A 144179-nucleotide genomic window follows, 5' to 3' on the forward strand; every position below is an offset into this window, starting at 1 on the left:
GCCTCCAGGACCAGGCTTCCACGTCACCAGCACTGCCTGTGTGGACTGCCAGGGTAGGGGCACGTGGCATGTGGACGCAGCTTCACCTTGGGAACCTCCGAAGGGGCAAAACCAAACTCAACAGGATCAGCCTCGTACATAGCACTTAGAGATGGCTCAGAGCACTGGTTTCAGGTGAACCCTTATTTCTGCTTCAGCCAAGCACGTTGTCCACACCTCAAACAGCTTTCCCCTCCTACCTGCTACCGCCAAGCCTGCCTACCCCTCCAGGAGAGCCGTCCGCATTGGTCTGTCACTCTTTGACCTCATGCAGTATCATCAGGTTAGCATCAGAGTTTAGCACCTGATTGTGAGCTTTGTCCACTGTTTTTTGACTGTTTTGTGTGCAGATGAGTCTCCTTTGCACCAACAGGCTCCTTGGAGACACTGAGGCATAGTTCTATAGTTCTGCCATAGCCCCTGGGTCAGCAAGGTACTGAGCACATGGTTCTCTTCCTACCAGCAAAATATTTGCTGAACTGGATTGAAAAGAAAAAACGCACACAGGGACCATCTTGTGAAAAGTCTTTGGAATCAAGAAGTCTTTGTGGGAATGAGAACCCTCGGCCACAGTTTGTCTGGGGCTCCCGTGCATCTAGCCCACACTCAGCATGGCCAACACTGACAGTTCTTCAGCTTGTGAACGTCAACAAAGGCTTCTAGAAAACGAGTGCCATGTGAGTAGGGCCGTGTTCCTGCCAGCCATCGCTAGCCCAATTCCGATGGGGCTGGTAGGAAACCAAGCACAAAGTTACGTTCCCCTGTGAGCCCCCTCAGGAATGGAGAAGGTCAAGTCTGAGGACAGCGAGTCAGCCCTGGACAACAACACAGAAGGGGAGGAGGGCAGGCAAGCGCAAATTCCTCCCCCGCTCAAAAGTAAGGGAGCCGGTGGAAAATGCTGTGCTACGCGAGGCCAGCCCCTGGGAATGCCTCTTGAGGACACTTCTGGGACGACATGTGCCTCGTTACATTCAAGACATTGCACTTCCCCAGGTAGGAGACACCACACAAGGGCATCTTACTGGTTTACGGTTAAAGGAGGCTGGGCTCTCCTTCCTTCACCTGGGTCCGATCAGGTATACTGGGACCCAACGGCACAGCGATGTCTTACTTTGAAGAAACTGCTTTTCGGTCCCCCATCTCTTTCTGCAGAGGACTTGCTGGGTTAAAGAGACCTCTGAGCATCAGTCCTTGAGGAAGTTTCCTCTGGTGGATGCTGAAACATCGTATCTGCCCAGCCGAGTGCTTGTGCGTGCCGGGTCTCTCTGAAGTGTGCGCGTGCTCGGGTCGCGGTGGGCAGGGGAGAGAGCGGTTGATTGCTTCCATTCGCGGATGTGTGAGGGCGACCGTGAAGCACACGCAGGCAGCTCTGGGCCAAATGTCCATCGCCGTCCAAGACATCTGCAACCCCGTTTGCGTTTGGCCTCGATGGGAAGGGGTTGGCTCCCTCTGTCCTGTCTTCCTTTACTGCCCTGACCCTCTGCGCCGGAGGAAGGTGCTTCCCCGGATGCCCCTCCCAAGCATGGTGTGCTGTTTTTCTCTGCAGGTTTTCTGCATTGGCAGACAGAAGCCTGTGTGAGGAAATGCTCATTTAAGAACAAAAGAGCTCTTTTGTGTGTGACATTCAGGACATCAGGCAGAGTGGCCTTTCCAGATAACGTTGGCTGGCGGTGGGCAGACTGGTGTCTGTGGCTCATAAAGCGCTGTACTCGCACATATTTCCTGATGACAGGCACTTACTCTGCGTGCCAGTCCCACGTGCTCATGTCAGGACTTCCTTCTTCCAGGGGGTTCGGGTCTTTCTGCTGAATGTGTCTGCCCATGGCCGGGCCTTTGGTAGAGCGAGGAAGAAAGAGCGCACTGCACTCAACACCCTCTCGAATAATTTTACTTTTACTGGGCTATTTTTTAATGCTTATATCTTTCTACAAAGCAAGACGAGAAGATAGAACAAAAGGAATTAAACAGCAGCTAATGTGTTTTACTGGATTCAGAACTTGGAACTTGACTGGGTATTGTATCTCGCCTTACTGCACATCTATGACAAACGTTGTGGAATACAAAATAGAGCCGAGAGAGTCCCAAGACCCCTGCGGTGGCAGAAGTGTCACAGAATAAGTGAGCACAAATCCTGGCCAAGTCCTGGAAGAGGGGCGTATAGTCGGTGTGGATGGAGACCTCTGGCCCTTTCTGCTGGCCCCGTCCTATCTCCCAAACTGTGTTTCCTCCTAGGGCATCGCTATGGTCTTTCATGGCACGAGAAATACACACATGAGTCGTCTTTTTAAGGCCAAACTGGAATCACCTCCCAGGGATCTGGAAAAAGAAATACTCTGATTTTTGATAGGTGGGAGCAGGGTTCAAAGGAAGAAGGGGTGTTTTTTTTTCTACCTTTCATTGTCTTCTTTCCTAAGGGGGGAAGAAAGCTACAGAAAGATGGGAGGAACCGTGAGCCTGTCTGACCAACCTTTTCCAGCCGAGATAATGGGCAGCTATAAATCTTGTTTGAGCAATGGGGAAAAGAAGCCCAACCCTTTCACTGATTTGCATAAGTAGTATATCACGATGATCAGGGACTTACAATTGCTCGTTTCCATTTATATGCTTTATAACTTTAGGTTAGGTGGGTTTTGAATAAAATGTAGGGCAAAACAAGAGGAAGTGGGAAATGTGTGTTTCCATTCTTCAGTGAAATCAGTGGGAATCTTAAATAATATTTATTCAAAATATGTCGCATTAGGGGGAAAAAACCGTATCTCCGGAGCTTCTCTGTGATGCTGTCCTCAGGGCCCACAACGCAGAGCTGCCTCGGTCTAAAAATACTTCGTATTCTGATGCCAAGAGTCTTCCATCTGAGGGGGAGGATTCTGAAGAAAGACATCAGAGCCGCTTTCAATTACAGGGACTGTTACTACAGCAGGAATGGCGATCCTATGTTCTCTATTCCCAGTGACAAAATGAAAGGAAAAAAAAAAACAGCGAAGAAGAAAAGTTCTAGTTAGGCACAAGGAAGAAACGGCCAACGGTAAGGCTTGTTAAAAATGACAGAGAATGAGGGGCATTTTCTCGTCTTCCTCTGGGAGCGGCTTTTTGGATTAGAAGGCACTGGTAGACTAGAAGGTACACAGGGGAGGGCTACCTCTGCGTAACTTAACGCTCAGACCAGGTCTTCTACCACACAACGTCCGAGTGACCAAAATAAAAACATCCGCGTGTTCACAGACTTTGGCGTCAGGAAACGTTACAGGGGGCGTTTGATAGGTGAATGTGGGCTGGTAGCTGGAAGTCTGTGTTGGTTCTGAAGCCTGTTGAGGCTTGAGACGCGCAGACACGGTGTTAAGGCCTCTGACTTAGGCCCCCGCAGCCGGGTCCGGCCCCAGCCGGCCGCCGATTCATTGAATGATGCTGTCAAGTGGTGGCTTCCTCGCCTGAGAAATCCATACTTCATTTGGCCCTTCCAGCCTAGGAGATACGAGCTGCAGAAGGTTTTGTAAGGTAGAAAAATCACTTTACACACCTGATGGCATATCCCCTTTATCAAATTTAGCATCCCTCATTAATCACTCTCCCAGATTAATCAGAGAAGGCCTCTCTTCTCCCAGTTAATTCTGCACATGGAATTTTAAATCCAGGCGTACGAATTCGAAGCTTGCCCTGCGGCCGACCTGTGGGGCCCAGGTCAGTTGCTTCCCACCTCTGTGATCTCGGGCAAATTACCCAAATCATCTGAGTGTCTATATCCTCGTTTGTGAGACGGGGATGCTTTTTCCTGCCTCCTTGGCTGTCATGAGGATACACTCTGTAAAGTCCCTGCTCCCTCATAGGAGCCCGGTTCTTGCACCTACAAATCCTTTTCCTCCTTTTTTACCAAGTCCTTCCACGTTTGAAAACAACTGTCTTGTGACAGAGACTCAAGCCTCCATTTGGAAAAAATAAGGTCAGTAGAAAGCTCCCCAGATCTGAAATAAGCTCCTTCCTTCCTTCCTTCCTTCCTTCCGTCCCTCCCTCCGTACATCCCTCCCTTTCTGGATTTATGTATTTTGATCCTCACCTAGGAAATGCTCACTGAATTAGGGAGAGGGGAAGGCGGGGGGAGAGAGAGTGAGAGAAACATGGATGTGAGAGAGAAACATTGCCTCTTGCACATGTCCCGACTGGGAACCGAACCCATAGCCAAGGTATGTGCCCTGACTGGGAATCAACCGTTTAGTTTACAGGGCAACGTTCCAACCACCTGAGCCACACTCAGTAGGGCCAAAATAAGCTTTTTCCTTTCTCCAGAAGCCCAACAGAGTTCTCGTTTAAGAAGGTTCACACACATAAACACACATATATTTATCCAGAAATGAGACAGCGGTGTGTGTCCCTGGGTGGTAGTCAGGGACGCAGACTTCCCTTGGGGCTTCCGCAGACACAGCTTTATTGAGAACTCAAGGCCCTTCGGCAAACAGAACACGTGGAATTTCCCGAGGCTCCTGTAATGATGTTCAAAACAAACGAAGATCTATTCAGTGGGGTCTTTCCCGGCTGCGGCTCTGGGATGTGTTCTGCACTCGTTCTGCTGAGAAGGGACTTGGGGAGGAGATGGCTTGTTGGAGCCACAGTGTCAGATGGAGAGGAACTGAGCCACATTTTCGGTGGGACTTTAAGAAATAAAGGTACAGAACATTTCATCCATTAAAATCTCCGATGTCAATAGAGAGAATATATGGTGGGTGCCTTTGAGAACAGAGAGGGGTGTTTTTTTTTGGAAAGTCCTTGTTGTTTAAAATATGCTGGTGGATTTGTAGCCTGCTGCCGGCATTGGCATTACTGCAGTTCTCAGAGGGAAGGTGACGCCCGACCAGAAACTGCCTGCTCTTTTGTTTCAGCGCAGACAAGCTCCACATGAAGGGAACAGTGTCCTTGCAGGTTCAGCCCGAGACCGTCTTTGTAGGAGGTGGTGGCATCACCTTCGGGCAATCAGCAGAGGCAACCCCTCCATCTACCCTTCCCTCCTGCCCCGCTCCACCATGCGCACTGCGCCCCTCGCTCACCAGCGCTGCTCTGTGTGCTCACAGTCGGGCACGCTGCCGTCCCCATGCCCGCGCTCAGCCAACGCTTGCTTCTAACCTAAACTTTTCCCTCACTGTCTCCCCGACACCCTCCCTAAGCACCCGCTTCCCGTGCCTCGCACCGCGGGCGGGGGGGAGCCTCTGCTCTCTGCTCCACCATACAATTCACTCAGTACTTCTTTACACTCGTGACTTTCTCCCCACAAAGCTGGCAGCGCCCGAAGGCAGAGTCTATGCTTTATTCATCTCTGTTCCTAGAACTGGCGCTTGTTCCAAAGGGCTCGATAAATGTTGACCAACTGATGGATGAATGAATGAATGAATGAATGAACCCTTCCAAGCAGCTTCTTAAAAGGAAAGATCCCACCCTCCCCGGCCCCTATAACTCACAACTCTACAGTTTGGGAGACAGAGCTGTAGTACTTTACATTTTCCTAGAACCAAGGGATATTTGGGTTTCTACTTCCTAGAACCAGGCACCCCGGTGACAGAGGGCCCTCTGAGTCTATCTGAGCTAAATATGTTATGCAATCCCCCACCACAGATACGGGGTACAACAGACTGAATGTTCGCATCCCTCCCCTCAAATTCATAGGCTGAGCTCCGACCCACAACGTGATGGTGTTGGAGGTAAGGCTCATGGGAGAACCATTAGTGTCAGGTCACGAGAGTGGGACCCTCACGACACAAGAAATGCCATCACAAATGAGGAAGAGACCCGGATCTTGTCCGCAGCGTGAAGATACAGCAGGAAGGCAGCCATCTGGAAAGGAGCCAGCACCAAACAGAATCAGCCTACCCTTGATCTTGGACTCCCCAGCCAAAGAGCTGCGAGACATAAATTTCTGTTATTTAAGCCACCCAGTCTACGGTACTCTGTGGTAGCAGCCTGAGCTGACAGAGACAGACTTCGGGGCTGATGGTGGGGTGCTGCCATAACAAGCACTGAAAACAAGGAAGCAGCTTTGGGACTGGGGGATGCACAGGGGAGGCTGGAAGAGGTCCGCAGTGCATGCTAAGAAGAGCGCTATTGCTGTGGATGGACGGGTAAGGCGGTCCACCGAGGGCTCGGGCAGCGACGGCTGTGAGACCTGCTCACCGTGCCGTCTCTCTCCCTCGGGGCCCTCTGTCCACCCATGGAGGGGACACAGGGAAGGGCAGGGGGACTGGATCCTTCTGTGCTGGTGGCAAAGCCTGGCCTTTAGGTTCCAGCTTTGAGAGGGGGGATGGGTTCTGGAAAGCCAAGTCGGCCTCTGGGTGTAGTTTGGAAAACAGAAAATGAAATGGAGAGAGAAATTTCGTGGGGAAAACAGTCCCGTAAAGGTGGGGAAAAGAAGAGAGAGGGCACATAAGGGAGCTTGTTGGACATTTAAAGGGGCCGTTTTATTGCATGGCGTTTTTAAGAGCTGTCACAGAAAGTGGCTCAGGCCCTCGGCCACTAGATGAGGGCCTGGGGCCCGCTTTGCTAGTCTTTCCTGCCACCAAACCCCACACCCCAACTTGTCATTACACTTGCAGAACTGCACCCAGCAGATGCTGTCTCTCCACGGTGCCTTCAGCCTTGTGCTGAGCCTTACGGGCCACATGGAGACTGTAGGCGACACCGTTATGCATCAGGCCTCGGAAAGGAAACACGGTTCGTCCGCGTGCAAACAAGCACGAAGACAGAACGCAACACTGCACAGGACGGTTTCCGAGGAGCCCGAGGTGCTGCTTCGTTGCCGCACGTTCGAATCACGTGGGGGAACGCCTCAAAATCTGGAGCCCAGGACGTGGCCCATCTAAATGAAGTCGGAATCTCTGGGAGTGGGACCCGGACATCGGTCCCTTTCTGTTTCCCGGATGGGCCTCCTGTACGGCGGGTTTGAGAGACCCGCTGAAGAAAGAGCAGGAGCCCTATCTGGGCAACGCCGAGCTGCCCGCTCATTCGCTTGCAACCGTGGGCTAGTCCAGCGATGCCGCTAAGCCTCACGAAGCGCACGTTATATCCCCAACCACTAGCACGATGACACACGGAAGGTACCAAACAGAGCTGTGTTTATTTGTGTGAATAATATATGTGGGGTTATTTAATACGTTTATAAGTGTAGATGGTAATATTAGCTAATTACTAAGTATAGCGATGCTTAATAATACAAATTAATAACTAACATAGCTATTAATAATATTATGGTAATATCGTTTCGTGATAATACCAGTAATAATGGTGTGGTAAGAATTCAGGTTCCAATGGCAGAGAGAGCCCCGTGTCTAACATGGCGGCACCACAGACGGCGCCCTCCGCGGGCTTGTTAAATGGGTAAGTGCCTTGGGTGCAGTGGGAGGATCAAGTGCAAAGCTTTTTAATTCACCTTGAGAAACTGCCTACTTCACAGCTCTGGTCTCTGTCCATCTGTCCATAGACCACTGAGATGCCAAGGCAGTAAGCCATATGGCAGAGGGTCAGAAGAGTACAGAATGGGGGGAGGAACGAAGGAGGGGAGTGGGGGAGAGAAGGAGAGAGAGAGAGAGAATGGGAAGAAAAGGCGAGGAGGAGGTAAGCAGTCTCGGGAAAGGAGGAAGAGGAGGCCTGTGACACACGACAGCGCCGACGGGAAGGGAGGTAGAAGATGCTCGGAGGGTGGAGAGTGACGGAAGGGACAGCGAACCGCAGGATGGGCCCGATACTTCCAGGAGAAGAGACGAGAAGAGAGGCTTTGGTTTTTGAGGATTTGAAGGTCTCAGGAGGTGGGAGCAGGGGAGAGGGGAGGTTGGACTTGCAGACAGAGCTGAGGAACCTTAAGAACTCAGAGATCAGGACTACGGAGCCCACCAAGAGCATGCCAGCCTTTTCTGACCCTTGGAGAGTCTGGGGGTTGTTAAATGGCCTCTATCCCTGCAAAAGCCAGGCAGGCAGCTCCCCCAGGGACTCGCATTAGCCCTGATGTTTCACCGCCAGGACTGCAAGCTCATTCCCCTCGTCAGTCTGCTAGCCTAGGAAGCACGGCCCAACTTTATGAGGCTTGTTACAAGCCAATTACATGGGAAGCTGCAAAGGGCTGGAGGGAGGGGATAGCGACGGGGGGCCAAGCATACTGCTGGGAAAGGGGTGAGGGGCAGGAACGCTGCGCACAGTCTGGACTTGGACGGTGGTAGAGCCCATCACCAAGCAGCTGGCGGCTCCTGCCCCCGGGGCCCAATTTTGAATGTTCACACCTGCATTGGCTGGGACAGGGGCCCTCCCTCCACGGAGTTAATGGAGCAAGCAGAACCCAGAAATGCTTTTGGCCACAACAATCCCTCTCCTCCTCGGCCCCACCTTCTCTACTGGCAGAGTAGGTTCCTCTGCAGCCCCAGGTCAGCTTCTCCTTCCAGGCCCTTCTGCTGCTGAGCTGTGCAGGTGGCCCGGCAAGACGGCCTCGGAGAGGCCTGCTCCAGATACAAAAACCCCGGCACTCTGGCCCCTTCCTGACGTACAGAGCCAAAATTGTCCACCGGATGACTTTTTGTTTCTTCTTAACACAACCTTGGACAACTCTCCTTATTGTTATTGGCTTCCCCTGGTGCATTCTGTGGGAGACAGCCTGGGGACGGAATAACGGACCGTCCCCAGAGCTGGCATTCCTGGGGCTTAGTATCATTCCTACGGAGAGAAGCACAAAACTTGTGCAGATAATTTTGCTTGAACTCTTTCCCAAAGCAGTGCTGCTGGAAGTCTCCATGACCAGGGCTCCTCTCTCTGCAGTGCTACACATTTGTGTACATGCACACAGACACATGCACGCACACATATGCATGCACATGCACACACATGAACATGCATGTGTCCAGGTGAACACATGCGCCCTCAGAATCTTGCTGGAACAGATACAATCAAATCACGCAAACAGGCTTTATGGTTTGTGGACAGTTTAGGAGATGGATGCCAGTAGCTCCAACCCATGCGGAGGTTTGGATGGATTCCTGAGACCAGTCTGAATGCCGGAACCCAGGGAAGCGAAGGGAAGATGCTCTGTGAACGCCCTCATGGGTACAGCCCGAGGCGGTTCGGCGCCTCGTCCATCTAAGCAGAGCTCCTCCAGCTCTCCCACTCACGCTGGAAAAACATTGACTTCACAGGCTTGTCCGAACAATTCCCTTTTAAATTCAGACCTGACTGGCCGCAGCGGGAGGCAGAGCCCCAGGGGGAGGCAGAGCCCCAGGGCTGCCTGCCTGGGTGCCAGCTGGCGCTCCTGACCGGCCGGAGCCACGTGCTCACTCCGCAGTGCGTTAGAAAGCCGCATGGGGGAACTGGGTCTGGGGTCAGGCTGCAGAAACGGGAGGGAAGCGACTCACGCCTTTCCCATGGTTCCCATCTTCTGTGTTCTCTCCTTCCCAGCATCCACACAACACACACACACAGACCCAAAGGCACCCCCTGCCTTCACTGAAATGCCCCCCACAAGCTGTCTCGGACACCGACCCGCCTTCTCCCACACTCCCTCACACGTGGCTCCGTCGGAGTGAGCCGGGCAGGAGACCCCGAGTTCCCGTGCCAACACGCACCATCCTCCCTCCAAGCCCACAGCTACCCGTGGACTCTTTCTTCTTTCCATCCATGTTCTTCCCAAATGCACCCTTTTGCCGTTTTGTCTCTCTGACCTTGAACCTGCTTCTATCTTCCCTTCTCTCAGCCTCTCAGAAAAACAACTCTGCCTTTCCCCCTTTGCCCACCCCACCCTCCACCACTGTCTCCCTCCACTTATCAGCGGCAGAACCAGGCCCCGCCCCTCCCGGCACTCAGGAATCGTCTACACCGGGCAGCCTTACACCTGCTTCCTCTGTTCCCTGGTCTCACTGCAGCCCTCTCCTTCCAACTGAACTAGGTCCCCCTGCGAAAACCTTGGCTTTGGATTATGTAACAAGTTCCTTGGGGATTATTAAACTGGAAAAAAAAAACCCTTTTAAAAAATGGCTCGTTTACACAGGAACCTAATTAAAGAACTAGTTGGGAGAAAGTTGCTGGAATGAAGGCAGTTCTATGCTGGGTAATATGCGTTTCTTCTCCGAGAGCCACTTCGCAAGTGCCGAGGGGATAGGAAGCGCCACCCGGGGAAACCTGCATCTGTGAATACCTACGAGGTGCTTCGCCACGTGCAGTGAGTGTGTCGAATACAGCAGCCCTCAGGGCAGCCGTGCAAAAGACAAGCCACGGGTGTGATTAATTAGGCAACGGTTGTCTATACATATGATAGGAAACAGTATTGTGACATTTAATAACATTGCATATCACGCCGTGATTAATACACATCCGATGATTTAAATACGGCTGTGCTGCGCTTAAAGTCTGGAAGAGATGGGAAGCATTGTAACATATTTCACACACATTTCCATATGTAGCTCTTCTTGTTCTGTGATATTGTGAAGAGCTGGACGGAGTCCCCATGCGACTGCCCGAATGAAAATCTCCAGGAGCCCCAGTTCCGCGGGCAGGCGGCTCCCAAACGCAGGAGCACCAGAGCTGCGCCGGGATTCTGCGGCCGGGGGCTGGGGGGCAGCGCAGAGCTGGGGCGGGGCGGGGCTAGGAACACAGCTCTCCATGGGCCTTTGCAGCAGGGCCTCGGTTCACCAGAAAAGACGCCCCATTATCAATAACCGCTCCGCGCTTCTTTTCGGGAACGTTTAAACGAATCGACCAGCCAAAGTTTAAGGCTCTAGCTAGAACAGGGGTTAGCCGAGAGTAAATCTACCAGGCAGTAAATTTTTTCGCTTTGGGGGCCGTGAGGTCTCTGTCACAGTGCCCAGCCCTGCCCAGTCAAGCTCGGAAGCACGGTAGGCGGTAACCAAAGGTGGAGCTGGGCTCCAATAAAACTTTCTTCATGGACGCTGATATTTGAAATCCACGTACTGTAATTTCCATATGGCACAGAGCACTGCCCTTTCTTTTTGTTCAGCCATTGGCATGGAAACCACTCACAGTTGCTGGGCTGTATGGAAGGCAGCAGGCTGGCCTTGGCCAGGGGCTGGAGTTAGCAGAGCCGGCTGTCCAGGGTCTCACCGCAGGGTTCCTGAGTTCCGCCCGACCACTCGCCTCCTCTCGGACCCTCTCCACCTCCCGCCCCTCTGCCCTCTCTCCACCTCCCAGCTTCTGCCCCCCCCACCCCCACTAGTTGCCCAGGGCTTAGTGATGGGCCACACACATTCTCTGATTCAACGGGGGCCTCTTTCTGTTTGTATGACTGCTGTCACTTAGTGTGGGGCTTTCTGGCATTTCTTGTCGAAAGCTTCCAGGCACCCTCATCAAAGAAGCTGCTGCTTCTCACCTACAGAGGACGGGAGCTTTGGGTTCCCGTTTGGGAGCAAAAGCCTTCATGCTCCCAGTGCCTCAGCACTGGCGATGTCCCTTTCCCTGTCCCTACCACCCAGCCAGGCCCACCCTTCGTGGGGTGGGTGGAGGGGGAGGGGGACTCATTCAGTCCCCCTGGTCAGTCATTCGAGCTCCTGGACCGGAACTCACACAGCACAGGTACGACCTGCCACCCCCCCATACCCTTTCCCTGTTGGGATCTCCAGAGTCCAATCTGACATCCGCCCTGCACTTGCGAGCAGGGGGCGAAGGGAGACATTCGGAGTCCGCCGCACCGCTGTCGCCGAGTTCCTCCGCCGCGAGCACTCAGCGGGGAGTGGAAGGGGACCTCCAACGGTGCCGCCTGTGAACGCTGCGTGGGGCACGATTTTGCCTCAGGCCTGCCCTGACTTCCACGGGCACGAAGCACTTACCAGGACTAAACGATGTGTGAGGGGCCAAGCAAAGTGCTAGTTTACCCCCCATTTACAGAGAGCGACTCCGCGGGTTCAAGTCCGGAAGTCGGACGCCCACAGCTGGAACATGAAATCCAGCCGCCGCAGAAAATCAAAGAGGCTTCTTTTTATTCCCAGTCTCTCCTCTCCGTTGCAGGAGTCCTGTGCGAGCGTGTGTTACCCTGTTCATCCTTAGTGGGTATTCTTGGGTTTCTACAGCCATAACATTTGCCGAAATGCGACAACACCGGCTCAATTAATGTCATAATCTGGGTGCACCCCCACCCCCACCCCCACCCCCAGCTTCTGGGGTGGGAGAAATTAGACTGGACCTAACACAAGCAAAACTAGAGACGGATACACGTTGTAAATGGAAATGGGAAGTCTTGGTCCCACCTCTGCTGCTGTCCTTCCCCCTGTGACCCATGCTCCCTGCTGAGCCCTACCTGCCCGCAAAGAAACCAATCAGCAAGGGAGACTTCCAAGGGCTGGTGAGAGTGTGAAGCTGTCCATTGCATTTTAAATCTCTCTGCATGGTCGGACACTGCTGCGAGCCCACGCTCTCCCTCCAAATAGTTATTTTTAACCACAGCAGACCGGCAGCAGCATAGCTCCAGGGATGGGCAGCCGAGCAGGGCTGCACCAATCACCAACCATCACCCCTTCCCCCTGCAAGCAGACAAGCAAAGCCTCCTTCCTCTGCACGGAGAGCGCATCCCTCCAGAGGCCCGGAGTCCGTATCAGTGTTAAACAATCAACCGAGTCTCCTAGAACTGTTGGAACAACAACGCCTGCCTACTCTGCATTGCAGCTGCAGCCAGGTCAGGGCGGATGTAATAAAAGCTCGCATGATGTGGGCTAAGGCAGCAGTCAATATATACATTAAAAAATTGATATGTGGAAAGGGAGCACCATCAGCCAGCATCTAGATACTTTGAATCAAAATGCGCGATCAGAAGAAGCACAGCCAGGACTGCCAGGGCACAGGCGAGGGGACCCCAGTCAGGGCTCGTAACTATATTCCTCTGCAGTATGAGTCACGTTAGGCAAAGGTCCTCGAATGGTTCACGAACCAGGCTATCAAAAGCCAGCTCTTGACCTGTGTGTTCCTCAGGAAGAGCCGGGACGTGGGATGGGTTTGGAAGGCCCCGCATCTGGGCCATGGGGACGGCGAGATGGACATGCCCAAGTCACAACTTAAAACACGGGCCTTGCAAGGTCAGCTGAACAGCACTGCGCCCAAGCAACTCTTCAAAGAAATGGTGCTAACATTTAAGACCCAAATGAGATTGCTTCGTGAGCTCCTCATGAAAACCATTTCAATTGAGTCCAACTTTTAAGAGCAAGAAATGAAGAAAATGTTGGCACGGACGGCCAGGTGGTGAGTGCTATCCAGGGCCATGACCCTGGAGGAGTGTATTACTGCTTATTGCAGATACACCCGCTCTCATCAATTCATGTATGTCTTCATTCAGCAACCATTTATGTGAACACCTACTCTGTGCCAGGCTCTGTCGTAGGGGCCGGGGGGCCAAAGAAAGGAAGAAAGACATGACCTCTGTCACCAACTAGCTTATAATCTAGTAAGAAAACTGACATTAAGAGCAATGATAATACAACACAATTACGTAGTTTGTATAATAAGATGTACAGCAGAAATCATTAGTACTTGTTTCGAGCTCAATGGGTGACCTAGGACCAGATTATTTATAGCATTTAATAACATTAAAAAAGGTCAGGTGCCTTCATCCTCCAAGAAGCTCAGGGAAGGCTTTTCAGAGGAGAGAAAATGTAAGTTCCAAGCCCACAAAGGCACACAGGGCTGCGAGCATCCCAGACAGAACAGGCAATGCCCACCAGGCGTGGAGACGGGAGAAATGCAATTACCAGAAAATTCTGAGGCTTCTCAAGGAACTCAGCCAAAAACAAAAGTGAGACTCTCCCCTAACCGGCCCCTCCCACAAAGGAGATAAGTTTGATTCTTAAAGCCCCGACGGCTGCGTTCCAGTAGGGAGGCGTGGGCACCCCAGCCCATCCCCTGCAGATCCAGGGGCTACCTCTCCACACCCTCTTTGCTTACCTGTTCTACCTCCTACCACACCCACTGACGATCTGTCCAGATGGCAGGGACAGATCGCTCTCTGGTTTTCCAGCCAGTCGCCAGGCACCAGCCAAGCAAAGGTGCCACGAGACTGGCCTCTCCTCAGAGCCTGGGTCACAGCTCTGTGAACACTCTCCGAGGTCCCAGGGTCCAAGCGTATTCCGCTGCTGCTCTGCCCAACCCTCACCCCTAGAAAACGGATACTCCTGCTGGCCAGAAAAGCAGCGCTTGGAGACACAGTGTGACGCGGGGGGTCGGGAGAGAGGCGGCCCAGGGATCTCTGTGGACCTGCTTCTGATTAGCCCTGGTTCTTCCGCCACGTCTCCTCGCTTCTCTGGACCTTGGTTTCCACATTGTTAGGAGGGACAGTGGGGAGTAGGCGACTCCCAGGGTCCTTTCCAGCTCTAAGATTCTGTGTTCAATTGCTACTCGGGGGCATAATGGATCGAAGCTGTCGCCATGCTCTCAGTTTAACCAGCCTGTCTCATGGAAGGCTCTTCTTCATGGGCCATAGCTGGCCTATAGCCTATTTTTGTACAGCCCATGAGCTAAGATGGTTGGTACATTTTTCTTAAAGAATTCAATTAAAATGAAGACGAGTATGTAATACACTCTATGTGGCTCATAGAGCCTAACATGAGGTCTCTCCACAAAGTATCCAGCCATGTAATACGAAAAATAGAGACATTTATTGAAGAAGATATAAGATACAAGAAGCATTGTACAGAGGAAGATGACACCTTGGTCCTGTTCAAATTAGGCACCTTGGGACCTCACACAGTTCTCCCAGCTGCCATCAGTTGTCCCATCATATTTTCCTGAATCTCATCGAGGGTCTGAAATCGCTTCCCTTTCAAAGGTGATTTTAGTTTGGGGAAAAGCCAGAAGTCACAGGGTGTCAAATCTGGGCTGTAGGGGGGCTGAGTCACCTGGGTGATTTGATGTTTCACCAAAAAATTCTGCACGAGACATGATGCATGAGTGGGCGCACTGTCGTGACGAAGCTGCCCATCACCAGGTGCCCATTGCTGTGACCTTCTGAATCATCCAGATAGTTTCCATGGAGGAATGTTCAATCTTAACACAAAGTCTGATGCCGATTTGTTGCTCTACTTGTCAGGCATTTTGAATGCAATGGCCACACAGTACACATGTTCACTCAATGGCATCTAACATCCCCTCTAACTAGTACAGTGAAGTTGCCATTGTTCACACATGCGCATTCCAGTCCACTCTCCTTGGCTGCCAGGTTACACTGATGTCATGCAAACTGTTCTTGTTAATGGCTTGACTTTTTCTAGACAGACCTCGTATATTTATTATTTGGCCCTTTATGGAAAAAAATTTGCTGACCTCTGTTCTAGAACATCCAGAAACATCTATATTGAAGGCCTGTGCCATTTAACATTTTGGTAAAACAGTTTTCTGACTCTGCTTAGGCTATGTGGCAGATTTGCTGTGGCTACAATTTTTTCCACATCCTTCCCATTGAGAGGTTGGTCTGTGTCCCACCCCCTCGGCACCGGCTGGGCTCTGTGACTGCTTCATCCAATAGAATGCTGGGGGCGTGCACTGAATAAATGCTGGGGCTCAGGCCTTGAGAAATTGGCAGCTTCCTCTTCTCATCTCTTGGGACACTCTGGAAGCCTTGCATTACATCCCCAGAAAGGTGACAGACCTCTAAACTGAAGCCACCTTGGGCCATCTGAACCAGCTCATCTGCTCGCCGACCACCATGGAGGGACCTCAGTCAGCACCACCTGGAACAGAACTGTCCAGACAAGCCCTGCCAAAATGCCTAGCCCCCAAAATGTGCACATGTAATAACACGGTTGTTGTTTCGACCCTCTGAATTTTGGGGTAGTTTGTTGCACAGAAATGGATACTGGAAAGGATGAGTGTGGTGTGCCTATGAAATTACTCACCAGACACCTCAGGCTAGGTCTCTAATTTAATAAGGCCCTCAGGTGATTCACATTCTCAAACAAGTTTGAGAATTAATCTTCATACCAGCTCTGTTCTGGTAGCATGATTTTCTAGGCCATGCCGTGGATTGTGAAAAAAAGCACCTAGATTTCTCTGTCATACTTTTTTTAAATCCTCACCCAAGGACACTGCATTGATTTTAGAAAGGATGAGAGAGAGTGGGAAAGGGGGAGGGAGAGGGGGAGGGAGAGAAAGAAAAACAGATTGATCGGTGGCCTCCCATACGTGCCCTGAGAAGGGATCAAACACACAACCTAGGTATGTGCCATGACCAGGGATTGAACCCACAACCTGCTGGTATATAGGACGATGCTCTAAACTGCTGATCCACCTGACCAGGGCTGTCATGCTCTTTCAGGGTCTTCAGGTACGGTCTGGATCTGCTCACAGCCCCACTCCGTGATGCCAGTCACCTCCAAGACACTGAGTGCCTTCTTTGGACATAGTACTGCCCAAGACACTGTGGGTACTAGACAGGTTGTAAATCCTCAAAGGCCAGGACTCGGCACAGCGCCTACCTGGGCACAAACTAGCTGCTTAATCTATGTTTATGAATCGAAAGCAAGTAATAACAGTTGCCATGAACTTATTGATCATTTACTCCAGGCCAGCGTGATATTAAATGTGTACGGACTGCCTTATTTATCCTTCCCAGTCCCAAGAAGTCAATGTCATTAGGCTGAAGATGGGGGGATGAGTTTTCCCAGGCTTGCTGGGAGAACAGCTATTGAAATAGGGTCCCTCTGGCTTCAGTGCCCTTAACCTCCCACGACACTCACTCTCGCAGGCGAGGCACCACGGGCCCCGCCTTGGAGGCCTTCATGCCTGGGAGACCGGAGCAGGTCCGCTGACCTGGAAACGGCTCTCGGCGTGGATGGAGTAAGTGGTCCAGCTCTGTCGGCTGAGTGTCAATGGATCCGTGAGAGCAGTATTTGTTGACTGTTGCCACAGAGCAAACAACGACAAACTTAATGGCTTATAAGACACCCATGTGTTAGGTCACAGTTCTGTAGGCCAGAGGTCCCAGCACAGCATGGCTGGCTTCTCAGCTCAGGGTCACCCAAGGCTAAAATCAAGGTGTCAGCCAGGATGCTTTCTCATCTGGGGTTCGGGGTCCTCTTCTAAGCTCACACGGTGTGGCCGAATTCGGTTCAGTGTGGTTACAGGACTGACCGAGACCCCCCATGTCCCTGTTGGCTATCAGCCAGGGGCTGCCCCCCCAGCTCCTGGAGGTCACACAGATTCCTCATCCCTGGCCTCTCCGTCTTTAAAGCCAGACCTGGACAAGCTCCCTGGTGTTCAATCTCTCTCACGCTCCAAACCCTTTCGGAAGAGCCTATTACCTTGGAAGCGTTTCTCTGATGAGGCAGATTTATCCAGGATCCTCTCCTTCTCCTACAGTCTACTGATTTGGGACCTTAATTTCCTCTGCAGGTTCCTCCACGGGAGCACTCAGGCTAGGGTTTGCTTGAACACGTGGGAGGAGGCGTGTGTCCACCTGAGGATGGGGCCCTGGGGGCCCTCTCGGAATGCTGACCGCACAAGCGCAGAGCGTGAGCAGCCTCACAGGGGAAGCCGCGTCCCCGGGGGTCCCCTTGCAGAGAGAGACTCCATCCCGCTCTGTACTCAGAGGCCCCGGGGGATGGGGTTCCACTCTGGACCCCCAGGCCCGTGACTATATGGTGGCTTCTTAATGTAACAGTGGGGTTTGGAGAGGGGGACGTGCTGGCCCGTGACTCTGTATGTTCATGCGCTGTACAAAGGTACAGAGGCGGCCAAGGATGAACCCCATCTTTCTCCTCACCTGGTTCCCCGTCTTTGCCCTTCAGCAAGTCTCTGTGGAGAGCACGGGCCCCGGAGATGCAAGCGGGGCAGGGTCTGGGGTGGCCTTTCCTCCCAGCCCTACGTTTCTGCAGAATCCGCTGCTTTGGGGAGAAGAGTTGGTTAGCGAACCGTGGGTTGTCCTTTTTCCACTCGCCAGCCCTCTTCAGAAACACGCTGCCGCTCTCCTTCAAACGGACACTCAAACGTGGGAAGAAGAAAAGAAGACTCTTTTTTCATCCCCGGAAAGGAAAAAAGACACGTCTTACCTAATACCCTGTCTCATCCCTGGGGATGATGGTAGTAATTGTTTAAATTAATTCAATTTCTGACAGAGAAGTCATTTCATTTCTTTCTTGACTGGACAATGTCTGCAGTGAAGCAAAGCGTCACTGGATAATAGCATGCAGGGCCGCTGGGGCGGACCGAGGAAGGTCGCCCCCACCTGGGGGCCCGCTGGCTCCCTGCTGGGCTGGGAGGAGCCTGCCGAGGGACCCCGGGAAGGCGTGTGCTGCCCAAGGAGAGCAGAGCAGTTCCCGTGACAGAGCCCAGGGCCTGCCCAGGCCCTCGCTCCCACGACCACGAAGGAGGGCTGCCCCCATCACAGGCTGGGGGAGCACCGTGCAGCCCGGAGGAAGGCTGGGTGCAGGGACGTCACCGTGAGAGGGGAGGTCAGGGACGCAGGGCAGGGGGCCGCAGGCGAGGGAGGGGTGATGTCGCCCATGCACATTTTCAGGAGGGAGGCCAGGGTTCAGGTACTGCAGGGGAAGCAGACAAAGCCTGAAGGAGGCTTCAAGGAAGCTGAACTGTGACCCAAAATGGGTCCTTAAGTTCCTTCATTCCAGAGTGAGTGCCAAGGGAGGGAATGGTTACAAGTGGTACGTTATGTTATATGAATGTTTCAGAGGCTGTTAAGTGAGGTTCTACTGCAGGGGACTCAGTGTGTGTGTGTGTGTGTGTGTGTGTGTGAGAGAGAGAGAGAGAGAGAGAGAGAGCAGGGGAGGCGAGAGAGAATTTGGGGATTGTATGCATGATGCTGGCAGGAAAGATGCCATAAGCCAGGTCACTCGTGACCTCTACCCCTTTACAACAGATTCATGCCCAGGAGGAGGCAGGTAAAGTCCCCTGCAATGAGGAGGTTCTGGGGCTTCATGTGGGAGGGAGAGAGGGAAGGAAAAGCCTGCAGCCCCAGACGTGGAAAGAAACACACCTCTCTATCCACATGCTCCCATTCGGACAGAGGCTGCAAGGCTCCAACAGGGCAGTCAGTCTACAACGCCGGTTCTTCCATGTAAACACCTGCTGAGACCTGCCACTCACAGTCCGGGACACTGCTCGGGCCCTGTCACTCCAGGGCCGAAGCCTGACCGTGTTCGCACTAACGTGCAGTATGTACACATCTTGCTTTCTCTTACATGGACTCATCATAAGTGCGTTCCTCTTTTTTGCCGGACAGGGGACGGCTCATTCATTGACCAAACATTCCCTCCCGATCCTTGGGCTCGGCTTCTGTTCTCTCCTTGCGCCTATCACCATAAATCGTTCGGGCTTTACTTTTCCTCCTAATTCCGTCCAGGCTACTCGGCCACCGTATAAGCTCCCTGAGGGCGGACAGTTCTCCAGCGCCTGACACACGGCGGATGATTTGGAAACATCTGTTCAGTGGTGAGTACATTTAAGGAAGGCTTGATACGAGGAAGATAAATGAGACCTCCACCCTTTTGCCAGCCCAGGGCGGGGGCAGGATCCGAACTGTCTGTGAACAGCGTGCAGGTCACTGGGAACCAACAGGAGTCTCTGCAGAGCAAAGCGGTGCCCTCTGTGAACCCTGACGTGAGGAGGAAGGCGGAGGCAGCCGTGCATGGAGCCAAGCAGCAAGCAACTCAGGGGAGACGTCCCAGAAGAGGGGATGTTGCAGCGGGTCTCTAGGGCCACCTGACATCTCCAGGCATGCACAGAGCCTGCCGGTTCAGGAGCAAAGGAAAGGGCACCCCCGGACAGGGCACGGCGGTGTGACGGCACCGGTGGGGACAGGATGACGTGGTCTAGGGTGTACGAAAGCTTGACGGCGGATCAAGGGGCAGAGGAGCTGAGGCCAGAACGTTGGACCTGGGTGGCAGCTGAAAATGGGGATTTTGTTCTGTAGAAGCCTGGGTTTTTGTTGTTATTGTTTTAAAGATTTCAGGCAGATTAGCAACGTGATCAAATGGGCAGCTGCGCAGGATAAAGGAGAAGGAAAAAGACGAGACGGCATGGGGAGGCCCTGCAGCAGACCCGACAGGGAGACGGAGGGGAGAGGTGGGACGGGTCCAACACTTAGAAAACGGGACCACCGAATCGGGTGGCGGGGAGGTGAGGGAGTGGAAAGAGAGTGGGCGTCTGAGGACCCCTGAGCTCCTGGCGCGGGCAGCTGGCAGAACAGTGGCGCCGTCAACACAGAGAACAGGGGGAGAGGGAAGCCAGGCTGACAGGACGTCGGCTCACGGGAGGACAGGCTGCTGAGAGACCCACGCGGGTCTTCGAGAGGGACTTCCTGCCCTCCGAGTCCGCAGAAGCCTCAGGCCGGCCCCTGCCCGCGCACGGAACTGCAGGGAACACGACCTTCCTGCCTCTCATCTGCCCGCCTCTGTGTCCACCAAACGTTTTCTCCTGAGCCGCTTTTCAAGCTTTGCTGCTTCTCTCTGCTGAGCTCAGGCACCCTTTCTCTGGGGCCAGCCCATCTCCACGTTTTGCGGGCTCAAAACCAACACGAGCGCACCCAAAGCACCGAGGAGATACCCCAGCTGCCTCTTGTCCCGCGCTGTACACAACGAAACCACAAAGAGTCCAAAGGGAGTCAGCTGTTCTGCAGTTTCTGTGTTATTTAAAACCCCTGGAGCTTGATACTCCCAAGGAAATTCAGGAACAGCAAAAACAAGACATCGAAATTAAAATAAAAGCCAAGGCTGCTTCTGCTTCTGAGAGGTCGGGCCTGATTCCATCATCAGCTCAGTCAGCTAACCACCATCCGTAGAACTCAAGCCCTGGCAGCCCTGGTGGTGGTGGAAAAGAAAGATTGTTGGGTATGGGCGGGAGATGAGGAGGCATCACTCTCCAGCTGGAGTGAGGGACTTCTGGAAAGTAGCCGCGAGGCTTTGAGGCAGCGGAACAAGGGCGGGCAGTGTCCCTGCAAGGTCCGGGCAGGCTCGGCCCTGCCAACAGGGCCTGTGACTCCTTCCTAAGTCGCAAGAGCCTCCAACAGAGAGAGAATCTGTCTTTTCAGATGGTCCATTACCGGAGGATTACAATTTTAAAAATTAACCAGACCCCTTGTGAGAAGAACCAGATTAGACAATATGCTGCTTTGTTTTCCTGGTTCTCTTCCACTGCAAACAAGGCTCTAAAAATGCTTTGCGGGACTAAGTCGTGAATCATGCAGGAGAGAGCAGGAAAGCCCAGGCGAGGGAGAGGCAGCGTAACAAGCTCCCCCAAAGCACAGGGAGGGTATTCACCGGCAGGAGCTGAAGGATAAAGGCCTTTCAGCAGGATCCGTGGAAAAGTATAAAAAGATGAGGGAAAGAGACCCGAGGGCTAAGACAGTTGGGAGGGGGGAGGACCTGGTTATAATGAGCGAGGAGAGGGGCCAAGCCCCTCGCACTGTGAAATGTGAAGTAGACCGCTGGCAGGTTCAGGACATGCGGGACTGGTGGGTCCAGAAGGGCCCGAGGAGAGCTTGCATGCAGACACAGGTCACACATGACCTCGCTTTCCGGCCCCTAGATCATCCATGTCACAGAGACGAGAGGTGGTGTCAGTCTCCTGACTCAGTTATCGCAGAAGCAAAACTCCAGAGGACCCAGGCAGGCCGTGGGAGTGAGTGAGCTCAGCGAGGTGTAGGGGAAACTGTTGGTCTGGATCTCATGACAGATGGGAATGTGGGTACGGACAACATTTCTCCACCCTCAGGAAGTCTGCAGTGCGAGAGGACGACAAAATGCCACAGGTGCTCGGTCTCAGTGTCAGAAGCCAACGGGGTGCGGGGGCGGCTCACCGTAACCATGGGGCCACGCTGCCTGTCACCCCCGTCAGCAAAGGAGACCGAATGCCTGTGGCAGCCACATCTGATTTCCTCAATAGCTGTATGACTTTCAGATGATGTCTGCCCATTTTTAAGTATTCAAATGTTTTAAAGACACAAATAAAACCTCTGGACAGGTTGCATGCAGTCAGTTTAAGATCTGATCTCGTCCAACATTCTTCCATTTTATAGATGAGGAAGCTGAGGCCCGTGCAGAAGTGTCCTGCCCTCAGCTACATTGGGAGTGGGGGGTTAGGTTGCACCTAGAGCCTGGCTCTCCTCAGGTCCAGGCCTCCCAAGACATCTGTCCTGGTTCTGGGCTGTGGGACCTCCTCCCCGCTCAGAAACTGTTTCAGCCACTCACGCCGCCCTCTGGCTGTCAGCAGCGGCACTGCATCACCCCACCCAGGAAGCATTCTGAACGCCACACATTCTGTGCGTGTGACCCGAGACAACAAAATGCCTTACCCATTCCTCCAGCACCTGTAGTGAGTTGAATGGCGCCCACCCACCCCAGAGGTGTTCAAGTCCCCACCCCTAGAACCCACAAATACTCTGAATGATATCTTATTTGGAAAATAGATCTTCGCAGCTGTCATTAAGGTAAAGATCATGAGATGAGAACATTTTGGATTATGCGGGTTACTCTGAACCCAGTGACCAGCGTTCTGATAGGACGAGGCAGGGGAAGGCTACAAAGCAGAGGAGGCGGCCATGTGGCCACGGAGGCAGGGTGGGAAGTGGTGGGTCCGCAGGTTAAGGGATGCCGGCCGCCTCCCGGAGCTGGGGGAGGCTCCCCTGCAGCCTGCAGGGGAAGTGCGGCCCTGCCGACACCCCGGCGTCAGGCTTCTGGCCTCCAGAATGGGGACGGAATAAATTATATCGTTTAAGCCGCCTAGTTGATGGTCACTTATTACAGCAGCCACAGGCAACAGATACAGGCCCCTCCCTCCTGCTGGGGAATCGGAATGTTCTGTGAGACACACAACAATAATGGCCACCACTGGCCGAATACTTCATCCACAACAGGTCCAGGTGTTCCTTCCAGTCCTCACTCCACTCTTTAAAATACCTGTTCTCGCCTCTTCTGCCCCTCCCCCACCCATTCCCCCTGCGGGGAAACTGAGGCCCCGGGAAGCCACACAGCTCCAAGGCAACAGAGCCAAGACTTGAAGCCCATGCCCTTCGCCCTCGCCAGCGGCCTCCTTGGCGTAAGCTCCCGTGAAACACCAGTGAGCGTCCCCCACTCCGGGGCACGGCGCTGAAGGCGGGAGCGGCCATCGTTGAAACAGGTCAGTGCAAACTTTCTCTTTCGTTTTGGACGATGGCCAAGTTCCTGAGATTTAACATTTTAGGCTAAATGATGCCAACACAGACACACAACACAAAGGGTTGTGCCGGGCGCGCAGACCTGCGGGCAGACGCCCACCCCTTCCGACGCGGGCACGGCTGAGCTGTGTCCGAAGATGGATGCAAGGCCATGAGGAAAACCCTGACTGTTCAGGCATCGATAACTTCATTTTTGTTCAGGCCTCTGGGAATAACCACCACGTGAATGGGTAAAGTCATGAAAAAATGACTTCTCGCTAACAGAGCAGAGGGCTGACCTGGAAGGGAACAGGCCTCCTACTGTCCAGGGAAGCACCCGGACTCGTGATGTTGAACTAGACCTACTTTGAGGAGTGGGTTCTGACCCAGAGAAAGAGAACCTCGGTGTGGGTTTTAAATAGTAACACTGAGTTCTTAGACAACCCAAGTAATCCCTTGGGGCCTTGATTTGAAAATCTGTGAAATGTAAGGACAGAAAGAATGTATACATCTCCCATAAAACAGGATGCAGCACATACCTGGCTCTCGATAAATAATAGTTATTCAGTTATTGCTCCTGTTGTGTTAATTGTCCTTGACTCACCCCCTGCTTCATTATACAAAATTTTAACTCAACTGTTCTGCACGAGAACATCACAAAAATTATCCAGTCACCAGTTTAATTTCTCTTTTTATAGTTTGATAGGGAATTGCAATTGCACACCAGAAATAGGCACCCTTCTAAATTATCCCTTAAAATAACTTGTTGTGAGCGTACAGAAATTCCCTACACATATAATATTCTTTCCATTGACTTAGAGATGCTAAGGCAGACTTGTTAGAGGGAAAAAATCCATAAAGGCTGCCCTCATTCATCCACCGGATATTTATGGAGGGATATCTCCAGAATCAATGCGAAGTACAGTAATGGCCCTAAGAGCTATGGGGGGAAAGCTGTGGGCTCATACACATAAAAACACAGTAAAGGTTGTTAATTTAAAAAACTATAAATTTGGTAAGAGGAAGCATTCCCTTCTAACATGACGTGGGGCTGGAGGAGGGGGCGGCGGGTGATGGGGAAGAGAGCCTGGTCTAGGAGGGGCCGCGCGAGGGAGGCAGCCTGCTGGTTCAGTCTTACAGGAGAAGTCAGATCCCAGCCCGGGGAGCAGAGGTCTTCCAGATGGAGTCTGAAAACGTCTTTGTGCCTGCGGGAAGCAGAGGATGCGTTCTGATGGGGGCAGAGGGTGTATGAAAGTGAATATTTGATTTACGAGTGGGAAGGTAAATAGTAGAGACCTGCAACAGGACCTGAGCGTTTGGAACTTTATTTGTCAGACGGCAGATGTTTTTATCCTCCTTAGGAGAGAAGAGAAGTGATTGGAAGTGGGCATTTCATGACTTGGTTGTGTAGACAGTGTTAATGGAAATGGAGACAGACCCATTAAATCGCCTGGGTGAGAGGGGGTGGCCAAGTAACTAGCACAGACAGGCTGGGATGGGGAGGGGGTAAAATTAACTAGTGCAGAGGGGGGCGGGGTGGGGAGGGACTGAAAAACAAGAAGGAGAGAGCTGAAGAACAATGAACTGATTGGGGGGGCGGGTGGGGGGGAGCCAAGGCTCCCGGGAGAAGTCAAAGATGACTCTGAAGTTTTAGATCTAAATGCCTAAGAAAATTTTGTAGTTACCTGAATAAAGAACAGAACAAAGGACAGACCTCCCTGGAGGAGTGGGTTTGCTGAGTTTGAGATGTGTGGCTATGCACAGCGTGCGTGCAAGGGAAATAGAAAATAAGACCTTTATTTAGTTTGGAAGAAAGCTTGGTGCTAAAGATTGAGAAGGATAGAGTTCTACCTACCTGAGGGCACGGTTGTTAACCTTGAGAAAACTTCAGATTACTGAGAGAGCACATAAAGAAAAGGAGACAAGAACAGGCTTTCGAGGACAGTAGTTTCACGGGGGTAGGAGTCACACTGACACCCAGAGAAAGGGCAGCCCAAGAAATAAGAAGAAAATTGGTCCACTGTCTCCGGAGTCTTCGAAAATGAGAAAAGTAGAGCTCCTTGATAAACAAGACCTTGGAGAAAGCGGTGCTTTGGCCAAAGCTGTTTCTCTGTCTGCAATGCCAAGCCCTCCCCCACCCTCCCCCACCTAGCGGATTCCGGCTCATCTTCAAGGCTCCGCATAGACGCCACCTACTCTGTGAAGCCATCCTCAGCCGTGTCCTAACAAAACTTAGTCCTGCCCTCTCTCTCTCAGAGAAATTCTCACGCTACATTATTAGTGCTCCCAGTCATGTGCTTACACGGTAGGCGTTCTCTCCGTGCTTGCTGATGGGAGCCAGGGCTAGTACTGACGGCAGGGGGAAGGGGCTGGGCTTGGGCAGCAGCAGTGACATGTTTCTTCTAAGACAGCGAAAAAGGGAAGACCTTTTGGCTCCGTGCGTAGGATCTACAGGCTTTTACAAGATATTGGAGACCAAAAAAATTAAAGAACGAAAAGCCCTCCCAAATGTGTAAAGAAACATAAAAATAGTGAATGTTTAAATATCTTTAAAGTTACGATATCAAGTATTCAACTATAATTCAAGACAAGTCTTCTGTAATCGTGTGTAAATGTGATTTACTGTGGGACGTGGGCGCATTAAATACACACATAATATACAAACGCGTTTGAAACGGTTTGAGGCGAGGAGCGCAACGGGAAGTGGAGAGGAGGGAACTGATGGTGGCACCTACTTCGCAGGCCCTCCAGGCTGGCCGCTTCCTCTGCCTAAAGGTGTCAGGTTACTACCGTAATGACTGAGGCACTAGTCCCGTAAAAACGTGCTCTTCCTGGGGCCTGGTGAGTGCCTGCAGTTCATCCTTGTTTCACAACGACTGACCCAATGTACGTCTGCCATTCACGTCCTTGACCTTCAGGAACAGGGGTCAGTCATCTATCTATCACCCTCGCAGGCTAGTGACCTCAGCCCCAAACTCACAGATGAGTATTTAATTATTATACAAGTGTAAGCTGTTAACAAAGACGAAACGAGCTCTCAACATCCCACAAAGAAAAATTATGATGATTTTAGGAGCAAGCTGACTGGCCAGGCAACTGCCAGCCTATAGCAAACCTGCGCACTGCATCCTGTCGTCTGTAGAAAATGCATGAACGAAGTAACGGCAACATGACTGCCGAAAAGACGCGCTGCGTGGATGAGGCCCAAAGGGGAGTTCAGCGAGTGAGGCGACGAGATGAAGGTAAGAGGCACCTTCTCCTTAAAAAAAAATGTCAGTGGAGTTTCTTTTCATTAATTTCAAATGTAAAATGATTAAAAATGGGCCTATATGCACAAAATGTAATTTCATTGATGAAAAGGACAGTCCCAAATCCTATTTTAAACCCCATTTTCAATACATCGGAGTTGCTCGTGAGCATGAGTCATATTTGGATATTCTTGTTAGAATTACCACCGTCTGTGAAGAAAATTAACTTTCTGAAGTATCCCATAGGTGCAAAAATTATAGGCTTTTTTAGAATTAACATTCAATTTTCTAAAATATATCGCTGAGTATTTAAATAAAACAGGCATCCCATATCGTCAATGTCTGTAAATGTACAGTATACGTAGTTTTTAATATTAACTATGGTAGGATAATTCTGTAGTACGTATCTGACATCAGACCACTGTCTCTACAGGTGCACCTTCCCCTCTGGCTCTCTAAAATGATTTTTTATGAACGTGTCTTGGAGAAGAAGGCAGAGGCGGCCGTGTTTCCTGGCAATCAGCCTCTGCCGTGTAGTTTTCCAGTTTTCATCCTGAAAGGGCATTGATGAAGAGCAGCCGCCGTGGGGAAGGGTGGGGTAAACACCACAAGAAACCGAAGAGGCAAAGGTACAGTCAGAACCCAGTGGTCCCTTGGAGGGGCAACTTTGTGGAGTAATCAAGCATTACTGCAACTTCTCGTTGAGTTTTTCGGAATCTAAAGATGCCCCTTGGAAAATCTCCCTTCTCTGAAGCCACACCGTAGAATCGAGACCATATGTCAGCCTCCTCTGACTGCTGTGGAGTTGGCAAGGGGACACTGGCCACGCCGAGGCAGAGCGACAGGGACAGTTAGGCTGGCTGGCAGGCCGTAATTGCCCTATTTGCACTTTAATGGTTCTCTCTGCTGACTTCCATTTCGTGGAGCTCCTATTAATAATCAACAAGCTATGTACAAGGTACTTACTGTGCTTTTAAAACTTTTTAAACTACTTAGAACCACTTACACATTTGGGAGGAATTCCACTTGCAGAAACAAAGCTATTACATTAATTGGGTGAACATGCTTTCTGAGAATTACATGTTAATGAGACCAAGTGAAATATGGTCCTTTGAACAACTAACTGACCAGGCATTTGAATGCTGGGACTCTATGTACAAAAGGAAGTTCTTAATTGGGTCGTTGATTTGCATAATTGAAGTAATTCTCTTGATGCTCTCCTTCACTCTGACTATAAAAACTCAGCAGACCACGGAGGAGGGCCTGCATGTCAATTGGACTGATGACACAGCTTGACCCTTCCTCTGTCCTAATTGTACTTCCAGGTTATCTGGTTATCTGCTCTGTAGTGGAAAGGGTGGCTGGTATTTTAGATCGCTGAGAATTTTTCTCTGGTGTCCAGTTCGTGGACAGGTAGAGTCAGAATCGCGATTTTTCACAGTCTTCATTTCTGGAATGTGGTCACTTAGCTCTCGCCCCCTGCCCAGCCCTCCTGAGACCCCAGGCGGAATGACCGGAGGAACTAGGGTGAGGGCCAAGGGAAAGGAGTCTGGGCCAGATTAGGGAAAACTACTTCCTAAATCTCAAATGTGGCCCAGCTCATCGGGGTGGGTTTGGGGAACCACGCTCAGGTCATCAGGGATGACTCATAGGAGAAGAGCGTGTTCCCATGACAAAGTAAGTGGCCCTCTCACTGGCTCAACGTTGTTGTGGAGCGTTTGTTTCGCTGGAGTGTCCTCCGTGGGTCTCGTCTACGGCAGCCGGGTCCGCTTGTGTTGGGAGATTAGATAGTTCTGGGAGGTTCTAACGCTGATCCCTTTCAATGCATTCCATTTCCTCATCAAAGGGCGGTTTAAATAACAGTGTTATAAGTAAAAACAAGGATAGCATTTGATAGCTTATGAACTGTTTCAACATGTTTAACCTAACCGAGTTCTTACAGCCCTGTCAGAAGAAAACCCATTATCATTCCTGGGCTTCGAACACATGGCATGATCCTATTTATTCTCCCGTGCCCCGTCCCTTCTCTTTCTAACTACTCACCTAACTTTTCTGTGTCGGCCCTTGGTTTAAAGGTGAGGGTCGCTTAAGGTTCAAGGCTCATTCTTCTTCTCAACCCCAGAGACGTCCTCTAGTTTTATACACATGACCTCCACATTTTCCTCTCACTTCTTGACCTTTTCCCTAAAGTCCACTTCCACCATTCAAACTGCCCACCGGACGCTTGGTCCTTAATGTTCCAGCATCCCCTGGAACTCAACAACTTTGTAGCCGAATCCATCATTCCCTGTCCCCGCTCCATGCATCCCCTGCGGCTCCTCCTTCCGACTTTTCTGCCTCAGTTCACAGCATCATCACTCTGCCAGCAACCTGAGTCCGACATGTTCCCATCACCACGGACTCCTCTCTCCCCCGTGTCTTCCGCATTTCATCAGTCATCAAGGCCTTCTCATTATTCCTTCGTTATTTCTCTCCACCAACAGTATCAGAGAGTGAAGGCAGGAACTGGACAATTTACCCAGTATCACCTGGATACACTATTTCTTCTCTAGCCCAAGGAGCACTCAGGTAATTTCCTCCATGTTTCATGTCATTTGTGCCCCAGACCTTCCCCTTTGAGTGGTAAAAAAAATAGTAAATTCAAGAGTATCAGGTTAAAAAAAAAACACATAAGTGAAAGCTTCCCTGGGGCTGTTTGGCCTGAGGTTGCTAGGCTGGGGAGAGGAGGTACAGAGGCTCTTTGTACAGTTTATTTGGGGGAATCCAGACCTTATATTTGAGACATTAAATAAATAGGAAACCCCAAGGACTTCCAAGGAAGAGTAGAAAACTCTACCAAGGAAGATAGATTTGGCCCTGAGATCCCAATTTGCTGCAATTTCAAACATTATTTTAGCCCTCCAGACAAAGAAAGTGATACATTGCAACTGTCAAAAACTAAAAATTAAAAAAAAAAATCGACTCTATTTTTCTCTTGTATTTCTTCTATCTGAGAAGAGGTAGAGGTACAAATTGCTAATTTCAGACTGGGTGAAGGAGGAAAAGGAACATAAAATTTTAAATAAGGAAACCCAATTAATTAGATGACTGGGAACACAGTGCAGATGTGACTGACCACGGACACACTGGAGAAGAGTGGTCACCATGGAGATGTCCGGCATCCTCAGGTTTCAGCAATTTGTTCCAAAATTGTTATAATGATCAAGTACACCTACACTGCATGTGGAGATCACGAGGAAGGAGTCCATCAGCGTAGATAAGGGCCCAGCACCAATGGCATGTCAGTTAGCAAAACCTTGTACGTCCAAGCAGCGACTGCAGACCTCCTACCCTGTCATGTAACTCTCGAGGGGGCAATGAAGGACAGCGGTTCATGGAAGGGAAATTCATACCAAACAGGCTTGAAGTTGAGATTTTCTTCCTCTGCCAATGACCATGTTCCTTAATTTGGGGGCTTCAATTTCTTTATCTCTATACAATGAGAACTAATGGCCATGGTTACCTCAGAGGTTGTGAGCGTTTTGTGAAAAAATGCACGGAAAACGCTCAGCGTTAGTAAATGCGGGTAAGAGCTCCATGAGTCCTGGTTTTGTCCGGTCACTACTTCGTTTTCATGGAAACAGGCCCCAGGAAATCAAGTCAAGCCGTGGACAGCGCCACGGGTTCAGCCAAGCACTGTTTACCCTGGACTCAGGGACACGTAGGTGGAATACAGACGCGTGCTGGCCACATTGTGAATGGACCATCGTTTCAGGAGATGAGTTCAGAGCTCTTTTGTGCCGACGCACAATAATTCGGTGTGTGCGAACGACCTGCGACAAATGTTAGCAAATCATCTTCCATCTGCGCCTACTGCATCGCTAAATGCCCTAATGGAAACATGAGGCTTGTCCGTCCTAAGCCTCGGGGCGAGTGTCGTCTGAGACAGGCAGCCGCGGTTGGTGTCCAGACGGAGGCAGCCCGCCCCAGCGTCTGGACGGATGCCCATGGCCCTCACGGAGCACAAAGGAAGGAGTGCTGGTGCCTCGGTGCGACCTGCTTGAACTGCTGCAAAAGACGCAGAGGGCAGCCCCATAGGAAACACGTAATCCAGGAGAGAGGGGGGGAGGGCCTTCTCCTGGGCGCACTTCTAGTGGGGTGGGAGGAAGAAAGGAGTCTCTTCTCAACGACGGCGTTTTGACACCGAGCTCTGAATCAGCGAACGCTGGGAGCAAAGTGTCGGAGGGGAGGCCACGAAACCTCAGCGTTTCATAGGCAGAAGGCTTACAAGAGGTTAAAGAACTTTCTGCAAATTATAGGAACATTTATAGTATTATTATTTATTTCAGAGATCAGAATTCATTAAAGGTAAATGAGCAGTTAATGGGCTACTTCGTGGTTTATTTTTGTATCGCCATTAAATTTGCGAGCGGGTACATACGTTCCCTTAAGTGTGCTGGAAGGCAAGATGGGTTTAGGGTTTTTTTTGTATTCATTGTTATCGTTCTTTCATTAGTGCCAATGAATTATTCCTAATGAATGATCAAAGGTACTAATGGGTGTCCGGGTTCTGCTTTTCCACTAAGTGGCTCAAGAGTAGAAAACTTCTTCCTTTTTTTGGGAAAGCTTTTTTTTTTACTTATTTCTTTTGATCTCAGCTGACCTCACATAGGCCCCTCCCACCCTCCAATGAAACTTAGAAGGAGCAGCGAGGAGGAGTCTGGGAAAGTGCAGGAGTAGCACCGGCACCCCACGCCGGAGCCCCCGTGTGTAAACCAAGGCACCACCAAACCTCCCGTCCCTTTGTCCTTGCACACACAGCCACGTACATGAGCTTTCACGGTCCCGGGGGGTGGGAATAAGGTCTGTGTTCAAGCTGTGTTCAGGATCTAGCACCTTGCTTAATCAATGTTAAATAGGAACAGTGCATTTAATTGGCCTACTTTCAGAGCATCGGATGAAATTATTCTGCTAATTAATTGGTTGATCTCATATTTCACTTATATTGTCAGGTTATTATTTTTCCCTTTAGGGCTCGAGACACTACTGACAGCTCAAATACTGCTTCATTAATTACGGTGGCTGAGATTCCGCATAATCTTACTATAATTATTTTGATATCGTATTTATTGAGGACCAGCCTGTATTGGGAGTGACGAACGGCAGAATTCGTCTCTAACTCCTCTCGCTCACACGCCCATCAGGTCACGGGTCCCGATCCATCGGAAGGCGAGCGTCCCTGGCGTGGCGGAGGGCAGCCTTCTGTCAGGAGTGATTGGTCCGACGTGAAACGAGTCTCATGTAAGCGATCAAATAGCATTTTACAACACTGGACCAAGTTCCTTTTTCACCAGCCAAACCTTTCCAGGTAATTGGCTCATCCCATCTTTCTTGGCTAGCAGTGCTGTACGATTAAACCAATCACTACACCTTCCCAGGGAACTAGGCAAACTGGTAGTTTTCAAGAGAAAAAGGAAGCGAGAAAGAAAGGTTGGAAAATCAGCACAGGTCAAATGGTTCAAGGCACTGTATTTAGCCTGGAAAACAGAAAGGAAGTGACAGCTAACAGCTACCCGGACCCTGACGGGTGCGGCTCACCAGGTGGGTGTCAGCCCATGAAGCGGGAGTCACCGGTTTCATTCCAAGCTGGGGCACGTGCCTGGGTTGTGGGCCTAGTCCCTGGTTCGGGGTGAATGACAGGCAACCAATCGATGTTTCTCTCCCTCTTTCTCCCTCTCTTCCCCTTCTCTAAAAATAAATAAATAAATAAAATCTTTTAAAAATAAATTAATTATAAAGTTACAGGTAATGCTTAAAGAGCTTACAGATATATGAAATGGATTAATTTCACGTAACAGAACGAGGTCCGGTGGGTTACAGGGAAAGAAAATTTTGCATTATATAGAAAAAAAAAATAAAGGAAATGTTAGAGTAATGTATACATGGGGGACCCTTATACGGATGCTCCTTTGTCACTCAAAAAGGTATTAAAGAGGCCAGGTTGTTTAAAACTCAACAGATAATGATGGATGTGTATTGTGGGAGGCACATGTATAATTGGAAGCGAGCAACTCAGAGCACGGGCTGCCAAGGGGCTTGGCGTTCAGTGCGCGTCGAGGGGTGTGGAGCGTTCGGGGACAGTGCCGGGAGAAGGCAGGGAAGCCCCCGCGCCTCAGGTGGCGGACAGTGCTGCTTGGGGATGGCAGGGGAGTGGGGTCGGGAGGCGCGTGGGCCTGGGCGCGCCCCGCAGATTTATGGGACGGGCCGGAGAGTCACGATGGAACCCTCGGTGCGGAGAGAGCCTCTGAGGGCTTTAGAGAGAGAAGACACCATCTCATTTGCATTTTTAAAAGATCACTCTCTCGGTGGGGTGGAGAATGGGCGACGGAGGAGGGGAAGGCCAGGAGCAGGGAGACCTGCCGGAAGACCGCGGGAGGGAGACAGGGGAGGGGGTGGGGACAGATTTGGGAGACAATGTCCTGGAGGGGAAGCTGTGGCCGGATGAGAAATGACAGATGAGGGACCGGGTGGAAGGTGGGCGCAGCTCCAAGGGGTGCTCAAACCAGGAGTTCTCGCTCGGGGAGAATGGCCTCAGAAGGCCCTTTCAACCCTAAGGCTGTGCCGTTTCACGGTAAGCCCTGGCGTGGCAAGTCCTTGTTCCCCACTTGTTGGTCTGCAGAAACGGGAGCACTCGTGTGAGCCCCAGCGCTGACAGTGGGACGGAGAGGACACGGCGTCTGTGGAGCCAAGACGTTCCCTTCACTACTAACCCCGGGCCTGGAAAACCGTCCAAGTGCACTACTTACTGGTGAAGAAATAAAAGGATGAAAACTCTGCGAACGGACATTTTTAAACCTGTCTAGTTGACCTTCAAATGAATGCCCCCCCCCCACGAAGCCCACCTGGCCCTTATGGTGATGCAAGAGTTGCATTTGATGACGGCACAAAGAATGGACCGTCTCGCACACAGGGTCTGAAGCTCAACAGCTGAAACGGGTCAGAACGCGGCTGTCTCCCACACTCGCACGTCTTGAACGTTGCCTTTTGGGGCACCACTGTGCCAAGTCTCCCGAACAAAGGAAAATTAAAAATGAAAGCAGCGATGAATAACCAGCGAATGCTAAGTCTCAGCACTTGAACTGTGTGTCTGTGCTCTGGGGACGCGGGAGCTCTGAGGCAGGTCCTGCGGACTCTGGCCTGCGGACCGTGAGCCTGGCTCTGAGCAGGCCCTGGGGGAACGCCAGCGGGTGCCCAAAGCCCAGGCTCGCGGTGGGTGAGGAACACGCCGGGGGTGTGGCTCCCCCGGCTACCCCGAACAGATCCACGGATCCGTGGCCCTGCTGTGGGGTTCCCGGTTCTTCCCGATTCTCGTAGTGATCGGTCTGCCATGCCAAGGCCCCGACGCGCCTCCCTTCAATCATCCAGATAACTGCTCTCTGGTTTTGAGTCTTTGTTAAGTGGATCAGGCCTGGTAGGTTGCAAAGCCCAAGAGTGGCCTTTCTGGAGGTTTTTGTGCCAGCTCGTCCCCTTCCTCCAGCCCTTTGTCGGACAGCTTCCTTTGCTCTGCCTGTTTGGCACAGTGTATTTACCCTTCAGGTACCAGGAGGCAGAGGGGAAAACAATGACTACTCAACACTAATCTCAACCCACAACAAACAGAAGTTGTTGCCAAGGCAACCAAATGGAGAGTCCTGCACCAGCCTTCACAGGATGCGGGGAGTTTCCTGATGAGATCGCCGGAGGCACCGGGGACCCCCATCTGCAGGAAGAGAGCTGACCTGATACAGGAACAAAGGGGTTGCCATTGCAACTGATGTCTTGTTCCCCTTCTCGATAAAGACCCGAGCTTGCCGGAAGCCCTGGAACACAGGCCAGCTGTGGAAGCTAGATGGCATTTCAAAGGCTCCTGCTCACTCAATCTGACTGCAGGTGGATCAGAACAGACTTCAGGACAAGGAGACAGGAGGAGAGGGGACAGGGCATTAAACACACTTCCGAACCCCTGTGTACACTAACGTAGGCGGGGCTGCCTTTGTTTAGACAAAGCCTCTGCCCAGGTTCCTGCAAGCGGCACAGGCTCCGCCCCCGAGGGCTTCCAACCCCCCGGGGAGCTGGGATCTAGGACAGAGGGAGAGCCGGCCCTCAGAAGCCGCCTCTGTGCCATGGCCGCTCCACGAGGCCATGGCACAGCCGAGAGAGGATGCAGGTAAAAATAACAACAACACATTTATTTCTGGGGTTTTTTTCTGTTGTTGTTGCTGCTTCTTAACATGTTCCCTGCTGGACTGAGATCTATTTTACACAACAAGTGAAAGAGCCAAAGTCTCCCTTTCTCCCTGACCGGGGGGCGCGGATGGTGCTCGTGGGCCCTGAAAGCAGCTGTTTAAGCCCCTGACACTGCAAAGTGACAGCGGCCGAGGATGAACTGCAGACGACAGCCATCGCATTGGGGCGCTCTGGACCTCGCCGCGGACGCTCGGGAGTGCACCCTCGTGGTTCAAAGTCAGTCCTTTCAGGGGATTCGTTTTGGTTTCTCTCACCAGGTGGATTCTCAACCTGGAAATCTTAATCAACCCAAATGCTTCCCTGATTGCCTCCCATGTTCAGACCCAGGGCTCTGACTGAATAACGAATGTTCCTCCTGGTACTCGGAAGCGAACCCACCGTGCATACCGCAGAGCCTCCTGCAGAAGGGGCGCTGAAAACATGCAGTGAGCAGGAAACACACAAGCAGAAAATGAAAATTAGGACACTGTAAGCCAAATGGCAGTAGCAGAGCGGGCGGCAGGGTTTTGAGAAGTGTGGAGTTTGCAGACTTGAATCAGGGGAGCCTTGACTGGCAGGTGTGGGGGTCGGTCCTTGAGCCATGTGTCAGAGGTACGTTTTCTGCGTGGAATGGGATGGCGCCAGCCACACACGAACCAGACATATACACACACACATTCATAGAACCCTCCGCATGTGCCTCGGTGAGAGGACCTACACTCTGGGCTGAAAATGTTTACTCATCTTCACGAGACGGGGTCCTTCTGAGCACGGACCATGCTCCGTTCTTCACTGTATCCCCAGTGCCTGGCTCTCCACCTGACATGTGGCCGCTGACCAGTTATCGTGATGAAGGGGTGGATGGGTTCATACCAGTGGGGAACAAGTGTCCTGAGATGGTGCTGCTGCTGCTATCCAAAGCCGCTTCCACGCAGTAAGAATTCACAGCTGATATTCACTCAGTAAGTGAGACCCCTACGCTCCCACTCAGTATAGACGGTCAAGATTCGGGGATTTAAGTCTTGGCTCTGTCACTCACTACCCTTATGGCCTTAGGACAAGACTCCAAGCATGTGTTTCCTCATTTATAAAATATGAATGAAGTTATTGTATTTACCTCAGTGGTTTTTCATAAGAATGAAGTTAAATAGTGTATGCAAAAATGCTTTGTAAAGTGTGAAGCAGTGTACAAATCTCAGTCACATTATGCCATCAGTAGTATAATTTAGCATATCATTAATTCCCATCATCCATTACCTACTTTCCCCACTAAAGTACTGCTATAAATCATAGACCATTTAAGTCTGAAATGGCCTCACCTTAAGATAAATAAGTTAAAGTTGACGTGAAATGATTTCTTCCAAGGCCCAAAAGCCAGGAGGAATAGAACCAGGTTTCAAACTCCACAGAGCAACCCACAGGAGGCCCCCTGAGCAGATTCGTCTTGTAAGGCTGGGAACGCTGTGCTTGCTTTCCCCTCCCTGTTCTCATCACTCAGCGTCACCACGTCGAAGCAGAACTGAGAACATTGCTGCGGTCATTTCTTACCTCTAGGTTCACTCAAGGCCAGATGCCGTCCCTCTTTCTTGAAAACTGTGGCCAGCCTCTGAGGTCAATCCTCGCCCCGCCACACCCCGCCCCAATCCAATCTGGATTTTGATGTTAAATCATCTTCCTCAAACACCAGGTGAGCAGGGGACCGCCCTTCTCGGACACCTCCAGCAGCTCCCGATTGCTCCCTTTCCTGAAAGCCCCCTTCCTGGAGCTTGAACCTCTTTACCTGCCCCCTCTGCCTCCCGCTCTCACAGAACCCCACTGTCACAGCGTCTGCCAGCTCTTTGCTTAGCCCCAGGCCCCACAGGACCCTCAATGAGAACTTACTAAGTTAGAGGGATTGCATGGATCCCTGTGAGGTAACCACCCTTCGAGTTCCCTTCTTGTCCGCACAAGTTCACAGCCGAGCCTCACGGCCGCAGACTCCGTGGGATTGTTTCTATGACACTCGACACAGGCAGCCCTTCTGTGGGGTGGTCATTCATGGTATTGCTCCTTCCCTGTTCCTGTCCACCGGCCATGGTCCTCGTTCGCCACCTCCCCCCCTTCTCTGGCTTGGTAGCAGGAACCTCCACCTACCAACCCTGTATAATGCACTCGCCATCACCCCTCCAGAACCATGCTCCCCAGTTTTCTTCAGCAAACCAGGCCCTTCTCCCATTTAGATCTGCACCCTGAGTCCCCCTTGGCAGGAGCCCTGCTAGACACCCTCGCCGCATCTTCTTGTACGTGGTCTACTTCCAAATGTGGCTCCCTTCTGCAGCAGCCCACAGGTCCTGAGCATCTGTGGTAGGCAGGTCTTAGTTGCCAAGGAGCTCCGTGGTGTGTGTGGTGGCCCCTGCCTTTGAGGACCTCACGAAGCAGTTGGTAATACGAAAAACATGCATAAGATAGTTACAGCCTACGAAGTCTTTCCATCTGCGGGCCTTCTCTCCCGCCTTCCATGTGATCTATTTATACAGCTAGAGCCAGCTGTCCACTGGTGGTTTTCTCGTCTGTGTCGTTTTTGCAACGTGCGTGTTTGTGAAGGTTTCTCCGAGTGTGCCACTTATGCTCAGAGGTGTTTCTGTATTTATTCTGTAACCTGTGCCCGAGCTCTCCCCCAGGACGTGAGCTGGAGGGGGCTCTGGTCATGAGGCTCCTTCTATCACATCACTGACCACTACATGCAGTGCATTCTGGGAAGTGCCCCTGACATACATTCTGTCTGGGGAGGGGTGGGGGAGGGAGAGAGAGAGGGAGAGAAGAGAGAGAAAGAGAGAGAGAGAAAGAAGGAAGGGGAGAGGGACCCAGGGTGGTGAGCTCAGAATCACAATGCCACCTCTTCCAGAGGAATATTAATCAACTGCCCGTGATCAAGGGGCTCCATAACTCAACATGACACCAGATGAGAAGGGACTGCCCATGCGTGCCTGGGGTCACAAAAGCTGCCAGATCCCACTACGGCATCAGCTCCACAATTTCCCTACAGCCCCTCGAGGGATGGCTCGCTCCATTCCCTCCTCGTTTGTGTAGAAGCTGCTGTCTCTTCTACGCCTTTCACACATGCTACGTCTTACTATTGATTCAGTCACTCATTAAAAATATTTGTAGAGCCTCTCTCTATACTGTATGCTTGTCCTACAATAGTGTGGGAGTCAGTCTCTGCTTTTAAAGAACTTACTGTCTAAAGAGGAAAATAGGCAGAAACACAGGAAATTGCCAAAGTAAAGGTCAGACGAGACCTATCCCAGGACAGGCTGATTTCCCCAAGAAAGCAACCTTGAAGTTTGACCTGAGAACGAGGAGGGAGGTCCTCGGTGAGATGTAGGGAGAAAAAGGGACCTTGTAAGCCACGTAACTAGTTGATGCCTATTTCCTGTACCACAGACATCGTACGGTTCCTGGAGGCAGGGCTAGTCCTCACACACCACGCTGCTGACACTCAGCACTTACTGACTCCGGCTGAAGAGAAGCCCACTTTGATGTGCTGTGGTTGCCAAACTCCGCGAAGGGCTGGTCCTCGGATGGAATATCCCAGTAGTCCACTTGGCTTAGCTGACAAGCAGGTTGTTGTAAGAAGCAGGTAATAGGGAACTCCTCCATCCCTTCGTCCTCAGTGAGTCCTAGTAGAGAATTAGGTGCCTGGACTCTTAACTATTCATTCTCCTGTGCACCGTGGGTGTCCTGAGTCTGGGAGGCGGTGAGGGCTGGGAACTCGGAGGAGCCGTCGCCGGTGCCCTCTGGTGAGTGGTCTGCGGCCCAGCGCAGGGCCTGTGGTTTGAAAGGAGTGTCTGGCAGGGCCACACCTGCCCCATCAAGAAAGCCTGCTTGTGATCACCACTGCCACAGGCAGCGCCTCCTTCCCGTGATGAAGGGACGAGGGCAGGACCAGGGAGCTGCTTTCAGATGGACTCCTCCTGTGGTCCAGCCCACCCAGGGCAGAGCAACAGCTCAGTAACGCGCAGAAGTGCCCGGGTGGCATCCGAGTCCCGTCCTCCTTCCCTCTCCTCAGCCCCACCCGACTCCTGACCCTGTCAGGCCGCGGGGGGGGGGGGGCGGGGGGCTGGCGGGGAGCCGCGCTCTGCTCCCCTGCCCACCTATCCAGGGCGGACTGCTCGCATGGTTCACTCACACACTGATGACGTAAACTTTGGACGACACAGGCTGTCAAACACCGGACTTTTCTGAAAATGCCTGGACAGCGTGAGCTGTAAACGACCAATACTCCACAAGTAAAACATATTCTCTGAGCAGTGGGATTTTCGCTCTTAGGAGATTCTCTACCCGTAAGCCTCTCAAGTCTCCCTAGGCCACGTCTCCTTGCAAAGTCGTTTTCAGCTAAGCTAGGAAATCTATCAAGAGGGATCAGAAAGGCGTACACCGAGGCGGCTGGGAGTAACTGGGATAAAAACACTTCTCAGTTCTCTTTCGGTAACGTGGGCTCCCCATACCGCCCAGCCCTCGTGGCTGGGATTTTGTGGCTTCATTACAGAACATGGCCAACAGCCAGAAAGTTAAATGAAAATGAAAGGAAAAAAGAGAGCAAAGAGAGTCTAAAAAAAACAGGTAAAGGATAGACTAGGACATGAAATAAAATCCTAGAAACTGTAAAAGGAATTCCAGACCACAGGAGAGCAACAAGGAAAAGGAAAGAGTTAACATTTAGGTGAAACGTTAGAAACGACTGAGTTGAAAAGTAAGAAAGGGCAAAATCACTGGTGGGAAAACAAAGAGGCGCTCAGAGCTATTAAGGTAAGAGATTAAAAGGTGGAGGTTCAAAGATAGAAGATTATGATAAAGCTAAAATGCAAAGATAAACAGAGCTTTTGGGAAACTAAGAATCAATAGCGAGAAAGAACAAAAGTGTCTGTGGAGTGGAGGGGGTGGGGCAGATGAGAGAAAAGGGGGTGTTGGTGGAAAAAAGGAGGAAGAGAAGGTCTCATGGGAGGGTCTCGAACCCTCGGCTTCTGAACACTGCGGGCAGCTCTGTCCACAGGGTCCCAGATGTAGGGTGGAGACAAATCCCTCCGGAGTCACGTGCAGCCATTTCTGTCGAGACCCTTCAGAGTGTGTCTAGGGGCGCCTGCCCCAATTCCAGCCTCCATTTTCACTCGGCCGAAGGGGGAGGGGGTTCCCCAGCACTGGGAAATACAGAATGGGCCTCCTCAGATTCCACACACATCCAGAGCTTTGATGACGCTACCTTTTTCTGAAGGAAAGCTCTATTCTGCTCCCCCGCCCCAGTTTGCCCTGCAGCAGAACACGGGACTGAGAGTCAGGAATGTAGCGTTCCCGACCCACACCGCCAGGGAAGACTCTTGATCCCAGTCCCCTAACCGCACCGGTTTTGGCTGTCCAGTCTGACGTAGAAACATTTTCAGTAGCGAAATTATACCCAGCCCATCAAAAACTGAGAGCCAGGCCAAGGAGATGCTGTCAGGTAGAACCTCGGGGACCCCCCTACGTCCTGTCTCCCAGAGTCCCAGCTGTTTCCCCCCATGTGCTCCCCATTTCTTGCTCTTGTTACCTCTGGAGAATGATTTGGTTGGTCTCATCATCGGCCACTGCGCTCCTAGCATCTGACCCTGCCTTCTGGATTATTCACTGAACTCAGCATCCTTCTCGTTCTCGTGAGCAAACCTGGACACCCCCATGATGTTGATGTTAGTTCTTCGTAATGCCGGGCACGGTGGCTTCTGTTTCTTCTCCTGGTAACACTCTCTGCTCCTAACTCCAGCCAGCTGGTTTAGAGCACTGGTCGCAGCGGAGATTGGGAGAGAGCGTGGGCTCGGTGGCCCACAACTCACCCTGCCGGCTGGAAACACAAGCCCAACACACCTACAGACAGTGAGTCAGGGGCACCGTGCTCCTGTGTGAGGGGCTGCTCAAGTCATTTTCTCAAAGGAAGACACTTGGCGGGGGGCAAACCCCTATGTTTCTCTTGTTCTTCACCCTCAATGAGTTCTTTGAAGTGTAAAGACAACACCATGCAAGGAATATATCCTGGTTTTACTAACACAGAGACATCCTGGGGAACACGGGGACATCTCTGTTAGCACTGAGCTGATGTCCATCCACTCAGGGCTGTTACCTCTGACGCTGTCTCCTGTCTCTGACACCGTCTCCTGTCTCTTCACCTGAGTAACGTGTTTCCAGATAGCAAGAGACGGCTCCCTGCGTAATGCTCCGGGAGAGGCATGCGGCTGTGATGCTGCAAGTGGCAACACCGTCCGAGTTTCCTGCTGCTTCAAGCGCACGGCACGCCACCCTTGCACCCCAGAACCTCACGAGCCCCGCGTGTGGCAAGGGTGCTGGCGGAGCCTATCAATCCGACCAAGTGTTCCTTTTCTTTAGTATCTTTAAACTAAACTTAAAGATACAGCAATTAATTAAAACTGCTTTTTTTTAATGGGTGACCTGAGGCTGGAGAAAAGAAAGTGCAATTTATACAGATGACTGTGAAGTCCTGTCTCAGCAAGGAATCCGTGGAGGGAGGGATCCCAGTGTGTGTTAGAGCAGGAAGTGGGCCCAATGCTCCAGAGTGGGCCAGGCGGGTCCTGTGACCTCTGACCTAGGTCTAGGCAGTACACCACGCACTGGCTTGATAAAGGCTGACCTCCTTTGCAGATCTAGGTCAAGGGAAGGTGGGGGTGGAGAGAGGCAGGATGGGTATCTTTTGTTCCCTGATCCCAGTGCTATATTTATGAGCTATTTATTTCCCCTGGGGCTGGATTAGTATCCTTTCAAAGAAAGAACCAGTAATCAGAGTGTCAGGTTATCAATTGAGGGCTCACAGCTTTACAATTGAACAGAAGAGCAGCCACCCGAGGGAGGGGGTAGGTAGGAAGTAGCCTCATGCAAAGCCCCCAGACTGGTCCTTTTTCCGGAAGTGCCCACTCTTGCTTTCCGGTCAGCACACTCAGACCCTCAGGGGCACATGCCACTGCCCGTGGGGCAGGTTTTATTTGAGGAACAACTACACCCAAGTCTAAAATGACAAGAGATGAGTGTTATCATTCATGTGGGTTTGGCACACACGAAAGTAACACCTGTCAGGTTTTTGACGACACCTCCCTTTCTCCTCTCAGGTTTTCTCCAGGTACAACCTCGAGCGATGTCTCAGCGTCTCAGTGATTGAGGGATCGAACTACATTCTGGCTCGGTTTTATAAAACCAGTGCTAAGTGGCACTCAGAATGACTCGCTTTCATCCTCTCAAAGCTCACTGGGACACATCCCTACAGTCTGTCGACAGAATTTCCCTGATCCTCCTCGTTTGTGGGTGTGCGAACCGTTGATGGTTCTTCAGCATCGTGGTTTCCCCCCGCCCCAGCTTTTGTGAACACACTCTCAATCTTTTGCATCATCTTCTGTTCTGAATGACTTCAGACGTTGTGACTCAAGAGTCTCTCGGAGACAGCGCCTGAATTCGTTTTCCTTGTGACTCTCCTCTTCGTGGGAAATGCGAGCTGAGATTTGCGCCTCTCACAGGTCCATGCGCATGTTCCTTCCGTGCACAGGGCTTCTGTACCGGCGGAAATACATCTGCTGGTACCGTCTCCACACAAACATTTTAATAATTCAGTGTCTGCCTTTACACCTACTGACCCAGGGCAGTGAGGTGGCGAGCGGGGAGGCCTAACTCACACAGGTAATTAGGAACTGGGGAGAGTCACTGAAGGGGACAAAAGGATACAAACCAAACACGGACCACACCAATTTGTAAACACAGAGATAAAGGCTCTCTGACTGTGCGAGCGCAGACGCTCCTTCTGAACTCTCGGTGTCTTTGGGAAGTCACCCTCATGCGGAGTGAAAGGAAGAAGGGAAGGCTGCTCTGAGGACCGCAGGAAGAAGTCCGGGTTCCCGCCGCGAGGAGCCAGCGGAACAAGAGCTGGTCGTCGTGGGGAGCCACCTATCGAAACACATTGACTGAGCATATTGTCTTAAGAAAATACACAAAAGGAAATGTCAACAACTCAATTTTCTTTTCCTAGTAGGAACTCGGCTGGAATGCTGTGCAGAACGGGGACGTTCATTTCCTTTCCCGACACACGTACCGTGGAAAGAGTCCCCATGAGAGCCGTGAACGTGACCATCATTCTCGAAGGAGCCATTAGAAGGAATGGGCTATGGAGCTGGGTCGGATATTTTGTCCTTCAGGCGGCGTCACTTAAGAACGCTGTGACGAGGACCAAGCGCTGCATGAAGCTGGCCTACCCAGCTGTCTGCGTACCAAACGTCTCTGTGCTCCCCGATGGCCTGCCCGCCCGAGTCATCGTCTCCCGGGGGCACCCACCCACCAGGCTTACCTGCTCCTGCTGACCCTCCTAATGAGCATTCAAGTGAACGTGACCCATTCAGACTCCCAGAGCTGCAGAGCTGAAGGAAGCCTGGGCACCTCTCTTGAAACCCAGTTCTCATTCAGTAATATTGTTTTTTCCCTCAAACTATACATTGACATGTGATCATTTTAAGACATATAAAAACAACATAAAAATGATATAACCTATAATTCAATGATCAGAGTTCTGTATTTCTTTTCAGTATTTTTTGGGGAGGGAGATGGTATACATGTTTATAAATATTTGTAAATATATGTGCATACAGGCATGTCTGTGCATTTGTGGGCACATATATCTACATATACATATTCACACATTCACACACACTTTAAGGCTTATAAGATTGAGCTTATACTGTAAATCTACTTTTTAACATTACATGCATGATGCTGAATTTCCTTGTGTCAGAAAATATCCTCCAAAACCACAATTTTAGAAAGTAATTTATTGAGGTGAAATTCACATAACATAAAATTAAACCGCTCTAAAATAGGATTCAGTAGATTCAACAGTATTCCGTAAATTCGCAATATGGTGCAGCCACCACTCCTGTCTAGCCCCACAGCATCTCCAGCGTTCCGAGGGGTGACCCCAGGCACGTTCCGTGGTCGCCCCGGTCTTCGCTCCCTCCAGTGCCTGGAAATCACCGATCTCCACTCTGTGTCCATGGATTCCCCTATTCTGGATCGGCCACGTATATGCAATCACCCAATACATGACTTTTTGTGTCTGGCTTCCTTCGTTCAGCATTATTTTTTGAGAGTCACCCATGTTGTGGCATGTATCAGTATTTCATTCTTTTTTATGGCTGAAAAATATCCCATTGTCTGTCTAGGCCTCAATTTGTTTACCCATCACCCACTAATGAACGGACATGTCGGCTGTTTCCACTTTTCGGCTGTTGTGAACAGTGCCACTGTGAACACGCGTGGACATCTGCTTCTTTGAATGCCTGTTGTGGATGCTCTGGAGTGCACACCTGGGAGTGGAGTTACAGGATCGTGTGGTCATTCTGCTGCACCTTGAAGGGACCGCCGCACTGCTTTCCACAGCTGGTGGGTCATCCCCCGTCCCTGCCAGCAAAACCCCGGGGTTCTAGTTTCTCCGCACTCACAGGAGCATTTGTTATTTTCTGACTTTTTTGTTCATTTGAGCCAACCATCTGTGACAGTGGGTGTACATGGCACCTCGTTCTGGTAAAACCACAACTCGTTGGTGCTGTGTGAGCCATCTGGTTTTTCCGTATCATGTTCACCGGTCCCCACCCTGTTGTTCACATTTAGGTGGTTTTGAAATTGCCCTGCCGTCAATAGCCATGTGATAAAATCCTTATACCATACATAAATCCTTAATTAAATCTCATTATTTCTTTAGCAAAGTTTGTGGGGGTAATCATCTGCTTTTGCAGGGGGAGAAACTGAGTTAACAAGAGTTGAGCCCAGAACTCAGGTGGCCTATACATCAGCCAGAGCTCTCCTGAGACTTTTGATGAGGCCAGGTCGGTGTTTTACAGGTCGGATATACAGCAGATTAGGTGAAGCTCCGCTACAACCAGTGAATTCTTCCATGGTAGGTCTGATGATCTTCGGAACAGATGACTCCAATGCCACGTCTAGTCCAATTTTCATTCATTCTGTTTTGCCCTAAAAGGAGAAGGGCTACAAACACAGCAAAGCTCTGCATGCACAGCACACACATCACTGTGTGTTGTGTACTGCAGACAACTTCATATGCTTTGCCTTCAAGAAAGCCCATAACGACTCCATCAAATGCTACGAGTTCTGCAGACTGCTAGTGGAGTGGGGTCAGCTCAATCACACTGGGTCAGCTGCCCTTCCGTGACCTTGTTTTCCCACCTTGATGGTGTTCCGTGGGGAGGTGAAAGGATGGCAGAGAGATCTGTGCTGTCGCTGGTAGACCTCTATTTAAATGGCATTTTCAATGAGGTTCGAGTTGGTGAGAGACTGAGGTCTAATGATACACGTTGAAGGTTTTAGTGAGATCCCGAAAAGAAATATATCCAGCCACATACAGTGCATAAAACTACAGTCTGTTTCCCCTCTAATTGGTAATAAATGTAAATGTTTAGTTACGCCTGACTGGGGAGCTATGAACAACACATCTGTCGGGCTGCTTTCTCAATCTTCACAAGGACCGCAGCGCGCACGCCATCTGCAGCGCGCGGAGCAAGAAAGAGACGGGGAGAAAGGGAAACTGAAATTGAGAGAATGGATATCACTACAAGCGCACGGTGGCGGCTGGGGGTGGAAATTGACTCATTCAACAAATATTTATTGAGCGTCTTCGATGGCCTGGGCGCCAGGCAGGAAAAAGAGGATGCTGTTGATTTGAGGGAGATAATGAATACCTTCCCTTCCTAAATTCTACGTCAACGGATGGGGTGGAGGGGGCGTTCCAGTCGATGGAGAAATAAATAACAAATTCATTACTGAAAGCACATACTAGAGGGTGGGGCTTAGGTTGAGGTGAGAACGGGCTTCCTAGTAGTGAACGTGAGAATGAGACAGGCCCACCTTCCCAGACCCAGGCCGCTCTAGAGGTCTGCCCACGCGAGCAGAGCACTGAGTATTTATTCCAAGGCCCGGCCAGGGGCACAGAAGGCAGGCTGTCGGCAGGTCAGCGAGGCCCAGATAGGAAAAGGAGGAAGGGCTGGCACAGCCTTCCTCTGAAACTCAGCGGAGTGAGGGAGCGACAGAGAGAGGCCAGGGCGTACACTGTGTCCCTCAGCCCATCAGTACCATAGGGTCCCCCGTGCGCTGTAGCAGTACCGAGACTGAGTCCCCACCCCAGGGATTCTGATTCCATTGAACTTGGGTTGGATGTGGGCACGGATTCTTTTTAAAACTCTCCTGATAACTGTAAAGTGCAGCCAGGGTTGAGAAGCACTGCCCCGGTAGGAAGTGAGGTCAACGAGCCCCCCCACCCCACACAGCCCAGTGGACCAATGACACATGAGGGGCAGTGTGCCCTTCCAGGGTCTCTCATTCCCCTGAGAGAAAAGCCATAAAAGTGACCACACGCTGTTTGCTGAGTGCCACGGGCACTCAGAAGGTGGCAAGACCGAAGGCCCGGGGTTCCAGAGACCTCCCCAGGACCATGGTGGCCTGGAGGTCGTCCTGGCAGCTGTGGAGCAGGCAGTGAGAGGGAGGCAGATGCCCGAGGGGCCCCTGTGTGGCTGTAATAAAGCAAGAGAGAGAATAAAGTAACACGGAAGCGAGGTAGCTAAGGACGAGACTGCTTATTACTTAGCATCCTTCGGGGTTCAGACTGGGGACCAACCACCCTTTTTTCGAGGAAAGCGGGCTGCCTGTGGTCTGCCGAGTCCTGCGTGTGGCCTGCCCTGGGAGCCGGCGGCTGCGCGCTGCACCACGGCCCGGGCCCGCAAGCACCGAGTGCGCCCTCGCTAGACGCTGGGCGCTGCTGCCACTGCAGCTGCTGCTGCTGCTGCTGCTTTCAGAAGCCCTGGCCGCGGCCGCAGCCCAGGCCTGGCCTGGCCTGGTTCCCCGGAGCTCTGCTGCCCTGTGGGGAAGGAGGGTTTACATAGCTCACCCCGGACTAACAGTCTGGCAGAAATTCCACAGATGCTTTCCTCCACCAACAATGGTAACTGGCAAACCACGAAAACAGCGCTGTGGGTACCTGAGAGCTGCACTTGGATGAGTTTTATTGTTAAATAGGTCAAACTGGGATTCAGCACCAAACGAGTGTTTTTTCATTTCATTGAATCCCCATAGCTACACCGTGAGGTACGTTTTATAATCCCATTTTACAGATGAGAAACTGAGGTTAGACGTGAAACCATATTCCTAATGTCAGGGTGGTGTTTTTCCCCTAAATCTTCATCCAAGGACATGTTTATTCATTTTAGAGAGACGGAAAGGGAGGGAGAGAAACATTGATGTGAGAGAGAATGGGTCGGTTGCCTCCTGTACACGCCCTGACCTGGGACTAAACCTGCCACCCAGCGTGTGTCCTGACCAGGAAGTGAACCAGCGACCGTTGTGTTTATAGGATGACACTCCAACCCACTGCACCACGCCGGCCGGGGCCTGATGCCGGGTGTCAAGTAACCGAGGGTGAAAATCGGGGCTTCCAGCCCCGCACCTGGCTGCGTTTCAGCCGCAGGACGGCAAGGCAGCGGTGCTTTCTGCCTTCAGAGACAGGTAGGAAAAGAAAGTCCTATTTCATTTTCTTTTTTACCTTTTCTCAAGTACAGTTTACACTCAGTATCATTTTGTATGAGTTTCAGGTGTACAGCACAGTGGTTAGACAATCACAGACTTTATAAAGTGTCCCCACGGTCCCCAGCGGGCGCCATACATAGTTATTACAATTCACCGACCATGTTCCCCATGCTGTGCTTTACATCCCCCGGACTGTTCTGTAACTACCAATTTGGACTTCTCATTCCTTTCACCTTTTTTACCCAGACCCCCAACCCTCTTCGCCTCTGGCAAACATCAGTCTGATCTCCGTGTCTGTGAGTCTGTTTCTGTGTTGTTTCTTCGTTTATATTGTTCCTTAGATTCCACAGGTAGAAAGGCATGGTTCTCTCGCCCCCCAGAAGCACTGCCTACGCGTTACCTCCGTGGTGTACAGAGAGAGGATGTTACTGGTTGGCAAGTTCTTGCTCTGCTCTCGTATCCAGAAGAGGCACGTTTCCTTCTACCTATGCAGAAACATTCCGTACCTGAAGGTCAGAGTAAATTAATACTCCTATTCTCTACAAATTTATTTTTTAAGGGGTCTATAAAATACCCCGTACACTACAGAAAAATGAGAACTCTCTGAACCGGGACCCACTTCTTCCCGCAATTTAACTGCGTGCCGTGCCCCTGAGACTAGTGTCTTTATCCATGTTTTAGGTGCCTGTACAGCAGGGGTGTCGAACTCATTTTCACCGGGGGCCACATCAGCTTTGTTGGTTGCCTTTGAAGGCCCAAATGTAATTTCAACTCCTTAACAGTTAAGGAATAGTTACATTTACACAGTCCTAAAATTATGTTGGCCCTTTGAAGGCAACCACGAGGCTGATGTGGCCCCCGGTGAAAATGAGTTTGACACCCCTGCTGTAGAGAGACAGCCCACGGGAAACATCTGGCCATAAACCCCTTCCTTTGCACTTGCGGCTTGCCTGGGGTGGGTGACTTCTGACCGAATGAATGAATGCATGAATGTTGGAGAAGGTTGGCAGGGTTGAATTTGCAGACAGCGGAGATGCTAAGCTTTAAGCTAGGGATTACTTTTAGAGGATGACGGTCTTAGAGGCTGAGCATTTGAGGGTCCAACCAGCTGGAGTTTAACAGGGCCAACGAGGCTGAGAAGGGAAGAAAGGCGTCATCTCTCCCAGGGACCAGTGACAAAGCCCTCCACTGTGACTGAAAGAGCTTGATGTCGTTACTCATCTGAGTTTCTGGAGCGTCCTTTACTCCGACTCGGTCAGACACGGCACGTTAGCCGGACCGCACAATACCACGTCTCTTCTAGGCTTTCCCGGAGCTCACACCCCGGCAGCACCTCCAGCTGACTCGCAATTCACTTCACCTGCCTTGGAAAGAGGGCTTTGACAAGGAAATTCACTATACAGAGAAAGACATGGTCACTACGTATCTTCCCGTGACTATGGCAAACAGAAGTGCTGTTTCCGGGTAGCTTTGTTGCATTTCAGCCGCCTCGGTTCAATTCAATACAGGTCATTCTGCGCGTGGGACACTGTGACAGAGACTCTCTGAGTGCCAGGGCAAAACGAGTCCTGAGTCCTGTCTTCCAGTGGAAATGCTGCTGCTGGGACTGAGACAAGCACAGAAATAACAACGGCACACTGGCGTTTCCACTGTTTAATAACTACCTGCTGTTGGGCAACAAGCAGTCTCCCTGCCTGGGCCTTGGGCACCTCTCTCGCCATCCCTGCTCCTCATCTGGACTCGGCCGCAGATACAGAGGCAGAAGAGGGTGTGCAGTCACAGCACTAAGCACCGTCAGCCCCAGATTCTGCCGCTGTGGCAGGTGAGCGATCCTACTGGAAGTGTTTTTGAAAACGGGGGTAGAGACACCAGGAACTGGGAAGGCCGGAGAACCCCAAACACTTCCAATTTGTAACTCAGGGGTACTCTGATGTGATTTTCGGTCTAAGAGTCCATGTTTAGAAGTCCTAATGCTTCAGCCTGTGAAAGGGTCTTTGGGATCGGCGAACACTTGTGGAATAGGTACTATGTGCTTCCCACTTGGCTGGGTCCTAGGGAGTGGGCACCAAGGCAATTAAGAAATATTGCCAGACTTTAAGGAGCTTTCAGCCTTGTGAAAAGTGCAAAAACAGATCATTTCCATAACTAACGACGGGTGCCCAGGCAGAGAATCACCCAGGGTGCGATGCTGGAGGAAAAGGGCAGCCCGGCGAAGGGTTCAGAAAGGCTCCCTGGACAAGGTCAGTGTCATCAGGAGAAGGAAGGTGTGAACGGGAGTCCAGGTAGAGGGCAAGGCAAAGCATAGAGGGTAGAAGTGCATAGTACCTTCGGGGGATTCTTAGTTTAGGATTTTTAGAATGAAGAGCAAGTCAGGGAGCGGTGGATGCTGCTGGAAAGGTAGGCAGGTCACGTCTAAGGAGGCTCCAGGCGCGACGTGGGGCAGTTTGGGCTCCATCGGGAGAGAGCTGCAGGGGAAGCCGTGACTGTAGCGCGGGGAATGCGGGTTCAGTGGAGCGCGGCCGGGGGCGGGACAACAGGGAGCCCAGGTCAGCAGGCCACAACTCGGACACTGTAAAGGCCTGAGCCAGGGCCGCGAGAACAAAGGGAAAGCAAATGGTGCATTTTCAGAGTTGGAAACCGTTTAGGTGCGAATGCTGAGGAAGGAGGAGTCTAAAGTGACTCTGGAGCTTGGGGTCTGGATGACAAGCTGGGCAGAGGCATCACTTCCGGTTACTGCAGACGAAAGAGAGAAGGGAAGGGGCAGAGGGGAGAAAAGGCCAGACAGGGGTACATGTTGAATTTGAGACGCCCGGGGAAGAACTGGGGGAGGTGCCAGACAGGGTATTGGATAACCAAGTCTGAAGTTCAGGGGTGAGGCCGGGGCTAGAAACACAAGCAGAGAACCTGTCTTCCAGTTCTCCTTTCGCAGGTGCAAACTCTGGAAACAGGAAGCAAGGAGGTCAATAATACATGCTTAAGGCTGATTGCTTAGGGGCCACGGGGGAGAGCTCTTTGCTACAGAAAAGTAAAGGAAATCTTTTATGAGTTTCTTTACCTGAAATTCTGCATTACAGAAAAAAAAATGCTTTAGACCAAGACAAGAGTTGCCTGCTCATTTTAGCCTGAAAGCATTTTCCCCTACTACCTACTTCTGGTGCCCTTCAGTTTATTTTTAGACACCACTGGAATGAACTCGAGAGAATCTTCTCTTGGAGTTGTGCCAGGGCGGGGTGCCTGGGACAGTGAAGCTGAATTAAATGCCTTCAGATATATACCCAGGAAAAACACAGACAAACACACACCCATAGATATTGACACATAACAAAGACTTCCTCCAACCATTGATTTACAGGGCCTCACATAGAAGAAACCGTAGGTTTCTTAAACATCCCTCCAGCAGCCCAGGGAGTGGAAGCCACGTGCAGGTTGAGTTCACATTCACTCAGTAAACAGTTATGGAGGGTCCGTGTCTCATAGGCACAGGCACCTCATGCGGAGCGAGATGTCGTTCTCACGTTCCCCCGAAGTTCATGTTCTAGGGCCGGGGAGACAGATGTTCAACATGGTAAGTGACTTCAGATGCTGATGAGGACAGTGAGGAAGTGAGGGACAGAGTGTAACCAAGGGGGAGGAACTTATCAGATTGGATCCTGGGAGAGATTTTCGAGGGAGGGGACATTTTGTGATCAGAATGAAGAGAAGCCAGTCTTAGAATTTTCTGAGAGGAATGAAAAGTAAAGAGGCCATAACTCAGGGTTGAAGCTGGGCTGCCAAGGGCAAGAAAGTAGGCTGGCGTGGCCGAAGGGAGATGCACCGGGGGATGAATTTTATTCCACGTGTGACAGAAGACCACTGTGCGTATTTCGGATAGGATTTTCCGAGGCAGTGAAATGATCTAACTGATACTTTAAAAGATGTCTCTGGCCTTTGGGCACAGAATAGAGTGTGGAGGGGTTAATGCTAGCACAGAATTCCAAAGGACAGGAGCTTGGGGCAGAGTGGGGAGCTGTGGAGAGAGAGAGAAATGGATGCTTCCAGAAACATTCCATGAAGAGAAAGGGCAAGAGTTGCAAATGAGTTGAATGTTGGGGAGGGGGGATGTCAGAGAGGATAAGGGAAAGTTAGGGTGACTCTTGGGGCTTCGCTGTTCCATCGGGTGGTGCTGCCACTTAGTACCATGGAGAAACTCAGAGTGGGGCAGGTTGTGGACCGCAGACCGGATTCAGAGTCACGTTTTGGGTATCTTATGCCGACAGCCTATTTTGACTGATTTTGACTGGCAGTGGGTATGTCATGTAGAAAGTCAGATACGTGACTCTGGAGCTCAGGGAAGAGGTCAAAAGTTGGCAGTCGTCAACACACAGATGGGACACGAGCCACGGGACTAGAGAGGGAAGGAAATGAGACCTTGAAACTGAGCCTTGGAAGCTTTAAATATCTGGAGGTGTTATAAAGGGTAGAGTCAACAAGTGGATGGCTAATGAGATAAGATAAAAACCAGGAGAAGGTGGGATACTAAAAATCAAAAGTAGAAAGTACTTAAAGGGGAAGTCACTCTGCTTTTAAAAATTTCATAAAAATTAGTTTTTTCCCTCCCATGGAAGGAAGCTCACAGTCCCCTGGGAAGGCCTCGCTGCCCCTGTCCAGCTCCTGCTCTGGATGACGAAAACAACTTGCCGCACCAGCAGGCAAAGACCGCCCGGGCCAGCACTGATGCTGGAGAAGGGACAGAGAGATGTTTATTGGTTGTTCAAGACATGGCTTCTGGACCCTTGTTAAGCTATTACTGTGCTCCTGGGTCACTGGCTTGTTCTCCGCTGGTCAGGAATGTTCTTTCCTTGCTTAACGTAGGTTTCTTTCCTCTGACCAGATTCTGATTCTTGCTGTGACACTGCACAACCAGCACCCCCTTGGTCCTCTGCTGATGGCCTCATCTCTTGCGCCCTTTCACCCATTGATAGGACTGTGGTTGCTTCCTGATTACAGACCAACTCGCAGACTTACGTCCATGCGTTTTGTGTCACCAGATCCTTAACCCCTGCCCAGAACCACAGATCTTTCTAGATTCAGCACTTAGTTGCATCTGGCCTGAAGCAACTCACAGCACTAGGATCTGTTTGTAATCACCCGAGTGGCCATGCTTAGGGGGGATGAACCACCTGGAAAGGGCCTTACTCTAAGGAGGATACTTGCCCCCATGTAGGAGTATGGTCCAGAGAGCCTCTGAGGACCCTTCCAGCGCCCAAGATCCTGTACTTATTTCCAGACACAACATAAAGGAACTAATCCCGGGTTCCTTTTCAGGGAATCATTTTGCAAGCAAACTCTTCACGAAATACATTTTTTTTCTCCTCTAGCATGACTATTCTTATCCTGAAACTCTGTTTTTATATTTCTTTCAAACGTCTGGGTTTGAGTGGAGGGAGCTCATCTTCTGTTGACAGAATATGTAGCTCGAGGCTAACATATTGCTACTCGGGCGTAATTCCAAATGGCAAGATTATATGCCACCGAGTTCTGATCCTTCTGGTCAAAGCCAATCTCTGACTATTTTCTTGCACATAGTAGGCGTTCAGTAAATATTTAGTGAGTTGAGTGGAAGCAACTTTAAAAGTCATTTCCCTGCCGAAGCAAACGGCTCGTGTGTGTGTTCGTCACCAGGACCCGACACAGAGGGCGGGAGGCGTGGCAGGAAGTGCACTCTCTTCCCCTCCGTGTTTATCCTGCTGTGAGTGCTCGCAGACTAGGTTGATGTTTTCCTACCCGTGCCTAGAATGTGGACAAGAAATGATAAATTACAGATTTGGGAAATCCCCCAATTTTTCTACACCTACCTAATAAATGGCTTTAGCTTAGCATGTATGAATGTGGGGTGGGGACATATCACATTGCCTTGTGCCATGTCCCCAGCCCTGGACCACACTCACTGCCCCGTGGACTTGCGCTGTCCGGGGTGGACAACGGTGGCTAGCACCTGACACGGAAGTCACGGACTAGCGGTCTCCGCATCTCTGCTCTTTGTCCGACTTTATTTTTTTTTTAAGCATTGCGCTGCCATACGGGCTCTAGTCCTCATTCTTCTCCAGTGTATTGCTCCTGACCTGAGTCATTTCTATTTGTTACTTGCTCGTTTTTTGGATGCTTTTCAATGTGCAAACCTGGTCTAAAACGTGCCAGAACAGGAAATATGGCAGTGCTTATAAACCGCCACACACAGGTTTTATTTGGACTACAACAGCATTAAACATCACAATGTTTTAAGACGGAAACAAATACAAGCCATAAGCAGTCTACCAAACAGGCTGGAATGGGAATAGAACCCACACAAAGCAACTTGCGTTCCTTCTCACCCCTGACCCTTCGCACTCGCCGTGCAACTGTTCCCCCTGCCAGATCAGGGCCCTTTGGCGTAACCTTACTTTTCCCATCACCCTCGGGCAGTCGTGGAAAACCTGGCTTGTGAAGTATTAAGGCAGTTCAATCTACTTTGATATCAAAGCTCCCGTCTGTCGACCATGTAAATGGCCCCCCACCCCCACTGCTGGTCCCACACAGCAGCCTGAGACCCTTGGTCCAGGAGCCCGGAATGAAGAAGGAAGTTTCCCTCACCCCGTATCCACTTCTACTTTTATTTTCTTCTTGCTTCTTTTCAGCCCTCTGACCGCTCCTTCCGCCCCACTGTGCGCTGCAGTGATCAGAAGGAGGGGCCGTGGTCGTCCTTTGCTGGCGTTTTAGCATCATGGCATTAGGGCCCTCTGGGCGTCAGACACCCCGTTTACGTCCTTCCCTTTCGGATCACTTCTGTGGGTCCTTCACACAGCTCCCCACGGGAAGCTTCCCGTCACAGGCACCTGGCCCAGGGGGTATCCTTTCCAGTGGGACTCCCGGGACTGCCTGCTGCGCCCTGGATGCTCGGCCATCAACACAAACTAACTTTCTCAGGGCACCTCATCTCTCCACACTGTCCTACTGAGGAAGTTCCTTTTAAGAAGCCCTAAGACTGCCCACTTCCTGTGAGGTTCGCCCATGGCCCACAGGGGAAACAAACAAACAAACAAACATCTGAACCAGTGACTGAGGAAGGGCAGGCCACTCCCTCTGGGCTCTACCAACCACTTCAAGGGGATTTTCGTCTGTGGACTTTCCCAGGTGTCGTCAGGTGGGTCCCTGAGTGCCCCCAGCTCCAGGGACAACGAGTCAAACGTCCCATGTGGTTACACGAAGCCCTTCTCCCACTGGTTTGAAGGAGAGGGGGACACCCCTCTGCCCACTAATGTCTGGGGGAGCAGCACACTGCCTCTCCCAGGATCCCCCACTCTCCCCCAGCTTCTCCTTCGTGGCCTGGAGTTGGCTGATGGGCCAATGGGCAAACCAGATTTCACCGCATCTTTCCAAGCCCTGCACAAACGATGACACATCCCACTTCAGAACTCAAAAGTTCTCTCTACATCCCGAGTTCCATGAAATACCCACCCTCTGACCAAAAGCCCACTGGTGCCCTCGCTTCTACTGTAGGTTCGTTCCCTGCTGAGTCTGAAAGGCATCCTGTGCTCTCCTTCCCGCACGGCCTCTCCCTCCAGACCGAAATAGTCCATCACTGCCACTCAGGCTCTGCCGTCGTCCATGTTGAAAAATGCTGGTGAGTTCTCCCTCGACCCCCGTCTTCAGCTGTTGTGACATTTTCCCACTCCTCTTCACCATCACACTTCCTAAAAGTGTTTTCTGTTTTCTAGGCAAGCTCTCTCTGCTGCGTGCATCTCAAATCTACTCTCCATCCAACAACCTCCGCTGAACGACCATTGCTCAGCTCACACTGCTCCGTGTGCCAAGTGCAGCCCACACTGTGCTCTCCTCATCTTTCTGAGCGTCTCACCAGCACTCAACCCGACCCACAAGCTTCCTCCTGGGCACACCTTCCTCTTCGCCCCCAGAAGACTCCCGCATCCTGGATTTCCTCTCATTCATCTTGGTCGAATTTCCTTTCACAACCCTCCTCCTCGAACTGACTGACTGACAGGCTTCCCGAGCACCTCCTCTGGATGCAGTCTGTTCTCTAGCCTTTCCCGCGTGATGTTTCCCTTCCCATGGCTCCAACTACCTCCCATATTCATGTGATTACAGAACTGCTGTCCCCAGTCCAGCCCTTTCCTCTACTCTGGCCTTGCACACTCAGCTGTCTGCTTAACATGATGTGTCCCAGCCATCCCATGCTTCACCTGTGCAAACCAGGAGCAAGTTTTCCTCCTAAAGACGTTTCTCTCAGTCTTCTCCGTCTTCTCCGAGAACAACAATGCCTTTCCCCCTATTGTGAAAGCCACAGATCTGGGAAATATCCTCATTTTTCCTCTCTGCCCAGTCATACAATATTACCGCCTAAGTACAGAAGATCTGTCGTGGATCTAGCCCTGGGTACCCACATTCCGTTCTCCTCCCATTCTACGGATTCTACCTCCAGCATCTATTTCTGATGTGGCTACATCTCCCCCTTTCTCCTGCCACCACTGTAGTCCACGTGTCCGTCATCTCTGTCTCAACTGCCACACCCGCCTTCTAACTGCAGGCACCTTGGGTACCTTCGGGCTGCCCAGCCTCTGCCTCTCCTTTCTTTGTCCACCAGGGCTCCACCCCTCACTCACAACTCTTGCACCCGCGGGTCTACCAGTCCTCTTTTCTGTCTCAGCGACTCTGCATGTACCACCCTCTTCACCGTGACCTGCTCATTCTCACCCTTCAGGTGACCCAGGCATATGGTCATCTCCTCGGAGACGCTGCCTCTGACCAGCTCCTACAAAGTCCCACTGCCACCCTCTATCTCAGTACATGACTGGTTTTCCCTTATACCTCTCATCACAATCTATAATCACTGTTCGCTACTTAAGGTCCACACCTCCCCCCAGATGGTCATTTCCAGAAGGGCAGAACATGTGTCTGGCTTGCTCGCAGTTGCACCCTCACCTACGACATGGCCCGATGACAGAAGGCACGCAAGAAAGATTTAATGACAGCAACGAATGGGTGTATAGGAGCATATCCTACAGACAAGCATCTCATTTCCCAAGTGCCTTTCTAGTTGCAATGGGTTTGGACATTATACATGGGAGAAACAGAGCAATATGTTGGAATACTAGGATCGTTCATTCATTGCACAAAAGTTTAAGGAATGCATATTGGCTACATGCCCAACACTGTTATTCTCATTGGGGAGACAGCAGTTAGAGTTCAGTCTGATAATGCACACCTCTGAGGCTCACTGTGGTATACAACCACAGCCACAGAAAAAGTTCAAACTGGGGAATCGGTTACTGCTCCCACAACCCCATTACAAAGTTATATAATGAGGGCAATCTTAGATCATATTTTGCCACAAATGCAGACATAATGTCATTGACAAGCAGGCACAAAGCAATTTACGCACCTGCTCTGTAAGCCTGATGGAGTCCCAGTTCATTGGCCTTCTGGTGCTCCGACACTGCATGAGGGGTCTGCTCAGCAGACAGCATACCCCCAAGCAGGGCCAGTGTCCAGAGATCCCATGCCCTCGTGGCTGCAAACAGAACTGCTAAAGAGCCAAATACAAGGACCAGGGATTGTCCCTAACGGTGGAGCTGACTGTCCTTGCTAGATTCTTCTATCCTGCTTTCATATGGGTAGAGAATGTCCCTACAGTATTTTAGCCAATTCCCATATCTTTAATTTGACCTATGAAAAACCCATTTCTAACACTCATTATGGTGATTAACAAGCCACTAATTTCACAAGTGAAAACTCAGTTTTGACTCCAGCATGCTAATTAGCGGAATGTCTGGTATTAAGATAGCTGAAGTGCTTGTTCTAGCTGCCTCTGGAGAACAGCCTGTCGGCAGCGAGGCCAGCTGTGGTGCCAACTCCTGATTAGAGCAACTGTCTATAGCTTGAAGTAACCGATACATGTTCTGGAGCACACTCTCTCTGTCACAGTATTATAAAGTAGATGACAGGTAGCATCACAGACCGCCTTGTTGGACAGCCGCACAGAGGTGTCTCCTAGGTAGCAGGGTATACAAGTATAATGCTCAGGACTACGAGAGTGCATTTCTGAGTCCTTGGCATATGCGTGGTATTTGAAGTCGTGGAACTAGGTTAAGTTCCTCTGGGGAGGGAGTAGATATGAGAAGTGGGGAGGTCTGAGGACGGCTGTCCTCACACAGAGAAGGAGGAGTAGCCCAGGGGATCCAGGAGTGGCCCCTGGTGTGGGCAGATGGCCAGAACAGTGCATCGGTCTGAAAGTTCAGTGAAAAAAAAAAGCTTTAAAAAGGAGAAATGACCAAACGTGGCAAACGTTCCAAGAAGCTAAGTAATAAGGATGCAGAACTCACCATTGATCATGGATGTCTTGATAAAGGTAACAGTGATGAAGATGGAATTCTGATGGAAGCGGGTTAAGGAGCAAATGGGAGGCGAGGAAGCAGAAACAGAGGCGAGACAACTCGTCCGCATCTGTGTCTCGGCAGCGCCTCGCCCAGTTCCCGGCACGCGATGGGCTGACGGAATCAGAAGGTATGAACGGAGAATGAATGAACGCCTTGGCAACCCCCCAAAGCCAATCCACTGAATCAAAGTTACTAAGAAGGTGACAAATAAGAAACGAAGAGAGTCAAGAGCCTTTTCAAAGAGAACAGGCTTAATAACTAAAGAAATGTGTCTGGGATTAATCAGTGCCTTTAAACTCTATTTCCTATTGTGTCCCTACTTAAAACAGGGATGGGAAATTGAAGTAAAATGAAGGCAGTTGAATCTACCTAAGATCTTACATAGAGTACAGATTTCATGTAGGTTCAAATCTTATCTCCAGCACTTAGCAGCCATTGACCTTGAGCAGCCTCTCAGCCTTACTTCTCTGTGACATTGGGATGACAATACCTCATGGGGTTGCTTGAGGTTTAAACACGGTTACACTAAAAAGAACCTATCATAGAAGGATTGCCAAGGATGGAAATAAATACCTGAGGTCATCCAGCGTGGGAGATGGGCAGGCTGTTTCATGTTTGCTCATTTTAATTGAAAAACTTTTCTTTAACAGAGAAGCTCTCCACTCTCACTGCCTTGTGGCTTGATTTCTGTGTCCACTTGCTTTTGAGCTTAGCCCAGATTCAATGGTGGAGATGAAGGCAGGGCATCCCTTACGTTGTGACAAGGCCACTGTCATTTGCTAATTAAAGTAAACTGGAATAGCAGCAGTAGGAGGCTCAGCTAGACAGAAAAACTGGAAATGGCTATCTCTTGGACCCCTCCTCTGAGGGGGACAGCTGCTCTCCGGCCGGGCACTCAGGGTTCCTATGCCCTCTGACCAGGAAGGACTCCTAGGTTTAGGGAGCATCAGAGCCTCCCTGAAGTCACACGGCTGCCCGGGGGCAGAGATTCTAGTCCAAGTCCATTTGGGTTAAGAGCTCACGAGGGAGGCCAGAGAACCAGAGGATCCGAGCGAGCCCGGGGTCCTAGCCGGCAGACCAACGCGCCATCACAGGGAGTGGAGAGGACACAGCCAGGTGACTGGCCTTTCTTCTGCGTCCTGAGAGAAAACGGTCCACAGGTAATTTAATTCATTTCCCGCAGTCAGTGCAGCACCATTCTCTGACAACCTGCATTCAGGCCAGTCCACGGGGAGACCAGAGACAAACAAGACTCTCAGAAATCATGCTTTTTACATGAAAATGGATCAGGCAGTGGGAGGGGGGAAAACAAACATAGCCCAGGAGAGTAAGAGATGGAACCTGTGGCACGGCCAGAGGGAGGCCGAGTCAGCCTCCGCGGAAGGAGGAGGGGGCTGCAGGAGCAGGGACGGGAAGAGAGGTTTTTTTTTTTTCCCCTGGGATTCTGTTAAGCCACCTCTCATCTCCTCAGGCAAAATCATTCCTAAAGAGACAGGGTATCTCACACGATGCAGCTTCCTTGGGAGTTTACCTGCCCTTCTGGGAACGCCCATTTTCTGAAGAAAATAAATAAATAGATAGATAGCATTTCCCTCCAGATTTGAAATTAATGCATGTTTATTATAGAACATTAGGAAAGTACAGAAAGACATAATGAGGAAAATCACCGATCCCACTCATTACTAGCGTAAGTTGATTTCACTCTTTGTGTGTGTGTGTTTATGGGTGTGTGTATATTGAGATAAATATACGATGCTGCAAAGTAACAAACACGGATCTCCAAATTCCCGAACAGAGACACAGGTTGCAGAGGCTCCTGAAGCCCCCGGCTACCTGCATTCCAGGTGACACCAGATTCTCATCTGCTCAAAGGCTTCTGGGCTTCCATTTTTGCCCTCTCTCTTTTGCACCATGAGAATAAAATACATTTTAAAACATTAGTTGAATCCACACAGTCCTCCATCTACCACCTCTTTTCTCACCTCCAGCTCTTGCAAGAACTGTCTTCGTGAGCTGAAGCTACTTTATCTCTAACTCATTATCATTTTGAAATCACTGTATATATGCATATAATGTATAATTTTATATTCTAATTAAGTCATTATTAGTCATAGGAGTATGCAAACCAACAATGGCTTATTTTAAAATGTGACCTCATTTTCCACGGACCGCCACAAATTCGGCTGAATTCCACTGAGCGTTGCGGGTAGGTCTTTTCTCTGGGTCCATCCCGTTTGTTCCAGAAACACCTACCACTTTCTTCTCCAGACCTGCTGGAGGTAAACGAGGAAAGGAGGCAGGTCCTTTTCTTCTCCAAATGCAGACCTTTCCTTCCTCCCCTCGTGCTCGCCATCCCCACTGCCCTCTGCCCGTCCTGGATGGGGGAGGGGTCTGGGGCTCTAGCAGCCCCTGCCTGGCCTTTCTCCCGTGGTTCTCGGCCCACCCTCTCGTCCTGCTAGGGCAGACCGGGTTCGTAGGCTTCATTCCACACCTTCTTCCTCTCGCCCAGGCCTCTGCCGTGTGACTCTGTAGTTCCTTTTCCTTCCAAGTCAGAATCTCTTCTGCCAGCCCTTGAATTTGCACTTGGCTGTGTGACTGGCACTGCTCAACGGGACAGGGGTCACAGTGTGCCAGTTCTGAACACAGGCTTCAAGCAGTCTAGAACAGTCCCTGATGCTCCTGTGCCTTCTTCCTCAGCAGACGCCAGAAAGACATGGCTGTGCCAGCACGCTGGCCTCCTGAAGGGGGTGTGAGAGTTGGAAGCAGAGGTGGCCCCGCCGAGGAGCCCCGCCTTGAGGAAAGCCCAGCCGACCCACAAATGCATGTGCGATGCAGCTAATCTTCGGCTATGTGAACAGCTGTACACTCCGAGGTTTTATGATTGTCACACATTTTTATTGTGACAACGCCTACACAATGTGCCCTGTTCCTCTGATACCTGAGGTTTTCAGGGGGGCCTGGGGGTGGGTGGAAATATCACCTATTTTCTCTTTGTCATCTTCTTTTCAAACATTTACCACTGCTAATTCATCCAATTTTCATGTTCCAAGTTCTGTTGCCGTCTCTCTTTCGCAGCTTCTCACCCTCCCATTCTCCTCTCCCTTCTCAACTTTCGCCTTCTTCACTCCTTCATGGTCTTTTCAGAAGTTTATTGCAGGCTTGAGGAAAGAGATAAAATAATGTGTTTAATCGGAAGTCGCTCTTGGCTAAAGCTCTCTGCTCCCAGAATGACAGAGACAGAGACGATGCCCTTGTTCTCCAAGCGCGGCTTCTTTTTCTGCCGGGCGCAGCCCTCCCAGCCGCTTGCATCCAGGCTGCAGCCTGCGGGATTCGTCTTGGCCAATACACTGTGAGCAGAAGTGATTTATGCCACTGTCCTAATTCTTTCTTTTCCGGACCATCTCACGTGTGGTACGTTGGTAGTGGTTATGAATTCAGTCTTCAGATGGCAGGATATCAAAAGGAATTCAGGCTGTGCAACCCCAGGTCTTCGATCTCAGCCCCTTGTTCGCATCGGTAACAAGGCTAGTGCCTCGTCCACCATAAATAAACGTGCAGCTGGCGAGAGCAAAGCCCCGCCCCTCCCGTGTTACTGGACAGAGGCCACTGCTGGTGCTGGGTGAAGGCTTGGTGATTTCTCAGCCAGAGATTCTGCAAGTCCCACAGTTCAAGGGCTAAATATTTGGTCCCACTCAATTTCTGGGCCTTGACCTAGAATGTAACAGGCAATAGGCCTACTGAACGCCTCTGCATGCCTCAGCCTAAGAGTTTTTTCCCCAGGAATGATGCTCCCATAAGCCTAGTAGAATTCCTGGCTTGCTGCCTGCCCTGTTTTGCATGGGTGCTCAGTACTTAATTCTGATCCTTCTCTCTCCACACTCCCTGCCTTGATGACATCATTCATTTCCATGGTTTTGCATGCCATCTATATCCTTAAGGTTTTAAACTACATGATCTCCTTGTAACTTCAACGTCTTCTCTGATCCCAGGAGTTGCATCCCCAACTACTCACTTAATACCTCCATCTGAGTGTCTCATAGACGTCTCAGATTTATGTTCCAAGCTAGAACGTTTTATCTCTTTTTCCCCACTGCTACTCTGCTTTCCTGTGCCATTCTTCTGCTTACCGTGTGGATGTCATCGTCTCTCGCCTGGAATAGAGACTCCATCTCTGCCTTCCTCTGCCCCATTCTCTTAGTGACAGACAAAGTGATCTTTCAAAATGTGAGCCAGCCCATCCTGTCCCCCTGCTTATTGGTTTAAGACAGATCAGATGCCAAAATCGGAGGCTATGAAAGGCTCCCATGATGGCAACACGTGTCACCCTTCCAGAGTCCACTTGAAAACCCCCCTTTTGACCACTTTCTGGCTACTCTATCTACAGCAAGTCCTCGTCCATATTCTTTCCACACCTTCCACCCTGTGACCCTTTCTTGGTTTAACCGTGAAAAGAGTTTGCTGCACTCGTTCCATAAAGGCAAGAATCACATCCGTTGTATTCATCATCACTTTCCCAGGTTTGGGACAGTGGCCAGCACACAGTAAGTGCTCAATAAATACTTAGAGAATACAGGAATGGACACATATCTAGTGTGTGTTTACTGAGCGTATTCTTACAACATTGCTTGCCTTCTCGACTTTTGCTATCGTTCTCTCACCCAATGGCCATTGCTGTTAACAAAGAAACGATTTTATTTCTAACCGCTCCGGGAGAGTTTATGGAAAGCACTATACACACGAAGACGGAGACACAGAGCTCTCGAGCCCCGTGGTTTGCTCTTCTCCTTTCTCCTCCAGCACGGGCGGGAACCGCTACACATCGCCGGTCTTTGGGATGGCTTGAAAGAGCTAAAACCATAAATATGAAGCTTACTAGGTCCCAAATGTTCCCTAGGCAGTTCTATATTAAGATCTGTATTTTAATAATGACTTCCCATGTAATTATTAAAAATTCATTAGTCAGCTGAAGAATATCTTTCACTTCTTCAAAAAGGATGAATGGGCAGTACCCTTACTAGTCCTACACAAAAATGTTCTGAGTAACTGTTCGGTTGGGTATACAGTCTGGGCTACCCAAGTCCCAGGTGTTGCTGCGTTGTCTTCTTGCTCTCATTGTTGAAGAAAATAAATCGTCACCAGCCTAATACAAACGCCTCTAGACGAGCTCTCTATTTATTTCCTGCCTTTCCTCAGGGGCCCCCGTAGAAGTTTCCCCTCTTTATAATTCAAAAATGGTGCCCGACTCTATCTGGGTATAGAAATCACTTCATTAACTTTATCTATACAAGTGAGCAATTTTGGTCATCCCAGTGTGAGATCTGTTCTCCACTCAAGAAACATCTTCAATAATTTCGTTCCTTGTTTAATCTGGCTCCAGCGGTGTGGGTTTCCTTTCCAGAGGCGCTTCTAATTATCTGGTAAAGCTGCCGTCCTCTGTCATTTATATTCATAATCTCCTCTCTCGCTTCCCCCTATTTTACTGCCTATCTGAAGACGTTCTCCAGTTACGCTTGCCGATTGTAAATCACTTTTTTTTTCCTTCAGCATCAAATCTGTTCCTAAGTGCCTCTGATGCAAAACCATTCTTCTACAGGAGACGCTGATTTACAGTCCCTCCACTTGGACTTCCGCATCCCCCCAGTTTTTATGGTATCTCTTTTCGAATCACAGTAATGATCTGAACTGGTATTAAAGATCTTCTGATGACTGTGGACGGCAGCGACACGGATGCTACTGCCACGCCAACTCAATTAACACACTCGCTTAGCTGCTGAGGCGCCCCCTGCAAACGTGCTCGAGCTGTGAGCATCTCATTCACACGTGCGCTGTAGCGAGGCTCTTAATTAAAGAGAAGAGCGAGGATGAGCAGAGGAGAGGCTCACGTGGGCATCTCCGTCCACTTAGAAAAGTGGGCTGCCTCTGGGAAGACCTGGCCCTGAAGGTGGGCAGAAGGTAACTCTGGGGAGACGTAGCCTCATGCCAAAGAGGATAATGTGGGCAACACAGCAAGGGCTGGATCCCAGCACCTACGCGCCCCCTCGACTGGGCACCTATGATGTGTACAAATGGTGCAAATGAACGTGGCCGCCCTGGTTCTGGTTTCTCCTGAGGCCAGCGTTATTGGTTCATGATTCGGTTGTATGAGTCAATAAATCTCTGGTTTGTTTAAAAAAAGTCTATACATCACAACTAAAGAAAACTGGTTGTTCTGGACAGATGACATAATTATTCCTTTAAACCCTAACAAAGAAGGTGCAGAAAGTATTGGAGTCAGCCATGGGCTGAGGCAGAATGCACGGTGTGAGAAGAGCTGTTGTCTGTCCGGCCTTGAGCAGCCTTACTAATGGGCATGGGACACATTAAGGAGTAACTTGTGAGCTGAGGTTTCACCCAGCAGTGGAGGAACTGGCTGCCAGGACAAGGAGTCTCTGAGGCATCATCCCAGAGCATCTTAGAGTTGGGAGTGAGGACCATTTCCTGGGCTACGGGTACCAACTTAGTAGGACAGAGTATAATATACAGGGTGGGGCGAAGTAGGTTCACAGTGGTTTGTATGGAAAATAATCAATAGATAATAATGCAAGTAAAAATGCTGTGTGTTGTGTATTCCTAACTGTAAACCTACTGTTGCCCGCCCTGTATTTATGCGTCTTGAACATCTGAAGTGAAATGACTTAACCACAGGTTTCCAGGCCACAGAGGAGACCTTTCCCAGTGCGTCTCTCTAGTCTCTGGGCCCCCCCCCCTTTCTCCAGGATGGGGATCAAGCCGAGACCACTTGCTTAGCTCTTTCCCCTGCCTTAGTCCCTCACACCCTTTCTCTGGAGAGCGCCCCTTCTAGAAATGAAGTGCACCCAAATCCCCGGCTTAGGCTCTGCTTTAAGGAAGTCTAACCTAAGACAGAGAATAATAGCTTCCCCGCAGGGCAGAGATCAAACATAACTGGGTGTAATTCAGAGGTAAAGGATTTGCAGTCATTTTCCCACCATCTCTGACTGCAGCTCCCCAAATTATTCCATACCCCAACTGTCCTCATTTATGTATCTGACCTTCCCACTTAGGCTGACCTTTTGGAGGTCCACCAGGCGCAAAGTGTTCCAGAACTGCCTCCTGTTTAGATGGTCATGGTCTCTTCCAAGGCAAGTCACATCACGCTCTGTGGTGACCTATACCAGGAAAATTCTGGATCATCTAGAGAAGTCTATTGCCTCCAAACAAGGCCATGTAACCTGCAGGGGTATGTGTGTGTATGTGTTTATGAGAGAGAGCAAGAGAGCGTGCACACACGTGGGCATGCACGCCTGAAACACACCCTGCCATCGCAGTGCATGTAACCACAGGACATAGAAGCTAACACAAAAAATAACGAGCCTGGGAATGACATCAATAAAGACTGTCATCTACTGGGGCCGCTTCCTGGTCACTGCACTTACTTGCTGCTGTGACTGCACCTTACACAAAAGTCCATGCAGATTTGCATAAATAATGCCCCTGGCCACGCCAGCGCCTGGAAAGCTGCCTGCCAACCGCACTGGCACTGGTGCTGCTGTTAACGCCAGGCTGCCGTTTCTGGATTAATCAGCTCCCAGTCTGGTGGCAGAGAGTCAGCCATCTCTTAACCTACGTAGTTAACAGTTTGGACGCAAGTACCAAGTCAGACACATCCTTCCAAAACTCATTTTGGAAGAGTCATTTTTATAGTTCCTTAATTTCTGTTTCCAGAACCACTTGGAACTCCAAAATGAGTCTGTGGGTCCTTTTTGCCGCAACAAATAGCTCATCCATCCCTGAACTCGTCTTGACTCAGTCCCCCCCGGACACTGCGCTTCTGCCCTCCCCCCCGCCCCCCGCCTTGCTCCAGGCAGCCACCTCTCTCCTGACTCCCATCCACCCGTTATGCTCACGCTCACGCCGTGCTCTTCTGTTCCCTGGCACTCTTGCCATCGAAACAAAGATGTTTTTCTGGACACAGTGCACCGAATCCTTCAATATGACACTTTGATTAGCAGCATTTTTTATTAGCACAGAAGCCCTGTCCTCAAAGTCAACCCAGCCAAGGGTGAGTCATGGGAGTGCAGCTCACAGGAGCCCCTCGTCCTCCCCCTCCAGCCCCGCCTGTGTGGGCAGAGCTGGGCCCAATCGTCACTAATCAAAGAAAGCAAAGCGCTGGTGGAATCAGCTAGATAATCGGGGCAAGGCTCCTCTCTCATACACACGCATACATCCTGGACATCTTCGACAGGGTCTCCTATCAGACACCAGCAAAGCAGCCTGTGAACGGGCACGGAGTCACATCCCCTCCGTCCTACTAGATTGGGGATGCAGGTCTGGCTTCCCATCTTAGAAGTGCAGAGGCCAGTGCCCAGAATGCAAACGCTTCTACTTAGAATGTTCTTTGACACAACAGGGCGGCCTCTGAAACAGGGGGAGACCTGCTAGCACAAAGCTATTTCAGAAGAGAAGGAGAAATCTGGAGTGACTGGCACTCAGAGTCACCGGAGCTCTCAGTGCCTCACGGGGCATCTGAGCTGCGGCGAGGAGACAGGTCCGCTGTGGCTACAGCGTTTCCTCGTTTAGGGCATTCCAGCCATCAGAACACTAAGGTGCATGTATTTGCTGCTCTGGGTTGTTGGGGGGGTGGGTTAGTCTAAATACATTTACCCTTTTGTCAGGCCTTAGGAAATCAGGTTGTGAAAGCCCTTCTTCCCTCCCCACCCCCTTTCTATAAACATTCCCAACAATCCACAGGCGGTCAGGGGTGAACAGATAGATATACAGACGATCCCGTGGGAGCCAAGGCGGTGATAACAGTTTCAGTATCTAGTGCTGGTGGTAGTCAAGGAACAGAACGAAAAGCACGAAACAGCCGCCTCTGTATCTAGCAACAAGGCAAGGACTTGTCACCGCTGACGCTGTCTCAGAGGCATTACCATAAAGTGGAAGGGCTTTTATTTAATCTCATTGTGCTCTGGTACGTGAGCGAGGAGAACGCCCAAATGAAGTCGTCTAGTCATGCCATCCAGAAGAATGCATTTGTCCATTTCATCCTGAAAACTAGAACGGATCATGAAATATAGATGTGCTTGTAATCACGGGCGAGAGTGTGTAGAGGCCAGACGGCAGAATAACAATGTAGGAGCGCCTGTCTACCACTCTGCAGAGGAAACGACACTGGAAATGTTCGACACCGTATTCAGTACCTGGGGAGCTCTGCTCTAGAGTAAAGCAAGGACAGGGAACATTCTCAGCACACTTCTTGGGCAATTTCACCCACCCTTATGGCTTCATTTATGGAGAGGGGCTGGTGACTCTCAAAGCCAGCCCAGGCCTGCTGGACACGGCCACGCGGCTGTCTCATAGACGTCTCAGAATTCATAAACCTAAAACAGAATTCAGTGCCTTCTCCTCCAGGGCCCAAACTCGGAGCTCCTTCTCCCTCGATTGCCACAGCCAGTCCATCAATTTCTATTAATTCCTCCTCTGTCATATGGTGCAAACTCCATCTCCAATATGGATCGCCCCATCACCAGTGCTGCTCCTTTAGTAGGTCTGTCCCATGATTACTTCATCAGCCTTCTCAATGGTTTCTCTGCCTCCAACTCCGTCTCCATCAATTCATTCCTCTTCAAACCTCTTCCCCCCACCACCCAAATGACTTAAAACCACAGATGTGCCGATGCCCTTACTCGGCATGATTCGCCATTGCCTGCAGGCTAGCTCCCAAATGCTTTCTAGACTGCCCACCCAACCGCACATCTCGCCACCCCGCTGCCTGTGCCCAGTGTCCCACCACCCTGGACGATTTCTAAATCCCTGGGGAGGCCATTCACTCTCTTCCCAACCCCCTGGCCTGGCCCTCCTCTTCTCTGTCACCTAATGGATCCTGCTTATCTTTCAAGACTCAGCTCCTCCAGAGCCACTGATTTGAAACATCTTCCCGCAGCGTTCCTTAAAGTCACAGTCCTCTGTGACTGCTAAGGTCTGGAAGACAGGCACTGAGTCATGGTTCAAGAGGAAGGTGCACCGTTAAAAAATTCTGGTCTTTTGTAGATGATGTGACATTTCCTGTGAAACTTTTGAACTCCTTTTTATCCGAAGCTCTCTCAGCAACTTCCGGTTCCCATTCCTGCACCTTGTTACCTGGACATTGAGAAGAAATCTGGACCAGAGGGCATAAGCATCCCTAATACTAATCGTGCAAATTATTTCTTATAAAAAAGACCTAGTTATCCATCATTCTCTATGCCTCATTATTCATTACACATCAATCCCGGGGGTGTTTTCCTGAGAAGAGCTGAAGAAAATAAGGAGCCAGGATGTCAAAGGACAGGTCACGCTTGGCACTAGGACACAGGCTGTGCCCGGATGTGTTTCTGACCTGGCATGTGACCTCTGGCTGACTAGCGTTCGGTGGCTGGGATCATTGCAAAGGGAAGGACAACGGAGCGAGCTCTGCCTGACATCAAGCCGGGATGAAAACGGTGGCAGGAAGGCAGACGAGGCTGCAGCGCGCAGCGCCCCTGCCTTCACTTCCATGGAAACCATTCAGAGGTTACACGTGCTGTCCTGCTGATGCAGAGGGGACCTCAGAGAAAAGCCCCCCTGTTCCTCTCGCAGACCTTCAGTCGGTGGGTGTCCATCCGATACCCAGGCAGCCATCTGTCTTTCCACTTGGAGCACCTCCAGTTAGGAAATCAGGGGGGCCTTTTAGCACTTGACCCGCTCTGCCCACGGCAACACGGCAGGGGGAGCCTCTCTGGGTCGGACCCTGGGCACGGGGAGAAAGTACTGGGGAACCGAAACACAGCAAACATGATAAAAGCACAAGTGTATTTGTGTCAGAAAGGTAATGTCTTCAAAGGCAGCAAACTGGCTCACCTACCCATGCCAAGTCTCAGCCCGGATCTCTACAGACAAGAAGCCAATGGCTCCCAATTCTACTTCCCAACAGTTAAAAGAGAGACACCCCGTGATGAGGGTGGCTGAATATTAGGATGATTCACCCAGAGTGAGGAATACGATTTCTTATCCTGAAAAGCTGTAAGAGGAGAGCCAGTCTTCTTGGGGCTCCAATCACTGACCTGCGCGAAGGCTCGGGACGGAGTGTACGGGCTCATAGGTTCCTTCCCGGCCCTGTGACTCTATAAATCCTTCCGACAGAAGACCGTCAGGTATACCAAGTGATATCTGTTTATATTTTCCTCTGAGTTCAAAAATAAAAAGCTGAACACCACTGGCAGGTGGCTCATCGGAGGGCCAAGTTTCCAGGAGAAAGAAGCCCTCCTCCCCCGTATCAGGGCCCGCTGACAACCCCGGGCGCTTCGCTGGCACCTGCAGATCAGAGGCCAGCTGAGAATGAAAATCAGGGAGACATATTTGGAGCAGTAAGTTTTCCTAACATCAGCGTAGACGCAGTCATGCCATCAGGCAAGCTGGGTTGGTGCATGACAATAATGATGCATTTGTTGCTAAAAACTTGACACTAAGATTCTGGAAGGTGGACAGAACCTACAAAAGACAACAAGCAGTGGGTAGATCAATGGAAATGACCCGGAAAGACAATGCCAGGTTCTTCCACTCTTAGGAGAAAACAGGCAGGGGTTTCGGAGAGTGTCCCGTTGAGCAAGAATGTGAAACTCTCATTTTAAAACTTCAGACAGAGGGCTGCAAAAGGCCAATGAAAAAAAAAGTTCTTAGAATTTGGAGGTGCACCTCATGACATTTGAAGATGTATTTATGGATGTTTGAGCACGAGGACTAGAGTGCTTTAGAAATGTGAAGTCATGAACATACTCCGCATTCAGCATTGTAGGTTTAATATTGCACAGTTACTTGGATACCCTTGCATCTGTTCAGTAATTACTGGCAACGAGGCAGAGTATCACCAGAAAAAATAATACCCTGCTGTTATGAGCATGCATTATTTTAAAAACATAAATTAGGGATTAAAATATATGTATCTGACAAATGTATATGAAATATTACACCTCAGTGGTACGGTGATTCGTTTCAATAAATTCTCAAGTTTCTAATAAATCTCCATTTCAAGAGTTTCAAAGTGCTTTTCCGGCATTATTGGTTAATTGCCACACAACCAACATTTGGAAGGAGAAGGGATGAATTCATTTTCATTCTGGGGTGAGAAGACAGAGTGTGGAGCCGGAATCACCGGCTTTGCTCCCATCTCAGGGAGATGCGGGTTTGGAAGAATCCCGAGTGGGAGGATGACGAGGGGCCGACCCTCTGCCCACGCAGGCTGTCCGGACACGCTCCCCCATCACCAAGTACCTAGAGCCCCTCCTTGGAGCGGACCAGGGATTTAGAAATCCCGGGCGGGTCTTACTCTGTTCAGAAGGCATGGCCCTCCCGGAGAGATCCACGCCGACCCCTGGCCTCCCTCACAGTCCGCCCATGCCCAATCATCAGGTTATCCCAGAGCATCCGAAAACGCACCGGCCAAATAATGGCCAAATAAACTCCGAGACGGCTGTACTGTGGAGGTCTATGTGGAAGTTAGAAATTACAACAAAACCCTTGTGTACGGACACATAAAGTTCTCTGAGGCATATTGCTGAGTGAGGAAAGGCAAGCTACAACAGCATATACACATTATGACATTATTAATGTGAAGACACGTAAACGACACTATATTTCTGTGCACAGCGCAACCCGTTTATTGAAAAATCTGATTCATTGGGATACACATATGAAATTGCTGTATTATTTTTTCAATCACTGCCTTTAACTGTGTTTGAATCTCTGTTGTGAAATCCTTCACAATGTGTAGAACTGATCCTGTAGATTTCTGATCACTTTCACGTACTAAACACTCTAGTTTAGTCTTACCCACTCACCCCAGCTAACACCATCCATCTCCCACCTCTCCTCCCGCCTCTTCCCGCCTGCCCCTGGCTGGGTGGGGCTTGGGGTGTGGGGAGGAGCCTGGTCCGTTCCTCAGCTTCTCCACCTCCTCCTCCCTCTCCTTGGTGGCTGTCTCTTCTCCCGTGCACTGGAGGAGGGAGGTGAACTAGGAATCTCTGCGCCTCTGAGGTTCTCTCTCGGTTGACATCCTCGGGCCTTTCGTACCATGGAGTGGCAGGCATCTTTCTTGAGGACTATTCACATTCCTCAAGCTTCTTGAAGCAGATGAAAAGCTTTGACTTGACCTCTTCCGACCTGCCTTCCTAGTGTTCAAACCACATTCTCTTGCCACCAGGGTCTCCTCCTCTGCAGGTCAGCCCCCTCGGTCAGGGTGGCAACAAGAGCCTTCGAGCTACCTTTAACCACAGCCACTTGAGGCACAGGAGACCCCTTCATCCTTGCCCAGCCCAGCAAATGTAACTGCTCTGTGCTGCCCTCTCTCTCCCATCCGTGTTTTGCCCTGCTCAAAGAGGAGCTTAGTGCAGACCGGCAAGCCCACTCGCCAAGTAGCTGCCCAGTTAGGGAACTGGGGACCCGTCTCCTCTTCCTGCAGACACCGCCACGCATAAGAGCGCTTCTCCTGGTGCCCTCCTCCTTGGGCTAGGGGGCCAGGCTGAAGCTCCTCCTCCAATGTCTCACGGAGATGGAGCAAAGATCCACAGCACTCTTTCTCCAAGCCAAGTCCCACCCCTGCTTCCTTTCATCTCCCCCTCGAGGAGAGAAGCGGAGGGTGAGAGCAGCGGGGGCAGTTCTGCTGCTTTGCAGGGAATCCTGAGGGGAGGCCCCGATGGCTCCTTGCTGCGCTCCCGCCACCCTCCTGCTCCGTCCCCCTACGTGTCTGTCAAAACTCATTGGCTGACCGTGTCCCCCTCCAGGTAGGGCCCGGGCATGATGAGCGGTGCTAAACTGGCTTTATTTTGCCCTTGGGTTTTTGCAGAAAGAATGTTTTCCTGTATTTCACGCATTAATTAAAAAGAGAAAAAAGAAAAAAGCACTGACCAGCCTACCATGAATAATTTAACCAAGGCAGCCAAAGCTGGTACCTCGGCTCTGACCACAACACGGTGCTCGGAACTGACTGGACACTGAAACATTTTTTAAAAGTTTGGTAGAGGAGTTGAGCTTTCTCCAAGAGCATAAGTGGAAAGAGGAACCCCAGGACACCCACGTTGCTAGTGGGACACAGACGACAAGTCAATGTTCCCCTCCATGTCCCACCTGCTGCAAGTCTGCGTGATCATCTGCTCGTCTCTGCCTAGTAAGAGCAGCAGACAGACGCCCTGCCGGAGGGGAGGGACAGTCTGGCAAGAGCACGCAGAGGGGAAAGGTGGCCTTGTTCATTCATGCTGAGCGTCTCCTGGAGCTGCTACTCGTCGGGGCTTCCTGACACGCGTCTAGAGGGCTGGGAGGGGCTTAGACACAAGCAAGAGGCCTGGGAGGCTCTCCTGTGTGCTGTTCTGCACATTCAGCGTGAGGGAAAGTCCCCAAGACATCTCTACTGGCAAGGAGAGGACATAATATAGCCAGGCGGCTTCTACCCGGGGGGAATGGGCAAAGAAAACATAGTTTTTACCTCTTTGCCAAGACTTAAGAATCTCAGCAGGTATCTGAAAAGGAGGGGAGCTACCATCATTAACAAGCTTGGTTGACATTGGACAGGTGATTCAAATGGAGATTAAAAAAAAGAAAGAAATGTGAAGGTCTCGTGTACAGCACAAGTACTGCGATTTGGGTTCAAAGCGAGTTTGCCCTGGAGAGAACAGGTCTCTGAACACTGCTCCAGAGCTTCCTCCCTGACCTTGACCTTTAACATCAAACCACAGGTGAACTGTGGTCATTTCGCTTCAGCGATGACAACATACGCCCCTGCTTTCCTGGTTCACCGTGTGGGTTTCTATACGATACGTCACTGATCACAGGCATACAAGCGGGGGTGCCGGGGAGGAACTGGAGCCATGATTCGGCACAGCCACTCCTTCCACACGCGTGACAGGGGGAGCCGTGAGGGCGGCTGCCCCGAGGGCCCCTGGACAGGCAGCCCTGGACTCCAGCTCCTCAGAGTCCCGGGTGTGTCACCTGCCTGCCGCCAGTGGCAGCCGGGAGTGGTCTGAAAGGCATGTCTTACCTCCACGGGTGCCGTCTGCGCTTGGACAGCAGGGCTGAGCTGGCGGGGAGTAAGAGCCGTTCCGGCGTCTACAGACCATCCCCATCGCTGCCCCACGCCCGGCCTCATTTAGGTACAACGACTCTGCAAAGTGAGCAGCACAGCCGTCCTCAGCCCATTTGTGCAAATGCGGCAACTGAGTTCAGCGAGGTCCCGCGGTTTGCCCAGAATCACACGGAACGTGCCGGTGCTGACCTGCGTGCGTGTCGCTTCACTTCCCTGTCCTCCACCACGAGTCTCTGTACTTCCCACACATTTTTAACATCCTAATTGGCCACGTTACACCTGAACTGGATGTTTTATTCATCTCCACATGGATAAGCCACAGATCAACCATGTGTTTATTTTCGGATGTGTCTGCTAGAATTCTACTATGAGAATATGGTGTGTTAAAGTGAACAGACAGAAACCACACTGATTCACAGAGGCAGAAGATGAGCTTGCTTTTCATTTTCTAAACTTGGGCCGGACACCTCTGGCTGGGGGGAGGCTTCAGTCTGCGCAGACCCAGAGGCACCAAAGCAAGGGCACGGTCAACGGCCCACGGGGGGTGCTTCACACAGCTCTCCTCCTGGGCACCCCAGAGGCTCCTGCCTGCCTCCGACTCAGGGCCCCACCCCCACCCCCAAGGACCCCCGCAGTCGGCATCCAGAGCAGTAAGCAGAGGCCGCCACACCAGGCAGGCCTTGACACCTGGCTTGCCCCGCCTCTGTCACCGACCACTTGGCCGTATTAATTTCTGTCGCAGGGGGAGACCGGTCAGTGAAATCTAAATTGGCCTTTCCTATTTATTGATACAATTTTGTGGCGAGAGCCATTTTCAGAGCTTATTTTCCACTCCATTGAGCCCCATGTTGCTGCAAATGAATAGATTCCTCGGTCAGGGCGACGGCAAAACACAGTTGTAAGCGCTTTATGCTTCATTTGGATAAAGAGTTCAGGACATTACCAAATATAAAAGAAGTGAAGGGCCGTATTTCATGAGAAAGCTGCCTTCCCTGTTAATAAAACCTGATGTTTGTGGTAGACGTGTACAAAAACCAGAGCATCTCCCACCCGCGGTCCTGCTGTGGACCTGTAGCTCTCTGCCCACTGGTGTTCAGGAAGGCGGCGGGCGGCTCCGAACAGGTCATCCCTGCAGTCCGACCCACGGCAGCCCTCCGGCCCGGGGAGGCGGAAGAACCTGGATGGCGACTTGGGTGTTTCAGAGGAAATGGCAACTCCCATCCGAAGGCCAAGGTGCGTTCTTCTTCGGTGAAGGCTTTGCCGCCTTTGAAGAAGCTCACACTCACATTAGGAAGCAGAGGGGGCGCCAGGCAAGCCTGTGGTGGGCTCATGCTACGGCTTTAAGAAAATGACCTGAGGGGTGGGCTTCCCCTATTTTACCTATTTATAAGAGGTGGCCAAAGGCGGCTCCATCTCATTTCCTGAATAGGAAAACTCCGAGGCAGCCCCAGACAAAATTGGGGAGTTCGCACTTTTATAAAAAGTAGGTCATTCTCACATTAAAGGCTCCCTGTTGTCACCGACGAAGGATGAATGAGAGCGCTCCCTTCTGAACCTGGCCGCGGACCTGGTCTTTTCCGTCCCCCTCTCTCGGCAGCGCGTGACCCACACCATACACTCCCCCAATCACAGCCTCGCGCTGCAGCTGGCCGCCGTTCCGCCGTTTCATTTGGTCACTAACCTTGGGGAACAATGGGAGTTACTGGCTTTTACAAGTGATGTTAAAAAAGCCTTCCAGATCCGGAATATAAACGTTCCCTTTTATCAGTTACCTGACAGGTAAATTACAGCGCCCCCCCCCCCGCCCCGCCCTCACTGAAGCCGTCTGAAACATCTAAGGCCGGTCAAGAGCTCTATCGCTGACCTGGCTCCTTCTCGCCTCCCCTTACTGTTGGGCAGATTCACGGGCCCTGCCTGCCTGCCCCTGACCTCCACGTTCCCATCTCGGAAACAAGCTTTTACCCAAACTTTTTCCATTTCTCATGCAAAAGCGTCTACAGCTCATCAAACTCACTTTCGCGTCACCCAAGAAGGCATGAGGCCTCCCCAGAGGAGGCGGCGGCACACACAGAGCCTGGCCTCATCCACGTACCTGCCTTCCCCGTTCCTGCCGCGGAAGCAGCTTCAAAGCCAGGCGAGAGACAGACCGTCAGGGCCTCAAGATCAACACCCGGCGCAAAGGACACTTCTTTGGACTACTCGCAGTCCTGAGGCACTCTGCTCATTCCAAGCAGGGGGGAGTCTGGATTCTGCCTTCTTCCCCTTTTGTGTAGCCCGAATCCTTTCACTGGGCCTCATCCCCACACGGACTCTAATCCTGGAGAGTGAGCGCTGCCTGGGCCGTGGCGCTGCCCGCGGCTCTGTCCAGTGGGGCCTCCCGCCCATCAGGCCTGGCTGTGCAGCTCAGGCCGTGCCTCCCCGCAAGTCCGACCCTCCCCACTGGGGCCTCCGGGGCAAAATCCGGCTCTGCCGCTTACTGACTGAGCACGTTTTCTAAACGCTGAGCTTTATTTTCCTCATCTGTAAAATGGGTATAATAATAACCATCTTATAAGTTTGCTATAAGAATGAGGAGATTTAAGGTGCCCAGTTTGTGATAAGAACCCAGTGAACGTTAGCCCCTTCTCCTTTTTTTTTTCCTGGACATGCGATCTGGTGTTTGCTTGGTGTTCAGGCGTGGTGGTTCACATTCCCTCTCTGACATTCTGTCCTACCAGAGGCACAATTCACCAGAGAAAAACCAGCCAGAATTAACCCTTTGGGCTCCAGGATTCAGTGAGCTTGTCAAAGGGCAGTACCTTGTAAAGAGACACGCAGCAAAGCCGATTCATAACACGATCTCATCCAGCTTTTCATTTAACATGTATGTTCTCAAAAATACGTACCTTTTCACAGTTTGTCATGATGGTTTCCCTTGAGGTTTAGTAAAAGGCATTTTTAAAGAGTCCAAAATCATTTTGTCCTAACTGAAAGAGAATGAACCATTGGGGCCATCTTTTTTGTGCCAAAGGCTATCGGCACAGACAAAGCCTTCCTCCCAGAGTCAACGCAGATGAGCCAGCCCTGGGTCTCACCCAGCGCTCAACACTGGTCTCCCAAGTGATCTTGACCTTTACCTTTCTCCCTTAACTTAGAACCACATTCTCTCATGTGAGATGAGCAAAGTGAAAACGAGGTAGCCAAAGAACTCACACATATGACTAACATTCACCTTTGGTTTCCAAGCATCTTTTCAGTATCCATGAACTCGCTCATACATTATTATAAATAGACGTTTACTGAGCACTCACCATGTACCAAGCGCTGAGACGTGGGCCAGATCCTGCGAATCCTGGACCTGAAGACTCCCGCGCCCTGTGGGAAAGACAGGCAAGACAGATGCCTTTAATGCTGTGCGCGAAGTGTGATGGGGCAGGAGAGTGACTTTGAGGCAGGCACGTGGAGGGCTCTCTGCTTCTAAGTGAAGCCAGCGCACAACTGTCTAGGGGCAGGCCACTTGCACTCCCAATCACCAACTGTCTTATGTGATCAACCAGTTTTTGGGGGTTTTTTTTGAGAACTTCAGTGTTTTAAAAAGGCTAAAAAGGACAGGGCATTCGTGTGAGCGCCATGAAGGAGACCTGTCGTCAGCACCGTGAGATGGAAGTGAATCACGACGCACCGTGCATGGCAGTGGGGGAGCAAGAGAGGCGGATGAACTCCTCCTTTGGCGAAGGTGAGCACCGTGGGAAACCAGCCACAGACAAAACGCCTGAAGTTACTGAGGTGCTCGGAGTTTAGCCTACCTTCCGGTTAAGGAGAGGAGAAAAATCCTCAACTGGGGTTAAGTATCTATCCCAAAAATGTGAGGGAAAATGAGAGAAGTGACCGTTTGCCTTCCATAGGTAAGATGACAACTCCTCCCACTGGAGAACCTTCAGGTTCAATCATCCAGGTAAATGCGGTTCCCAGGAAACTATGTTCCCCTCCCACGGAAGACCCGCGGTGCTGAAACTCGGCCGTCCACAGACCCGCAGCGTTTCTGCTGTGCTGGACCGGGGCCTGCCTGGAGGAGGAAAGGTGGGAAACCTTCCAACGTTGAACCTCGTTCAACGTTGGAAGAGTGGGAAGAGGATAGATTTGGGAAGGAATGCGCCCGGCATTTGAGTTTTATCTCTGTCACTTATTAGCTTTATGCACTTTTGGAGTCTGTTTCCTCACTTGCAAGTTATAAATCATGTAAGTTATATCATCTATTAAGGATGTTGTGAAGATTTAATTAAATAATGTGGGAAAGTTGTCTGGCTTTGAAAATACTCAGACAACGAGCGGTTTCTTTTTCCCCTGTATCTCCTCTTTCCCCAGAGCACAGTAAAGAAGTAACACATAGTAGGTCCTCAATAAACGTGGTATATTTTCTCTTTCCACCCCTCCCTGCAGAGCACCATCCCTCATTGCTTGCTCAGAATGATGCTGGAATAACACTTCCTTCCTCGCCACTATGACACTTTTAGGTGGATCTTAACTGAATCATGCCCTTCTAGAAACCTGATGAAGTTGTTATCATCCCCATGCTGCAGATCAAGAAACTGAGGCAGAGAATGGCCCAGTAACATCCTCAAGGTCACACGGTTGGTAGGATGATAGAACCAAGGTATTTCCAACTCCTGAGCCTATACCTCTAATCACGTGCCTCCCCTAATTTTAGGTCCATCCAATCCCAAGACCATACCTCTTCCACACTACCACACGCCTTTCTCCCACAGATCAGTGTTTCTCGTTATAAATTCCTCATTAAGTTTGAGATAGCTTCGAATGAAGTTAAACTTGAAGCTCCCAGGAGAAAAACATCATGACTCTGAGCTCTACAAAGCACTCTGGCGGGCAGCCACCTTTCCAAATTTTGGCAACATCAGCCAATGAGCTCTTAGGGAGAACCGATAGTTGGTCTTAAGTTCTGAAGGATTCTGGAACTGCAGCTAAAAATCTGGAGCCATGAGGACAGATGGGATGCTGAAATTAGCCTAATCAGTGACACGCAGTTCCCTTTCCTCTTTCTCCACGGAGAGTGATGCACTAGCGCAGGTCTGTGGTCTGACGGGGCTTGGCAGTCCGATTCAAGGAGACAGAAGACTCCAAAGGCAGCTCCTTCTCCGACACGATTTTCCTTGGATCTTCTCTTTTATGAGAAGATAATCACCAGAGCCTCCTTCTGTTCCCTGACGATCACAGCGCCGTTTCCAGTGCCACACAGGCTCAGCAAGAGCCGGGCCCACTCTCCAGTATCCCAAGTATCCCAAGTGGCCAGCCCGGGGCCTGGCATCCAGTAGGCTCTTAATAAATATTCATTAGATTATAATTCAGCACATTTTCCTTCTCATGTTGAAAACTCTGACTCAGAAACATCGTCCTCTTTCCCAGCTGACTCAGTGTGGCTGGGTGGGGACCGGGGACAGACACGGACCGTCGACCCTTCTGTAACGGGCACGGTGTTTGCAGTACAGGGTGGGGCCAAAGTGTCCACCGCCGTGAGCGGGAGAAACACAGAGTTTATTCTTGTAGTATTATTTATGGATTGTTGTATTGAACCTCCTCCTGCCCCACCCTGTGCACGATGGTCGTTTGTCCTCATAACAGCCTACAAGGCGGCCGTTGCTGCTCCGTTTCACAGATGGGAAACAGGGTCTTAGAAGGCAAGGCAATGAGCCCGAGATGACATAGCTGGAAGTGACTTCTAAGTCAATGGCTTTCCCAGTGTGCTGTGTGTGGAGCAGTTTTCATGAGAGCTGAGAAAATGATTCATTTTCATGGTGTGCTCCCTCTTCAACGCTGCCGTTAGATAAACAGATTAATCAAACTATCGTTAATGATAAGTATGACATTTTTTAGCACCGACTGTGTGCCAGGAATTGTCCTAATGCTTTACATGTATTTATACACATTTGATTATTTCAATGGCCCTATAAGGTTAGTGACATTACTATTGCTATACCAGGGACAGTGGGTGGGAAACTGGAGCACAAACACCTTGTTTAAAGTCATGTGTCTAATAGGCAGGGGGCTCCTACTTCATATGTAGGCAGATATACATTCTCTCCAAAATCTACACACAGTGCGTGTGTCCTGGGATCAGCCCAGGGTTCCCAAAGACTACCCACATGCCCTGCCCCCACCCCACCACAGTGAAGGATATCCCTGAAGCAATTCACACATCCTAGACAGCCACCAGCAGCAAAGACTGGCAGATTCTGGTGAGCTGGGTAAGTCGTCCCGTTCTTTACACAGACTACCTGGCAACATGGCCGCCCTTCCTGGCTTCCCAGTGTGGTCACGGTGTGAACGCTGCTGCGAGTTAGCTGGCGAACCAGTTCTGTTGTTTCTTTAAAAAGGGAAGACTCAGAAGTTGTTAGCTGCGTCAAGTTTTATCGCTTCACTGATGGTCATTCTGCTCACCGTCACTAGAGGCTCACATTTTAAGAAACTTTATCCCTGGCCGGCTAGCTCAGTGGGTTAGAGCGCCACCCTACATGCCAGGGTTGCAGGTTCAGTCCCGGGTCACGGCCCATAGAAGAATCAACCAATCGATGCATAAATGATTGGAACAACAAAGCAATGTTTTGATGTTTCTCTCAGACTCTCTCTCTCCCTCTCTCTTTAAAATTAATGAATAAAAATTTTCAAAAAAATTTTTAAAAACTTCAGAGAGTCAGCGACACAGGTCAGGCCACTGGCACACTATACAGTACAGCGGCTGAGGATGCCCTCAGACAGAGCAGCTAACTTTCCAGGAACATCAAGTACGTGAGGCACAGTCCTCTGAGGAAGTAAGAAACGACCCGAGTCAGGTGCGTATGAACCAGTCAAGGTTCAGAAGAATCTCCCCACAATGTCCTCATCTACCCGCCACCATAACAATTACTCTTGCCCTGCCCTCCAAGAAAAAAATGGCAGTAATCCTTAAATAGGAGACTGGAATTCAGTTTTTCTGGTGGTCCATCATGTGAGTACAATACATACTATCTTCTTTATGTTTTATCCTAACTGTCTAATAAATATGGGGATTGGTGTTTGTGAGGATTTAGGCATATTACTCTGGACATGAGCACCTCCGAAAAAATGCCCCCCTCGTGTCGCAGCTGCTCTTTGAAATCAAGGGCCGACCAGCAGGCGAAGCCTCCATAATTAACCTGTAATTGAAGACGCCTGTCCTAGAATGCAACAGGTGAGCTTTTCTCTTAAGCCACTTCTACTCCCGGGTCAGGCTCAACAGGAGCTATAATGAAGGGAGTCTCCTTCATGTCTGTTCTAGTCACACAGCTGCGACAAGGGGCCGGCATTCTCTGCACTGAGGGTGAAGTCTCCCGGGTCCCCCGAGGCCTTGCTCCCTCTTCACTTTCTTTTGCCCCCTCCCTCCCCTCAGCCACCGCCACCACGCCCGTCTCCCCGCACCAACCCAAGGCAATGTGCTCGGATAACCCCATTCTGGGCGGTACCCAAAGACTGTCTGAATTTTAGGGAGCTTCACAGCTAGAGTCCAGTGAGCCCCAGTCTCACAACAAGTGAGAATGGCCCCTCAGAAGGAAACTTGAGAAATGTTTCCCCCAGTGAGTGAGCAAGCCCAGGACTGGCAAGCCTAAAAACCCAGCCATATCCTCTTTCCTAGCATGCACAAATCACATTCAGTTAGACACTAAAAACACCATCCTGTATTTAAGCAACCACATGTCCTCGGACAAGCCGCATGGCTCCTCTTAGGCTCCGCTTCCTTACGCATAATGAGAGGCTAGCGGAAAGTTCGGGTAGGTGATCATGAAATTCTCTTCCTCAAAAATACTCGCCTTCTAAAGATAAGTGCATTGCTTCCCTTTTGTTGAGTCATAAATTCATATCCATTCCCATAACCCGAGGACCCTAAGTCATGTTATGCTTTAGCAAAACCATGTCTAGATATCTCAAAGTGTGTCAGCATTAGGGGTCACATTCCTGGGGTAGATGGGGTTAAATTCTGATTTTTTTTTTTTAATTGTTTTATTGTTGTTCAAGTACAGTTGTCTGCATTTACCCCCCGCCACTCTCCCCCACCCCCTCCCCTAATTCCACCCCCCCCTTGGTTTTGTCCATGAACCCTTTACAGTTGTTCCAAAAAACCCTTCCCCTTTTCCCCCCATTATCCCCTCCCACCTCCCCTCTGGTTACTGCCCAATTGTTCTTAACTTCAGTGTCTCTGGTTATATGTTGTTTGCTTGTTTGTTTTGTTGATTAGGTCCCACTTAAAGGTGAGATCATATGGTATTTGTCTTTCACCGCCTGGCTTATTTCACTTTTGTGTTTTTATACTGAAGGACAAATGAGAGCTTTTCAACACAGAGTGATACATTAGGAAAGGGTGGTGCTTTGAAACGATGGGTGAAGGGGATCTTTTGGCTTCGCATGTCCAAGAAGCAAGCAAGCTTACGGCTGTCAGTGCCTGCCACCAATCCGCAGGTGACCGACATTCACAACGTACCGTTTACTGACATCCGTCCAACCTGCCAGAGGCAGACGCACGCAGCTCCCGTCCCGAGGAGCAGGACCAAGATGGCGGCAGGTGCCGCTGGCCTACGTCGCTGTCAGCCCTTCCAACCAAACGAGGAGCCCTGGGTTGCTTGGACAGACACACAGACCCACACGGCACAGTGTCTGCACGGAGGGACTCGATGCTATCCAGAGAGGCCAGAGACTTTTCCCGAAGCTTTGCTGAGCTTTACAAGAGATGGTTTATGGGCAGAAGAGAGAGCTAGCTTTGCTGGATACACACACACACACACACACACACACACACACACACACACAAAACAACTAAAACCTTATTTTTTTCCTTACCACGTTACCAAGGTTGCTTACATAAGTCTGGGGAAATTTAGAGGGTTTGTTGAGTTAATATAAAAAATTATGAAAGTCCTTGAACCCAGGAAGACCATAAATATGGCCACTGCTATTCTGAAATCTAGACTGTATCACTGTAATGGTCCCTGGTGTGCTGTTCGGCATCCTTTTTAATTTTCCTGTGGCTGTAATGAGAGAACCAAGGTTCATAATATAGTAAATGCATAATTAAATGCGGATGATACGACGTTCCTGGCAGTACCGTTCAAGATGCCGAATTAACACTGCAAAATGCCATGACCACAGTGAATGCAGATTTGTTGTTCTGGGAAATAAAATCTACAGTGAAGTGGCTCATTCATAAAAGTCTATGTTATTAACTTTGGTGTTGATTGGGAAATTTAGCCATTTCAGGCACCTTTTACTTATTTATTCACTTAACAAATAATTGTCAAATGCCAACGATGGGTCTTGGGCATGTAACAAAACATACCCGTGTGCATCTGACATGCAACAGGGGGGACAGAGAGCAAACAGACATATGGAGACCCAAAGAAGTCATATATCAGGAAAAGTTCTACACAGAAAAGAAGGATGGAGATACTATAGGAATAATGGAGAAGCGCAGTGTTTCCGGCCTATGCTACCAAGACAAATTGAATGGGGAAATAATGAAAGAAATTCAGCACAAGCCTATTGGCTCCCTTATCTGAATGACTAGGGACACAGTGGACAGGTGGATGCCACCGTGGCTGTCATGAGGGCTCATGCCTGCAATACAGTCAGCTTTCAAGGGGAGGCGGTATGACAGCCAGGGCTAGGGATCAAAACACCCGGACTCGGTTCTTGGTTTTCCCCAGTGTTAGCGTGACTGGGGGCAAGTCCGCTGCTTCACTTACTGCTTCTCTCAGACACAAAGTGGGATAATACCCGTTTCGCTCATTTCTATCACGGTGGTGGCAAGGAGCAAATGAACATGCAATTATAAAGTTCTATACAAATGTTACTCGTGCTATAATTAGGTCAACCCTAGGAATTTCACATCCTATCTCCTGTCTTCAAGATGCCAGCCATGGAGACGTTACCTTGTTCTTTCCCTTCTGGTTTTCTGGAGAAAATGCCAGGAATGTAAACTTGGCCTCCTGGCAAGCTGCCTCTGACATGCGGGGTGCGCAGACGTCACTCTGCCAGCCAGGGAGGCATCTGGAGGGCCCTGCACGCCAGGAGCTGGGGATGTGTCTATTAGTCAGTTGTCAGAGGTCTTGGTCGTGACTCCTCGCCAGCGATCAGGTTATATAAGGAAATAATCAGCAAATAGAAAGATTGCCTCATTATGCAAAGTGAAATACAATCTGCCTTGGAAAGCAGAGCCATGCTGAGGAGCTCACTGAACAGACTCGGCCTCCAATTAAGCACAGATTAAAGAGCTGTCCTTGAGTCGGAAATTCGTTCTCCAGAATGGCTCGGATTTCCAGGGACATGGTCAACGTGATCATAGTAATGACACCACGCTGTTTTCCGCAATCCTTTTCATCAAGGAGCTCAGAGCACCGTCCGGACCCTGTCTCGGCTTTTATTTTCAAGCCGGTTGGGAGGATGAGTGCAGAGTCCTTCTCACACTTCCAGACGGAACCAATGCGGGCAGGCGCGCAATCCCTTGGGATTCGTTTGCTTGGGGAGCCAGGTTAGGAATGGAAGCCAAGGTTCTGGGTGCTTCCTCACCAGTCTCATGGGTTAGTATCATTTAAGTACCGGTGGGCGCGTGGTGTTATGTGACGAGTTACAAATCGCAGAGAAGCTGGCTTGGCCTCCGAGATGTCAAAGATGTCAGCGGAAATTAAAAAAACCTGAATAAACACTAAACAAATACTCCAATTAAATCCTGGGGCATCCAAGAGGCACCTCAGAAACATTACCATTGTGCTTTAGCATCCAGCGTTCCACCAAGACCAACGAGATATTAACACCATAACTCGTGAAACTGAAGGTGCCAGTCAACTCACGCTATTATCTTCCCTAACTGCTAAGGGGAAAAAAATGTAGCCAAGGAAGCTCTGAGACATTGCTTTCTTAACACTGACTATAGAACACATCTTGACTTAGAGATATTAAGGTGTGGGGGAAATGTGTTTTGATTTAATTGATAAGTTGGTTGCTGTTCACATGCCCCTAAAATGACACACAAAAGCTAGGAGAATTTGAGAACATTGTGTAACAGATTTCAGAACAAAAGGTGAGGGTCTTCTCTAGGAGGAAAAACAACGATTCCAGAAAGAAGGTGGCCAAACAGGGCCGGGGCCGGTCCAGGGAGGAGACGCCCCCCAAGGACCTACTCCCCAAGGCTGGAAGCCCAGAATTAGTGGGAGTTCCTGTAAGTGTAAAGGGAGAAATCGCAGAAGCAAAGCATGCATTATTTCACACAGCAGACGGTCCGCAGAAGGAGCTCATTACCCCTCGAGATAGCACAGATAAAAAAAGATAATTTAGTTCAAAAAAGGATTTCAGATACATTCATGGATGATAGACCCACAATGGAGTCCGTCCTCTATACACTTAAATACTCTTATTAAGTCATCACTTCAGCCTTTTTCTTCGTGCTAAATAATACTGCTTCTATTGTAGTTTTCCCTAATAGCCCCCATTTTCCAATCCTTCCATTTTATCAGTGGTCCCTTTTAATGGGCGCCCCTCCTTTTAATGAATCCCTGAGAACATTACCATGGGAAGTTCAGACACAATGAAAGCCCAAGTCGCTATCAGAGTTTAAAGCTCACTGGGGGCAAGGTCTGGGAAACTTCACGGCACCCAGCAGAGTGCCTGGGGTACATTTCTGCTGGGTGGATGAGTGGATGAGTGAATGAATGAATGCGTGGACGTGTGTCACCCCAGTCCTCGGGAACCCTCATTGAGACCTGGGCTGCTTAGGTGTCACCGCCATGCTCTGTGTGGGTTGCTTATGTGTGTGGTGCCCACGTTGGGGACGGGGCTGTGGGGAGCAGAGGGTAGGCAGGGCTCAGTGGAGAGAGGTTTGGGTGTGTTGCCCTGGGTATCCAAGTTTGGTGTAACTCCTGCTACAATGGTCTTCAGGCACACTCGGGAATACGGGATGTCAGCCTGAGCCCCACAGGCAGGTGCCTGGCCTTTGCCACGGGCGTCTGGTTAAAAGAACAGGTGAGGTAGACGGGTAGCAACGTTAAGAAGGCAGGCCTAATTGTTTTTTGTTTTGGGAGTGGGGGAGAGAGGGGTGTTTCTTCCCATACAAATAACTATTAAAACAAACAAAGAAACAAACCAAAACCCCAAACCCTGTTCTCGGGCTTTACCCAAAGCCTGAACCTCTGACTCTCGGCTTGCTTTCCTGCCTCCCTAGATCTTGCCACTGAACTCAGTTTGCTGTAGCTCAACAGCTAGTTTCCACAAATAGAGGTGGGAATAAAAAAATTTGAAAATTTAGAAAACCCCGTTCTTGGCATGAATCCGGAGCTGTCCGCCGGGAGGGTCTGCTGAGAGCCTTCTGGAGACAAGGCGGAGCGCCGGCAGCCCCCAGGCTGCGGGTGCCTGCCCTCAGGGTTTCCACTCCAGACAGCGTGGGGAGCTATTCAAAGTCAGGCCTCCCTCGGGGGCCTGGGTGAGACTGCGATAGGTACTAGGGGCTAGGGGAGGGGGCGGGGCGTTAGAAACACTGGGTGACCACAGAGCTAGGAGACTGGCTTCTCTTCTCTGAGAGCTGAGGCCCCCTCTCATCCATGGGCATAGAGTGTGGATGGACGCTCTCTTCATCAGAAAGACCACTGCCACCCGGAAGGTGACTTCGGTGACCTGGACAAGAGTCATCCGATAAGTCTGAATGGTATTCCAGCAGCACAGGTGCGGCCTGGTAAACAGCACATCAGCCACGGCTTTTAGCACCCACGCAAGGGAAAAAGAACGGTCCGTGCTGCCGTGAACACAAGCCTCGCGTCCCTCTGCCTCCTTACTCAGCCTCTGGGTTCCTGCTGACGGGGACGCACTGAAGGGAAGTAACCATTCATGTATTTATGTAAACACGTGTATACCTGCATTTATTTCTTTATAGCAGTTTTATGACATCCTTTTGAGACACGTTCTAAAACCTCGCTCTGACAACAAAAGCCCCTTTATGAACGTTTGTCTTTTCCCCAGCGACCTGAGTTAGCACTCATCACTGTGTTCTTTCTGTCCCACTTTTACGGAAGCGACCCCCTGTGAGAACGCGATGCTCTGTGGCTGGGAGTCTCTGTCTCATTAGTTGGGGGTGGATGAGACCAGGGGGACGGCCCCCGTCCCTGGCCTTGCGTGTGGCATCAACATTCTGTACACTTTTCCATCTTCCTGATTAAGGAACGGAGGATTCATTTTATCATATATTATCTATTGATTCTCCTCTCCTTCTGCTATTTTGCTAAGCATTTGAGAAATAGAAGACTGTGCTGGCGCATCTTTTGTGATGCGTGCGTGGGCTTGCGTGCATTCATCTTTCCCTGTGGGTGTGTGTGTGTTTGCGTGTCTGTGTATCTGCGTGGTTGGGACCACTGGGGACCCACACAAAGGACAACTCCGAGTCTCGGATAACAAACATCCCATTTCTCCCAAGCACCCACCCCATCCACCCACTGTGCGCCCACTGCAGGTCTCCATTCCTCAGGAAGCACAGAGGGAGAGGCTACCTCCTCCTGAATACACTGACCACACTCGTGAGCTTCCCGAACCTTCTGAATCAGTAAGGAGCGTTCATCTGCACTGCCCCTTTGCCTCCACTATTGCGCATGGAACATCCTCATCGCTACCAGTTTCTGCATCTCTCACAGGACGATGGTAGACTAATTGGTGTCCCTGAGCAAGGGGGTTGTCTCCCACCGGGGTCGAAGATGGCTAGGGCTCAGTCTAGGGGACCAGAATGAGGACTGTCCATGACATTCATATGGGAGGAGCCTCCTTCCAGCCCAGTGCGCAGACAGAGGGAAGAGATCAGGTGAGGACCCTGCTGGGACCTGGGCTGTAACTGCTTGCCTTGACAATCTTTGTAGGGACCAGACGAACTCCTGGCTGTGTGCAGGGTGGTGTTCTACACTCTGGGAGAGATTCCCGAGATTCCCCGGCTGCAGCTGCGCTGCTACAGAGTGGCATTTTTCAGCCCTCAGTTTCTGCACCTGTGTTACTACCGGCATGCTACAGAGAAAGAAACCCAAGTGCAGAGGAGCTGCGTGGCTGGTCCGAGGGCAATGACGAGGACAATGGCAGAGCGTGGGTTCAGTCCCAGTCAGAGACCCGGGGCAAAGCGATGGGTAAGTGGGCGGCATTCAGATGCCAACATCCTCCAAAGCCAAAGCTTCCTCCCTTATGACATGTCTGTGAGCCTCATGTACGCACCTTCCAAGGGGAGTCAGTACTGGGGGGAGGGGACTACCTCATGTGAGCTGGTAAAATGACCGAGTGAGGTCATCAGAGCAGAGCCCTAAGCAGAGGGCCCAGTCCACAGTCAACTTACAATAGTTAGTGTCTTACTCTTTTACTCTATATTAATATTCTCAAAAAGAACCTCTGAAAGTTTCACATCATCCCACGGTATTACATGGTTCATTCTGATACACTGATTAGAATTCACAGTTACCCAGAAGAAATGGAAAGGTAATTTTTCTGTGATAAATAAGCTTTTTATGAGCTAAAAATGTTTAATAAAAAGGTTATAGAAAAAAATAACCAAATCAATTATTACCTGGGGCAATAAAAAATTAAAGAAATATCTTTAATTACATCTGTAAGCTTGTGAATTCTAAAGGTTATTGGGACCTGGCCTTCTTGCACACCCTTAAAAATTAATCCTGATTGTGTTCTATCTTCCAAACAGTATGGGCTGAGCATTTTCTTCTGCTTCCATGAAATGTTCTTGCTCTGTCCTACTTCATGGGACATTTTTTCTTTGAAATCTGCATCACCCAGCTTCTGGGGCCTAAGGAAATTCCTAGGGAAATAAGGACCCAAATACTAACCCTTTAGATTTAGATCATGCTTCAGTTAGCTCTTGCTGTGCAATGAACCATTCTAAAACTTAGAGGCTTCGAAACCGTTCATTGAACTCATAATTCTTCTAGGTGGTTCTTTTGGTGGGCTGGGGTGGGTTCGGCGAAGATCAGCTAGGATTGTCATAACAGACTCAAACGGGTGATCTATTAACCTGCCTCAACTCTTGCAGCACCTGAAGGATACAAATTAATAGCTGGTAAATATTTTTTTGAAATAATAAATTAGCTAATGAATTAATGGACGAATAAGCGAAGTTGTCTGCACTTGGCTTTTCTTGGACACAGCATGGTATGACTCGCAGAGAATTGCAAAGCAATTAGTCCATTTTGCCCAGCAACTGCCCAAGGCTCCCTGCCTCTCAGGTGGATGCAGAACAGCCTGCCTCCCGGCCGGACGCACACCCAGAGCTGCCTCCCAGGGGGCCGTGCCAAGCCAACCCCATTGCTTCTCCCAAATCTTCCTTCTTTTCCTTTAACCCCCCTCTTTCAATGCCCTGATTGATGGTGGGAATTACGGAGTCCCACGGGAGGGGCATGCACGCCAGGAGGATGCTGTGGCCGTTTTTGTAATCCACCACAGGTCACGGTTTGCGGGTTGTAGCGGGTGCCGCGCTGCCCCAGGCCACTAGACAGCACAGCGACAACGTCAGTACCGAAAAGGGAGCAGGGCATTTCCTTCGAACTCTCCTTCCTATTAAAAAATGCTCCTGCATGCCAGCAATCCTCAACCTAAAATAGACGCCTGAGCCCCAGTTAAACAGCCCGTAGGCTCTTTAGAACACATTCATCACAGACTACAGAAGTGACAGACACGCTCTGAAGTGGAAATCCCAAGACCAAAATAGTCGTGTCACTTCCAACGGAGGATGGCATGTGTCCTGGGAGGGGGAGCGTGAGCTGGAGAGGATGACCCTGCGGAGAAGGTGGCTCTGGGTCACCAGCGGCTGCTCTGGGGGGAAGCAGGGCAGGGAACCGGGGGCCTCACAAAGAACTTGAGAGATGGGAGACTCAGGTCTGTGAAAGTCCACGGTGAGTGGGTTTGACTCCTCAGGGTTAACGACGGGCTGGGCGCGATGGCTGGCGGGGCTGGTCCTCCTTTAACTGCATGGAGCTGGGGATGACGCTTGGGCTCCCTCCCAGAACCGGAGAGTAGGCAGACCGTCACCAGATGCCTACACTCCCAACAGGGACCAGGAAGGTTCTAGTAGAAGGTGTCAAGTGACCAAACCCAAATTATCTGTGCCTGTCAGCTTCTGAGAGGCATTCTAACTTGTCGCACTTAGACTTCTGTATCCAGTCACAGAGCCTGTGCACCGACTTCTGCCGACACTGTTAGCTCTACTCCATTCTCTCCGTTCCCGAGGACAGGCGACTGCCTAACCCCCGACTCGGTCAGAGCAGCCGCTCAGACTCCGGACTGAGCTTCCTGCCCCTGCGCCTAACCCCTCCCTCTCAACTCCGTCCTCTCTGAAAGGCATTTCTGACGACACCACTGTCACCCTGCCGGTTTTTAGGCTCCATGTAGCTCTCAGGATCAAGTTCAGACAGTCTGGCTGTGCCCTCCCGTGTCTCTCTCCTCCCCACCTCCATGCGCACCTCTCTTCCTTCACCACGCACCTCCAAACCGTCCTCTGAAACCACCTGTGACCCCCTAAAACACAACAGGTTGCTGGGGGCTTCCGAGTCTTTGCACATATTGCTCCTTCCTCCAGGGAAACGTTCCCTCTGCCCTTGTGTCGTCATCTGAGACGCACTCTTCCTTCCAATTCAGCTCACACATCCCAAGAAACCTTTGTGGAGCTTCCTAATCTTGTACAGAGGCTCCGGCTCCGTGTTTCTCTAAGGCTTGCTACCTCTGTCACGGCTTCGTCACATTCTGCTGAAACGGACGTTCTATTAGCCTGTCGCTGCCACCACTCTGTGCAACTGTGTTTTATTCCACTCTCCCGGTGTCAAGCACAAAGTGAAAGCTGGCTAAATGCTTTTGGAACGTATCTGTCTGCACTTGGCTCTCTCTGGGCACTGCATGTCCCAGGGCTGTCCCGGGGAGAACCGCGAGGTGATTAATTTATTGGGGTCCGAGATTCTCCACTGCCCATTTCCTAGTTCTTGGGTTTATCCAGGACGTTTGGTCCCTGCAGTGAAGACTCGTGCGCGGAGTGAGCACTGACAAGTAAAACATGCAGCTTCTCCCAAATCATCCCTTCCTTCTTCTCCTCGAAAACTCCCATGCTTCTGGCATCCTGAGATAGAGAAAACTGACCGGTAATATCATTTGCGACATTTACGATGAAGCGGGAAGAGCTGAGAATAACAACCCCTTACAATGACATCATACTTCGCAGTTTATGAGACTCCCACCGTCGTGGCCCGTGTCTCTGTGACAGTCCCTGCGAGGTGGACCACACTGCCGCCCTCCTTTCGTTCCATCCCCGAGCGCACTCGGCTCCCCGACGGTCTGTAACTGTGCCAGAACCGTGTCGGCAGTCAGCAGCAGCACCTCGCTCAGATTCCCTCAAGTTTCTTTTTCCATTTAAAGATTATGCTTGGATGGGTGAGCAAAACCTTGTGTCTGAAAGGAAATAATTTACATTGCTAATTATGGAGGTAGAGGAGAGGCGAAAGGACCTCTCTAAAGCCGGCAAATAATGCTGTTCAGACTGCTAGCTCTTCCCCTGCCTCCATGGCTGATCCCTACGAGTGAAAAGTAAGATGGCTGTAGACACTAGGTCCTTTGATTCCATGAGAGCCAGACCACAGGCAAAGCTCATGGAGTAAGAAATGCTGGAAACTTTACAAGACCACAAGAATACGTCATGATAAGGATCTTGGCTTATGTCCCCAGGCTCATAACTGGCTCATTAAAGCCCGCAGTTCTCGTCACAGCAAGGCTTCCTCCAGAGCCTGCGTCCAAGTCCACGACCCAGTGGCCTGCCCTACAGGCCCGCAGGGAGGCCGCCCCCACTCCGGGGCAAGCGCCGGTGCAGCAGGAACCAGGGGTCTGGAGCGAGTGAGCGAGCAAGTCAGTGGAGGAGGATGGAAGGGGAGCGGAAGCAGGAAGGGGCAACTGGAAAACTCGCAGGACAGGAGCTCCAGACTGTGATTGTTAGCCCCGCACCAAAGACACATGATTGATTGTACAGGTTGTCACCCACATCTGTCCAGAGACTGTGAGCTCCTTCGGGGCAGGGAAGGTGGTGTACACTTCCTCGTCTGCCTACACCACATCCCCACCCCCAAGCTCCACCTCCCCGGACCGCAGCCGCAGTTCCTCTCGGTGTCCATAGTCATTCCCTCACTCGCTTCCATTCAGCAGAGGAACTTCCATGACGGGCGCTCTCTGGGGGGCGGGGTAGCGTGGGATCCTCACGTTTTGTGTTCGCTCCTGTGTATGTACCCACCGGCCTGAAGCCCACAGTTCCTTGGTCTCAGTCTTCACGCTTTTTATTTTCTTCCAGGCTCCTCATCAACCATCCAAGCCCTTTCCCACTGCCCATGAATCCACGTAAATCCTACCTTTGGGCCACTTTCCCCTCGATGCAAAGAGTATGACTGCCTCAGACTGAAGTTCTGCCTGCTGGGAAGATCCTCCCTGCCACTGTCTTTCATGCCCACGCCGGCAAGACGGCGGCTTGTAGCCCTTATCCTTCTTAAGCACATAAGGACCTGGGCACCCTTAAACCAAGCTGGGTTATTTTCCCCTCCCACGAGCTACTAGAAAGAGGCCATTGGTCTGAACTGAGGCGGGAGCAAAGGGTGACACAGCGGCAAGTGACAGGGGATCTAGGCCACCTGTTCGGGCTGCTTGCTCATGCCCTCTTGCCCTTCCTGTACTTGACCAGATGTGCAATGCACAACGACATGTTACAGTGGGTGCTGCCAGGCCTGTGCAGACTCACTCACACCCTGAGGGGAAGCTTAAGCGCCCGGCGCCTCGCTGCTCCGGGACCTCTGTCTCTAGTCCGTCTCTGCCGGAGCCCAGCAACACATCAGAAGTTGTTTTGCAGAAGTAACGGAATACGTCACTGCGGACAGCATGGCCCCAGCCCCAGAACCCCAAGGCACCTTGTGACTCTCCTACTGGATCTTGCCATGAACTGCACAGGGCACCTTCCCTCACCGGTGATATCAGCGTGCCGTAAAGCACGCTGCAGTGCACGACCAACAGCCTGACGCAGAGCCCGTTCCTGCTGGGCCCGAGTCAAAGCTGGCAGTCTTTGGTGTCACCGGCTGCGCGGATGAAGCAGTGTTCCCAGGTGTGACTACGCTGCTCCCACGGCCTGGAAAGGACTATGAGTCTGTGCTTCCCTCTGTGTGGTGGGAGGAGCAGGGCATGATGACTTGCATTTATTTTGGAAGACATGTCCTCCAGTGCCCCAGTCAGTGGACTCCTACAAATTTTACTGATGTTGCAGGCCCCGAATATTCAGAGTCTATTTTCCACCTTCTTAGGAGCATGTGTCTTACCAAAGTCTCCAGTATGCTAGCCACTTCTTGATTATTTAGCACGATTAGCATAACATCTTTAGCACAGTACATCGATGCGATGCTCTTTGGGATATCCCACGACCCAAATATCTTTGGTTTGCATTATGACAGAAGAAAGAAGAATTAACATAGCCCTGGGTGGGGTTATGTTAACATATGCAACAAATGCATATGTTAATGCAACAAATACACATTGTTGTCCAGTCCACAGAAACACAAACTGCTTCAAACTCTCTTTTCCAACAGGGACAGGAAGCCACGCATTGGCCGAATCAATGGCCATCTCCCACGTACCTAGGCCTAGTTAACCTTTTTAGCAAGAAATACCTCATTTGGCACGGCAGATGCAATACTGGCCACAACTTGGTTGAATGTGTGGTAAGGTCAGTGTAGTGTTTCTACAGCCACCAGAGGGGCGACATAAATGGAGTTACGACGGAGACCACCATGCTGAGTCCTTTAGATGCTTAATGGTAGCACCGACTACTGTCCTCCCTACCCCTAGAATGCAAATGCTCTTTTACTTAACACGTTGTCCAGGGGTGGGGAAGTTTAGGTCCTTGTATTTGACCTCCCAATTATTATAGATAGCATTAACTTCACAGGCCAAGAACCCAGCGTGTGGGTCACACCAGTGACCAAGCATTTTGACCCTAATTGTAGTTTTGGGGGCTGGGGCAATTACCACAGGGTGATGCACAGACCCAAGGAACAAACACGGAGCTAGACCTTTGTTGAGTCGATGTTTCACATGGGCCCTGTAGTTCTTAATCTTCACCGAGGGGCCACAAAAATACTTCATGTCTCGAGGAATCACTGTTGACCCCCAAACGGCGTCCAACGGCCCCTGACACAGGCGGGCGTTCCGTCTGCACGGTGCCCCTGAGTGTGTTGCCAAACATCCTTTGGGGGAAGAGCTGCAGGAGCCATCACTGTTTAGCTGGTCACAGCGCGGCAGTCTTTCATCCCCGAAGCCCCGTTTCCTCTTCAATCAGTGAGTCCAGGATGCAAAAACTGGCTCAGGTCCAGAAAATGGGCAAAGAACCATGATTTTTGGGGGGGGAGTGGGAATGACTGGCTTCAGTCTTGGTTAATGCAGCCTTGATTTCCTCCAGCGGTACAAGTTGAGTGACACCGTCATCGGATACACATTGGATACACATCTATTCCGCCCCGATGGATGCCACGGCCTGTTCACAGTTCACAGCGCTCTCCAGATCACATCTTCTCGGCTGCCCTTCCCAGCCTGGTGGTTCTTATGGACATCACTTCCAACTGGCTTCGGACTGTGCAGGGCTACCGCCTGGCCTCAGTCAACCCACTGCTATCAGTGAGCTTTGTCCTGTGACGCTTCCTGCTTTCTTCAGCCGTGGACCCTCCTTTCTTCAGCCGTGGATGCCCTAAACAAGGGGCATCACTGAACTTGTCGGCGCTGGTGCCCCTCTCGTCAGAGCTTTCCGTGTGGCCTCGGTAACCTACACGCCCTCTGGGTTTCCCCACGGAACAAATTCATCTGGTGGGGCTTCTGACTTCACGCAGTCAATCCATTTCAGCATGCCTACGCCCCCCAGTCTTTGAATAATTTCTCATTCAGTAGAAATTCTGGCATTTCAGCTTCACTCAGCATGGACTATTGATTTTTCACACTTCCAGCCTTTTGTAACAGGTCTGCCCTAGTTCTGGGGTCCCTGACACGGTATCACATGCATCATCTCAGAAGAATACTCCTAATTCAATAAAATCTCTCTTACCCAGCCTCATGTTTTAGTCTCCTTGAACAAGCACCCCGATAATCAGCCCTGCGCATGCTCCCTGTGCTCCTTCCAGGACACACCGGCTGTGTCCTGCGGGGCCCCTTTGAGGTGTAATCTCTTCCCGTCCCTGTAGGGCCCCCCCCACACACTTCTGGTACAGATCTAGTGGCCAGAAGGTGACCCGGGCCACATCCTGAGGGGAGCCCAGGGTGTCCCTCGAGGGAGAGCTCTTGGCATCTCCTTCAAGCAACGAAGGGATAGTTTAGATCTCGATAGACATAGGCTGGCCACTTCTGCAGGCTCACAGGATTCAGGAGAATCTCGAAATTCAAGATTCCTAGAGACATCCGTCCCACTGTCCCTGTCCTACATGTCTGTCACCTCCTTTCCTAACCAGGGCCCCGGTCTCAGCATAACCGGCCTTCCCCAGTTGGGAGTTCAAGCTTCTTCGGTGCTCAGTCACTCCGCAGGTTAAGACCCGGTTCGGCTCCGCAGCTGTCCCTGCCCTGCCACGACGGGAGAGGGGAACCCCTGTCAAAAAGGTCGTCAGGGTTTCACATTTGGTTCTCTAATTGCTTGTTCATCATCGTAACTCTTTCTGTCCTTTTTTTCTTATGCAGAGGTCAGCAAACTTTTTCTTTATAGGGTCATATAGTGAATATTTTAGGTTTTGAGGCCACAAAGTCTCTATCACAACCATTAAACTTGACTTAGCAGCATAAAACAGCAATAAATAACATGCAAGTGCTGGGTCGTGAGCAGAACCTCACCCCTGGGCCACGGTTTGCTATGCTCTGGTTCAGTGCATCAACCAAGCTTAACAATGGTTCCGCTGTTACCGAACTACCAAGGAAAACAGAGCCAGACTCGCAGACAGAGAGCAGGATGACAGCTAAGGGGTAGGGGGTGTTGGAGGTGAGGGGGAGGAGGGATTGAGCAAAAAGGCAAAAGACTCATGGACATGGACAACGGTGTGGTAATTGCAGGGGGGCAGAGGGAAGCGGGGTACAAGGGGGCTATATGATACTGGAAAAAATACAATGAAATCTTTTTTGAAAAAAGTAGTTCCATTGTTCTTCTAGTCACAATTTATCCCAGACTATCAAACATTTGATACGTTGCATTCCCTTCCACTGGCACACCATTCAACCCTGGCGAAGTCGACTGAACTTCCTACCTGCGCTCTGCTGGTCACGGAGTCCTGGCCGCCCAGGTCAGCGCTGTGACCTCTAGCTCCAAAGTGCCACCTTAACACCTGCTCCCTCAGAGCAGCCCGGCACCAAATGTCCCCGCTGAGCTGCGTGGGAGGCAGACTAAGGTGGAGGTGAGTGTGGAGGATGCTTGTTAGGGAAGTACCTCTGGGGAGGAGAAGAAAGGAGATTGGGTAGAGGGAAAGTTGAGGTGGGATACAAGTGACAGCCTCAGCCAATCCGGTGGGGAGCTCTGTGGCTAACCTACCCTACCAGAGCGCTCCCCACCTTGGCCCGAAGTGGCTGAGCCTCCCCTCCCCCATCAGTCACTTGATACAGGTCGCTCCAATAAGGTGTGGCCTCCGACAAGATGCTCTCTGCAGCTGACCCAGTCCCTACGTGGACCTGGAGCCGAGGGCGGCCGAGACAACCGTTCTTTGGAGGGGGCCCGGGAGTGTGGCTAGACTCAGTGCTCCTACCCACCCATCTCCCCTTCCTGCACCCCTTCCAGCCAGCCGCGCTGGCCCCTCACCAGCCACCAGGCCCTGCTCCTGCCTCTCCACTGACTCCGGCGGCAGTACGTCCCTCAGAAGCTTTTACAAGGGCCGTGCTCCACGCTGCGTTCTTCTTTTGCCGATTGATACTCCCATCTTTCACCTGGCGCTCACCGCTGATTTGTGGCTTTGCTCAGAATCAAAGTCGTCCTTACTCATGCCTTGCAGAGTCCTCTCCGCGGCTGCTCTTGGGAAGTTTCTGAGCTGGCTGAGTGGGCAAGCACCGAAGGGAGGCTTTCCACAGCGTCTGCTTGTCTTCAAAGGCAAATAGTGACAGACTTATGGGGGGGGTGAGCATGAAAAACAAAAGATAGATCTATTCCAAGCTTTGGTATAAATGGTCAGACAGCTGACAAAATGGTCCCCTGTCGAGTGGGACTGACAGAGCCATCCAGAGATACAAGTGGGCAGCTCTCAGCGGAGGCTAATCTGTCCAGTGCCCTGGGACAAGGCTTTGCTGCCTATCAGCCCTTCTGTATGCAGGGGAACGGAGCTCTTCACCTGCACTTCTGTGGGGGTGGGGCGGGTCGTGACCATCCAAGACGCACGTTGTTTTGAAAAGGTGATAAGCAAGTAATATTTCAAAGAAATGGAAAATATCATTGACGGGGAAGGAAGAACGAAACTATGGACAATGAGTGTGGTTTGATATATGGAGGAAGGCAAACAAAGGAAAGGAAAAAAATGAAGTGGAGAAAGTAGAATAGATGAAAAATTAAGTACGGGCAAGGGCGCTGGAGAAAGAGGAGGAAGGAGAGGAAGATGCAGAAGCAGATGGAAGGGAGGAGCAGGACTGGGGGGGGGAAGGAGGGGCAGGTGGACAAGGGGTCAGGAGAGAGCAGCAGGAGGTCTGAACACCAGGCAGAACATCACACTCCCTTCGACAAACCGCACCACCTGCAGGCTGAGCCCCCATCTCATCACGGACATGAACGTGGCAATCTACAAATCGGAGGCAGGAGAGGAAGCTGAGATCTTAGATTTTCTCACCTACAGCCCTGCCTTGCCCCTTGTTTGCTTGTCCAGTACAGCCTGCTGGCCGGGATGCAATGCTCCCCAGAGTCCAGAAGGATCACCTGAAACCAGCTCCTAGAAAATCCAGGGGAAAACTCCAGCCTTCTAACGAAGCACAGAAGCCACAGAGGCAGGAAATACACACGTACAGTGGGTCAAGGTCAAGTTCTCTGGTTTCCCACCCTGTCCCACCCTGTCCTCTGAGCTTATGCTGGAAAACTCAACAATGATCAGAAATTCTTTTTAAGGTTAGGAGAGGGTTGCACGTTACCTTCGACTACAGATTGAAGACTTAAAAAAATGCCTTTAAGAAATTTAAGATAACTGGAATTAATTTTTAAGTACAGCTTTATGGTGTTCCACTCCCCTGCCAGCAGTCAAGTGGACTCCTTAAATAGGCCTTGTAAGAGCAGATGATGAAAGCGAAGACCCGAGACGAGCCCACGCTGGAGCACCCCACCTGCTGCACACACCGGTCACCGAGGACCGAGGACTGTGTGCGCTAGAAGCCAGCACAGGTTTTCGTATTCACTTTGCCTCAGTTACACAGGTACCCTGCTCCCAGTCAATCTCCTTCACTCCCGGCAGTAATTGTTTCCTATCCCAGCATTTACTCTCTTCTTCCCTTTCTTCTTATAATAGTTTTAGCCCTCCAGGGTGTAATCATTCCTTTGATCCAGTGGAAAGAATCAAGTTTGGTTTGTAAAGACTCTCACGGCTGTAGCTCAGGACATACGAACATGCAATGCTGATGCTCGAAGGTTCTGGCACCCCACTTCTCTGTGTTTACTTGGATGGAGAAGCCTCCCCGACCCATTTTTCCCCGGATGTTAGGGGTCTGAGCACACCGCAGTAAGACACACACTAACCTCTGGATGATCGTCAAAACAAGGAAACGGGCTCCCCTTCCCGGCAGCACAGGCGAGGGAGTATGCAGGTGCGCTGGCTGCTACCACCCGTCATCTACAAGGTCACTGACGTCCCCGAGGTGGTGTAAGGAAGTGGGGCTGGGTGGACAGGAGGGTCTTAAAAGCTCTCCAACAAGGGGAGAAATAGGGAGGATGAGAAAGTCCTGAGGGCAGTATATACTGGGAAGTCATCTTGATGTTTCCATTCATTAAATGCCTATTATGGGCCAGGCACTTTATATGAATTAACTTTAGCCAAGGTATGAGATTCAGGCCGAACCTGGGTTTAAATCTCAGCTCTACCCCTCATTAGTTGTATGATCTTATCAAATGAGCTTGCCTCTCTGGATCTGAGTTGTCTCATCTGTTAATAGGAATCATAACCCCTACTTTACAGAAGAATTGAGAAGAATCAGTGCTGGGTAATGGAAAAAACTTACTATAAGGTAGCCATTATTGTTACTACCATTATCATCTTCAGTCCCACTCTGCTACCTCGGCCTTTTAAACATGAGGAAACTGAGGCTCTCAAGGGTATAAATGGCTTGTCCAAGGACACAGAGCCAGTGAAGCACAGCCTGGGATTTGAGCCCGACTCTGCATGACTCTGCCCACTGTGTAATGACACCTCAGACACTCAAGACAGTATCCATGGCAACTGCAGAGCAGCTTGGTGATGGTTTCTGTAGTTAATGGCAATACACCAGTTCAAATTCCGGGTGTAAACATCTCCAGCCCCGATTCCTGACTGTTCAGGGACCAGCTCAGCTCATCAGCCTGACCTCCAGAGAGCTTATTTTGCTCCAGTTAAAAAAATAATAATGAGTGGTGGATAATTTTCTATCTTATAATAGAAGACTAGACATGAAACGTTAAAGGAAGACCCAGGAAAAGTATTGCTCAGTATCTCTCTGCCTGACCATTTTCCTCTTCCAAGTCGCCATTTTATTTGTCATTCAACTAATGTTTATTGAGCACTTACCACATGCCAGACACTATTCTAATGCTGAGAACACGGCAGCAAACAAGAAGACAAGGTCCTTGCCCCCCACATGATCAGGAATCATGGCGAAGCCGTCCTAACTCAATGTCAAGGCAGGAAGGAGCCTTACAGACCAGCATCATCCCATCTCAGAATATCTTCAATAAAAATACAGAATTATAATAATTGAAGAAAAGCATAATTGAAGTAATTACATGAGTTCAGTGAGAAAGAAAGAAGGGTCACAGGTGTTAATGGAGGCACAATGGAGGGGTTTAGTTAATAAGATAAGGCATCTTCTTTACACCGATCCCTCCTGAACTGGACTTCCGAGTCAGGGAGCTTGCCACACTCATCATACCTTTCAAGAAGAAATCGTCTACCCACAGCCTTCTCCTGAGGGAACAGGCCCTGGGGTGCTCAGGGTTGGCCACTTACTGGTCAGCACAGACATGTGACCAAGCGTGGTCACCAACCATCTGATACTCTTGTTAAAAAAAAAAGAAAAAGAAAAGTCTACACAATAGAGGTAATATGTCTTTCTAAGATGCCCGGTATCTTTCTCCAGAGTTAGAACAGAAGGAAATAGATAGCATAGATTAGTAGTTAGGTCCTTAAATATGTGAACTCACTACTTATAGAAACACCCGTGGAGGAAGTACCACCCTCACCCACATTTTACGGATGAGGAGCTTGAGGTTCAGTGACTTACGAGGCCGGGAGCTCAGTGTCTGACCCCAGGAATCCTGACCCCAGAGCCCATGTTCCGAGGCATTTGGATCTCCAAACAGTGGCCCAACGAGGAGAGGCATCAAAGGAGAATAACAGAGCTTGTGAATGGGTCCGAGTGCAGACCTACAGTCTTGTTCCCAAGGGGACAGTGGAGGTGACTCGAGCACGGAGCGCAGGTGGGAACATGGGTACTGGGTGTCCCGAGAGACCCTGGGGTAACGGTCTTCTCCATCGCTCTGCGTGTCCTCTCACGAAACGTCCCCTTCTAGGGGCCCGTGGGCGCGCTCCCTGCAGCCCAAGTGCCCAGCCTCTTCTTCAAGCATGAGTCACCTATAAAAAATCCTTGCATTCCAGAATTTATGTTGTATCTTTTCCAATGGTGTTATATCTGGTTCTTGTTTTTAAAACTCTTTCCCCCGCGCCCCTGGCAAATACAAATTGTGAATCCCTCCTGTTGAGAAGAGCTAGGAAAAGTATAAGCTGGAGGTTAGCTGATGACCCGGATCTCCACCTTGTCTGTGTTCGACACGTGGAGAGCTGGCCGCTGACTGCAAAGCTGTCTGAGCAACTGGACATCTTTCTGCAGGGCGCCTGCGCCAGCCACGCCCTCCAGGCCTCACAGGTTTGCCATCTCGGGCCCAGACCCAGCTGCACAAGCTCTGGGCACCTCTCTGCCTTCCGTTTCCCATTCCCGCGCGGCTTCATCCACCGCAGACTCTTGGGCCAGGCTCTTCCTGCTCCCTCCTTTCCTCTCTTTTGGAGGGTGCCCTCTGGAGTTCTCGTGCGTTGTAAGTGAATGACCGTAGCCAAGCGTGTCCCTTCCTGCATAGCTGTCATAGGTCCCTAGTCACTGATGGTGACTGCTTCATCCTCCGCGTTCCAGCTTTTGAACTTCTTTCTGCAATTCTCGCACATAGTCTAAACACACAGCCTCTTCCGAGTCCCTTGGAAACCTCGTGTCAGAGTCCTTCTTCATTCGGAGTGGTCCACAGGTGATAACTACCATTTGTCTTCTCACAAAAAAGGATGGCTGTTTAGATAAAGAAACATCTGGGGACAGACTTTCATTTGTGCTAAAAGTAGGGAGGATGCTGGGGTGGGGAGGCACCCTGAAGACAATTACCTCTTTTATAGACCATAATTGACTTCGCTAGGAGACCTGGGTACAGACCGCTCTAACAGAAGATGAAAAGCATGTATTGCTTGCAGGACCAGAGCAATCTTTACACATCACTTGTAACTACCACAGAAATACGTCTCTATCCTCCCTATGTCTACGGGATGGTGATACTGAAATCTCTGTAGGCAGTACAGTGATGTTATCAGCGAGGAGAATGCAAACATGCAAACAACAATTCATGCTGTTTTAACATTTAACCAACTTAAAAGAAAAAAATAGAGTGAAAGTTTCTCCTTCAAATTTTCCTTGATTCTTCTTGCCCGGTGAAGGCAACAACTGTGCCGAGCTTGAAGCTTATAGCTTCAGACACTTCCAAGTTATGCAATCACAACACGGGGCGTGAAGTATTTTCTTTGAGGGGAGGACGTGAAGGGGAAAAAAACCTGTGTGGCCTGACTTGGAGGCAGAGAAGCCAGGGGGATGGTATGAATTCAAGCTTCCACAAAAGGAAAAAGAAAATACTCACTTCAGGATGAGACAGGAAGCCTGGCCATTTCCAGGCTAGCTCTTTTTGGGATGAGAAAAATGAATATCCTGGAATGTCAGAGCAGAAACGGTTCGTAATTACACACGGTTTCTCTATTGCTCAGAACCGGAGTCCACAGTTAACTCTAGCTGACTCTAGCAACAAACACATAAAAACACCCATTTCTAGGGGATAAGTATTTTCAAGGTTCCCAACATGATCCTCAGATCAGCTCTTGGATATGGGTATTATCAAGCCCATTTTATAAATAAGGAACCAGAGGCACGCTGAGATTAAATGGCTTGCCTAAGGACACACAGATGTTAATGGGCACAGCCAGAGTGAATTTTGTGACTTCAAATCCTGGGCTCATTTCATTAGGCCATGAAAGAATGGGCACACTGGCCAATGAGGCTAAGTCATTGGCTCACCCAAGCAAGCAGCTACTCTGCACATACCCCCATCATGACCAGGGCTGCAAAACCCCGAGTAGATCTCTGGCACACTAGAGAGAGACCAGAAAATGAAAGGACTCCCCCACAATGGTAGCAAAACTACTCTTGTTTGTTCAACTCCAGGTCAGACTAAAGGTCAATAGCTTCCCAATGGAACACTCCATCGAATGACGTTAGTTTTCCAGGACACTGAATTTTCATGCAGACTTTATAATTCCTAGAAAAAAAGAAATGTTGCATTCTATCGTGAATCACATGGGACAGAGCTCCAGCTACTAAAAACACATTGTCCTGAGTCTCGGAAACAGAATGGAAACTAAAAGGTACTCTGGACTAAGATGACTTCCTAGAATTGTAGAAAGAAGGACACATGATTACACGGTTCAAGTACAATAACACAGAATGAATGCAGTCCGGAGGAGAGACTCTGCCCGGGGTGGGGGGTTGGCTTTCATGGTGGGGACGCGTGGCCAGCTAAAGTCCCAGGGGGTCACTTAATCGAAGACGTACGAGGACAGCCCTTGTACACCGGGGCTCCCTGAAGAACGAAGACCTAATGAAGACCTAGTGCCTTGAGGCAAGAGTTGGAAAAGGTCAGACAGAACATATTTTGTGGGTGTGTTTACATATATTTAAATTTTCTGTACAGTAGGATGCACTGACACTTTAGAAAACCTTTCTGGATGCGGAGAGATGACCCCTCGTAGGACCAATGGATTCTTAGAGGAAGCAGCCAGCCCAGCCCGGAGCACGCCTTCCACACGGAGACCACGCACTCCACAGCCCTGCCCCCTCCGTCCGGGAGGCAATACAGTATGCCTGCAGGCAACAGAATACACCTTTTTGCCTTAATCATCCCAAGGCCAGGTACCGGACAGTAGAAAGCACCCCAACACCCGCTGAAATTATTCAAACTAGCCAATCCTGAACTGCTTATTCTACCCTGCTTTGCTTTTCCGGTAGAGACCCCAGTAAAGGTCATGACCTAAGCTTGCTTCCCACTCCTGTCTTCTCCTTCCCCACCACTCTGGGGTCTTTCCAGTGTGGTCCCTGGTGACGGTTCACGGCTCCTGTCTCTCGGACCCGTGAGCACAGGACACTTGGCTTCCCTGAGCCTCTCCTCCGTCTCCTCCACGGCCACACCCGACTGACTGTCTCGTGCAAAACAGCAGCTCATGGTTCTCTGTTCCAGCCACTCAACGTTACCTCTCTGAGTCTGGATACCTTTGTTTTTGCAGTGGGGACAACAGCGCCCACCCACAGAGTTGCGAGCAAATGATTTTTCGCACGTGTTAAACATCTGACACAGCCCCCGGCACACTGTCAGAAACTGAGACTATGTTGGTTCTCCTCCCTGACCGTAAGGACACCATTCTCACCAAAACTCTCCCGCCCGTCCGCGGCTCTAAACTTCATCCGACGGGAGCAGGGCGGGAAGACAGTGGGTGCTTTCAATCTGAGACAGAACGTCCCAGGGCCGAGCGTGGCAGCCCACAAGCCTGTCTCTCTCGGAGGGACATAAAACTGAGGAGCAAGAACTTGAAGGGAACGGAAATGCAGTTTAATTCACAATCAAATAAAAATTCTGTAGCTTTGGAATCAGAGGACATTCTTAGAATGGACTCTTATTGTAGTACAATACATTCTTCTGACTGGCTTCCTTAAGTGTCTACTTTGTCAACCTTTTGAAACGAAGGTTGATTAGGTCCAATGGGGAATCTGCATTTCATCGGGAAAATGGAACGCGGCGCCCTTGGCTTTGTCTCACGAGGAGCGGCAATTTGGGCCACTGTGTGCACGGCGGGGAGCAGAAACACAGGTCGCGCATTTATTTCAGGCATGACACACGGAGGCGTGCGCGCGCACAGCCCGAGAAGCGTGGAGGGGCACGGCGTCCACACTCCCCGAACACACGGGCTGAAAGGGGGGACCTCCCCGAAGAGGCCTCTCCAGCCTCTTCTTTCACAGTCAGCAGTTCCCGAGAACAGCAGCAGCACAAGCGGAGGAGACGCTTCAGGCTGAGGTGACGTGTTTAAACATTAGCGAGGAGAACTCGGTTATCAAGGGGAAAACACAGCAACAGCAAGTTCTGTCAAAAAAAAAAAAAACAAGCCCCTTTGGGTCGTTTCTCAAATCCTCGTTCCTTTTGAGAAGGTTTAATGGGTAACCCAGGAGAATTGGACTACCTCATAACTTCAGCAAATAAAAAAAAAAGTGTAATGGAAGAAAAAAGTGTGCCTGTTACACACCTCGTTTCTAAAACTACAGTGAATTGTGCACTAGCTTTGGCAGGTTAATTAAGGAGTCTGTTAGCAGTGAAATCAAGGCTGGCACATTCCCAAATCTGGCCCATTCTAGCCAAGACATAGACATAACTGATGTTTCTCCAATACAACCAACACGTGTCACCTAATCTAGAGAAAACACATTATCCTTAACAGGCTTAAAGTCAGCTCGGAGGCCGGAGCCTTGCCAATGTTTTCGGATCCAGTAATAGGCCTCTGAAAAGCTGAGTAAGCTGTTTGGCTGATGGAGCAGTTAAAATTGAAGGGACAGTTCAATGGGCTGACACCGGTTAAGAGAATCATTTAGTCAAGTTCATGACATATTCTCCCTCAATCCTGAACCTTTAAAATCAAGTTGACCCTCCCATGGAGCAAGTGGCTGATGGCCAGTTGACAGGAGAAATACAGGTGCGCCATTCCCTGGGATTGTTCTGGCCCCGAGCACCCCACGCCGGCCCAGTGTGTGTCTGGGACAGGGGACCGGAGCAAAGTGCAGCAGCAGGAAAGGCAATTTGCTACAATGTGTGTTAACGAGCACCCGGGTACGCATGGGGTGCCCCGCTTGGTGTTGTGGATGCACAGGTGAATGAAACACCACTGCCTGCAGAGGGCTGGGCCGGGAAAACAGACGGGGAATGTGGATATACTGAGACATGGTGAAGCTGCATGTAAATAATTCCAGAAACTGAAGGACAGCTACTGCCGAAGCAAGGGGGTGAAACAGAAGTCAGAGAAAATGCCAGAGAAGGATGGTCTTTAAACACTAATTACGAGTTGTCCTGTGGGCCAAGAGAGGCGTGCATCCCCAGCGAAGCAGACAAGAGCCAGTGTGCCAGGGTGACTGCCCATGCTGCGGCTTGGAATAACAGTGCGTGGTTTGGGGTGGCCAGTGTGGAGAAGTTGCGCCCCGACTCTGAGGTTTGGACTCTTCAGGACAGGGAGGAGGCATCCTAATCCCTCTCACTACGTCCTGAAAAATCCCTACCCCAGCACCACACCCAGCTGAGACTCCAGTCCTAGGGAGACCAAACCACTGCTGACAGCGTCCTGCCTCCTCTTACGACATTGAACTGGCTTTATTTTTCCTCGAGCAACTGTTCTCTTTCAGCCAATACGCATGGAGCACACTGCGCGCCGGTATTACGGAAGGGGCTGCGAGAGAAGTATTGGCACTGAATGGAATTAGCAGATAGAGATAGGTTAAAAGTTCAGTCTGGAACCAGACGGTCTGGGTGCAAAGTTTGATTTCAAAACTCACCGGCTTCAACTTTAAAGAAGGGACTCCCTGCCTTTAAATGGAGATGGTACTGTAATTCACCGTGGCGCAGCCAAGCGGACTGAATGAAACAAAGGGTGCGTAATACTTAGAATATTGCCCGGTACGAAGTACGTGCCCAGGAAAGGCTGGCTGCATTCGTCACCTTCCGGTGGTGGCATGCACACGGCACAAGGTCACTGTTCTGCTTTTTGGAGTGACTCGCAACCGAACTGTTGAGCATGTAAGTACAGTTGCTTGTCCCTGGCCGCCTCGCTGGTCCGTCCGTGGTTCATTCCCTGCAACGGGAGTACCGCCCTTTCTTCACGGCTCCAGACGGTGTTTTCGGGACGTTTTGAAGAGCTTATTTTGACGGGCTGTTTCTCCTAGGAAATCACCTTCATTTCTCACAGAGCCTCAAGAACCCCCAATTCTAAACAAGCCCTACTCAACGTCATCCCACACTCATATTCCTGCTGACAGGCAACAAATGCTATTTGCAGCACCTGCAAAACTCATTTATTTCAACATGAAATCATCTTGTTCCCCAGGAACTGCTGCGAGAAAGGTGAGGACTACGGGACTGTGCGGAGGTTGGCGGTTCCCAGAATCTTACGACCCGGGGGCTGACGTTGGCGGGATCTGTCTGAGTCTCCGGTGCAGTAGAGTCAGCAACGGAGAGGGACTAGGAAACTATGTCTGTGTTTGGCATGATGCAGGGAAGAGCGGGGAGGGGACGTGAGCGTGGGAGCGGGGTGAGGAAGGCGTCGGCGAACCCCACAGGGCTCAGAAACCCTCGAGGCAGAACTTGAATCCACAGAAACCCTGAAGCCCTAGGACCAGCCTTGAAAAAAGTGCTTCTTCCTCTGATTCCTGAGCCCGAGTGATTCGGAAGGAGCCCAGTGCATGGGGAGAGGGGGAAGGGGGAGGGAGAGGGAGACGAGAGGGACCATCGTTGGCAACAAACAGCGAACAAATCAGTGCGGGCAGCAGAATGGCTGCAGATCTGTGCCAGTGTCTACAGCAGGAGGCCACCTGTGAGCCGGTCACTGTGACATTCTCAGAGCGAAGCCAAGGGAGGCGTTCATGGTAACCGGCAGCTGCAGGACTCCGGGATACGGCGACCTGGGCAGAAAGTGACCAGTGTCGCCGGAGAGCTCTCACACCGAGCGGTGCGTTGGAGGGTGGCCATTGTCCCACGAACAATAGATGATTTAGCTACAGCCTCCCACTTACCCTGCCAGAAATACAGGATCAGGGAGACAGACAGACATATTAATGAAGCGATGATTTAAAAAGAGAAGCCCTCAAAATAGTCTTGGACAAGAAATTTGCCTTCCCTGCCACGGTGCCGTCTCGTTAACCCCCCACTCCTCCCCTAGGGAGCGGGCAGAGGTCACCTTTCTGAAGGAAGGGGCTGAGCATTTCCCCCTCCTCCTGTCACGGTGAAAAGGGAGGGCAGAACCCTAATCTCTAGTAGCCTCCCCAGCAAAAATCACACCTTGAAAATCTCTCCCCTCTCAGACCGTAATGCAACTTCCCATCTATCACTAAAGTCCCCAGCTGCTTTGAAAACCCCAACTTCTCCAAGGAGACGTGGCATTTTAAGCAAGTGACCATTTAGATCTCAGTGGGAACTTCCAAGCAGGTTTTAATATGGCAACGGAGTTCTCGCTCAATTCATGTTTGCTACGTGAGTCTGGGCTAAGATTCGAGAGAAAGAAGTCATTAATACCCCGATGAACTACAACACAGAGCTAGCTTAAACAGAAAGTAAATTACACAGCATCCAAGTAGCAGGGCAGACATCTGGTCACACATAATACGCCTGGTTTTCAAGGAGCGGGGAGGTGAGGGCCAGCCCCGCAAGTGGGTGGGCCAAGGTCCTTCTGACCACGATGGACGCCCCTGGGCTGTGTTCGCACCCGTGTGGAAAACGGGAGCGAGCCGGCTCCCGAACTTGGTACGTCTGATTTCCTTCCTGTGTCCGTCCTGGCACCCAGTTCCCTCCCTTCCGGCCTGCGGGTCTCATTATTCCAAATTCCAAGCAGAGGAGAGCAAAACCAACTTCTTCCTTTTCTCTCGTCTCTCTCTTTCCCACTGGGAGGAATAAAACCATCATTTTGAGGCTTTCTTCACTTAGTGGCTGGAGGAAAATTTCATTTCTCTTGGTGCTACAGGGTCTTTTTCCAGAGGGCTCAAAAGCGACGGCGACAGTTCTGAGAGCGTCTTCATCAAATTTGCCGTGGCGGCGCCGTCCCCGCTAAATTGGCCTGTCTCTCCGCCCCTCCGCCAGGCTCCCCCGCTGCTGCCTCCTACACCCAGCCTGCTTCGAACCGGGCGGGACTTCCTGTGCCACGCTGCCTCTCCATTGAGTTGCTCTGCTACTTCTGCAGGCAGATCTTACGAGATTTCAGTTCCTAACGGGTGGAGCAATGGAGCCCCTGGGTCCTTCCTGGGGTCCATACTGTGTCCAAAGCTACGCTCCATCCAATCGGGGTGGCCATACACAGGCCCCTTTCGCAGGACACCTCCAGGGAGAGGGCCGGGGGACCGGTGCAGTGTCATGCACTTGTAAAAGAATGTCATTGCACTTCTACGATCTCTGCTAATGTATCACCTTTTGTACAAATCCCAAGGCCATTGCAAAACTGGGGAAGTATGCACCTCTCAAGTTATTTGCTACCATTTTGTTTCACCGGAGAAGCCTGAAACACCTACCCAGCCCAGCTTGAAAGAGGATTATGTTACCAAAAGTCGCCCCAGAAGATTCATGCTAACACACAGATAAACGAAAAATGCAGACCCAATCAGCTGCATGTAAGTCTGATTTTCGGCAACCAAACAGGTCACATCGAGAGACCATGTTTCTAACCTCACCGCCTAAGAACAAGCACGGTGCTTGAAGCGCAGCAGGGACTTGAACGGGTGGGAAAGAAGAGCGGGTTGAAAATACCTCTTCACATCCCCCTGCCCTCTGCCCCGGCATCCTTTACCCCACATCAAAAACACTCCAGCTCTGTTCTTCTCAAGTTCAGATCCACACTGGGAACGGGGTTCCATCCAGCTGGGGACGCACAGCGTCAGGGGTGACCTCAGAGGCAAACAGGCTCCACACTGTGAAAACCTTACAGATTAAACCCCGCGGCCTGCACTGCACGAGACGGTGCGGGGGAGGCAGTGACGGACGATGGGCTAAGGCCTCCTCGGGCTGGACAGGTAGAAATGCCACTGGAAATATCAAGTGTGTCTCCAGTGAACTTTATTTTTAACACAAAGACCTTTCTCTGCAGGAGGACACTTGCTGAAACGTGATCTAAACTCACTTCAGGAAGAAAAAAAAAAAGGACATGCCTGGAATTGAAACCAAGAGATTTCTTTCCACCCCAGAGCCCGGACCCGCAGGGAAGGAGATTCCTTTGAGCTGGGTTGGAGGCGACCCCCCCCCCCCCCCGCCCAGGTCCTGGCCAGCTCTGCCGTCCTGCCCCGCCTCCCCGCGAGCCTCCCTGCCGTCCCCTCCAGTACCCACTCCCTGCACGCCTTTGCTCTAGTCTCAAGCTTTGGTTTCTGCTACCAAATGGGCCTTTCCAGTGTCAAACCCTGAGGGGCTTTTTCTGTTTGTTTGTTTGTTTAGGTGTATGCCTTCTTCCCCTGACCCCTTTTCGGTTCTTTTCCTTGCAGGGATGGCTGACACGGTTTTTCTCCCAGAGATCTGGCCGTGGGGCCGGAGTCCACCTGCGGAGCTCTCTCCCCTTCCTGGTTTTCCCCAAGACAACCATAAAGGCCCTTTTGGTTTTAAGGGTTTTGCTTTTAATAACCACAGAAAGGAAACAGCCCCAAAACTACCGGTGACAATAAATACAGTGAAGTTACAAATCTCAAGAAATCCTTCAGAGTTCCGACAGCATTGCTCTCTAGGCTGCGGTTATGGCTCCCCTTAGAGCGTAGCTGGAAACTGCATTCTATTTCTGTTTCCTATTTTTATTTTTAAAGTCCGAGCCTGCTAACCTGCCACACACACACACACACACACACACACACACACACAGACTACCCTTAGGTGAGCCCTGAACTCTGTTCGCCTCTAAGAGCCCCCCTCACCTCCACCCTGGTGCAGAATGGGTCCTTGGGCCTTAGATATTTAAATAAACACTTAACCCCTACCTAAGTTCCCGCCTTAAATATCCCAGTTTAAATTGGTATTTAAGCTTATGTACACCAAGGGGCTAGTAACTACTTACTATGTTAGCTACGTATGGGGTATTTACATTGAAAAAAAAAACGTTAACATTCCAGAGAGGAAGAGCAGTAAAAGGAATGGCACTCGAGTGGGGGGACGTCAGGTGTCACAGTCACAGGTGAGAGGGGACATTGGCTAAACACACCTGAATTGTCCAAATGCCGGGGAGGGAAACACCCAGCCCAGCTTGGCCTCTGTCCACGGTTGGACACTTTTAATAGTAACGTGGATCGTAGTCCAGGGCTGTTCCAGCACATTCTTCACACCGAGATCAGAAGAACGTGGCTGCAGAATGCGATCTAAATCCCAGTGGATGCGAATTGGAGCTAAATAGACGTGGAAGGAGCCAAATCACAGGGCCGCCATCTGGCGTCCAGTCTGGCATCCGGTTAGCTCGCGCGAGGCACCCGCGGTTGGCCCGGCACCGCGCTAGGCACGGAACACAGCGCAGCGCGCCTTCGCCCTTCGTGAACTGCACCGAGGGCGCACCACGGACAAACGTAAGATCAACGCTGGACGACACACGCTCACTAACACTGGACAGCGATGGTGCAGAGAATCCAAAGCAGCCGCCCATCCGCAAAGGCCACGTGCCCTGCTCCCTGCCACGGCTGCGGGCGGCAAAGCGGAAGGGGCAACGCGGCACCCGGCAACACGCGCCGAACCCGCCTCCCCGGGAGGGAAACGGAGAGAGGGCGCGCTGGGCAGTGATTTGCAACACGGCAACGGTCTTTGCAACACGGCACGGCGGAGCGGCGTGCGCAAATATTTTGCATGTTTAATTATACGTGTTGGTTAAAAGATATAACTGTTTAATAGCTATCAGTTGTACTGGGGTTTTTAAAAATTCAGGCGGTGGAGGCACTTGCTCAGAGAAAGCCCGAGGGAGATAATGACGATAATCACAACAAAACAAAGCGTAAGAGCGGAGGCCTGGAAGCGGGGCTCCGGTGGCTTCACGGAAACGCGGGTTTTGCCTGGTGGTTTATGGTTTGTGGACTCATGAAAGCAGTTGGTTAAATAAGAGCGATCCCCTGGATTTCTCAGTCCCTTGGTGACAGAGGGGGCCTGAAACGGACTGAGAACCCGACCCCAGGAATTCCTGCGGCTCCAACTGCTCTGGTGTCCCCACTGCGGGCCCGTGGGCCAAACCAAACGAGGCCGTGCTGTGTCCACCTCCCTCTGGGCCCAGAGCCACTGAACAGCAGGGGGTGGTCTCCAGGCTTCCGCCTCCCTTGACCAAAGCCCTACCCCCACCCACACCACTCCATCTCTGCCCGTCCTCCGTCAGGGCCTGGCTCCGCCTACTTCTCCTGAGTACGTCTGCTCCTCCTTCCCCAGATAAAAGGGGGTCTTCCCACCCAGGGCGATGGCTCTTGCAGCTTGGTCCAATGGCTAAATGTCTGCAACCCCCTCAATCTCCAAGTTGGTGAAACCCCAGAGGCGTCCATCGGGAACCTTGCTCATCTGCTCTTGCCCTGGGAGAGGAGGTCCAGCACAGCCCTGGGACTTGTCCCACATTGCGATACATTTCCTGACTTCCCGGGACCCCTGCCTAGGGAATGGAGGGCCGACTCTGTCCTCACCTCCTTCCCCAGGATTCTCCGAAGTCCCCCGGTGCCTTAGGAGATTTGCTGCAAACACAACTCCAGGTAAAGTGCTGTGGCATCACAGCATTCCTGAGGCAGCTATGCAGATTAGGCCCCTCTGTGATCCTGGGTGATTTTAATTTAAGGCAACGTGCTAATTAAGCACGAAAACGAACGGTACGGGCGGCAAGTGCAAAGGGAGTTCAGAGTGGGAAGAAAGTTCATGTCCCTCTCAGTTCAATGTGGAAGGAAGGCCCGGGAATTCTATTCTCTTTGCCCTTGAATTCTCTCCTTATTCCCGCCTTTAACACCACACTCTCCCCACTCCCCGCCCCACACGCCACATTTCTTCTCGGCAATAATGTGGGTGCATGAACCCCAGGAGACCTTAGCTGTGTGAATATCCCCCGTCAAAGCCTGACCCTGGGCCGCCAGAGCGAAATGCAGTCCCTCTGCAAGCACGCTGCAGTGAACACCCACTACTGTCCCGCCCTGTGCTTGATGGAGGGAGTCACAAGCACTAGTGAGAGGAGCTCACCGTCCACATGCAGCCTGCAGCTGGGGTGAGCGGTGGGTGGGCGGGACAGCAGATCACGGGGTTCGGGGTGAGAGGTGCATGCACGGCGGTAGGTGCAGGCTGCCGGGGAAGGAGTGGAGGGGACGAGGGACCGGGGACGAGGGACCGAGGGCTCTGCAGACACGGACAACCTGCACGCTACCCTCCTGCGGCAGGAAAACCCTCCAGGAGCTCAAAGCCGAGAATAACAGAGCAGGTGGGTGAATACGCACGCAGATTTGGTCTTAGAAGATGGCAGACTTTTTAACAGAACAGCTAAAAGGGGGTTAGTGTGTAGGGATAAACCCAAATACGTTTAAATACTTCATGGCCAATAACAGCATACTTTGGTGAGCACCGGTACTGAAAAAAAAGTGATAAACACAAATAGCACACATTTCTCACATGATCTGCGTTCTTCCGCTGTCATCAGAGAGGAACTCCCCAGCACGGGCCGTGAGTAGTCGGGGCTGAGGGCGCAGTAGCTGCAAGCGAGTAAATGTCGTCATCAACACCGGGGGCGACCCCAAACCCGCAGATGGAGAACACGCCACAACGCCGTGACAGGCAGCCACCACCACGAGAGTCCGATGGACGTTCCCAGCTGAGCCTGTTCTCCGACTGTGGAGACACGACCACACAGGCCTGGTCCTTTGTATGTGGCTGGGGTAGGTTACGGGTCACCTGGGAACAAAAAGGGACTTCACCAAAAGATGCTGGCACTACAAATGCCTTAGGGGACTATGATTTCATCACGTTACTCACACACACACACGTCTCCTGTCATGCCCACGTTAATAATTACATACCATGCCACCCAGTAAGTTTGAGAATCCACTTGAGGTTTCCCCATCAAGCACTGAGGCCTCTCCTGAAACCGGAGTCCTGACCACCTGCTCGGACTGTCTGACTGCACCCCTCACCCCGTCAGGTGGTGCCTGGAAACACCTGAAGGCTGTCCGGAAGGGCCCTGACCCTGGAGCAGGGACGGAGTCCTCCAGGGGAGCCGCTGCCTGCAGGGGGAAGTGGACGCTGTTTGCAGACCACACCCGCACCGGTGCAAAGGAGCTGGCTGAACTGGAGACCTCACCTGGGAGTTCCCTCTCTGCCCGGGGTGCAGAGGACGCCCCAGAATACAGAATCCATGTGGGACAGGTGATCAGAGGAAGCTGGATTCATCCTGGAGGCACAGAAAGAACTGAAAGTGACATCCCAAAGGGCCATCACTGATACTGGGGATACACAGGGAGGGAGGTCCCAGTAGTGGGGCAGTGGTCTCTGAAGACCTCACAAAAGTGGCCCTATGAGGAAGCCAACACTTAAATATCTGCTGTGACCAAAGACACTTGGAGCCAGAGAGAGGCACTCGCCTCCCCCCCATGGACCCTTTGGGATCCTCCTTCCTGATAACTGTCCTCGGCACCGGCACCCCATCCTCGGCCCTACACTCTTCTCATTGTGCGTCCTCCTCCCTGGTCCTTCGCCTCACTCACCACCTTCCTTCTTGTCACGTCCTGGCCCAGGAGGCAAAATAAATGCACATAGGAAACGGTTTTCCCCAATTCTCCCTAACGGATCTCTTTCAATGTGAAGCTCTTTGATAACTACGTGTTACAAGGATCGAGTGAGACCAGAAGGAGTGGCCTGAACTCCATCCCCAACGACCAGGGTCCAGATCGTGGTCTGGTGAAGCTCTCGTGATGGGTAGGATGCTCATGGTTCTCCTCAAAGCCGTACTTGAGATTTTTCTGGCGTTTTCTCCTTTGAGAGTACGTACATTAGGGAGTCCGATGCGATGTCACATTCATCCAAACGAGCAGTACCCACACCCCGCAGCTTGAAACAGAGATTCGATCTTCTCACGCGGAAGCTGGCCCTCCCGTGGGGGGAGCTTGCTCCCCGCCGATTCCTACAAGATCATCTTAGGAGTGGAATCGCCGAGAGCGGATTTTCATGGCGTCCATCGTGAACACACAGAAAGAACCACACGTGACCATGGCAAGGTAACAACCGGAGATAACGGACTGTGCTCCCGCCCCACATCCCACTACCTCACTGCTCTTCCCTCCCCCACGCAGCAGAAACATCCATTTACCTCAAGGGAAGATGGTTACAACAGAAACACTCGGGTATCAAATAGCCTTTGAGTCTCAAAAGACTGTTTTGGAATGACTGCCAGAGACAATCGTTTGAGGAAAAAAGGCTTTTTTATGTTCCAAATTTTTAAAAGACTCTGAGACTCGAGCCTGTCCCAAATAAACACAGGCTTAGGAAGAACAGCTGAAGGATCAGACCGCCCTACCCTGGCTCAGTGAAAAGTCCATCAGCGGGGGTGAGGGGAGATAATCAAAAAGGGAACGAGAGGAATTTAGACCCCAAAGCTTTCCTTTAAAAAAGCTCTGTCCTCTACCACTGCCATGTTTTAGGGAAGGGGAAATTAGCAACTCTGGGAAAAGTCTGGAAATCTAAGATCCGAGAGGATCTCTGCCCTCAGGGCCAGACAGGACCCGGGAAAGCACCAGGGGACCAGAGACCCACGTCCTTAGGAGGCGGTGGCATCGAGCTAGAGGTGAATGTGACCTGTGTAGAAAGGAAGGTGCTGACGCAGCCCCCCGAGTTGCCCAGCCCTGAAGGGCCGCTAAGGTGGCCTGTGGAATTTCTCCACGCACTCAGGGACCTGAGTGGGAGCCCCGGGGGACAGCTGGGCCTGCAGCGGCCTCCCAGGGTGGGGCAGAATTATCCAAGTGGAACTCACACTCCAGGCCACGTGAAAATACAAACGCCCCCGGGTGCCAGGGGCAGAGACCCGACACCATGCCGACCACACTGATGCGACGTAAGCCCCGGGGAGCGCAGAAGCCCCCGAGGAGAGAGAGAGGAGGGGGGCAACTGAACTGCCAAGTTCACACCAGACTGCCCCACGTTAGGTTTCCTCATCAGTGAAATACGATATAATTAGTTGAAGTTGCAAGACATACATTAATTCATGTTTGACGCATTTGAATTTATGGATTTAAGATTCTGTAATTCCTACATGGTTTTGTTTGTTTTGCCTAAGTGAATTTTTTAAAAACGCAGCAGGATCCTGGAGGATGTGGGCAATTTTGTATGATGTCTGGGCCCCTCAGCGAAGCCCAACATGCCGCCTGGTCTAAATCTCTGAGCTTTAGAAGTCCTACTGTCAGCATAACTTCCGACACCCACACTCTTCCCCTCCCTCCTGCCCCCAAAGACAATCCAAAGGGCTTAAAGTACATGATAAATGAGGATGACTACGGGGCAGGGTGGGGCAGGGAGTCTGCCCCTCACCCCCACCTGCACGTGGTCCCAGAGCCATGGTCCGAGCCAGGGAGCTTCCATACGCCTTTAATAAAACGGATCGGGCAGAGCGGACAAGCACCGCCCCGGACAAGCACCGCCCCGAAGGAGCAAACGCGAGGATCGCCTTCGGGGACACTGGCCCTGCGGCTTCCGGCCCGGGAGCCGCGGTGGAGCGGGAAGAAGAGGGCATCGCGAGCATCTTTAGCATCATCGTTCGCTCAGGGCGGCTGGCTGCTGGCCCATCCCAGTCAGTCACTCTGCTCCGGCTGCTGCTGTTCGCAGCTCCGCCACCCAGAGGACAGCTCTGTTCTCCCACTGTGCACCCACAACCGGACCCATCCTGCAGCGCTCCCCGAAAAAACTGCGGACTCAGGGACTCTGTAGCCTCCCACTGGGTGGGGTCCTGCCCGTCTGCATCTCAGCCCCCGTGGCTCGGCCAGGACGTCCCTGCAGTGGGCCCCTCCCCTCCCAGGGCTGAGCTCGCCCAACTTGGAAACTGACTTGACTTTCTCAAGGCACTTGCTGGGGATGAGAATCACAGAGAGCAAAAGGTCCCTGACACTCGGGCCTTAGCATTTCGAGTCAGCTCTAAACTAAATGTAAATTGAATCTGAAGTTTAAAATCTTGGTCTCTCAGAGCGAAGCATGAGTTTCATAACCTACAAAAAAAAAATGAAAGAAAGAAAAAAGAAAAAAACCCCGGGATATTCTTGGCCAGCTACATTCCCCTGAGGTACTGCGAGGATTAAGTTAAGTTTGATTAATGCAGGAAACAAAAATTCGTCGGTTACAAAGTGATACTTAAATAGAAGTTATTGCATGTTTCCACATTAAATCTGAAAGGTGTCCTCTGCTGCTTAAAATAAGTGAGAAATATGTGATGTAGTTGGATGAAACATATATTAATCTTTTCTAAAATAACTAATCACAGCTGGGACAGGTAGCCGGTTTAGGGAAAACAAAGACCGCCTTGAATATTTTCTCCCCATCCAAATTTTTAACTGGAATGTTCGCAAGCTCATTAACTTTAATATTAGCAACTTGCCTGCCTCTGAATTTCCTTCTTCTATCCCGAATTGCAGAATCGACTCACTAACGTTTATGGGACATCCGCCAGGGGACCAGGCAACGGGGATACAAAGAGGATTAAAACACAGGCTAAGTCTTTAGAGGACGGGAAAGTATCAAAAGATACATCCTCACAAATGTGTGTAACATAATGAGAACACGGTGTAACAATTATACGCATGCCTCACAGTGGAAATCCAGGGAAAGGAGCATCAACCCACCAGGGGAGGGTCAAGGAAGGAGAGAGGGGAAAGGGGCAGCAGAAGCGAGGCCTCCCGGGGAGTGTGTGTGTGGTGGTGGGGGCCATAGGGGTCTCTCCAGTGGACAGCAAGCATTCTCGGCAGAAGGAAAGGCAGACGCACAGACGGGGGGTGGCCTTGGCGTGGTCCACGTCTTCCGTTCTTGGAGAACCGGTGCTGAGGCCACGTGGGACAGAGCCACAGCATGAGAGGCTGGGGAGGTCGATGGGGCCCCATGCAGGAGAGGACCTGCGTGCAGGTAACTCGTTCAGTCTTTATCCCGAGGAGTCATCGATGCTTCTCCTGAGGGCAGGGACTGGATTCCAAGGAGCGCAGGGGGTTTTGATGGGGACAAAGAAACCACGTTGCAATAGTAGAGGCAACTTGGGGAAGGGGGTGATACTTCTCTTCCTGGATTAATCTGGACTCTGCCAACTAATACCTCACCAAATAACTGGCTAAAAATATTATTAGTGGGCCAGCACGAACTATAGATTGAACCATATGAAATTGCCGTTTTTGTAGGTCTACTGTGGTGGAGCATCAGCAATTCCATAGGGTTCGATATAATATAAAATGACCGTTGTTGAGCTCCTCTGAATGGAGGAGAGCTAGAGGGAGCACATACCGTGGAAGAGCCAAGTTTCTAGTCCTGGGGATCACGTCTGTGTCACTTGCTGTGTCCATTGCCTGCAACAGAACTGCCTAGAGCTAGATTCTTAATGCTCCGACAAGGAAAACACCTGTCAAAAATATTGCTTAGTATTTCCGCTTCTTGTGTCTCCCCTTGGCTGTTTGTTTATTAATTAGAAGTATGTTAGAGAAGGGGAGAAATCCAAATGAATGGAGAACGAGAAAGAGAAAGGGAAGTACGATTCCAGACGGTAGGAAGAAGGGGTAATAAGGAAAACGAGGCAGGGTTTGCTCAGTGCGACTGCAAAAGGGGAGAGGTGCATTGTGGGGGGACTTTGCCCGAGGAAACTCGAAGAGGATCTCTCTGGGTTTTGGAGGGAGAGGAAAGAGATCCCAGGCCAGTGATGAGCCAGTGCGATGACATTCCAGCGGAGCTGGTGGTGTGGGAAGAGGGCCTGGGGAGATTTGGGGGACTCTTTCTTCCCCCTCAGACGCAGCATGATATGGCTGGAATCCAGTCTCAGTAACAGCAACGCCCCCACCCCGACCCACACCGCACACACGTGCACACGCACTCATCCGTACACACAGGCACGCTTCCTCTTCGACTGAAAATTAACATTAAACTGTTCTATTCAAGGAACTACGATTTTGCTCTCACACCCAAAGAAGTGACAAGCTGCAATTTCCCACCATGTGGTGCTACCCAGAAGGGTAGGGCGGGAGAGCCACCGGGGGAGGCAGAAAGCAAGCGGGCCTGGGTGTGTCGAGGTTATGTTCTCCCACTCCCCCCTCCACTCACTGCCCCTCACCCAGGCCGCACGGTGTGCCGGGCCTGTTCGGAGAAACGAGGGACACACAGGCCACACCCCCTCGGATCTCCCCTGGAACCTCCAACATTCACAACCTACGGAGGGAAGGAGGACATGGTCCCTAACCAGAGAGCATTTTCAGGTCAAGAAAAAATCTTGAAACAGCCAACAGGCCTGCTACCTTTCACATCAGGTCCTACTGTTTGAATTCACCCCCTGGGTCTACCCCAAAGTCACACGCAAGGCTCCAGCACGGCCCAGTGTTTATAAAGGCAGGAGGGCATGGGCCGAGGAAGCTGGACAGAGCCCGGATGAAGACCCTACCTAGCCTGCAATGACACAGCAGGCTCATGGGCTTTGAGACACCAGAGGCACTGCCGGGCTGGCCACAGCACTTTGTAGCTCCCGCCATGAAGAGGTCTCTATGTCCCTGACCCTCGCATCCAGCCGGCCTTGTGACTTGCTTTGACTAAAAGTGATGCTGTGTGTGTTCTGAGCCTGAGCTTCGAGAGCTCTTGGGAACCCTAAACCCATCACCACCTGAACAAGGTCAGCTAATCCGCCGGATGACAAGAGACAAATGACCTACTACCTCCGCCAGCAGCCAGCCGCCGGCCAGGCAGTGCGAGTGCGGCACTCCCTGCCAGCTGCAGCCGGCTGCGGCTGCGGGAGCAAAGCCAGCTGAGGCCCGCAGAGATCCCCAGCTGATGCCAGGCCGAGCTGTGCGCTGAACAGCCAGTTGGTGTTTAAAGCCACTCAACGTTGAGGTGGTTTGTTATGCTGCAAAAACTGACAGAAAGGTGGATGAAGAAAAGTGCACCGTGAAGTAATTGTTTAGAATCCCTACAGAAGATTTCTAAATGTTCTAGGAAAAAAAACAAACATGAGCTTCTTATTTTAGTTATCTTGGATACACATTTTTCCAACAGGTAATTTCCTAGTCCCTTAACAAAAATAAATGCAGCATGATTTAACCTTTGTTCGGGGTCACGAAAGGGGCAGGAGGTGACGACACCGTGCTCAGTCACGTGAACCCCTCCAGGCCCCGGGAGGGGGGGGCCCCAGAGGGCACTGAGCAGTTGTTCCTCCCTAGGAGATGACGTCTAGTGTTCCCGTCCGTGGGAAGGAATCTCAACACTAAATACATTCATTCTCCCCCCAGTTAATCTGTATATCCCATGTAACTCAAAGAAAATACTGAAGCTCTCAGAAAGCCCCTTCTAAAGTCTGCACAGGAGAACACAGACTGAAGAAGCGCCGGACCACTGCCGTGGGAGAGAAACAGAGACGCACCAAAGATGGAGCCGGCGCGGCCGAGTCAGCGCGGCGTTGCTGCTGAATTCGGCAATTCCGCCGGCGAAACAGAATGGGGGACTCAGACCCACTCAAATGTCTTGGGTGGGAGGCCTGGCGTACGACTTAGCCATCCCTATGAATCAACGTGGAAAGGGCAGGTGATGCAATAGGTACAGGGATTTGGGGATATTAAGACGCATGCATATTCACCTACCAAAAAAATTCTGGTTCATACTCACACCATTATATAAGGTGAATTACAAAGACTGCAGTGTGAAAACTAAAACTCTGAATCTTTTAAAATACAGAAGAATATATGCAGAACGCGGACTAATAGTTTTTCCTAAACACGACACAAAGAGCAGTAAGCGTGTGAAAAATCTTAAATCAATCACTTTGAAGCCCAATGCCTTCTATTTCAAATAAGTCAGAAAGTAAGCAAAAAGATAAAGCATAGAATGTGAAGTTACTGCAACATATTTAAGAAATAAAATGTTAGTATGAAGATGAATAAAATACAATTATATTCTATACACACAAAAAATAACCACACAGAAATGTGAGCAAATGACATAACAACCAATTACTCTACTGTAAGAAAAAACTCAAAGGACGCGCATTTGAAAAATGCTTAGTATCGTTAGAAATTCTGAAAATACACAAAATTAACCATGTTTTACCCCATCTAGGGTGAAAAATCGACTACATTTGATAATATTGGGTTGGCCAAATGTTTGTTCCGTTTTTAAATAAAAATAAAACCCACATATTTCATTTTCACCCATCACTTGATTGAACGACACATTCACTGTTTGTCCCACTGCCTCCTGCCGTCTTCCAGGCCACTGCATAACCCCGTCTTCCCGAAACTTCTTATCTTTTTGAGCGAAGAACTGTAGCAGGTGCCTTTTGCAGTGTTCCAGGGAACTGAAGTTTTTTTCCATTGACAGAATTTTGTCAAGACCAAAATACACGGAAACCCAAAGGTGCAGTGTCTGGTGAACACAGCAGACGAGTCAGGACTCCCCAGGCAAGCTGCAGCCATTTTTGCCCGGTCGCCAAAGAAACATGCGGCCCTACATTACCCTGATGGAAGGTTATGAGCTTTCTGGTGACTAATTCTGGATGCTTTCCGTCAAGTGCTGCTTTCAGTTGGTCTCCCTGGGAGCTGCACTTGTTGAAATTAATCATCGGGTTTTCTGGAAAGAGATCATAACAGAGAACTCCCTTCCAACCCCACCACAGGCACATCCCCCCCTTCGGAGGTAGAGCGGCCTTTGGCGTGGTTGCTGGTGGTCCACTCTGCTTGCCCACGGTCTCTTCCGCTCCACACTATTGTAAAGTACCCACTTGTCATCACCTGTCACAATATGTCTTAAAAACAGAGTGTTTTCATTAGGTTTAAGGAGAGAATCGCATGCAGAAATACAGTCAAGGAGATTTTTTTCACTTAATGTAGAACCCAAATATCAAAGCAATTAACATAACCAAGCTGGTGCAAATGACTTTTAACACTTGATTTGGACACTTGAGTATGTCGGCTACCGCCCCCCACCCCGTGTGGTAAAGCGTCGATTGTTTTTAATTAATGTCTCATTCTGATCGCTGTCAACTTCTACTGCTCTGCCAACTGCGGAGCACTGTCGAGCGAGAAGTCTGCTGCGTGAAGCTTCTCGAACCTCTTTGGACACGTTGGATCAGTCACAGCACCTCCTCCACACTCTGCACAGATCTTTTTTTGCATTCCAGTTATGTTTTTATCTTCCTTGAAATAATAAAGCATAATATGCCGAAATGTTGCTTATTTTCTTCCACCTTCAATATTACAATGGCTACACACAAAAATACACCCATTTTGATAAGTGTTTTTAAAAATTCAAAACCTTTTTTTTTATTTTTAGAGAGAGGGAAAGGGAGGGAGAAAGAGATGGAGAGAAGCATCGATGTGTGGTTGCCTCCCACATGCCCCCTACTGAGGACTTGGTCCACAACCCAGGCATGTGCCCTGACTGGGAATCGAACCAGCGACCCTTTGGTTCGCAGGCCGGCACTCAGTCCTCTGAGCCACACACCAACCATGGTGATAAGTTGTTTTTTTTTTTAAAGATGCACACTGATATGACAGCTGTCACAACACCATCTAACAAAGTCGTTTGGAATGGAGTTAAAAGACAACTAAGTGCTCCGACAGCTATCTTAACGAAAAAACACTGGAAGAACATTTTGGCCAACCCAACTCAAAGTGCCAGCGAGACGCGAAGCAGCAGGGCCGCCTCTGCTGTGCCGGGGAGGTGTGAATGCGCACAGCCGCCGTGGCGTCGCTCTGTCAAGCTGAATATGCTCAAGCCCTGGGACGGGCCGCCGCCACTGTGCGTGTGGGCCCTCGGGGAGCCCTCACGTTACATGACAACCCATGAGCGCACATGTTCAAATCAGGCTTCTTCGTAGTGGCAGCAGGCTGGGTATCATCCACATGCCACTCAACCAAAGAATGGACTACTAAAGCATGGTATACATAAAATATAATACCTTACAGCGGTAGAGAGGAGTGAACTCCAAACACATCAAGGACATAAATGAATAAATGTGTGCATATTTTTCTTTAACGGATACATAAAGCGTGATCTATATGCCAGGCACCATTCTAAGTGAGTTACAAATATTAACTTACTTCATTCGTATAAAAATACCGTGGGACAGGTACTATTATTGGCTCCCTTACGCAGAGGAGGACAGTGGTCACAGAGAGTACATGTGGCTGATTAAATGAAAAGAGCAAGCCCAGGAGACTACATGGAGCACGCTACTTTATTTTAGGAAAACCAGAAAAACAAGCAACAGTCAATGTCATGTTGTTTAGGGGTATATTGGTAAGAAGATGCTTTTCAAAGGACGGACGAAACACGTGCCCCGAATCCAGGAGAGCAGTTCTGTCCAGGAAGGCAGCTGGCCTGCCAGGGGGAGGTGCTTTTAAAAGTATCGGTGACATCCTAGCTGTCATGACAGGTGGTCGCCTCGTAGTTGCTGATTGTATCATTATGCTCCATAACTTACATGTGCGTTACATAGCATTTGCCTGTATTAAAATTATGTTTTAAGAAATAGTGCACCTGTATTTTGTGACATCTAGGTTAATTGTTCAGAGAACGATTTTGCTTATTTCCTGGTTTTGAGCCACGGTCCAGGGAAATGGGATTGCTTAGAGAGCTGACTTTCAGAGAGGCAAAGTCAAACTCTGTATTTTTTTTCAAGGTGTATAGTCATTCTAAAGATAAATCAGTTTCAAATCAATGCTTAGAGAAGGGAATGAATGCTCAAAACCTGATTTTTTTTTCTTTTTGGCACACTAAATGTAGAAGCCAATTGAACCATCGAGAAATATAAATTAGCAGCCTCTACTGCATGTCCCTCAAACCAATACGCCTACCTTATTGTAAGGGCTGGAATACTCTTGGTAACAAAAATAGCAATGGCAACTCCCAGTTTTACCTCCTACCTGTACAACATTGAGGAGCTGCCACACTTGTTCTTAAGACAAGAAAAAGCTGGACAAACTGCACATCGCTGACTTTTCTTGAAACCCTAAGAGAACTGAGTTTGTAGGGCTCACCCCACAACCTGGAAAGACAGGCTCCTTCAGAGAAACATCTCCAAGATCTGCTTCTCTGAAGCCGACGCTGCTGAAGCAGCCCACGGGGACACTCAGCAGGCGATCCCGATGACGTCTCCACACCTGGGTGTGGACCAGCACGGGGATGAGGAGGTCACGGAGATCGTGAGGTCTGCCTCCAAGGCTCCCACTAGGTTTTCACATTGAAGATCCATGAAACAGAGCCTTGCGGCGGTGGCGGGGAGGGGAAGAAGAATCACTACGAAAGGACCGGAGCATCCTCTATGACAGAGACCTGACCCCCAAGGAGAAAGACTTGCCCAAAGCCACGCCCCCGCTGGGGAAGGTTACTCCTCCCACTCTAGCCCCTTCTAGCCTTCCTGTCCCACTTCAAGGTTAAAAAAAAATACTACTTGTGAGAGTCACAGCCCAGAGTTACAAGCCTAGTACAAGAATGAGATTCAATCATGGGGTTATAAAATTCTTCTGTCCCCCACATCTGGCCAACACACCAGTGGGGATCCACAGATAGCGGGTTATCGATTAAGGGTTGCAGGACATAGGTTACCTCTGCATTAAGGTACGTAGGGTATCCCAAAGTCTGCAGAAAAGACATAGCAAGGATACTAGAGGAAGTTGGACATCTCAAGGCACCTGTAGCTACAGCAAATACAGAACACCAATTTATAACCATATGAATATAAATGCTTATCCTTGTGGCCTATATACCTCAGTGTGGTTACTTACTACAGCAAAAAATTATACAGCATGCAAGAGAGAGAGGGCGAGAGAGACAGACAGAAGAAACTTGAAAGAGACAAAGGAAGCATCAGAACCAGACTCAGCTATAACACAGATGTCAAAACTGTTAGACAGGGAATTAAAAAAAACTATGATTAATATGTTAAAGGCTCAAATGTAAAAGTAAATAGTATGCAAGAACAGATGGGTAATAGAAGCAGAGAGAGAGACGCACTGAGAAAGAATCAGGAGGAAATGTGAGAAATAAAAAACCCTGGAACATAAAGAATGCCTCTGATGGGCTTATCAGTAGACTTTACACGGCTGTCGGAAAAAAGTTGGTAAGGTTGTGGATAGGTCAATAGAAGCTTCCCAAACTAAAATGTGAAGAGAGGAAAAAAAGAGAAAGAACTATAGCAAAACATTCAAGAAACACAGGACAATTTCAAAAGATGTAACATATGCATGATGAAAATACTGGAAGGTGAAGAAAGAGGGAAGAGAAAAGAAATGCTTGAAGAAATAATGAACTACCCCAAATTAAATAAAAACACCAAGCCACAGATTCAGTAATCTCGGAAGACACCAAGCAAGATAAATAACATCAACAACATAAACAGAAACAGTATATCTAAGCCCATCACAGTCTAACTTCCGTAAACGAAACGCAAAGACAAAAATCAGAGGAAATGTTACCTTAGCTAAAAGTTACAGTGGCCTTCTCATCAGAAACTATGCAAGCCAGAAGGGTATGAACTGCAATATTTAAAATGTTGAAAGAAAAAAGACACAAATCTAAAATTCAAAGCCAGTGGAATTACCCTTCAACAATAAGGAGAAGTAAAAACTTTCCAAAACAAACAAAAACTGAGGCAATTCATCCTCAGCGTATCTAATCTGTAAGAAATTTTAGAAGTTCTTCAAGGAGAAGAAAATGATACGCATCGAAACCACAAATTTACATAAAGCAATTAAGAGCATCAGAAAGGAAATAAAAGTAAAATAAAGTCTTATCTTTTCTTGCTTTTAACTAATCTAAAAGTTAACTGTGCACAGTAATAATGCTAACAATGTGTTGAGTGATTATGGCACGTGGGTAAGTGAAAGGAATGGCAACAATGTCAGGATGGATGCAAGGGAGGAGTTGGGAGTATTCTGGTTTAAGAAATCTATACTGCAGGTGAAATAGCATAAGGATATTTGCATGTAGACTTAGATTAGTTAAAAATGTGTATTGCAAAGTCTGGGGCAATCATTAATTTTCTCAAAGAATAAGTGTAATTAATACACTGAGATACAATGCAATCATTTTAAATGCTCAATTAAAATTGAAAAGGCAGTTTTAGAGGAAAACAATGGGAACAAATGCAACTTATAGAAAATAGTTATAAATATAGTAGGTAGTACTTCAACTTCATCAATCGTGACTTTAAGTGTAAATGGACTAAATGGATCAATTAAAAGACAGAGATGTCAGAGCAGATAAAAAAATTGAGACCAAATTAAAGCACCATATGTTGTCTACAAGACACCCAATTTTAAATATACTCAACTAGATACAAAGAAATGGAAAAATATATGTATACCATGCTATACTAATTTTAAAAAGCTATTTTAACATCAGTCAAAACTGTCTTCAGAACAACAAAAATTATCAGGGATAGAGACATCTCATTATAATAATAAAAAGGTCAGTTTTCCAAGAAGACAGAGCAATTCTAAATGTGTGTCTTAAATACACATAACAATGGAGTGTAAAAGCTAATATAACAAAGGAGAAGAGGGTGAATCCACCCCTATAGTTGAAGACCTTAATGTTCCCCTTTCAGCAATTGAGAGGTCAACCAAGCAGATAATCATTAAAGACAAAGTTGACCTAAACAACACTATGTTAACTTGATATTTGGCATTTATAGAGTATGCCATTCAACAACAGAATTATTTATTTTACACACACATGGAACATTCCCCAAGACTGACTACATTCTGGGTCATAAAGCAGACCTTAACACATTTAAATGAACAAAAGTCATATCAATGATGTTCTCAGATTATAATGAAATTTTACTAGAAGCACCTAACAGAGAGATATCTGGAAAAACAGCCAAATACTTGGAAACTTAACAACACACTCCCACATAATACACGTGTCAAAGAAATAAATTAATTTAAAATATTTTTAAGTAATTAAAACACAACATAAGAAAACCTGTGAGATGCAGAGAAAGCAGTGATTGGAAGAAAATCTGTAGCCCTAAGTGTGTATATCAGAAAAGAAGAAATATCTAAAATCAGTAATCTGAGCTTTCGCCTAAGGAAAAATAGGGAAAGAAAAGCATTCAAGCCTAAAGCAGGCAGAAGAAAATAAATAAGTAAATAATTTAGAGCAGGAATCAATGAAATTGAAAACAAGAAAAAAAATCAGTGAAACCAAAATCTAATCCTAAATTATCCTAATCAAATCTGGGTGACAGTCCAGGTATAATCTATCCATCTATGAGCCTGTGAAACACAGGAACCAAGGCATCTGCTCCCCAAAGAGTGGTGGGGAGCCCTGGCTGGCGTAGCTCAGTGGATTGAGCATGGGCTGCAAACCAAAGTGTCGCAGGTTCAATTCCCAGTCAGGGCACATGCCTGGGTTGCAGGCCACGACCCCCAGCAACCACACATTGATGTCTCTCTCTCTCTCTCTTTCCCTCCCCTTCCCTCTGTAAGAATAAATAAATAAAATCTTTTAAAAAAATTTGATTTAAAGATTAAAAAAAAAAGAGTGGTGGGGAAGGCACAGCTTAACAGTTAGAGACACGGACATGCCAGAGAAGAGGGGGCGAACACTAAGAAAACAAACAGGAGTGACCACTCCTGAGCAGTTCTGAAAGCAAACCTCCATCTGGCTTCCAGGGCTGTGAACAAGTCCACTCTGGTTCTCAGCGCTGCCCTCTGAGAGCCACAGTGGACCCTCTGCATCAAACTCCCGTGCTCCTGCAAGGTAGCACGTGTTTACAGATGAGCCACTGTGTCGGCCAGTTTCTCGCCTGTCGCATTGTGGAGACCCCACAGCCTGCATTCATTCCTACTCCCTCTGTCCTTTGCAGTCTAAGGGAGCAGTGTCTCCATGGGTATAAAACTCTCAGAAATTCTGGGTCTCCTGTGCAGGTTGTGAGAATTCACACCATTAAACCAGAGGCTCCTTCACAGACTCTTCCTGGATGATCTCATTTCTTTTCCTGGCTTCTCCTGAGATGGACAGGGGATTCACATGACTCATCTCTTCAAAGAGCCCTTTGTGCCACCGGATTCTCTGACCTTCAGCAGCACAAGCAAAAGGTTATCCAGCCTCATCCTTGGCTTTCTCTCCAGAGCACACTTTCCTGACAGCGCATCGCCAAACTGCAGCGTCTTTTGCAAAATCTGGACAGCCTGAGAATTTCCCAAACCATCACGTCCTGGCTCCTTCTTGTTTTAACACTTCTTCCCTCGATCCATCTCCTCCTCCTCCCATTTGGCTACAAGCAGCAGTAAAATCGGGACTCTGCTTGGCTATCTCCGTCGTCAAATATCACGGTGCACGTTTTGGTTTTATCATGACTACAGGCATAATTCAGCTAAGCTTCGATGCAACTGCAGAGGCGTACCTCATTTTATGACGCTTCGCAGGTGCTGCTTTTTGTTTTGTTGCAAGCACAAAGATGACGGCTCGCTTCACTGCCATATTCGCTTTATTTCATTGGCCTGGAACTGAACTGCAGCCTCTCCGAGGTCTGCCTGTTCTACAAGGTCCCCTTTCCTGCAGTTTGCTGTAACGTGTGCCTCTACCTCTTCCCCAGCGGAGCCCTTAATGGCAGCAACACTGACACCCATACTCCTACCCACAGTCTTCTCCTAAACACTTAGGCAATTCTCTAAGACCACACACTTTTTCTGCCACGTTTCTCACTCTTTTCTGAGTCCTCAACAGCAGAGTCGTTAACACACACATTTCTATGAAAGGTCTGTTTAAGACAAGGTAAGCTTTGCCCATCATTCACTGCATTCTTCCAGCCTCTGTCCACTCCCCAACTCAAAACCCAGTTCTCCACATTTGGGGACTGTTTGTTACAGCAGCGCACCACTTCTGATGCTAAAATCTGTATGCGTTTCCTATGGCTGCTCTAACAAAGTGCCACAAACGTCATGGTTTAACAGCAGAAATGTCTTATCTCACGGCTCCAGAGGTCAGAACTTATAAATGGGACTCACCAGGTTTCGAGTCAAAGTTCTGGTGTCAGCAGGTCTGCATTCCTTTCTCAAGACTCTAAGGAGAATCTGCTTTCTTCTGTTTTTGCTTTTTCCATCTCTGGAGGCTGCTCAGATTCCTTGGGGCATGTGTGTGTGAGTGTGAGAGGGAGAGCGAGAGAGAGAGCCAGAGAGACAGAGAGAAGAAAAACAGTTGAATTTATTTTCATGGGGAGCCAGGGGTTTATGGGCAGAAGGGGTTTAGGAGGAAAGCCAGCGCATAAGAAACAAGTTCACAAGTAGAATTTGCACTGACTTAACGAGAGAGGCTGGAAAAGAAATATTCAAGAACTTGAACTGATTAAAATCTTGGCCACAATGGAGGATCAGTGTCTTCTTTCACACCTCCAGCCACACACCCCCTGTGCCCCTGCCCTGCCTCATCTTGATCTTCTTAAACAACTTCTCTACTCCTACTGGAAGATTCCATCCAAATGTCACCTCCAAAACACCAAGCCCAGACAGATGTACCTGTTCTGCCTCTGGAGAGCTCACAGTTCCCAGAACCTATTCCTATCACAAGTCATCACATTGCACTTTGATTTATTACAGTCATCCCCACCACGGAGTCTGTTTCCCCATCAGCACGGCCAGCCCCGTGCCTCTCCACCACTAAACTTCAGGGCAGTGGTTTTGTTTGATTCGAAAACAAAAACCATAGCTCCAGGGCCTTGCCCAGTACCCGGCAGATGGAAGGTGCTGGAAGAGAGACAGAGAGCCTCACTAAGGAGCTCCCATCAGTTCACAGGGACACAGACATCCTAAAGCTCAGCAAACCCCATGTTGTGCTTAGCTTCGTCCCACGATTCGCAAGAGCACAGGAAACTAGGTTTCTCAGAACAGGGCTCTGGGCTCTGTCTCCCCACATAGCGGAGGGGCCTGTTTCCACTGAGACCTTCCTCCATCCCTCCGGCCCCTCGTGCACCGCAGTTCCCCTAAAGCAGCCTGTGACCTGAGCAGTGCGAGCGCACTGTGATTTATGTCCCAGCCACCTTCTGGAAGGGGCTGCAGTCCAGCTGCCCGTTTGTATATTCATTGAGCCATACCCCGTACTCCAGAGCCTCCTGACAGCTGCAGATGGCAAAGCCATTTTTCATGAGGTGCGTGAGAGGAGGGGAGGGACAGGCTTCGACATCACCTGGAGGAGACAGCAGCTTTGAGGCAGGACTGATAGAGAATTAGAAATGGAATAGGGAGCAGATAGTATCTTCTCATTCTACTGACATCCACTTAAAGCTACTGTACGGTTTCACTGTTATCAATTACCACTACATGCTGTTTGGAATATTCAAAATACCCAGAAACTGTACGCGGGAGCTTACAAGGAAAGGCATTGAACTTCAGCTTTCTCTTCCTTATTCTTTCTTTCAGTTTGATCTTGCTGATTGTAAGCCCTGGAGTGAACCGTTTGAGAACAAAAAAAGAACCATTTGAAATGGCTGAAACAAGTTAGCACAGAAAGAAAACGGTCAGAAACCCAGTTTTCTTGCCCAGGGTGCAGTTTACAGAAGAGGAATTACCCATGAGCCTTGGCTACCATCTCCGTAACAGCAGTTGACACGTCAAATATAAAACTGCTGGCCCACAGGAGCAGGAATCAATGAACCCACAGCTAAACCAAGAAATGTATTTCTCTGACGAGTGATCCTGAATATAAAGGCGGGGGGGCGGGGGGGGCGGGAAACCAGCGGGCCACTTCTACCTGGGTGGCACTCTCCTGTCATCCAGAGTTTACACTCCGCATGCTGGCCCTGCTAACATAAAGCCTAATATGACCCCCTCGTGCTGTTTTCTGTGGCCTCTTCATAAATCTAGTCTCTAGAATTACATTCCTTTAGGGCCAGAACTGAGTTACCCATTTTATTTTTTCAGCCCCACTGTTGTTCAACATGGCCGTGGTCAGGGGCTTGACCCTCCTCAAATACCTGTCTTACCATGAAGTGTCCAGGGAATAATAAACACACTTCCTCTCTATGATGAGGCATATCGTTATTATATTTGAAAGTGACTTTTCTTTTGGCTCATTATTTCACACTGGATTGGATTTCCTACCATTGGAAATCCCGGGGATCTTTAGCTTCCATTTTCTTTCCTCTTCCCTCTCTCCTTTCTTCTCTTCTCACCTCCTCCATCTGTCTATCCATTAATCACTCTGGCAGATTGAAGGGGAGTTTTGCAGGTCACTGAGATAAAGCACTTGCACCCTATTTATCCACAAGTGAAAGAGAGACAGAATGTGAGAGCAACTGCGTGATGGAGGGCACAGCTGGAGGACCAGGCTCTTTTTCAGGACCTCACGGTGGCCTCACTCACGAGGGCCAGTGACAGCATCACACGGCCACTCCATCATTGCTCTGCAAAGCCACACGGTAGGCTCTGCACGGGATGGCCACCTGTTGGTGAGGGTTGAGATGTTTGATGACAATCACATATGAGGGGGGGCCCCCCAAAAATGCAATTTATTTATAAAAAAGTGTGCATTTATTCTTACATGTTTAAACTACAATAACCTTCAAATTACTCTCCATTGGATGCGACACATCTATGGATACTTTTTTCCACTGCTAAAAGCAGTTTTTGAACTCACTGATTTTGATGCCTTTTAGTGCATCTGCCGGGTTTTTTTTGTTTCACCTCTTCCACATTGGCAAAACATTTCCCTTAGAGGACATTTTTTTATCTGGGGAAACGAAATAAAGTCGCTTGGAGCGAGATCTGAATAGGGAGGGTGGGACACGGAGGTGATACCATTTTTGGTCAAAAACTGCTGAACACTCAGCGCAGCATGGACAGGTGCACTTGTAAATCACCCATCGTGAAATGGGCAAACACGCTGAGTCTTCAAAAAAAATTCACTGAAGCCAAATGCAGCCTCTCACAACAACACCCGCTGGTACACTGCTACAGATGGGTTCCTAGAACACTCGCCTATCAGGGACAGCCTGTACTACAAGGGGCATGCCCTCCAGCACATAATTCAGAGGGGGTTTTTTTGGGGGGGTCCCTTCATATATATAAGAAATATATGATATTTCAAAAATATAAAACTTAATGTGGCAGAACAAACTCTCTTCTCAGAGGAGGAATTTAAGGATCAGAAGGCATCTGTTTGGGAGTGGCATTTTCACTGCACAAGACTCAGATGCCATTTCCCACCAACGTGATGTCTCTGGAGATAAAAACAGGCTCCAAAGGAGTCCAATGCTCCTTACACAGTGCCACCAGGGTCTTTATTTCTTGAGATACAGGTTAAAGTCGTGTCAACAGGAGACTATGCTTTCCTCTTTCGGGGCTAAATGGCTTGTGTTCAACTCACTGCACCAAGAAATGCCTGCATATGGAAAACTCAGAAGAACTGAGTCAGTCCTCAGCAGTGGAGCGATGGAACTGGAACCAAAGCATCTCACCATCGCTCTGTTCAAAGAGCCGGTCTGTCTCTATGGAGAGCCAGCAGACGCCAGGGCAGAGGAAAGAATCGGCTTTGTATCTACCTGAAACCTGGAACACTGACATTTCCAGTGTCAAGCAGACACAGAGGCTTTAGATTCTTTCCTCATGGGTTTTCTGAAAGAGCTGTTTGGGGGCCCCACAGGTGGGGAGAAAACCTTGAGAAGAGATGCACAAAGGGGACACGAGGGGGCTGAGGGACTGCAGCGGTGTCCACAGAGGGTGTAGTCATGTGGCTCTTTCTCCAAAGCCCCAGACGATGAGCAGAGGCCCCCCTCTCCTGGTATCATATGAGAATGAGTAAGATAAAGTACCAAGTCCTGGCCCTTCCACTCTGCACATCTCTCCATCCTTCATGAAAAGAGTCGCTTAAACGTCCATTAGGACTCTAACATGTGCAGGGTGGAGAAGGCAGGCATGGCCCTGTTCAGGAATAGGACAGGGTCCTACCACCAGGGGGGGCTCTCACAGGCATGGGGCTGATGAGGGAGCATGGGGACCATCCATGTCCTCCCCCTGTGGACCACTAATGGTTAGGGCTAGAGACTACTAGCAGGAGACTCTCAAAGCATAATGAGGTCCACCATGAGGCCAATGGAGTACGAGCATCACTTCTCCTATCTGGTGGTAGAGGAAGAAAGGATCCTCCTACACTAGAGTACAGCACAGGTCTTGGTTAACGGCCCTAAAGCAGAATCCGAGGTAAGCCTGGAAACATACATACAAAGCTAGAGTACAAAAATCAAGACCTATTGATCAAGGAGATACACACACACACACACACACACACACACACACACACACACACAATCTGATTGGAGGTTAAAAAAAAATCTAAAGATTCCCAATAATTGAGGCCCAGAAAGAGACGGGAAACTCAAAACCACAGCTGGAGGACTTCCAATTTCCTGGCCTGAGAATAACCTGATTCAGCCTCAAGAGATACCTTATATTTATGTCTTCCTCTCATATCACTTTTCTCATATGATTCTCCTAACAAGCCTAGAAAGACATAAAGTCACCTTAGGACTGAGAGATAATGGAATGGATAGGTTCTCAGGACTCTCCTCTTGGCTTCGCTTTTCCCTGTGTCCTCCCTGTCCCGGGATCTACGCTTTTCTTCCAGGCTCTGTCTGTGCGCGCGGCAGGGACCTCTCAGGCGCACATCTAGCCCGAGCTCTCGCCTCTGAGACCTGTCTACCGCCGGAAGGGCGGAACACCCGTCCACGTGGGAGCCACGGGGCCCTCTCTCTCTCCCGGACACAGCGGACCACATCCTGAACAGGTGATTGACCGAAGCTGAGTACGTCACGTTCTCTCTCCCAGGAATTTGAAGTTCGGACGTAGAGAGTGTGGTTTAAGGATGCTGGGCATGGGACCTGAGAAGGATGAACTCTATACACCATGGGAGCTACCTCCTCATTCCTTCCGAGGAAGATAAAACCTGTCTCCACAGAGAAAGCACGAAGCAGATGCACTTGAAAGTGAAGGTGGAAGTACTTGTTGCAGAGAGATGGAGGATAAGGACCTGGGCTTCCCTTTTCCTGGTTCCTAAGACCTAGCTTTTCCCTTTGCCCCGAGTTTTGTGCATTTTCTCCGATTCTTTTCTTCAAAGTAGCTTGAGTTTCTATGTATTACAACCAAGATATCCCTGGCCAGGATGACTTGGAGCCCCCTTCGGTGGAGCCAGGCTGATGCATCACCAGCATCCATCCACCTGTCACGCTGGACCAGTCTTGACCCTCCCCCACCCTGTTACCTCCCTCCACTCTCTGCCTATTATTCTTACTATTATTCAAATATAGTCTCTGCATTATCCTCCTTTCCAACTCTTTGCACTGTGTACCCTGAGACCTGTATTCCTTGGAAAATGAAAAAATTGACTCTTTTAGCCTTTCCCTTTCCATTGCTTGCTAAATAGAAAGACAGCTGTCTCTGAAAGCCACGCTTTCACTTTCAGTTCAGCCCAAACGGAAGACACGCCTTCTCCAGCACCTGTGCGGCCTGCGAGCTTGAGAAGGGAGTCTCCGCCCCCCTACCTGCCCTCCACCACCGCGGTGCCGGTGTCACTGCAGAGCCTTCTTTGGACGTATCAGCAACCACCGTCTGCACCGCCTTCCTGTTGCTCCGTCATAGAGGGACTCTTCTCCATTGACCCACTGTAACGCACCATCACCATAACTCCTTCCTACCTGGCAGAGATGCTTGTTGCTGCATTTCCGGGAATCCTATTTCTGCACATGTTTACTGTAGTAACTATAGCTCAACTTAAAGAGAAAGTCTTTCCGCTTGGAACACTTAGAATGATTTGTTCTCTGACTGGATCCAGACAGGAGGAGGAAGGAAATCTTTATCGGTAATAAAGACTGCCTTTGTGATCTCCATCTGTTTTAATTCTCGTTTCTTTTTAAATCTTAATTGGTTGCAAACCTCGACTGAACAAAGGATGCTGTTTATGGGGTCCCATAACACTCCAGCACTGTAATTCAGACACGTGTCGATGAAACCCCCAGCTCCTCGCAGCCCCTCAGCCACTTCCTCTTCACCCCGGGCCATTCCGTGACGCAGCATTCCTGCACTTGTGGACGGTCAGTCCCATAACCCAGCCGCAGCCTTCCTCCATCCCTTCGACTCCAAGGGCTCTTTCCTTTCCTTAGCAGCCCACTCCTTCTGCCCAGCCTTAACACAACCCGCCTCTGCTTCATGCCACATTGTACACTCCATCTTTTCTACCTCAACCTTCTGGATGCCCAGCTCTCTCGTTTTCTCATTCCAGCTACCCTTATCCTCCAGCCTCCTGGGGGATATCCTATCTCTTGATACCTCGCTCTTCTCCAGGTCTACCAGACCTACGGACTTGCATGCTTCCACATACGACCTGTATTCTCTGGTTCATCCGTCAGCGTCTTTCTGGCTTGCAACTGAAGAACCACCCTGGCTCCTCAGCTGCCCACCTCAAAGCCAATCCCCAACACAGATCAGTCTGTACAGCCACATGGTGCACGCTCACCCTGCAGCGGCTGTGTCCTCACGGGGGAAATCCGCTGTTCGCTGTGCTGATGCCGCCGCCCCCGAGGTGAGGTCTGCAGCTTCCGCTGAATCTTTCCTGACGTTCTCTGATCTTGGTCCACTTCCCTGGCCTAGGTGTGTCCCATTCACAGAGGCCACAAACCACTACATTGCTTGAACTCCTAATTCACCACCCCCCACCCCATACTATCTAAATCCGACCTCGCGTCTCGCATCAGAAGGACAAGAGTAGTCACCGGGTGAGAATTTCCATGAATCTCTGCTCACTCTGTTATACATAATTGCATCTATAACCATTCTCATCTCCCTCCCTTTGGTCTCAAAGGACAAGAGAAACTGGTTGAAAGTTTATCTTTCCTGCCTCAACAAGGCCCCAACTGAAGGACTCCGACCCCACCGATACTCTGACGTCTCTGTCACTAGCTGTTTCTTACCAGCGGGAGCAAATGAGTAGGTAGGCTCAGGAATCTTCTGTGTGAAAGAAAGCCCTTATCCCTTCTTTCACTGGCAATCACCACCATCTCTATATTTTTCTTTGCAACAGAACTTATAAAATATCTCCACATGCCTCTCATCCATCTTATCCATGTATCTCAGGCATCCATTTCTGAGTCCCTATCATACCTGAATTCTCAGTGACTTTGACATTACTGGCCATGCTTTCCTGGAAGCTCTTTTTTCTCTGGGATTATTTATGACCTATTTCTTCTGTGGACTTAGATCTTTTCATACGTAACCTGTATGGTAAGGTTCATCAATCAACATCTTTCTGGCTTGCAACTTGAACTCCCCCCACCTTGGTTCTTGAGCTTCTCCTTTACGGATCGCCCCCAACAGAGATCAATCCTAACCCCCCCATTCTGCATTCTTACACTTAGCGGCTTCACCTGCTTTGGTAGCTTCTTGCACTTCATCAGTCCTCTTCCACCACCTGCCTCCGAAACGCCTGATGTTCCCAGCGGGGCCCATTCTCAGTCCTCCTCTCTTTTCATTCTGCGTGAGGTTGTCCGTGTTCACAATCTCAGTTGCTATGTGCAAACACACGGCTTCAAAACCTCTCGTTCTGACTCAGACTGTCTCCTGGTTCGGACCCAAGCTATTCACCATCCGGTTGCATCTGGTGTTCCCTACGCAGATCTCCAACGGAGTACTCCCCCAAACCAAATTCCTCATCATCAAACATAAAACCTGGTTCTTTGCCTGAATGTGTTAACTCAGTGAAGACGGCCATGTGTACTGAGTAACCCAAACCAGACATCTGTGTCATCCTCTCCTCCTTATTCCTACCCGACTTACACGATGTCTTTCTTACTTCCTTAATACGCTCCATAGCTATCGCCTTTCCCCCATGTTTGTTATTACTTCCCTAGTTTCTGCATTCACATTTCTTGCTTGGACAGTTGCTGAAGTTTCCTGGTCACTTTCCTGCATCTTCCCTTGTCCAATTTGCCTCTTGCATTGAAACCAGAGAGATCTTCCTGATAGACACATCTCATGATGTCCCTCTCCTGCTAAAGGTCATCCTCTGGGTCTCCACTGCCCTTAGAAAGAATCCAAACTCCTGAAAGACCTCGTTACTCAGCTAAGGCCAAGCTCCCTGTCACACTCAGTATGTGTTCAGATAACTGCGCTGGATGGCTTGGCCAAGGCCATAACCCGGCATGTGGTGGGACTAACAGGGAAACGTAAAATCCTTGAACTCCACACGACACTTCCTTCATTTCTCTGTCCCACCCACGCTATCATATGAACAAAAACAAGAGAGGTGTCAAGTTTCTAAAACCTACGGACAGCCCGACTTCCCTAGTCCCATCCATGTTTTGACGTATCTTCTCACCTCTGTGAGCTATAATTTAATGCTTCTGTGGTCAGCCAAACAGGGTCACCATGAGCAGGTGCAAGGCGGTCACCGCAGGCAGGGGCAGCTGCAGGCTCTCCACCAGCTCCTGGAAGAAGACCGCCGTTCCTCCCAGAACTGCTGCAAAGGGCAGAACAGGCAGTGACAACAATCTCTCTGCCACTCCAAATTTTGCCCACCTTGGACTCTTCACGTGGCCCATTTCCAGCGGAGGCGTTTTAAAACCTTGTCTGTGTGAGTGGGTGGGTGGGTGAAGATAACTCATTTGCGTTTGTTGGGCATTTAGATTATTGAATTCCTTTCCTGCCCTAAGTGAACTCAAGTGAACTCTTCAGTCCTTCTGGCCTGTGATCCTACTGAGCTATGTCATGGAAGCCCCTGTTTTTGGTTTTCCCTTTAGTGTTGTTTCCAAGCAGAAATCCTCTCCTGACCTTTAATTACAAAAAAGAAGGAGGAATCTGAAGAATCTACAAGAGACAACCAGTGCTCCCCAGTCATCTCAGCACAGGGTAAACCTAGGATGCCGTAAGTTTCAGGTCGGCTCACAGAACCTTTGGACGTAACTGCCATGCCATCCAGGGCTGGGGACCCTGCGTCAGCCAAAGGACACGTGACTGCATACAACAGGCCCAGCAGAAGCTCAGCGCCTCCTTCCCAGGACGGGCTGGGGGCTGCTTCCCAGCTCTTGACCTGAGACCAGCTGAGCAGAGCCCACATGCCACATGTCCCGTGGAGGTGTGACCGTGCAGTTAGCAACCCAGCGGGAACCACGGCAGAACCCAGAACCCAGCCATGCAGGCAGGTTTTGTGAAAGGGCCTGGAGGTGTCTGCTGCACTTGATACTAATTTTTTCTCTCTGAAGTAGCTGGTGTAAAAGCCAGTTAATTACTGAGTGTTAAGTGAACACCTAATTACGTCAAGTCGGTGAAGTCCAGGCTCCCCCAGGGGCTGGCCGAGTTGCTGGGTTTTATTCCTCCTCGCAGCACATAGTCTGCCCTTCTCTCCTCTCCTGCACAGTGTGGGGCTTTCAGGCTGTTTTTTTTTTAACTTGTATTGAAGAAAATCATTATTCAGTGCTAAACGAAATACTGACAATATGCTCCGAAGTTTTCAAAACCTAATTGTTTAAAAACAGAAACATGTGGGAAGTGAGAGCTCGGGAATATAACAGATCCAGGTTCAAACTCCACCTTCACCACTGGCTAGCCCTCTGTCCTGGGCAGATGACTCAGCTCCTCTGAGCGTCAGTGTCTGGAAGAACACCATCCAGAGCTCCATCTCCACCCCAGGCCCCCCCCTCCGACTCCTGCCTAGGAATCCTTCCGGTCACCCAGCTGGCAACTCCACTTGGGAGCCTATCCTCTGCCCAACACGAGCCCCTTCTGCGGTCCTCTCTCTCAGGGAAGAGCTTCCCTAGCCACGCCATTTCACAGGCCAAAAATACTGGCATGTCTTTGACAGCTTCCTCTCCTTGTTCCCAATAGTCAGGACATTAGCAACTTCTAGCAAGCCGAGCCCCTACCATTTATTGAGGACGTACCATTTTCTCCGTGTCCTTGGACTCCTCACTACTGCAAACAACCATCATGTCCCACCTTGGACATCCTCCCGCCTAGTCTCCTTCACTCACTGTTGCCACCTCTCTCCGATCCGTTTTCCTCCTAACATTCAAAGCGAGTCTGACAAACAAAAATTTAATTCTTTTACTCTCATCGGTTTACAACAGTTAAGGGACTTCATTGCTTCCATGGAGGAGACCGAAATCCCTTCCAAGGCCCACAAATCCTGATCTCTGCTCATTTCTCCAGCCTATTCCTGCTTTGCTCTCCATCACACTCTGGCCTCCAGTTCCACTGCACATTCTCTGTTTTTCAAGTGGGTTCTGTTTCTTCCTGCCACAGTGCCTTTGCACACACAGCTCTCTGGCTCTGGGGCACCACACCACTCCAACTCTCAGCTCTCCCGACTATAGACATACGTCTTCAAGTATTTACAATCAGCTTCTCTCCCTCTTGGATAGCGGGAGTTCCAACACCCTTTCCTGAAGGAAGCCCCCAGCCCAACCCGACCCAGAGCTGCTGTGTCCATTCAGCTGGTTGCACCCTCCCTGAGAGCATCCAGCTGAGAGACAAGCGATGGGCACAACCCAGCCACACACACCACCACCCAACCCCTATATTCTGGCACAGAATTGCTCTTCCTAGGATACCTTCACCCCATTCCCTCAAAGGTGCAGTGTGAGCCAGTGAGCAGGTCTGTCCTACCTGCCCAGACTAGGGCAAGGCTGTGTGCTTCACGATGCCACATAACACCACAGATTCTCATTCATAATACGCCCCACAACTGCAATTTTACATCTCCTTGCATAAGATTATAGATTTAATGTCTATCTCTCCTGCAGACTGTAAGCTCCTAGGGACCGTGCTTGATTGGGTCACCATTTTATCCATCGTCTAATGCAATTCTTGACATCTAGTAGGGGCTCAGGAAACAGTAACTGTAGAAGGAATGACAATATTACTCGGAGGATAAATTTTTGTTTGTGGAAGCATGATGGCATTGCCTACAACCTAGCAAACACTCAATTTATATTTGAGAATGAAAGCGAGTTATATCTGACACCCAAATATTGTCACTCAGTCAGGGCCCCAGAAGGGTGAAGTGGTCGGTGTGAGCAAACGCCTGTGAGGTGACCTCCCGATGAACAGGAGGCTCGGGGAAGGACAGGTGTCTCTCCGTACAGAGGGCCTTGAGATTCAGCCTGTCCACGTGGGACACGAGACCCCGTCACACTTCTCCAGGGTCCTGTTCAAGGTGACACACCGGGAAGCGTGGGCTTCAGGGCTCGCCTGCTTCCTCTTCACCTGTCAGCAACCGTCAGAGAGAGCTGGGCGTTGGGTTGGCGCCACTTAGAAAAATTAAAATCATCAGGCCGGTCGGAGCTCACGAGCACGGAGTACTGGGGCGGCAGGCACCGTGGGCGCTGTGCGTGCCCTGCGCATCACGCCGAGAACAATCCTGGGATGTACTCAGGTGCGCTACACGGAATCGTCAATGTTTGACCCTTTTGACCTACTCAAACAGCTATTGTACACGTTTCAAGCTGAGAGATACCACTATTCCCATCTTAAATATGGGCACTTGAGGTTCCGAGAGCGGGATGACAACGCAGGCAGCCTACAGACCAGGGAGTGGGCGGCTCTGCCTCATCACCTGCGGGGCCAGTCACGGGCAAGAGCTAGGAACCAAGCACCGAGGCTCTGATGACTAAGAACAATTATTCTAAGCATTATAAATTCCCTGGATTTACTATTGCAGTTCTCCCCGCTGCGTCTTTGTGCTGATTCACAGCGAGACGCTACACACTGAAATGGGTTTGATGTGAGTCTCTGCAGGAAGCCCGCACCCCGCTTCCCGTAAAATCTGGGCAGGAGGTTCCCAGGGCGAGTGAGTGGCACCGGCTGTCAGCAGGCCCTCCGGGAAGGAAGGAGCGAGAGGCCGAGGAGCGCCTGCTGGAGCCTGCTCAGCAGCACAGAGACCTGGCTGGAATTTCTGACAAGGAAGCAAACCCACAGCATCTGCACACATGGCCATCCCACGGCAACGACGTCCTGGGACACATACCCCTACTCAGGTCTCCGCCCTTGTGGGGTCTGAACTTGACCGCCAGGAGCACAAAAGCGGCAAGAACGTCATAGATGACACGCTCCAGGCATCTGTTTTGAGAGATGAGAAAGCTAATCCCACTAGCAGTTCCTGAGGACCTACTGTAAGCCAGGCGCTGTCCTAATCCTCGGCTCCCAAGGTGTGACCCAGAAAGGCACCGCCCCGACCTGCCCTTCTGGGGTTTACAGATCGAGCAGAGAAAGAGGCAGTCGCACGTACGGAACAATAGGAGCTGAAAGCCCAGGATGCAATCATAACGGTGGACATCTAGGTGTGGAAATTTCCAGAGGAAATTATTTAAACGGATGCTGGAAGGATCTGATCAAACTAGGCCAGTGAAGAGTAAACAGCGGGCCACTAAACGAAGAGGTTTGCTCAGGTCACGTAATTAGCTCTAGGTGCTAGAAATGTGCAAGGCTCTCCGTGCCCCATCAGCAAATGGGATAATGTTATTTAATTCATGGAACTGTGAGCATTTAACAGGCAGGTACCTGGAAAATAATTACAGCTGCTCGGTTAAGTGTCGGTTTCCTGTCCCTGTTCTGTGTCCAGCATGTTTTCCGCTACATGACGTTGCCTTTATTCTCAGGACACTGAGCACCTCGGGGTCAGCAATTTCTGTCTGTTGTGGTATCTGTGTAACTTGTTGCGATGTTGTCCTCGGGGACTGGGCGGCGATAGGACTTGAAAATTAGGGTCTTTATCATTACTGGGCCCAGAACTTATTGCTGCAGCCTGGGGCTGGATGCCATCTGCTTCTCATGTCAACCTGCTGTCCACGCTGACCCGAGATTCAAACTGTTCACGGCTAAGCTCGGGAAGTAGAAAAGCTCCCATCATGTAGGTCACGTCAGCTTTGCCACATCGCTCTCAGACTGCCTGGTGGCCAGCTCGTTAGGGAGGCACTGCCTGCGGGGCATGTGTTCATTTCATCTGGGATGGACACATCTGGAATGTGTTCTGTATTATCATCCATAAGTTTACCACGGTTAACAACAACATTACTACAATATAATTATGTTATCATACTATTGGTATTACTAGCATTATTGCTAGTAATGAGTATGTTTTCTATGCACCAGTCACCGTTCTAAGTCCGCTTCAGGAACTGCCTAATTTACTCCTCCAGTGCCCTTCGGAGACGGGTACCGCTATCATCCTCACTGACAGGTGAGGAAAGGCAGGCTCAGAAAGGGGAAAGAGACTCAAGCGCATGGAAAAGACAGGTGATGCTGTGATGGTGAGTGTGGGATGCCATGCGGGCATCCCACCTGCCCCGGGGGCACCAGAAAAGGCATCCTACAGTTGTGGGTCACTGCGCTGAGTTTTAAAGACTCGTTTGGAATTTTCCAGACAGAAAAAAAGGAGGAGGGAGGGCTTCTCGGGCAGAGGACGCAGCATGGGCGGGCACCAGCCTGAAACAGGAGAGGACTGGAGAAGTAGCCAGAATGGAGTAAGCTGGAGTGAAAGACAGTGGGAGATGGGCACGGCTGTGCTGGGCGCCATGCCGGGGGTGGGCCAGGACCGCATGGCCACGGCCCTGCCTGGTCTCCCGAGGAAACAGCATGCTGTACGTGAGCAGAGGCCCAGTGGAGTTCATGGCGAAGGAGTGACCCAACGAGACTGCGGGCGGAGTGGGTCCCTGAGGGGGTGGAGACAATGAATGGGGGCATGGGGACCAGCTAGGACTCCGGGGAAGAGCAGAGGGGAGCCTCAGCTGGGGCAGTGCAGGCAAGGAGGGTGGGAAGGGAGGGATGAACAGACCTCTCGTCGGTACAAATCGTCCAGAGAGGGCAGGGGCTGGGTGGGAAGGAGGAGGAATGCAGGGTGGCCACACAAACTGAGAGGCAGAATAAGGAAAGGAAAGGGCAGGCTGAGCCTAGGGAAGGTTCAGGCTGCTGCAGACTCAGTTTAAGGGGGCTGTGGGACAAGCAGGCAGGAATGCCCAGCTGGCAGCTGGGACTGCAGTCTGAGGCTGAAGTCTGGAGTTGGGGCTAAGAGTAACGATGTGGGGAGAAGGGGTATCAGCATATACACGGTGGCCTCAGTCCCAGACCCGGATGAGAGCCCCTGGGACGGTGGAACAGGTGGGGGAGGAAGGGGCAGAGAATCAAACCCTGGGGAACAGCAATATCTGAAAAGCTAAGAGAGGAGGAGCTGGCAGGGGACGGACGGGACTGTCAGAGGAGTAGGAGGCGGAAGAGCAGAGGGTGCTGTTCTGGAAACCGGGAGAGGTCACGGTGCCCTGGGCTGCAGAGCCAACGAAGGCGCCAACTGAAACGCAGGCACTGACTGCCCACCTAAACAGAGGTCACCGACAGCCTGGGCAGAGCAGGCTGCTAACGGAAGGGGGGTGTGGACGTGACCATGGGGTGGGCAGGAAACAGCACTCATTTTGGACTGTGTCCTCAGTGTCACCGGGGTTTCATCAGGGATTCCTGGGACACCAGAAACCATACCTGATTCCTCTTCTCTCTCTGCCTCCTGCTTCTCCTCCAACTCCTCTCACTCCGACTTCCTTTACACCCGCAGGTTCCAGATCCAGCCCTAATCAGGGCCTGGAGCCCTAGAAAAACAAGATCCCAGCTTCGAAGCAAGGCCAGGAGCTCCAATTTCAACATGGCCTTGCAGGCTCGGCCCTCAGCCTTGTGTTGACAAAACAGAGTATCCCCTTTCCCCTCCAACAAGTGGGGGGATCCTGTCCAAGCCACCACCGTTTCTCACTGGCAACCAAGGCAAGAGACACCTGGCACTCTTGCTTCCCCATGTCTACACTCCACGCTGCGGTGGGAACCATCCGAGAAGAAAATCGGATCAGGGCTCCACCTGCTTAAGATCATTCATCTCTTCCCATTTTGCCTGGAGTAAATCCTAGTTTTTTTTTGTCTGAAAGTGCTGAGAAATCTGGCCCCAGTCTCACCCTTCGACCTTGTCTCCTACACCTCTCCTGCTTGCTACGGCACGTGGTTCACACTGCCCCCTAGCGGTTCCTCCAACACAGCAAGCACAAACCTGCCTCCGGGACTGGACAATTGTCTTGCCTGGAATGCTCTCCCTCCAGAGATTTGCGTGGCTTCCTCCCTCACTTTATTGGAGACGCTGTTTAAATTGCATGCCGTAGTTTGCCGTGTATAATGCGCTCCCGTGCATAATGTGCACCACATTTTGTGCACATTACACATGGGATTATGCAAGCATTAGACCCATGTAAAATGCACATTCTTGTTTTTCCTTCAAAAATTTGGGCAAAAAAGTACGTACTATACATGGCAAAATATTGTACATAAGGTCTGTCCAGAAAGTATCCAGTCATGTAACATGAAAAATAGAGACATTTATTGAAAATACAAGATACAAAAAAACATTGTACATAGGACAGTGATGACTCAGTCCCTTTCAAAGCAGGCACCTTGGGACCTCACACGGTTCTCCCAATCGCCATCAGCTGTCCTACTGTATTTTTCTGAATCTAATGGACAGTCTGAAATCTCTTCCCTTTCAAAGGTGATCTGAGTTTGGGGAAAAGCCAGAAGTCACAGAGTACCAGATCTGGGCTGAAGTGGGGCTGCGTCACCTGGGTGATTTGTTGTTTCACCAAAAATCTCTGCGTGACTGTAATGCATGAGCGGGCACACTGTCATGATAAAGCTTCCAATCACTCACTGCATTGTCCCTGGAAGCCTTCTGAATCATCCCAATAGTTTTCACAGAGGAATATTCAAGCTTAACTCAAAATTTGGTGCAGATTCATTGCTCTACTCACTCAGCCATTTTGAGTGCGATGGTCACACAGTACACATGCTCCCTCAAGGGTATCTACCACTCCCACCGACTAGTACAGTGAAGTCGTCATTGTTCACGCATGTGCATTCCAGTCCACTCTCCTTGGCTGCCAGGTTGCACTGATATCACACAAACCGTTCTCATTATATTAACAATGGCTGGACTTTTTCTGGACAGCCCTCGTTTATACACACACGCTTTCTCCTCCCACAAGAATGTAAGCAGTGTATAAACTCTGCCTATATCTCTAGCTCTTAAATAGGATTGGGCATTTAAGACGTAATTATTGAATGAATAAGGGAATCAATACCTAAATGCATCGATGAAAATACATCCCAGAAGCTGCCACAACACAGGATGGCCCGAACAGAAACTCAGACCAGCTGTCACTTCTCCAGCAAGCGCACATCCGACATTACCCCCATGCCGACGTCCTAATGGACACAAAGTCGACATAAAATGAGTCTGGTCCTTGGCTTTAATTGGCAGCCACTTAAGTTGAATGGACATATTCAATAATTAGTGGATGAGACAGGTTATTCAGAAGTACTGGCAGTAGTCAAATTAAAACCCTAATTAGTTAATGAATTGGCATTGCCCGGCCCTGCAGCACAGATGTTCCCCACCCCCCTCACTGCTCTGGTCTCTGCCTTGAGCGTCTCCTTCCCCCACGGCCCTCCCTGGCAGGGCCAAGCCCCAGTGACTTCATGCCTTGCTCACTTCCTCAACGAAGCAGCTTCTCATTTTGCAACTTAGGCATTTCCTCGTCACTGGCCATCCTCCTTCCATCCTGACATCTGCCCCCTTTGGGTCCGAAACCCAGGGATCTCAGCAAAGGTCTTCCGATACACCTGTGTAGCCGAGGCGAGTTAGAAGCTTAAGCCATCTGCTTAATGCTGATTCAAAGACTATCACACAAATATGTTGCGAGAATCTTGCCTACTATCTGTCTGTGACTCAGACATCACTTAATATGATTTTTAACATTGCCTCACGGACTCTAATAAGGTACTAAAAAGGGAGTGAGGAACGTGTGGCCCATTCCCCTGCAGACAGAGTGGACAGAGCGGTGCAGAGAGAAGCGGGCTGCTGAGGATCAAGCTACTGGGACGAGGGGTCGGGTCCTCTGACATTTGGCCTGTGTATCTGCCCTTAACGGCCACTC

Source organism: Phyllostomus hastatus, unplaced genomic scaffold (genome assembly GCF_019186645.2).
Source record: "Phyllostomus hastatus isolate PE091 unplaced genomic scaffold, TTU_PhHast_1.1 phas_contig_283, whole genome shotgun sequence".
NCBI lineage: Eukaryota > Metazoa > Chordata > Mammalia > Chiroptera > Phyllostomidae > Phyllostomus > Phyllostomus hastatus.